This window comes from Centroberyx affinis, unplaced genomic scaffold, assembly GCF_046629955.1.
Source record: "Centroberyx affinis isolate AG114_WGS23_722 - 3 ecotype Tasmania unplaced genomic scaffold, CSIRO-AGI_Caff_v1 ptg001542l_1, whole genome shotgun sequence".
Taxonomy (NCBI): domain Eukaryota; kingdom Metazoa; phylum Chordata; class Actinopteri; order Beryciformes; family Berycidae; genus Centroberyx; species Centroberyx affinis.
This window is the reverse complement of record NW_027279998.1, coordinates 142647-282022: the sequence shown is the minus strand read 5'-3', so window position 1 is coordinate 282022 and position 139376 is coordinate 142647. Positions and strand designations below refer to the sequence as shown.

At 42.0% G+C, this 139376-nt stretch overlaps 14 protein-coding genes and 3 non-coding genes across 20 annotated transcripts in view; 11 read left to right on the top strand and 6 right to left on the bottom strand.

Moving 5' to 3' along the window:
- LOC139650757 (oxysterol-binding protein-related protein 10-like) overlaps positions 1 to 3493 on the bottom strand; it is a 39334-nt gene extending 35841 nt beyond the window's left edge. The window contains exon 1 of the mRNA XM_071527505.1: positions 3225 to 3493. Within this exon, the coding sequence (XP_071383606.1) occupies positions 3225 to 3493 (269 nt within the window). The remainder of the gene's footprint in view (positions 1 to 3224) is intronic.
- A 9173-nt stretch (positions 3494 to 12666) lies between these two features.
- Positions 12667 to 15843, top strand: LOC139650764 (transmembrane protein 42-like). Its single transcript, XM_071527516.1, has 3 exons — positions 12667 to 12843; positions 15144 to 15290; positions 15697 to 15843. Exons 1-3 carry the CDS (start codon positions 12667 to 12669, stop codon positions 15841 to 15843), a joined length of 471 nt encoding a protein of 156 aa, XP_071383617.1.
- A 3520-nt stretch (positions 15844 to 19363) lies between these two features.
- Positions 19364 to 31137, bottom strand: LOC139650745 (palmitoyltransferase ZDHHC3-like). The gene is made up of 7 exons (XM_071527490.1): positions 30735 to 31137; positions 26118 to 26449; positions 25401 to 25525; positions 23742 to 23838; positions 23500 to 23581; positions 22810 to 22940; positions 19364 to 21892 (listed from the first exon to the last, which is right to left on the bottom strand). Exons 2-7 carry the CDS (start codon positions 26418 to 26420, stop codon positions 21734 to 21736), a joined length of 897 nt encoding a protein of 298 aa, XP_071383591.1. The 5' UTR covers positions 26421 to 26449; positions 30735 to 31137; the 3' UTR covers positions 19364 to 21733.
- Positions 31138 to 31697: 560 nt separating this feature from the next.
- exosc7 (exosome component 7) lies at positions 31698 to 35780 on the top strand. 2 transcript variants are annotated; one of them, XM_071527512.1, is made up of 8 exons: positions 31704 to 31819; positions 32012 to 32113; positions 32706 to 32800; positions 33218 to 33383; positions 33901 to 33971; positions 34163 to 34286; positions 34882 to 35037; positions 35638 to 35780. In XM_071527512.1, exons 1-8 carry the CDS (start codon positions 31763 to 31765, stop codon positions 35740 to 35742), a joined length of 876 nt encoding a protein of 291 aa, XP_071383613.1. In that variant the 5' UTR covers positions 31704 to 31762; the 3' UTR covers positions 35743 to 35780. The 2 variants fall into 2 exon arrangements, with proteins under 2 accessions (XP_071383614.1, XP_071383613.1); XM_071527513.1 differs by lacking the exon at positions 32706 to 32800 and having other exon boundaries at positions 31698 to 31819.
- Positions 35781 to 39610: 3830 nt separating this feature from the next.
- Positions 39611 to 42586, top strand: LOC139650755 (tetranectin-like). The gene is made up of 3 exons (XM_071527502.1): positions 39611 to 39722; positions 40014 to 40112; positions 41033 to 42586. The coding sequence occupies exons 1-3, from the start codon at positions 39626 to 39628 to the stop codon at positions 41434 to 41436; spliced, it is 600 nt and encodes a 199-aa protein (XP_071383603.1). The 5' UTR covers positions 39611 to 39625; the 3' UTR covers positions 41437 to 42586.
- Positions 42587 to 42726: 140 nt separating this feature from the next.
- Positions 42727 to 54088, bottom strand: cdcp1b (CUB domain containing protein 1b). The gene is made up of 13 exons (XM_071527501.1): positions 53881 to 54088; positions 51721 to 51945; positions 50690 to 51040; positions 50355 to 50564; positions 49771 to 50118; positions 49329 to 49544; positions 48013 to 48369; positions 47446 to 47805; positions 46172 to 46369; positions 45513 to 45875; positions 44196 to 44552; positions 43977 to 44058; positions 42727 to 43714 (listed from the first exon to the last, which is right to left on the bottom strand). The coding sequence occupies exons 1-13, from the start codon at positions 53948 to 53950 to the stop codon at positions 43198 to 43200; spliced, it is 3654 nt and encodes a 1217-aa protein (XP_071383602.1). The 5' UTR covers positions 53951 to 54088; the 3' UTR covers positions 42727 to 43197.
- Positions 54089 to 61143: 7055 nt separating this feature from the next.
- nrm (nurim) lies at positions 61144 to 65931 on the top strand. Its single transcript, XM_071527514.1, has 4 exons — positions 61144 to 61297; positions 62675 to 62868; positions 62987 to 63163; positions 64710 to 65931. The coding sequence occupies exons 1-4, from the start codon at positions 61147 to 61149 to the stop codon at positions 65022 to 65024; spliced, it is 837 nt and encodes a 278-aa protein (XP_071383615.1). The 5' UTR covers positions 61144 to 61146; the 3' UTR covers positions 65025 to 65931.
- Positions 61654 to 61726, top strand: trnak-cuu (transfer RNA lysine (anticodon CUU)). Its single transcript has one exon. It is a non-coding gene; the product is annotated as a tRNA-Lys (tRNA).
- A 13485-nt stretch (positions 65932 to 79416) lies between the features above and the next one.
- On the top strand, positions 79417 to 91558 carry cratb (carnitine O-acetyltransferase b). Of its 2 annotated transcripts, none has more exons than XM_071527492.1 (15): positions 79417 to 79733; positions 80578 to 80802; positions 81496 to 81614; positions 82408 to 82461; positions 83720 to 83885; positions 85056 to 85230; positions 85914 to 86004; positions 86526 to 86613; positions 86744 to 86844; positions 87026 to 87145; positions 88223 to 88345; positions 88959 to 89094; positions 89417 to 89479; positions 89568 to 89705; positions 90529 to 91558. In XM_071527492.1, the coding sequence occupies exons 1-15, from the start codon at positions 79683 to 79685 to the stop codon at positions 90730 to 90732; spliced, it is 1854 nt and encodes a 617-aa protein (XP_071383593.1). In that variant the 5' UTR covers positions 79417 to 79682; the 3' UTR covers positions 90733 to 91558. The 2 variants fall into 2 exon arrangements, with proteins under 2 accessions (XP_071383593.1, XP_071383594.1); XM_071527493.1 differs by having other exon boundaries at positions 79417 to 79739.
- A 591-nt stretch (positions 91559 to 92149) lies between these two features.
- Positions 92150 to 100531, top strand: ppt2b (palmitoyl-protein thioesterase 2b). The gene is made up of 8 exons (XM_071527500.1): positions 92150 to 92582; positions 94447 to 94600; positions 95582 to 95677; positions 96147 to 96254; positions 96486 to 96569; positions 97272 to 97356; positions 98053 to 98107; positions 98431 to 100531. The coding sequence occupies exons 1-8, from the start codon at positions 92403 to 92405 to the stop codon at positions 98572 to 98574; spliced, it is 906 nt and encodes a 301-aa protein (XP_071383601.1). The 5' UTR covers positions 92150 to 92402; the 3' UTR covers positions 98575 to 100531.
- A 495-nt stretch (positions 100532 to 101026) lies between these two features.
- rps5 (ribosomal protein S5) lies at positions 101027 to 104345 on the top strand. The gene is made up of 6 exons (XM_071527489.1): positions 101027 to 101088; positions 101803 to 101909; positions 102196 to 102405; positions 102844 to 102972; positions 103806 to 103904; positions 104227 to 104345. Coding segments are annotated over exons 1-6 (615 nt in total). The 5' UTR covers positions 101027 to 101087; the 3' UTR covers positions 104296 to 104345.
- On the top strand, positions 101982 to 102113 carry LOC139650768 (small nucleolar RNA SNORA3/SNORA45 family). Its single transcript, XR_011695660.1, has one exon. It is a non-coding gene; the product is annotated as a small nucleolar RNA SNORA3/SNORA45 family (small nucleolar RNA).
- Positions 103592 to 103723, top strand: LOC139650766 (small nucleolar RNA SNORA3/SNORA45 family). Its single transcript, XR_011695659.1, has one exon. It is a non-coding gene; the product is annotated as a small nucleolar RNA SNORA3/SNORA45 family (small nucleolar RNA).
- Positions 104346 to 104478: 133 nt separating the features above from the next.
- ddah2 (DDAH family member 2, ADMA-independent) lies at positions 104479 to 112359 on the bottom strand. Its single transcript, XM_071527488.1, has 6 exons — positions 112247 to 112359; positions 110345 to 111089; positions 109407 to 109595; positions 107510 to 107629; positions 106481 to 106624; positions 104479 to 105327 (listed from the first exon to the last, which is right to left on the bottom strand). The coding sequence occupies exons 2-6, from the start codon at positions 110648 to 110650 to the stop codon at positions 105208 to 105210; spliced, it is 879 nt and encodes a 292-aa protein (XP_071383589.1). The 5' UTR covers positions 110651 to 111089; positions 112247 to 112359; the 3' UTR covers positions 104479 to 105207.
- A 4511-nt stretch (positions 112360 to 116870) lies between these two features.
- LOC139650763 (prostate stem cell antigen-like) lies at positions 116871 to 119465 on the top strand. Its single transcript, XM_071527515.1, has 3 exons — positions 116871 to 117238; positions 117459 to 117578; positions 118780 to 119465. The coding sequence occupies exons 1-3, from the start codon at positions 117187 to 117189 to the stop codon at positions 118989 to 118991; spliced, it is 384 nt and encodes a 127-aa protein (XP_071383616.1). The 5' UTR covers positions 116871 to 117186; the 3' UTR covers positions 118992 to 119465.
- Positions 119466 to 119508: 43 nt separating this feature from the next.
- On the bottom strand, positions 119509 to 126549 carry clic1 (chloride intracellular channel 1). Of its 2 annotated transcripts, none has more exons than XM_071527497.1 (7): positions 126385 to 126549; positions 126042 to 126104; positions 124560 to 124669; positions 124014 to 124139; positions 123583 to 123689; positions 122562 to 122743; positions 119509 to 122352 (listed from the first exon to the last, which is right to left on the bottom strand). In XM_071527497.1, the coding sequence occupies exons 2-7, from the start codon at positions 126081 to 126083 to the stop codon at positions 122191 to 122193; spliced, it is 729 nt and encodes a 242-aa protein (XP_071383598.1). In that variant the 5' UTR covers positions 126084 to 126104; positions 126385 to 126549; the 3' UTR covers positions 119509 to 122190. The 2 variants fall into 2 exon arrangements, with proteins under 2 accessions (XP_071383598.1, XP_071383599.1); XM_071527498.1 differs by having other exon boundaries at positions 126326 to 126400.
- A 4181-nt stretch (positions 126550 to 130730) lies between these two features.
- On the bottom strand, positions 130731 to 133607 carry LOC139650750 (ly-6/neurotoxin-like protein 1). The gene is made up of 3 exons (XM_071527496.1): positions 133426 to 133607; positions 132036 to 132146; positions 130731 to 131244 (listed from the first exon to the last, which is right to left on the bottom strand). Exons 1-3 carry the CDS (start codon positions 133475 to 133477, stop codon positions 131021 to 131023), a joined length of 387 nt encoding a protein of 128 aa, XP_071383597.1. The 5' UTR covers positions 133478 to 133607; the 3' UTR covers positions 130731 to 131020.
- Positions 133608 to 139376: the final 5769 nt, after the last annotated feature.

Below are 139376 nucleotides of genomic sequence, written 5' to 3'. Positions count from 1 at the left end.
TAATTTTGAAGCCTATATTTTTCTACCAGTAGGCTGTTTTCTGAAATTCCAGTTCAGGCTTTTACATTTTTGTGCCCCACCTCTGGCAAAAACCTAAAGTATCTTGATAAAAAAATCTCTCTCTGGCAGAAAAAAGCATTAATGAGTTCAATGCATAATGGAAAACTGAATTACACCATATGTTTTCCCGCTTTAATTGTCACCCAGATGATCTTAAAACAGCGGGGGGGGGGGGGGGGGGGATACATTGTTAGTCTTTAGAAACTACAAGGAGATACTGTGAGTAAAACTCTGCTTTACTTTGCAAATTGCAGCATGACAAACAGTCTCAAGAGGCAGTAGAGAGTGAATCTTGAGATATTTTGAAAAAACATGAAACCTGCTCTGAAAAAATGATTTCTGGGACTGTTTACTGAAATTGAAAGTAAAACATATTATGGAATCCCATTTATATCACTAGCTAGTTTAAGAAATTCACAGCAACATTACTGAAAAAAGGATGAGATCTCCTGTGTTTTGGAAATGTTCACATGACCCTCAGGTAACATATTTCTCTCCAAATGGACACATAGCATTTTGAAATAAAGGGCCTTGCATATCTTAAGATGATTTTTTCAACTTCCCAGGAAACATAGTGTCCCTCTGCAACATAATAATAGCATGACTCCAGGAAAAGGTTTCGTCTTTGTTTGCAAGGCCTGAGAGACAGCAGCTTACTGCTTAATTTATGGGCAAAATATGATTAGCAAACTCTTTATCTTGTTTCAAACCACAACTGAAAACTGAATTTCAGAAAGTTGCATTTCACTGATAACTGGATTTTACTCTAATTATTGTTTATTCGCTTGATGGGAGTCCAATGTGGTTTCTTGATGAGATATGAGTCAACTTTTTACTATTATTATTATTATTATTATTATTATTATTATTATTATTATTATCACTAGTTAGTCAGGGCTTGTGAGTTCATGGGAGAGGTTTTAGCCGATGAGGAGAGATTGTAGATTAAAAAGGCTTTTCAGTTGGAGGCGGTCAGATTTTTAGGATGTTTTCAGTCTGCGCTCACTGTACCTCTCTCTGTCTACACATTTACTCGGGCTTGGGGCCATGGCAGCGGCCCAGGTCAATGAACCAAAAGGAATGTCTCCTTGAAAGCCAGACTGTCGCCTTTAAGCACTTTGAAATTGAAACGGGACAGGTACCATCGACCCCGAAGAACAAATTGATCTTTTTATACCCTTCCTGATAACAGTGCAGCTTCAGACTCACCGGGACAGTCCGCTCCTGTTCGTATCACCCTATACATACCTTGAGACTGTGTGTGTGTGTGTGTGTGTGTGTGTGTGTGTGTGTGTGTGTGTGTGTGTGTGTGTGTGTGTGTGTGTGTGTGTGTGTGTGCAGAGTGACAGAGGTCAAATCCCACTTGAACATCCACTTGGTTTTGATTGCTTTTAATCAATACCATTTCATTTTCACCTCTATGAAATCGGGGCTTGGCAATAATTCAATATTATCATTTATCGTCTTTCAGTGAAATCATGTGGTGATGACATGGTGATATCTTGACACACAATTCTACTGTCTAAATTGAGGATAACAAGCAATTTAAAAAAAAACAACAACTATGAAATGAGGTATGAAACATTTTAAGGAATATCATATGACATTGCACTTAAAATTACCATTGAGATCAGTGCGATGTAATCAATTATTTAACATGTAATTTTCCATATGTAAGCCAGATCGTGATATATGTATCGATATTTAAAAACATTGTTATGATTATCGCCCAGCCCTGTATGAAGTGACCATCTGTACCTTTTGTCCAGACACATCTGCACCATCCCTATGTTCAGGTATTCCTGTGAGTGTGTGTGTTGTTGAGTGTGTGTTGTTGAGTGTGTGCATTAAAGCACACACTCTGCTCTGGGAGATCAGAGAGCAGCCATTCTTTCTCTCTGGATGTCCCCTCCCTCTCTCTCCCTCTCTCTCTCTCCCTCTCTCACTCTCTCTCTCTCACACACACACACACACACACTGGCCTCAGGCCCAGAACATATAGACTACAGTCTATTGTAGCATGCTGCTGAGTCTTAGCTTCCCTCCTCACTGCAGTAATGCTATAACAACAATGGGGCACTATAAGTTATTTTTCACCATTCAATCTGCTTTGTGTGTGCATGGTGGCTTGTGTGTGTGTGTGTGTGTGTGTGTGTGTGTGTGTGTGTGTGTGTGTGTGTGTGTGTGTGTGTGTGTGTGTTAAAAGCTGAAAGCATCACCATCACACTGAACCTCCAGGACAGCACCTGCATAATTCATGTTTACTGTGCAATATTGGGAAATTAGCAACAATAGGATTTACATTCCTCTGAAAACCACCAAACCACATATGGCTCAAAACAACAGGTGTCAGACTTGACTCATTTTTATCACCTTGACATTTCTAAATACAAACTCAAGTCTTGTGTGGTGGGATGGGTAAGGGATCGGGCGGGGAGTGAACCTACTGACGATGTTAGAGACATAAATGCTGCATGAACTACAGTCACACAATATTGCGCCGCTGTGATCTCAACAGCTGTCACCCAGCTATTCTGTACTTCATCACGAGGGTGGCTGCACTGCTTCAGAAATAGCAAAATATGCAAATATCCCACAAGCTAGGCAGGTTATCAGAATAAGGCAATATCAGCCACCATGATCCTTTGCAAAAACCTGTAGCAGGGAGATAGCGAAGAGTAAACACACCTAAACTCAGTCAACCCATGTTTTTATTCGTGGACTAGAGTTTGGCTGCCATGACTCTTAATAACCTAAATTCATAGTAAAAAGCATAGTAAATAGTTTAAAACTGAAGCAAATTATATGAAGATAGGATACTTTATGGAAAAAAACATGAATTAATCTCTGTTTTTCTGCAAATATAACTGATTTTTGTTTATAATAGTGTCTGTTTGCCTTATAATGACAATCACAGTCCACCCACCTCTCTGTTTACCTCTACATCAGTATAGTAATAGGCCTATAAGAGTGTGTGCAGGGTTTGGATTTGCCCCCCTCCCTCCATCTCCTCCTCCTCCTCCTCCTTCTCGTGACGTGGTGGGTAGCAGTGCAACGTGGACGGGGCAAATAACAACACGAAGCCATCCGACATCTGATCCGATGGCCAACCACCAAGCAACACTATGCCCCCTTCTTCCCCGTCCATGTGGCTTGTTGCTTACCTGTTCTGCCAGCCTTGTATCAGGTTGGTGTATTTGCTCAGCACTCCTTCCAGCTGCCGCCTGTGCGCTTGCTGCAAATTCATGCTGTTCCCCAGCAAACCTCCCCGGCTGCCTCCCGCTCCGGCCGGGCCACTCAGGGAGCCGGAGCCGGGGCTGTGCGAGCCGGTCCGCCCGATCTTCCTCGCGGAGTTCCCCCGGTCCGTGGAGGCGAGCGGGCCGCAGTTGGGTTTGTTGGTCCCGGGATGCGGACTGCAGAGCGCCTTGTCCATCCTGGCGACGGGACGGCGGAGAGGAGGAGGAGGGGGGAGGAGGAGGAGGAGGAGGAGGAGGGGACAGGGATGGACCAGGAGCAGCAGCAGCAGCAGTAGGGGAGATTTCACCAGAGCATAAGTGGCAAACAGGGCGATGTACGTCTCCTGAGCTAAATCAGAGGCATTGCATGTGCGCGTCCCTCGCTGCGTGGGAAAGCGGGCATATTCCTCGGTGTTGCTGTCAAGGACTTGTTCCCTTCACTGCGGTGGTTGGCTGTGTGGCACTGTGCTTCTCCTCCAGCGTTTTCCTGTTGGGAAGGGGAGCAGCAGAGCGCAGACACTCCCACTCAACTCTGGACCAGCCCCCGGATATTACAATGCAATCTTATTACACATCATCACAATCCCCCAAAAACTGCAAATACAGCCAACAGCGCCAAATCGGCTTATGAGTTTGGGCTGCTACATGTGTGTGGTGGATAAAACAAAAAGCCAAAGGCATCCCATAGGTGACTAATACGTTCAGTTTACACATCTGTAGGCTTCCTTTACGAGATTTTAGAAGCAAATATTGTAGAAAAACATTAACTACATAATATCCTATAGAAATATAGTGACATAAAACAAAAGAAAAACAAATACGGTCAATCTAAACTTTCTTTTGCGAACCATAGATACACTATAAGTCCCTATAGTAATATTACAGGAATATTATAGGAGCATTAGTTATACCATAGGAGATTAAACAATAATGTATGATAAGGGAACTATAAACTCACTATTGAATACCATGGAAATACTATAAGCCCATACGAATATCATAGGAATGTTACAGGAACATTATAATGATAGCCTACCATAGGAGATACATAAAAACCCACCATAATATGAAATAAGGTCACTAAACTCACTATTGACTCACTAGAAGTTCCATTAGTAACATTATAAGAATATTATAGGAACACTATAGTGATACTATAGGGAATAACAAAAACACCATAAAGTATGATAACTGTACGATAAAGTAAATTCACTACTGACTACTAATATAATATACTGTATATACTAGTAGTACAATATGTGAATATTATAGGAACATTATAGTGATACTATAGGAAATAAAACAATACCATGAAGTAGGATAAGGTAACTATAAACTCACTTTTGAATAGCACAGACACACTGTAAGTCCCTATAGCAATGTTATGGAAATGCTATAGGGATTTTCCATTACAGTTGATGCATTCCAAACTGGAAATAGGCCATATATTTGCAATTTAAATTATGGACATTATACAAATGTGATTAACTGTATAGACTTTTACTTTGGATGCATATGGTACTTTCATTTCTCCCATGTCTTTTCTCTGGAATGTCTTTCAGAAAGGGGCAAATAGCACTTTTGTAGCCTTGAACCAGATAGACAGCTGGGCTACCAGTGAATCAAAAGTTTATCAGTGTAAGCTACAGTACATTTACAGCCCAATTTTTCTGACAGGGAAGAACCACCAAAAAACACAATTCTCACACAATTCCTATAATCTGTTACTCTTCTTTATGGGATATGGATCCCATTTTCTGCTCCAAATCTGTGAGCAATACCAAGAAATGAAACAAATTTAGGTGTAAAGACTTTTTGAGTCTCCAGTTAACCTCCGGTGTATGTCTGTGAACGACATCATCATCAGAGGAGTTGCTCATGTTCACCAATATTGACTCAACTGTGCAATATCATAGTTACATAACAAGTGACATCTGTTTCAAGGTGGAGTTTTTCCTAAATAATCTCTGCCACACCCGTTATTCAAAGACATAAGGAACAGTTGATGAAAATAGAGTATTGGTCCAGCTATCCTATCTGTTTTCCCCACAGTATGGTACACTTCTTTTCCCAGAATTCATATCCAATTAAAATATATATAGGCTTATATACAGTATATACCCACAGTGTTTGAAACAAGATAACATGTTATTTTTTCTAGTTTGCTGACGAACAAGAGAGTACTGTGCATTAGCTATATACTTGAGATACATAACTGAAGCTATTGATATAGCTGTCATCAAAATAGATCCCATTCACACACACACACACACACACACACACACACACACTCACACACACACACAACCATGACAGCCAGGATGAAAGGGACACGTTAATGAACACCAGACTGAGGAACATTGCAGGTTATTAAGACGGGGCCGAGGTTGTGCTGAGCCATCGAACACATGCCTCGATGAATCTCCACAGGACACTTAACAGAGCGAGGGATAGATTCCTGCTGCTTGTCAGTTGAAGCGGCCACAAAGCGGGGATCAATAAAAAAAGAGAGGGGGAGAAAAAAAAAATCCCCGGGCAACAGAGAGTCAATGGTTTGTTAAAAGCTTCTGCTGAAAGTCAAGCTCAGGTCAGCTGCATTTCATTATGCGAGATCATGCCAGTTTCACTCTGCGGCCTTTGGATTTAACTTCCATTTTAATAGGTATATCAATTCTAGAAATATAGAATAGGTCATATCTAAATATTTATATACACAATACCCAGCTATAATATCCAGTGTAAGGTTCCCTCTGCCTACAGACACCCTCATCATCATCATTATTCTTCTCCTCTTCCTCCCCTTTCTTCTCCTCTTCCCCCTTCTCTCCCTCGTCTTCTCTTCCCCTGCTTCATCATCGCTTTCATCCCATCAAAAGCATTTTAAAACAACCTGTATCATCACCACCACAGTCACGATCGCTCTCACCAACCTCCAACACAGCACAATCTGAGTGCCCCCCCCCCCCCCCCCCAACAGTGTAAAACATGAAAGCGCACATTCCCCACAGCCACGATTTGATACGGCATGTGTCTATTCTGCTGTACGTGTCTCCCGCAAGCATCACTCCAGCCACACTAACATTGCACCAATCTATTCCATTACAGTTCTGTGTCAGCCCATTCAGATTTATGGCAGCTGAGGCCGCCCTGTTACAGCCTAGCAGGAGTGTACTTGACATATCGCTGTGGTCGGGTGAAAACCTTGTATCTCCGAAATATCAACTTTTCAGGAACGAAGCAAAAGCAGCCTTGTTTCCACCTTGACCACCATGCATTTTTCAGCTTATCTAAAGGGATTTAGCCCCAGAGTTTATCCTCAAGGGTTTGTAGAATTTTCTCAACCCATAGAGGAGCATGTAATCCTTCAATTGGAGTTAAAATATGAAAATCACCAAAATTCGAGTTACAAGGTTTCCACCCAACAACGACAATATACAGCTATTTATGTATCTTTTGCTGGGTCATGCCTAAAGCTACCTCCCCCCTTTCCTACACACACACACACACACATACACACACACACACACACACACACACACACACACACACCACTGCTGTCAGAGGCTGCAGTGTATCGGTCTGGACAGCAGCCTTGGCTTCAAGGACCAAGTCTAGTAAAAGAACATATTGTGTCTTTGCTCATGAAGCGGGGGTTGGGTTTCTCAAAAGCAAGGCAGTGAGATCAGCCTTGTCCCGCTGACTTACAATGGAACTGTGATTATCGCTAAGATGCTATATCACCTATCCTCTACAATATGACCAGTGATGATAAGTTCAGTTGTCACTGGAGACCGCCTCCTGTCAAGCTCTCAGACCGTTTTATGGGCGTTCCTTGTCTGTTCCTTCAAAATTTATCTACTGACTGATATATTTTTACATATGGAAAAGAAAGTAATCAAATCTTTATCCCATTGGCCTAAATGTATCCCATTGTTTTGAAGTAGACCAAAGATGCTTGTAATACCAGTATGTTTTTTTTGGAAAAGCCAACCCAGGGCCTGTGGATGGGCTCAGTGTGTTCAGGCTGTTCAGATGTATGAGTCTGTACATCATGTCTTCTCAGCAGAGGAGGTGAAATTGATGTGACATCCAAAAACACCCCTGCATAATCTCATCCACCAAAGAGGTCAAGAAAGCTCTGTGATAATTGCAGTATCCCATAATTCCCATAAATGATTACAGCTTGCATTTACATGAAGCCCCAGGCAATCTAATAAGATATAAAACAAGATGTACAGTACATAAGATCTTCATGGTTCATGGGAAATAATGATTATTTATCATGTTTTGCTTTAAATGTTAAATGGCAGTTTAGCCTACGCAATAAGGATATTTTAGGTACACAGTCAAAAAATGTTTATATATGTTCTTTTGTACAGAGCTCATATATTTTATGATGGAGGCCATATGGACTAGAAGCAGGTCATACTTATGTTCCTATACAACTAGAATAGTATGATAAGTTTGGTAACAGCACAAGACTTTAGGAAAGCAAAACGTGATCAAAGTCTAATGCTGTCCAGCAGATTTGGCATTTCGAGGTCTGACAGCCTTTCAGAAAATAATTAGTGATTGATCGCAAGACTCTGCAAAGAAAAAGCCCAAGACTCAGCTTCAAAGATAAAGCAAACAACGTGAGGATGTCCGTTATCAGCACCCACTGCTATCTCTTAGCTCCAATGTCCTCAGTTCTCACAAAATAATATGAATTCATACCTTTGTAAGTGATACTGGCGTCTGAAAGGCGACTTTGTAGTGACTGGCAGGATGCAGTTTCTCTGGCTTTGTTCCTTGACACAACGTGTCAGAACAAATGTTCATTGCCTAGTCACTGCACATCTTGAAAGGTTATAGGAAAAAGTCTGAGTAGCAGGATTCATTTTAGTGCAGGCTGTCAGAGTTCCAATAAGGAAGGCCGTATTTCATCAGGCATCTTATCAATGCCTGGCTGTGTGAGCTTGTATGTCCTTGTTCCTGCCTGATATCTGGCAGACTGGAGCACTGTCTGGGAAAAAACAATCACACAATGCCTATCAATTTGTGTGCAAACACACACACACACATCCACATATCTCTCTCTTTCTCTCTCTCTCTCTCTCTGTCTCTCTCTCTCTCTCTCTCTGAGCCCAGAGCCCAATAACAATGTACACACAGCCATGGCCGACCTTGGTTTGTTGCTCTATTTCAGTGACGCTGCATTTGCAGAGAACAGCTGGATCAGATTAGCATTTCACCTGATCTAATTGTTCTTGGCAACCGCAGGATCAGAGATTATCTGGAGTTTGTTTGTTTTGGGAACATTTTATCTGCTCTGCAGCCAGCCAAGATGGCTCCTTAAAAAGCCTCTCCATCTTGCTCTCGGGAAAGAAGCTTATTTGATGTGTGAAATAAGCTTAACTTACTTTGGAGGGTGTTACTGTAGTTAGAGTGGGATGTAATCTTAAGATTGCAATCTTAAGGTCAAACGGGGCATAACTGTGTTTCAGTTGTTTCAGTTCAGTCAGTATATATATGACAGGTGGAGATGCTCCATCTGCCAAAAGCTTGCGGATGTTTGCACAACAGCCTGCATTATTCACAAAGACCCACAACCTTGCCAATAAGCACTTAATGGACTGGAGGGGGCTATTGACCCTGCATGCTGACAAGGTCGTGTGTGTGTGTGCATGTGTGTGTGTGTGTGTGTGTGTACGTGTACATGTGTGAGAGAGACAGGGAGAGAGAAGTCGAGAGCAACAGAGAGGGATATTGTAGTCCAAAAGTGTGTGTGCCTGTGAGCGAATATTTGAGTGTATGTCTCTACATCTATGCATGTGTATGCGTCTGAAAAATGCAGCCCATGCATATTCATCAAGGCAGCTAAAGAATGAAGGGTTTATAGTGGCTAGAGGTGAACATGGAGACCGTACAATTCATACTCCTTGTGAATCGGGAACACTCACTAAATCACCACTCTGAAGGACAGAGCGCCTCTACATCTCCAGAAGAGCGAGGATGGGCATTCATGACCTGTAAATCAACACAAAAGCACTTAGCTACTGAATGTCCATGTGACCATAAACCCCAACTACCCACATGACTTTTAGAGTGCATATTCATGACTAAATCTTCTCATAGCAAAGTGTTTGGCTTGATAAAAACTCGGGGTGACTCAGTTTATCTTTTGTTGAGCCTCCATTTTAGTGTTACCTTCATGTGGTGGCTAGGCTTGTGTGTTAAAAAGCGGGACAGGGCCGCCTAGTTGTTGGAAAAACCATCACATAATCAAAAGGTCAAAAGTTCAATCTCAACAACAGACAGTGTGTCCTGTCAAAGTGTCCTTCAGCAACCAACTGAACCGCTACCTGCTAAATAAGTTCAATCAGAAAGGATTTTTACAGTGTTTGACTGTATCCCACTGAATTAAAAGGTCTGATAGGTAAGTATGATTATGGAGTCAAGCAGAAATTAATGCAGAAAGGGAAAGGCGCAACTATGTGGCATAAAGGTCCACTTCACAAGACTTTTTTGTACCTGTATGTTTCATCAAAATCTATTTTCATCTGCGAGCCACTGGTGGCTAAAGGTAAAGGCCATGGTGCCAAGTCTTCATACTAATGAGCCCTTCACTTTGAGGACAGTCTTTTTATTAAATCTCCTTAGAGGCCAGGTGCAGGACCGAAAACACAGGAGGTGGACAAAGACACGGGAGGGCCGTGACAGGCCTTCAGTAAAAGTGTCACTATCTCTCTGTAGGCTCAATTATCGCTCAATTGAACAGGAAGGAGAAGAACCCCAATTAGCGCTCTGGTTTGACACTTCTGTTTGTCAAAGGCCCTTCAGGCTGGAATCTCCAAGCGAGAAGATAACAGCTAATGGCTCCTCTTGATTTGAGACTTCTCCCGCTAAGAGGACACTCCAGAAAGATGACTGTTTAATAATGTGGCTGGAATAATGAGAAGACGGCCATTCCTCCTAAAGCTTGTTTCAGGGTGACCGGTGCAGAAGCCGCTGTCACAGAACCTGCAGCTTACCTTGACTCTCAGTCTGTCATCCACTTACTTCTCATGTGGACTTTCATTGGCCACTACTCTCATATGTACTTGCACATGTGTGTGTTGCACATGCACACACACACACACACACACACACACACAGTCTTACTTATGTCACTTTTGGGGTATTTACATAGACTTACATTCATTTCCTGGAGACTTACCCTAACCATAACCATAACCACTACTTGCCTAAACCTAACCCTTACCCTACCCTAAACCAAACCCTAACCTTAACCACTGACCCAAAAAACAGCTTTTTACCAACTGGGGACACGGCTTTTGTCCCCAATTGCACAAGCCGTCACCAATCAACTGGTCTTAAGTCTGGTTTGTGTCCCTGAAAGTGACATAAGTCATACCCACACACACACACACACACACACACACACACACACACAAGCTCTTGCCCTATTCCTCTGAGCTTGTGATGTACTTTTTTCCTACTACTTTTGTACTATTTTTTATGATCCTTGTTTTTATCTGTTTTTGTGTTCCTAATCTTCCTTAAAACACTGAAAAATCTGTTCGTTAAAAGCACGCTATAACTTGACTTTGCTATGCAGGTGTATTATAAACAATAAAGCGATAATGGGTTCTTTATGGACTAATTAAAATTTTACTGCTCACAAACGTCAAGATAGAAAAGTAATATTGATTTGTGGTACCAAGTTGTCAAAGCATCAACAAACCATCGGCTCACATTTCAAACTGACCGATAGGTGAAATGTGATCCTATTTTATTATGACATTATACAGGTTGTGGCACAGGTCACCTGTGCTAAATACAAGTCAATGATTTACATCCTAAGCAAATTTATTAAACTGTGATGTGAGGTCATGGTGGATGTGCTGTTTCTCCAAAGAACATTAGAGACATCTACTGGCCAGAAATAAAATCTGGGTTTAGGTTTTTATTTTACACTGTGTAGATTCATAGCCTGGTGGAGAAAATAGAGAGCTTGATTTCAAGATGCTATATATTCATTTTAGCGGGAAAAATCATTACAAGAAGGTCATCATTTGATATCAGGTTCCAGTCTGTAAAAATATAATAATTTTGTCAACCAAGGAAATTTATTAGAGTTCTGAGAATAATCTCAGAATTCTGAGAATAAAGTGAGAATTCTGAGATTCTGAGTTTAAAGTCAGAATTCTGAGTTTAAAGTCAGAATTCTGAGAAAAAAAGTTCTGAGTTCTTAAAGTAAAGAATATAGACACATTTTAAAATGGCTTGATCAGTAATTTTGTAAGGTATCTCATCCAAATTTGGAAGTAAACTCTTCAAGTCAATATTCTCAACGCTGACACGATTGTAACCAGCTGCATTTATTTCTTCTCATCACCTCATCGCCAAATAAGAGATACACATCTGTCTCTACCTCTAGAAAATCTGCTTGATGACTCGTGTCTTATTACAATGCTCTGATTAATGCAGTTATTACAGGCCCATACATTCATGATGATAGCTCCCTTTTCCACCCATAATTAGGAGAATAATTTAGTCCTGTTCTAGTTCCACTTTTCTGACAGCCTCATCATTCTAAAGGGCACAGATATGAGGGCACTGTGTGTGTGTGTGTGCGTTATGTGTGTGTGTGTGTGTGTGTGTGTGCGTCCCATCCATCCCCCCCACGCACACACTCCCTCCATCCATTCCACTTATTACCCTGTGTGTTTTAGCGTAATGAGCCTTTATAATGCGGCTCATCAGTATGCTGAAGGGAACAGGAACCCGTCCTTGGGGTTCAAGCAGTCTGCATCAAGTGGAATCATACTTAACCCGGTCTGATGTACAGCGGACTGTTCTCTGCCCCGCTGGAGGACATCACATTAGCATTGATTGCCCTCTACTCCACCCTGTATTCATAAAACAGAAGAAGAGGAGGGAGCAACAATCAGTAATCTGCTCAGTTGTCGGTGCACTGTATATTTCTTATGATCAAACTCTGCTTATCTCAATCCACTTTCAATCAATTATTCAATATATCACATATGAGGCAGCTGATTAAATGGCTTGGGAGACACTTCACTGTGGATTATTCTGTTGCTTCATTCCAAGTCATTCCTCATTCAGTCAAGGTTATTGAAGCACGGGGTTCCCACAGTATATAGAACTACCATTCCCACAATGCTGCGCGGGCGTCGCAGCCCAACCACTGCCCTGCTGGAGGCTGACCATGTGTTTGGATTGGTGCGACTGCCACCGGACGGCTGTTGGTAGGAAGTGCAGCAACGCGTGCTCCGTGACACACAGACAGGCGGCTCAATCCGGACCAGCAGCAGCAGAAATGTAATGATGGATTAGAAAATTATGTGCCTCGGCTGTCCTCAACATGTTCCCCGGAGTTTTCTATGCACTGCTGGCGGGCTTCCTGGGCGCCGTGGCGTCGTCGTCGGCCAAGCTGTCTCTCGGCGCCGACTACCTGAAGGGGGTTTGTGAAACCGGACTCCGGACCTGGGGAGAGCAGCGGAAATTTAGACAAGCGGACGAAACTACCGCCTGTGACTGGGTGAGGCATCGCCGCAGTTAAACTTGCTTGAATTATTAAAACGGCAGGGATTGGGCTGGCGTTGAATAATGTAGCAGCACCGCGCCTGCAGCCGGGGTGATTTCTCACGGAGCGCGGGCGGGAAGTTGGGGTCTCCCCCCCCCGCTCCGCCGCCTGACTCCAGCTCGCAGCATCAGCACCATCAGCAGCAGCAGCATCATCATCATCAGACGCAGCGTGCTGTGGGAGCCCAGCTCTCTCGTGCCGTGTCCGCGTGCAGAACGACATTGCAGCTCGTGGGACCGCTGTTGAAGTCGTGTTATCGCGTTATTTTGTTAAAGTATGCAACTCGTTTCGGCGCGGTCGTGTTGATACGCAGATTTTTAACAATTGAGCAAGAGAGAAGAATGTTATGTCAAATTTATAAAGAGGTCAGGTTCCTCGAATGACCTTCAGACTCGGCACTGGTCTCTCATGGTCTAGTTTGACAACATGAGCATCTGGGATCTATCTGTAACCTTAAATGGTTGAAATGTCACCTCTAATCTCAAATAGGACGTAATAGAATTTTAATAGAATTAAAATAGCCTATGATTCTTGCAGGTAGGATGCAAAAACAGATATTTGTCATTAAAAAGCGTTTGTATGCAGCATGAGGCCTGCTTACAGCCAATGTGTGCCTTGTATCAGACTAAATTTGAATCTTAATGTGGAAACTCAAACATTCTAGTCAGCCAAAGAGGAATCACTTGACTGGGCAATACAACCTGCCACCAAATTTGTTTTTTTTCCATTTTCAGCCAGACATCCTGAGGCTCCTCTATGGATGACTGCAGGATTTTCAACTGCATAATGCATGAATTTCACTCATTCAGTCCCGAGTCCTCATGTGACATATCTGCAAAAGCACAAGACTGACTGAGGGAAATTTATGTGTCAGGCACTTGCAAATGTTCTTTGTAGAAGGCTGAAACATGTTAACTGCCTGATATATTGGCTATATTTTCCCTTGATAAGTTGCCTGTCACCTGTCATAAAATACCTGGAGATATACTGAAAAGCTATTTTATGAAATTCATAACATAGCACTAAGCCTATATATGCATGTTTCAATAGTTTATGTTCATGTCTGTGAAATATGGATGTTATCTCCACTCTCTCTCCCCGCTCCTGTAGGAACTATATCACACACAACTCGTAAATTCTCACTTACAACACTATAGACACTTAGCCCATCTCCACATTACAGAACTAGTCATGGCAGCACTCCATCAGATATCGTGACGCACAGGTATGGAAGATCAAACTACATGTTGTTAAGAGCTCATCATCCTTAAACTACTTCAAAGAGAAACTGACAGCCGATCCGAACCAAGCTACATTATAATAGGCTATTTTCTACATAGCCACGGCGTCTAAATTTGCACTGTTGATCCACTCTCTCTCTCTCTCTCTCTCTCTCTCTCTCTCTCTCTTTCTCTCTCTCTCTCTCTCACACACACACACACTCTCTCTCCCTCTCTCTCTGTTTCTCTCCCTCTCTTGCGCCCATTTAAACCAATACTATCTCCCAGCTCAATGGCCATGATACAGTACATAAATGTGATTGTGTTGTTTGTTTTCCTAATCTCATATATGTGTTTCTTGTTTGCTCTCATACACATCATTTTCTTGTTATACTATTACAAGGCTGTAGAGCTGCAACGATTAATCGATTAGTTGTCAACTATTAAATTAATCGCCAACTATTTTGATAATCGATTTTAAGAAAAATAAGTCAAAATTCTCTGATTCCAGCTTCTTAAATGTGAATATTTTCTGGTTTCTTTACTCCTCTATGACAGTAAACTGAATATCTTTGGGTTGTGGACAAAACAAGACATTTGAGGACGTCATCTTGGGCTTTGGGAAACACTGATCGACATTTTTCACCATTTTCTGACATTTTATAGACCAAACAACTAATCGATTAATCGAGAAAATAATCGACAGATTAATCGACAATGAAAATAATCAATAGTTGCAGCCCTACAAGGCTGTGATGTGTCCAAATTGCATCAGCTATGACCAACAGTCTATTATTGTTTTCAGCCTATGGCTTCTGACCTCTCCTGCAAAATAACTATACAGTATCTCTTTCTTTTTTCCTTTATATCTATTTTTGTTGAGTGCAAATCAAATCAAATCAAATCAGATGTTTCTGTTCAAGTATGTATAAAACAGTCCACATCTCGTGCCCTCAGCATGAAATCAGCGCTGGGAGCAGAAAGCAGCGAGCTGTCACTCACTTCTTTATTATTATTTTTTCTCTCCTCGTTCAGCTCCACATCCCTCTGAGGCTGCTGTGCGGCGGGCTGCTCTTCACCTGCAATGCTGTGATGTGGACCTTCCTCTCCAAGGCGCTCAGGTATTCCTCCTCCTCCACCCGAGCCACTGTGACCACCACCGCCTCCAACTTCGTATCTTCCGTAAGTAGCAGCCTCGCTTCCTTGCCCTCCATTGTCTCGTTTTATTAGTTTTAGTGCTCCTCCATTCACTGACAGATGAGTGAATGTTCCTCCCAAGGCCTGGAGCCAAATACTTCACACCACAATGTAGTGGAGTGTCAGTTCATTTCAGAGTGACCTTCCTATCAGCGGCTTCACTTCCGAAAATAGGCCGGGCTATATCCAGAATTAATTGTCCTCGTGAAATACCTAAAGGGATTTCTTGTCAAAGTGCAACTCCATGTTTGACATTTCCCATCAGGGAAACTTTTGTCAAACTAATGGCTGTTATACACATAACAAATCAACATTTCACCTGGCAGTGCAATCCTTGGGAGCGAGTATCATATTGACTGATGGGAAACCCTGATTTCTTGTTTCCCTGCAGGCTTTCTTGGGCCAGTTGATCTTTGGGGAAACCCAGATAGCGTTGTGGTGGGTGGGGATCTCCCTGACCTTCTCTGGCCTGCTGGTACTGCAGAGAGCCTCGCCGCAGGATGGATACCAGAGTGCAGTGGCCAAGAGGAACGAATAATCTGTCTTGCCTCCATTAGCTCTGTTCAGCTGTTGGGCTAGCTATGGCACGCTGTGGTTTGGTTTGCATCCTCATTGATTATCCATCCAGCCAAAGAACAGCAAGATTTAAAATTAGCAAGCGCATTTAGCACACTTCGATTAACATCCACTTTAAGAACTAGAGTGAAAATACAAGGAGAATTACCAGTTCCATTGTTATTCTTCCTCCCCCCATCACTTTTTTTGTGAAATAGATAATTTCATATGTTAACTATTAAAACTAAATGCTACGCAAAACTTTTTCCTGATATACAGGAAGTGTTAAATATATAATCAATGACCATTAAAACAGTGCTGGCTCAGCTGTGGGCCAGCCTGGTTTGGTCCAGTTCTAAAGTCAGTGGAGATGCTGGCCTGCAGCCAGACGGGCCGTGGCACAGCTGAAGCCTGGCTGGTGGAGACAAGGTAATAACTCCCTGGGTCCAGCTTCCCAAAAGCTCTATAATCATCTTTGTCTACAGGCTTACACAGCAAAAATGATTTAAGTTGCTTCTGGGAAGTTTTTGTAGTCTGCACATCTCATCACCTGATGGAATTGGAAGTGTGAAAGAAAAAGAGAGAGAGAGAGAAAAGAGGGAGACAGATAATGCAACCCAACATGAATATGATTTGGGGACTTAGAGAACCAGAAGCATTTAGTAGATGAATGAGTGTCATGGTGTATTGACAGACTGATCTGAAGTCAGACTTCAATCATTTGGGTTTTGTACGTGAGCAATGGACAAATAGTTTCACTGGCAACGTGCATGATGTCACCGTTAATCAGCCTATGGATTATGCATCGCAGCTGTCAGATCACCAAAGCTTTTTTTATTCTCACATTCTCACAAGTTACTACGACACTCACTGTAAACATCCTAGACTGTGCATGCTCAAGGTGATGTTTCAGTCAGAGTACTTAGCTTACTAACTGCACTTCTATCTTCACACATACTGATGCATCATACCAATGTAGCGCTGAAAGGCCTCATCCCTGCTAGGAATCTGCTGTCTGCCTTGGTCTTTCTTGATAGCTTCAGCCTCAACCTCAAGACATGAGCATGATAACATTTTTGGATTCAGAGGCAGCTGGTCTTCCATTTCACGACAGATGCGTGCATGTTCCTACCAAGGCCTGAACCCAAATAACTCACACCAAAGCATCCTGGAGCGTCAGTTCATATCAGAGCGACCTTCCTATCAGCTGCTTCGTTTTATTTCAGCAGAGAAGCTTGTGACTTAACTGTTTCCGTTGAGCTGTGTGTGCCGTGCATTTGCAATCACAGACTATTCTGTTACAAATCATCAATATCAATCCATCAACCCATTATCGTTCGGGTTACACAGACATCTGGTTGCACACAATGCTTCCTTCTACATCCCTGCAGAGGCCAGTTGTCAGTGAGAGTGCAAAAACATTATACTTCCTTTATATCCTATAACACTGTGACGTGTATAATAGGGAGGGGCTTTGAGCATTAATAATGGAGTATTAATAATGGCAATACATGTTACTGGGAAGACATTTCAGTAAACATAAGTAAGTTAAGTAAGTGTACTATAGTATACAGGGATTTACCTGAGAATGACATCAAAGGTTACCTTATGGCATGGTACTTTGAGCTCACACTTTGCTGTTGTTTTGATACATATCAGCCATCATAATATAAATGCATAATGGTAGCTATAATATCTGTTGCTCGTATTCAACAACGGTCTATCTATCTGTAATATCCCACAGCAACAACGCACAATATATCAGACGTCCTTCCAACTGCAGCTGTGACTGCAGCTTTTTGTATCGTGTTATTTACATGCATCCCTGTTAATGTGATTGCAGTGACAATGTGATTATACAGCTATCTACCATAGTAAAGGCTGGCTGAGTGATGTTACATAGGCTCCTAGAGAGCAGGGCTGCACTCGCCACACAGGATGTTTCAAAAGTGGAGATAATCGACACCTGAGCCCTTCTCATCGCTCACAGCTATGCAGTTGCAGAGACAACAAAAGCGCATTCACTTGTTTATGTCTCCACTTTTTGGATCCTGGCTGTGCTACTTACGTTACTTAACCTACCTTTAATATCTATAATCTGTGCTTTTGATTCAGAAGACTTTTTGTGCCTGCATTTCTTCCTGCTGAGTTACCAGTATGACATGAGGGCAAACCATCAACCTGTGAACCCACTCTCACTGTAAGACAACCAATCAGCATTGCAGTAGCCACATTTATAGTTGTGTGACAGCGGTATGCCCCTGAGTGTGATGTATTTATATCAATGTACACATAAACTGTAGATGTGGTCGTACTCGGAGATTAGAAAACTGCTGAAATATGATCATGACCTGACAAGGTGTGTGTCACATAGATAAGTTATTGTGCTGCGCTGCGAGATAAAATAAAACCAGTAAATTTACTAGGACCTCGTTTAATTAAAGATAATGTTGATTCAACTCAAGATATGCTCCAGAGCTTCTTCGACAAGAGCAATCTTTCTTCGTTCAGTCTGAATTATCATAGAGTTATAATATTTAATGAGGGGAGCTTCAGAATAATGGATGGGAGACAATGATTTTGCATTAGTTGTATTTCTGCACCTAAATTATGTGCAGATGAATCATCATCACTTACATTTGGAGGCAACTGCACTGACAAATTTAACATTAGTTCAACCTTTAACTCTAGCCAGTGGCAGTGTCATTGCCCTCACAGACTGAGACTGACAGTGTGACTTAACAAATGGTGTGAAACAAACATTTGTAAAAGTGTAAATATCTTCTATTTATAGGAAACGTTTTAAGGGTGTGTAAACTGTCATCTCTGGTGAGAGATGAAACACTGTTAAATAACGATTAAATAAACATCTCATCTGACAAAAGACATTATTCTCTCGTCTTCATCACTCAAATATTGATTACATGTTGACTGGCAAGACATATAACTTCCTAACAGCTTCCTACTTCAAACAGAATAGCTTCCTGAGGATACTGTGCTTGCAGATCATTTGAAAAAGAGTGGATTGAATGTGATTTTACTGTCTGTATTTGAATGGGTAAAGAACATGTGATGCATAAAAAAACAACCAGTCCCTTATCTTCTACAGCAAACTGGGACTTTATAGCCAACCAGCTTAATATCCTGTCTTTGCATGCAAACACAGCAGTGGCTGAGTGTCTAATGAAGAGAGCGCTTACTGTAACTAATGAGGCTGGATGTAATGTTAGCCTTGAGCGGGTCTCCATCTACTTACAGTAAGCCTTATGCTCCATTAGGCCGGTCCGTCTCTTTTAAATGTCTCTGGCGAGAAGACATGAGTCAGATTCAAGCCCTGTCCCAAGCATTGCTCTCCAATCACATGACAGATAAGAACATGCTTCTGCAATGATGACTGAATATGTTCATGTTATTAGATACCCTAACTACTGTAACTGTTTGTCAACGTTTGTCAGGATTGATAATATGGAATAAAATACCCATAAGACTTACCCAAAGCAGCATGACATCCATACTATTTTATTTCATTCCCCTTTAAACATATACCACAATAATCATCACAAAATCAACATTATGTGGTCCAAGCACTATAAATGGCATTCATACCTGACCACACATAGTACTGAATGAACAATTCAAGAAAAAAAAAACAAGCTGGTGTACGTGTAAATTGGATAGCAACTTTGCATTTCCATACGATGGTAATAGTCAGTTTTTCTTTTATTAAAAACACCAGTGATTTTAGAAGCCTAAGAAAATGTCCCCACTGATTCTTACCAATGCACTCCTCTCTTGGCTGCACCACTCCAGACATGCATAGAGGTTATTTCACAGATGCCTCCCTTCATAAAGCACAAAATTTGGCAACATGTATGTTTAAATAAGTCCTTCGTCATCATCAAAACATGTTCTGTCTGTAGTAAGGCTTTTGAACGCAATTAGGCAAAGGCATTTTTAGGATTAAATGTTTTGATGTGGCCTATTTACTACCTGCATCAAATTACTCCTCACCGAAGGTAAAATCGACAGTCGCAGGCTTTGACACACAGAAAAGCCGTTCTGTGCTTTCTCCTCATGCTGGGTGGCCTAACACTGTCCACAGCAGTGACAATTACAACACACACTTCTGGCGTGGTCTTCAGGCCTCAGTGCACATTTTCCACTGGCCTAAATGTTATCAACGTTATGTCCTTTTTCTGTGTCAGACTCATAATCACAGTCTGTAACAAACTGGATTATCCACGGGCAAATTTCATCAATTTAGCATGGGACAATAACACTTAGGGTCAGTGCATGCAGAGAGCAATGTGTATTGCTTTATTCCCTGGCTGGTGGACTGTAATGGGAATGGTTACCAAACGAAGAGGTCAGCTATCTTCATGGGCACTTTCCTACACACACAGCTCTCAAATGTTCCAGCAATCAGCAGGCGGGACACACGATTTCCTCGTCCATTGGCCAAAGTGGCAGGTGGATTCCAAAAACTGAGCTGCCACATTCACCATTTCACAAGCCAAACTGCTTCTTAGAATAGAAACGAGACTGTCTGTTCACCTGCCAAAGTGTCAAATCTTCCCAGCCACAAACAAAATTAACCAGCATTTGGTGACTGGTGGTAATTCCCCGTCCTGTCAGGTATCCAGTTAAACATCTTGCTGCTCTGTTGGACAAAGGCTGACTCGAGCAATCGTCCTCCAGTGGCCTAGACGCCTGCAGCGTTGGGACTGGCCGTTCCAACAGTGAGACTATTCCTGTTCTCTGTGTCCTATAGCCTTGTCCTTTGTAGTGAACCTGCTCTGGCCTGACCAGACACTTGGCTATTCTCTATCAGAGGACAGAGAAACCACTATTAGACCTGGGTCAAATAGTAGTTACATGTAATTTGTGGCGTTTGTTCTAAATTTCTTTGAGTACCAGATGGGTGGGGTTTACTGCAGAAGGAAAATAAATGTCAATCACAGAAAGGTAGACTTTACTCTCAAAATATGTTCCTTTGATTATCTGAACAAAGCCACCCATCTGGCATCTGAACAGGCTGAAACAAACTATAAAAAGTATTTCAAATAGTATTTAACCAAGGTCTGATTCCTATCTCGCCCAGACCGTCACATTAAGGCAGAATACAAGTAAAACAAATAGCAAACGCCACTAATGCACTGTACTAAGGCAAGTCATCTGCAGCATTCAGCATAAGACTATCGCAATGATAGAAAAACAGCAAATGAAGAAGTGACGGGATCACAGCAATGTTTACAGGAAGACAAAACCAGGTCGACCGTCTCGGCACCTGGACTGCTTTGCTTTGAGCAAGAACATTCTGGATTTCACCCGGTGTTCACATTGCTTGGTTTCGGAAGCAGGAAATGATCAGACGTACTGTGGGAAGTCTTCTCTATTTGGAGAAAGCAGAATTCAGTCTCTGGTCTTGTTTCGCCAATCCTCATTAAGTGCTTCATGTCGACAAAGTCCACCGGTGAGTTTGAGACGTCTCTTTTGTTTGAATATTTTGCGGAGCATGGTTTTCAGTGGAAGCAAAACAGCTATACCTTACAAATATCAGTCAGCACCAAGAAAGAAACGGATAAAACAAAAAGAAAGTGACAGATTTAAAAAAAAAAAAAAAAAAAAAACAAAGAAGTATGATTTAACAAGACAACAGCTCACAATAGAACACCCTGAAATATAAATGATCCGTAAATGAGAGAAAGAAACAAGTAGAAGTGGTTAAGAGGAGTTCATGCTCAGTGAAGTCCAGCCGTGAGGGAGGGAGGACCGTGATTGATCAGTTGTACTCATCGTCAGTCCTCGCCCCGGAGCAGCAGGGCCGGCTGGCTGTGTGTGAGCGCGCTGAGCTCCAGCTCGGCTTCCCGGTTTCAGACGATGTACTGGTAAACGTCCGCCTTGCCGTGGTCGGGCGTCGCGAAGGGGCTCAGCCAGGCTATGGAGAACGGATGGCCGAACACCACCTTCATGTTCATCCATTTGGACTTTTTGGCCCATCTTCTCTCCTCCTTTTTCAGCTGCTCGATACCCTGTGTATATAAGATGAGAGGAGCGATTATGAAACAGATGGCTCTAATCTCCAGGTCTGACTGCCTGAGTCACATTCAAAGCTGCTGTAAAATACCCAGTCAAAGCATACCTGTGGCTGTCAACTGAAATATTAATGCTGCAACAGAAAATAACCCCTTGAAGGGATTAAAAATTAAGCATGTTTTGCATTCTTTTGAATTGCTCTTAGAGGCCTAAGTGACTCACTGCCTCGGCTATTTCTGACAGTCTCAGAGCAGCAAACATGAGATGTACTAATAAGGTAGAGAACTGCAGCACTCTATAAGACTGAAATTGATTGAAATAGATGATCATTTTAGTGAATATTATAGCACTGGATGAGTCATCCCTGTAGGTGGTTTGATACGCTATTCTCAAACACCCTGGAAGCCACAGGTAAGTCAATCACCTGTTCCTATCCATACCTGTATACTGATTTAGTGAACAGTTTGTCTTCCATCATGCAACAACACCTCTAAGCTATTCTAAAATCACTGTGAAGTGCAGCACCTTGTGACTTATTGCTTAAAGTGTACAATATTGTCGGTACCTTCTTAACCCATCTCTTAAGAGTCCAACCAAACTGAAGTATTACAGCTTTTTGGAGAAAATATCTTCAATTGTTACTGTTGTGTAAATTTGTGGATCTAGGTACAGCATTGCACACCACATATTTAAGTGAGAACATTTCTGGTAATTTAATTCTGGTAATAATATTTGGATAGTCTGTTGATACTCAACTATCAGGTGACAAATAGTAGATTATGAAAAAAGTGTTGCTTGCCTATTGGCTGCATCTCCACAACATTAGCCCCAACTCTAAGACCCTCGCCCAGACACTGAATATCTACAGACCACTTTTCACACAGTTATGAGTGTCACTAGTGTTTCCACTTACCGTCTCATCAGTACAGATGGAGTGGACCTGAGTCCCAAACATAACCGCCGTGAAGATCAGAAAGAGGAGGCCCTCAAAGCACAGGAGGATAAGGAGGATGACGGTGGCTGGAGGAGAGAAGTTACTGCACTCTGGGGAGGGAGGAGGAGAGAGGAGGAGAGAGGGGGGGGAGGAGTGAGAGAGGTTATCCGTGTCAAAAAAGAGAGGAACAGGTTGGTTAACTTTCTAAGTAAATAAGTAAAGTTTATATAGCACCTTTCAAGAGTGAGCATAACAAAGTGCTTCACAAGTTAATAAAACAATAACACATTAAGAAAAATAAAAAAAAAAGCAATAAAAAAAACCTTTGTTTATGGTTACAAGATGAAGTGGAGCACCTTACTGATGCCCTGCATGTACACACTGACTTTCCCATCAGTTCAAATAAGAGAGAGAAATAGAAGAAAACAGTAATGCGAGTAAACAGGCTGGAGCGCTAACGAAAAACATATGCTGGCAAATTTTGTCTAGGGCTGGGAAGATTGGCATCTCTACCAGCCACTTTGGGAGAAAACTAACCATATTCTGAAAATCTAGTTGGCTGGTAAAACAGTAATGTCCCTCGTGAATTTCATTTAATTTCATTTAATGTCCCTACAGGCCACTGTGGCCTGTAGAAAACAGGCTTGTACGGTACAGTATGATACTTACTCGTCCAGTCTTCTTCAAAGCAGAAAACGAAATGGAAGGCCACCAGGACTAGCGAATGTAAGGATATTAGTGCAATGTACATCTGAAAAGAAACATTGATTTGATATTAACATAGATTATATTCTGAAATAAACACATAATATCACAATGTTATAATGGAATTCAAAAACCATACAGGGGCTCTTAATCCAATAAATGATGAATGTATTTTGACAAAATTCAAAAAGGGGTTTAAGACTCACTGTGAAGAGCACAAAGTATTTCTGGTTGTTCTCTCCGACACAGTTGTTGACCCAGGGACAGTGGTGGTCCATCTTTTTGATGCAGCGTTTACACACACTGTGGATACACACACACACACACACACACACACAAATAATAAAGCATGAAGAGATAAGATGAAAGCAGAAAAGCCAGTCGAGCTAAATATTATGGGCAAACTGTGACCTACTCAAGTTGCTGGGCAGGAAAAAGACCAAGCAGAATATATATTTAATTAATAACAGTAAATCACAACACACACATAAACTCTGTCAGTCCATCCACCTTTAGCAGGGTAATTCAATGCTGGCACTGATAGACGTGAGGAAGTGGAACAGCCTGCTAAGCTTGACTGCGCTCTCAATCACAGTGGCTGATGTGTGTGTGTGTGTGTGTGTGTGTGTGTGTGTGTGTATGTATGTATGTATGGGGTGGGGTGGGGTGGGGTATAATTTATTGAGAGAACCGTAGCTGGCTGACAACTCAAGTAAGCCTCGACAGCTGATAATCTATCATCTCCAACGTGCTTCGCTTACATGCTCTCTCAGGTAAAAATAAAGCAGGTATGGTATTCCAGTATATTATTATTCTTACATATATTTATAATATACTATTTATAATAATCTCCATAGTCTGAACTTGGGGGAAAGGGATCCTGGGTTTAGTGTGATGAGAATCTATCACAATAGTTATACATAATATACAAGTTTACAAGGATTTGACAAATAATTAATTTGTTAGTCAAATCTCAATTAAAGGTTTTGAATACCTTTCATAAATGCAAAAACCGAAATAACAATAAAGGGTTGTTAATGCAAAAAATAGTATATAGTAAGAGGATATAGTATATAGTAAACAGTAATAAAAATAAACTATATAACCTTAATCTTTATTATAACCAAGACACCACAGTAACTTGGTTCAGGTTGTTAACTAAGAAAATCAATTGTCTCTGCTCTGTTATGGAACAGTTACAGTATCAATTGTTTTTGGCTTAAACAACTAAATAGACCCCACACACGCACATATATTTGAAACAAATACAAAATAAAGTTGCAGGCCTTTATATTACATATCATTCTTATGTGTAGTTTGAGGTCAGTGTGTTATTTCACAGTGAATCATCTCAAACCACCCACAAGGATGACTCATACAATGCTATAATATCCACTAAAAAGATCATCTATTTCATTCAAACTGACACCCCATTTTTTCCCTTTGAGACACAATGACTCACTGACTTTTACAATTCAATTACTCCGCAGTGTTTTTGCACTTTTCATGCCTCGAGATCCCAGGGAACCCGCTGAGCAGCCACAGAGGGAACTCCTTATTATCAAGCTGCGAAGTCTAGAGGGAAATGCTTCGCAGCTCCCATAAAAAAAAAAAAAAAAGACAAACACACACACATAGGCAGGAGAATAGGAGCAGGAACAAACACAGGGGAGGAGGGGGGGTTTCCCAGTGGGACAGTCGTCTTAGGACTTCCTCTGTAAGGTGCAGACTGCAGCACAACGCTCCACCCAGCCCGGTCCCACAGCTTGCATGTTGCAGTGGTTGCAAAGATCAGTTTCGGTAATCCCCTTGTAACATTTTCCCACGATCTACACACACACACACACACACACACAGCGATGTACCTGCAGTGGTGGGCTCTGTCAGGCTTGATGCTGCAGCACTTGGGACACTTGTAGACAACCTGGCCCGGTTTCAGCTGGAGGCTTTCGATGAATTCCTTGGTGGCGTTCCCTTTAGGCACGGCGCCCTGGGAGAGAGGTGAGAAAACATGAAAAAGTGGTGAGGAGGCTTTCGATCATTTTTTAGATTACTGCAGATGTCTAACGGTGTTTGCTTTACATTCATTTAGCTGCAGATGGAAATTCACCCCCACAGCTAGAAAAATGTAAGCACAACAAAAACTTTATCATCTGGCCTTATTGCTCAGCCTGCCAACCAGAAAAAAAAGAACAATAGCATACAAATACAGCATAACTGTCCATATATTATGATATAAATATCCAAAAAGAGCCATTTTTAACTGCAACACCTACTGGAACTGATCCTTGAATGGGCCCAAGAGCAAAACTGGGTCCCATAAACAAAATCCCTACCTACCCTGACACAAGAAAGAAAAACTCATCTCAAAAATAAAGGTTCTCTTAGTTGTGACATGTTATATTATTGGGGGACAGTTTATAAGAAGTGTGTTACAGCCTATATAGTAAATGTGTTCGTTCTATCCTTTGAAACAATGAAAGGGAGAGTCTTTTGAAACACTGTGAGGATGTGGCTTTCCACAGAAACTGTAAGACTGATCACCTAACCGAGAGGCAGAGTAACTAGACTGACTGACTGACCGGGTCTGTGCACATGGCCTTGGCGTGAGAGGCGAGGGCGAGGAAGGCCAGGCCGTTGAAGAGCGCCCCGTTGATGAGGCTGTAGGCCACGTTCTTGGCGGGCAGCAGCATGACGAACAACACCACGAACTCGGCGTAGAAGACCAGGAACCAGGTGATGACGCCGCACACGATGCCGCAGCCGTCGCGGATGAACCACATGGTGTCGGAGCCGGTGCGGGGCGGGGGAGGGGCGCAGTGCTCGGGCTTCAGGTAGCCGGCTTGCCGCTCTATGTCCCTGGTGCGGTGCGCCGGGCTCTTCATCCTACAACATCCGTGGCTCTAGCCGCATGCTGGGAGGAGCGAGGAGAGACAGAGAGAGAAGAAGAGACAGCAGAGGGAGGGAAAGATAAAGAGCAAGAAAGAGGAATCAGGGAATTAGGCGAGAGATTTGGATTGGGTACGGATGTGTCAATGAGGGGAGGTACCGCTGCGCCCCGCTCTGTGCTGTCAGCAGTACTGGGACACAACTGTGTAGGAGTGCTGTCCCACAACAATTAAGTTTGTGTAAACAGACTAATAAGTAGGCTACACTCTCATGTAATATAGAGAGCAGGAAATAAGGGACACAGTGAATCAGCAAATGAGCTGCCTGACAATACTCGGGAAGAAGCAGGAAGTGAAAGAGGCGTAAACATTGACTAGTCTTATCCTGAGAGGGCAAACAAACCATCCAGATTCCTCTCACAGTGAGAAAAGAGGAGGAGGTTGTCGGTGGATTGAGAAACTAAAATTCAGCTATTCTGTTGTTCAAAGTGAAACAGCCTACATAGTTCTCCTGGACTGCACTGGGTCTTAGTCTGTGCTCTGCTCTGCTCTCTCTGGAGACTAGGCATGCGAATGAGGAATAACCTTTAAACAGGTTTGAGTGTGTGGACAATGCTGACATGGCTTCAAAAGGGCCGAAATGTCAGAAAACCAAAAATAGGCCTCGCTATTATGCCGATAAACTATAATAAAACAGCTCGTCCCCTGAGGGCGTCTGGACCACAGCGGCCCCTTCTCCCCTCTAAAACCCAAGCTTGTAGTTAGTGCAGTCAAATTGCCTAGTCATTCCTGAGAATTTAATCTATCCGTCAACATCATCTGCGCGATAGCCTAATCTCACTTGTATGTCTGCTAATTAGGATTTGGCCAATGATCTTGGCAGTTCAGCATTCATCCCCAAGGATAGGAATTTAATCAAAAGATTTTTACAGCAAAAAGATACAGCAGCATTCCCACAGCATGTTTGGGAGGAGATTAATCGAAGCCATCTCTGGATCAAACTAGAATATATAATGATCCATTACAGCCTAAATCCAGATCACTCACAGACCCTTTTCCCCCTCCGTCTATGCATCCAATTCCCTGGCCCTCCTCCCAGCTCGGTGCCTGCCTGGCCTCTGACTCCGATCCCTGATCTACTGTAAAAAAAAAATCAACCTGTTCAACACTTCCTCCTCACGCCCACATTGCACCACCACCAAACCAGAACACCCTCTTTCATCACACGTTCACTTTATCCCAGCCTGTGGATGAATCCTTGCATAAGAGGGTCTGGGTCAATCTCTTTAAATTCAACCAGCTGAGAGAGATATATACCCTAAACGCTTGTTTGTGCTTGTTTGGTGTGATTTTCTATGTGTAGCGTGCGTGGGCTGTGCAATGTGCATTAATTATACCGTATATTTAGAGTAGGCTGTCTTGAAAAAGCTATACAGATCTCACTGAAACATATATGTATAAATAAAAGGATTCATAAACATCACATTTTGCATAGGATTCCTGCTTCTAGAACTGGAGAATCGCGTTCTGTTGCTTCTTATCTAATTTCAATGTTTATTTTTTTTAATCTTGATGAAAATTCACTGAATAAAATGACAAACCCCAATCCTGCTGTGTATCTTGACCCTTTCTACGCTGCCTGTCACGACACATCAAGTCAAGCTACATCCTTCCTTCTTTGAAGCTGAGTGGGAGGTCATGTCGGAGGTCCAGTGTGTCGGTCCGCAGCTATCACTTTCACCAGAGGCCAGGGATTAACCATCTGCCCCGACAGATACACCCTGCTCTTAATGGGCTTACAACACTTACAGCTGATCCAGCTAATTTCACTCAACAAGGTGCCCAAACACTAAAAACAGACCCAACCATCGCAGCCATCACAAGCCATACATAAGCTGTGGCAGTGAGTAAAAGTAAATAACCGATGTAGATTCAGTGTTTCCTCTGTAGTTTTAAGCAGCTGTTGTGCTTAAGGGGATAATTCTAGTTTTGTCCCATATCTGTCACTGTTTGGGTCTAAGTTAAGTTTCAAGTTGAGGCTTGAGTGCTAAAAATGTTTTTTAAAACATAATTAAATCATTACTTCAAAAACATTTGGACTATTTTAGCTTTAGATGATAGTAAAATGAATTTACAATTCCTAATTGTAGTTTCACTATTTCTCTAGCAGTGGTGGGTAATCTCCTTGCTGTGGTGGCGCACCGCTGCCAAATGAATACAGAGGAAACACTGAGATTCCTTTCATTCCAACAGAGATAACCTGCCTCACTAAATCTTATCAGACATAGGAAAGATTTGACTGTTTGCTTGTCTGCGTTTAGCACTGGAACAGAGAATATAACAATCTGACTTTGTGCAGAGAGTGGGAAATATGTCTGTGAATCACGTTTTGTCTATCAGACAAGCTACAAACACAAAAGGCTACTTATTAGCTAAACCCAACATAGAGAACAGGCCTAACATAGACATTATTATGACAATTTATACAGTCCATTATACATCTGATTCAGCTGGAGGTTTCAGGTCAAACGTGCTTCAGTGAGGGGGATGCCAGGAATATAGGGCACTCGATAAAGGTGTCGTGATCATGTGAATGGCAGTTACCATTCATTTCATGAGAGACAAATAGGCTAAAATGGCCCGAAATGAGATGTTCACTGAAAATGTGTATGATCTGACAAGATAAGAACCTGCTGCGATAAAGTGCCAAAAGGACTGGAATGGAACTGCCTGCAAAACCAGAGTTCATTAACAACAGTCAATTAAATCAATGGCCTTTTGTAGTAGACTGGTGAATGGGTCTATAGACTGCCCCCAGTGAATGGCCACTAAGCTATACAATGAATGCATCTGACTGAGTTCAGTACTGCGTAACAGAAACACTTTACAGAACAGCCCCCCTTTCCTCTTGTAAACCTAAAGAAACGAGACAACAGTCGATAGCTGCAACATTATTTCTTAGGGCTGCAACTAACGATTATTTTCATTGTCGATTAATCTGTCAATTATTTTCTCGATTAATTGATTAGTTGTTTGGTCTATAAAATGTCAGTGTTTCCCAAAGCCCAAGATGACGTCCTCAAATGTCTTGTTTTGTCCACAACCCAAAGATATTCAGTTTACTGTCATAGAGGAGTAAAGAAACCAGAAAATATTCACATTTAAGAAGCTGGAATCAGAGAATTTTGACTTGTTTTTCTTAAAAAATTACTCAAACCGATTAATCGATTATCAAAATAGTTGGCGATTAATTTAATAGCTGACAACTAATCGATTCATCGATTAACCGTTGCAGCTCTATTATTTCTAGCATCATGAAGTCTCTGCAGCGCTGTAAGACCAGATATGTGAATGTGCCAGAGTTACAGCAGCGAGCTAACTCAAAACTTGTGTGCAGCAGATATTCAATTAATGATTTATGGATATGTTTGATGCCCTGCTGCTAGAATGCCTGGAAGAGTGATTAATAGGATTGAGTGATGGTGGCAACTACTGTGGGCAGGCAGGATGGGAGGCATGGAGAAATTTAGAGATGACTGGATTTGACCCCCTAGTGAGATAAACAGTTAATTAACACACTGATGTGATTTCAGTTTATAGCTAACCTCACTCGGCATTCCTGACAAAACGACAGTCCTTGGACTATAAGGTAACATGTTGCAACTTTTAACCGTTCAGCCCTGTTGCTAAATCACAGCAAAAGGAAGTGTTTCAGTTACAAACTAGCACAGGTTTTAAATGACGGAACTGATGAAGATATAATGATCATAATTTACCAGCAAGTAGTAATACAATATTGTAAAATCAACCAGGAAGTGAATCTAGCAACCTTTAGGGTCTTGCTATCCTTGTCTTTGGGTTTATAGGGTAGCTTTGATTCAGTAATGGATTAAGATGTATAGCGACTGTTATATTAAGACGATTTCAAACACATCTGCCCTGCTGAAGTGTCCTTGAGCAAGACCCTGAATCCCTGCCCAGCTCCAGAGGTGCTGCTCTGTAGCAGACCCTGACCTTTGACCTCCCTGGAGACAAGCAAGCAAAAAGAGAATTTTCCTTTGGTATTCAATAGAGTATCACATTATTATCAAATTATAGAGACACAGTGATCTTAATCTGTCAGGTGGTACTACAGAAATCTCATAAACCCGAGCAGGAAGTGTCTCTAGCAGCCCTCACGGTGTGGTGTGAAGCTGGACACTACGCCTTCTCCTCGGGCTTCATGGGGTTGGCAGCTGATAAAGGCATACGGGAAATGTCACGTTTAAAAAAATGTAAAAAGCAACAAGTCACGTCATTTAGACACCATACCTCGCACCCTCCTGGCTTGTCGACGAAAGTTTGTAAGAAGTCCTCGCGTAGTTATGAAGCTCGGTTAAGTTAAAACGCACAAAAACTGACAGTGAGTGGCACCTCCGCCGCTCCGCCCGTGTAGCTCAATCCCGGCTAACCTCGCTGTTCTGCGGGCAGCTTCCAACGGCTCAACGGCTCGACCCCCAGCTCACTGTCGCCTTTCCTCGGTTTCGACGGGCGGGTTTCGCGTATTCGTATGTAAATTACAGCGGGGTTAGAGTCCCAATATACGCCGTTACCCAACTACTTTATTGTTTCTTTCGTTGGCAATCCAGAAAGCTCTGCGGGCAGGACAACAAACGCAGAGCCAACCAGGAAGTCTCCTCCACTCTCTCCTGCCTGCCTCCCATGCGCAGGACTCCGCACCGCGCGGAGCAGCGGAGCGGCAGATCTGGAATCAGTTAGTAACCGTCTCCTGGCAACGAGGTGTGCATATGTGAAGATATTCTGACCCAGGGTCTGTGATGGGGATGGGAATCCTGCTGCATTGTAAACATCGAACAGAGCAAACGGATCTCCCCCTTTTTTTCTCTCTTTAGTGTACAATGCAAGTGTCATTCAAATGGAAACCTGTCGAGCCTTTGCTCTCTCTTTAAATAAATAGAGTTTGAATGGCGAGTGAAATATACGCCTCAGAACGACTTATATCCTTTATGGCAGCAAGCAATATCACATGAAAATATATCACGCACAGAAAGAAAGTTATTTTAAAACTGTATTTCAAAGTTGTTTGAAAAATGAAAGTGTATTTTTTTGTATGGCTCATTCATTATTAATCATTTTCTGTGCATTGGTACTGGCTGTACTATGGCTATTCCACATCAATGGGCGGGGTCCCTTTCATTTGCTGAAAGATCATTTGGAAACTCCTAACCGGGCCATCCGGGTGTGCAAAGCCTGCGCACCCCCAGTCTGCGATTTTGTCACCTATTGATGACGTAGTGTATGCGCGACACACATGCTACCACTACCAGTGTTTTTACATTATGGCAACGGTACAAGTTAGCGAGGCTGAGAAAGTGTACATCTTACACGGTATACGGGTAAGTTTAATTCTCAAATAGGCGCGATAGTTCAGCCTTCGACTCTTCTAGATTAAATATTTCGATAAATCTCAAGGCAGCGAGGTCTTTAATGTCAGAAAGTTCGCTGACGTTAGCTAGCTAGTACTACTTCCTAACTGATGGATGCTTCTTCTGTTGTTTTTCTGTTGTCATTTTCATGCTTGTCATCAGGATGACTTGCGGGTGGATGGAAGAAGCTGTGAGGACTACAGACACATGGAGATCGAGACTGACGTGGTTTCCAACACAGACGGCTCAGCCAAAGTCACACTGGTAAATTTGTCACACCTAATGTCTTAGGTGAAGGCAGTGTGTAAAACCTTTAACACTGGATTTAAACCCATAGACTGTGGGGAAAGCATGTGGAAAATGTGGCAAAGCACACGGTCAGGATGGTTTATTCTTCCAAATACAAGTCCAGTGTTAAGTGTGAATCAGGTTAAAAACAATCAAAGTCAATAACATAATAATAAGGAAACAAAACAATAGCTTTTAACCATGGTTTTAAATGGAAATAACACGAATTTCACCTCTTTAAGGCATAACAATACAGCACCTCTATTATCTTCAACAGATACATGTTAACTGTTGGCTCCCTGCAGTTTGAACCTGGACTAACAACACATAGACAAGACGCTCCTGACGTTAATCTGTTCACTCTCTGTCACTAATCATCCTACTAACACTTTCTAACTGAACATCATGTAACATAGATGCTGAATAATGTACACCCATCTGTTAATAATGTATCAGAGGGAACCTTACTATTTACTTTTTATTAGCTATTCCTTCCTGTCTTATTCTTATATTATACCTTAGGATGACTTGAATGATTGTCTAATGCTTTGTGTTTTGTACCCTCCAGGGCCACACCGCAATTCTAGTTGGAATTAAGGCTGAGATTGGGAAACCACGGCCTATGGTACCAGATGAAGGATATTTGGAGTTCTTTGTTGATTGGTAGGTACAGTATGGTGCTACTGCCATTAGTAAAGTAAGGTTAGCAATGGGTAACCAGTTTTATGTTAGTGTTTTGATGGAAACCCTGACTACCACCAGGAGGTAGTGTTGCATCACTTGTTCCCCATGAGATGCGTTCCCAAAAGATAATGTTCATGGACACCATAGAAAACATTAGAAAACAGTACTCTGTCTTTCAAGTCTATCCTTAAATATCCGATGAACATGCCTGGAGATACCTACTGTTTCTCCCTCACTACTTTCCCACAGACTTAATAAATAATAAAAATACTGAAGGTGAGTAAACTGCCCACTCTTGTTTTTCTAGATCGACAGATAGGTAGATAGATAGATATCTTGTTACCTCACATCTTGTGTTACGCTACATTTTCCTTGTTTTTTTCCTTCCTTCACTAGTTCGGCCAATGCAACCCCAGAGTTTGAGGGTCGAGGAGGCGAGGAGCTAGGCACAGAGCTGAGCAACACTCTCTACAAAGTCTTCAACAACAAACGCAGTGTGGACTTGAAGAGTCTGTGTATCAGTGCTGGGGAACACTGCTGGGCGCTCTATGTGGATGTGCTGGTGAGCGATCATTGTTAAAAATTAAATAAATCTGTTCTCCACTAGCTGCAGGACAAAGCTCAGATGTGGTTTAACAATTTGCTCAAATTGAAGAAAGTCAATGTCAGAGTTATATATATATATATAGTACAAATTATCGTTGCAACTCAATGAAATCAGATTAGCATCTCACTTACTGTGTTGCTTTTTAAAAATGTTATGCGTGTGTGTCCTGCAGTTCTTTAAACTTCTATTCCTACTTTAGGCTTTGTAAAAAATGTACAGACAGGTTATTTGCTGATATGTGGATTGTTTAGAGCATCAAAAAAGTGAAGAACCACTGGATTCAGTTACTGCCAGTCAGGCTGCAAAGATTATCTCTTTGCTAAACTATGTAGATGTGGTACGTTTCTCCTAGACAAAGTATTTCTCTGGTTCAATGGAGGAGTGAATTGGAAAAGCGCTGTTGAAGGTCTGGTGTACTCATGTTTCATGGTCGTCACTGAGGCAAAATCCCACTCTGTTTTTGTTTCCACAGCTCCTGCAGTGTGATGGAAACCTATATGATGCCATCTCAGTAGCTATCAAGGCAGCTCTCTTCAACACTAAGTAAGTAAAATGTCATACTGGTTTGGGTCTTTGGGTCTTTATGAAGGGATTCCCAAATCCCACGGTTAATTATCGCTGTCAGACCTTTTCAGTTTAATAGACTCTTTGTTCATATAGATTGAATTGATTTCATGGGGAATGAAAGCTAATAGCCAGTTCTCTGATTTTTTTCCCTGTGCTCTTAACAACAGAATTCCCAAAGTGTTCATATCAGCGGACGACGAAGGAGGGAAGGAAATCGAGCTGTCAGACGACCCTTATGACTGCATGAGACTCGACGTAGAAAACGTTCCCTGCATAGTGACCTTGTGCAAGGTAAGACCGCATGCTGACATTCACATCACTATTTCTAACTATCATTACCTGCAGTTAAAGTGATGTTGTAGCACCTTGGGTTGTGTAGCTTCCTGGCCATGATATAACCCCAAAATCACACCTTTTTTCACCTATTTACAGTTATTGGTAAATGTATTAGTTTCTTCATTCAAGTTTCCTCTGACCGGATTTTGGTGTTGCACTTGTTCAAAGTGAAAGGTTTAATAACATAAAGAAAGCGATTCACTTAAAAATAATTCAGCAGAATGACTCATTTTTTAATGTATTGTCAGAATCTGCTTTGTTTGCGTTCGTTGTGTATGTGCTAGAAGTGTGATTTTCAGACCTGTTTTGCCAAACAATGGCAGTGAATGGAGAGAGAAAAAAACGCAATTCTCCAATTCCCTCTACCGGAATCGCAGATTTTGGGGTATTATCATCAGCAAGAAGCTACACAACCCAAAGTACTACCAACATCATATTATTTCATTCTGTTTATCCACATTATGCACTCATTTATGTGTGTGGGCTTGTTGAATAAACGGCCAAACGTACACACTGCTAATCCCTCCTGACTTGGCCTGTCTGTCCCCAGGTGGGCCACAGGCACGTGGTGGACGCCACGCTGCAGGAGAAGGCTTGCTCTGTGGCGAGCCTCATCATCTCCGTCACACACAAGGGCACGGTGACCTGCGTGAGGAAGGTGGGCGGAGGCAGCCTGGACCCAGAGAGCATCTTTGAAATGACAGAGGTGAGTCAGAGGGTGCGCAGCTCTCTCGCCTTCCTCCTCTGCCATCTGTCCTCCTCTCCCCTCCCAGCTGAGGCATTAGCATAACATGAAGATGTGAAAGTTGACCTTCAGCCAATAAGGCGGGTTTTTAATCTCTCAGTTGGATGAATCCGCTGTTACAGAAATATACTGAATGTAAAAGCTTTCTGAGATCTTTTCAGACGGTTTGAATGTGCTGGTTTGCTTACTGTTTACTGTCTAAATTTAAGTGTATACATATCAAATTAAAGCAGACAGTGTGCACTAAACTCATAGTCATTGTGTCAATTCACATTTGGAAATATGGGGCCATAATATCTAACACTGAGATAACCATTAAATACTTATGGAGCTCACTGCACATGGTGTTTTTTGCTGAGTTTTGTTCCAAAATCAGGGATTTTTTTTTAAATTAAGGATCAAATTATGGTGCTTTTTCTAACATCCTAGGTAACTTAAGGTCTTACTTGGCAAAATCCTAACTTTTAAAAACTAGAGATATTAGAGAAATTTCATGATGAACCTAAGGTACTGCTAATAATGCTAATATATGCTAATGCTAATATGTTGTGTTGCTCCCAGGCAGGTAAACGGGTGGGGAAGGCCCTTCATGCCCCTCTGATGAAGCTGCTGCATCAGGAGGAGAGTTTGGGAAAGAAGAGACAGAAAGTTGGCTTCCTTGGTTAGGATCAACTATCTGTGTATGTACATGTCTAATTTTCTAATAAAGCTTTTTAATTTGTATAGTGTGCTCGTCTCTGTCTTTACTGAAACTTAAATACATTTATTTTATATACCTTAGGGGTATGATGAATACATTACATACATTACATTTTAATCACAACGAATTAACCTGTGTAGAGGACGTCATGTTTCAATAAGTAATAATCAATAATCTAATATGAGAAAGGATACTAAAGATACTAAGCATAAGCACAACGAGGAGCTTCAGGTCACATCTGAGAGTCTAAACTAAGATGCAAAGAGATCCTGGACAGATATTCAAAACCACAAGCAGATTAATTAAGAACAAAATCATCAAGGCCAAATTGAAATACAAGGAAAAACTGGAGCAGGAATTTAGCAGCATGAACACTAAACAAGCATTTCAAAAAGTCAGAACACTCAGCGGTGGTGATCCAAAAAACACCCTTTCCACAATAACCCACCCCACCATCTTTGCTGAAGACCTCAATAAATTATATGGACGTTTTGACACCACAAATATGACGCAGGAATGTGAGGGACTTTTAAGAGGAATACCACTGCCAGAGACAACACCACCGGCATCCTTCTCTGTGGAGGATGTACGCCGCCAGCTGAGTCGGTGTAAGCCGGGCAAAGCTGCAGGGCCCAACGGCATCCAGGCACGGGTGCTAAGGGACTGTGCCATGGAGCTCTCTCCTGTCCTCCACTCCCTCTTCTGGGAATCACTTAGGACTGCCACAGTACCTTCATTATGGAAAACATCTACCATCATACCGGTCCCCAAGAAACCCCGCCCCTCAGAACTCAATCACTTTCGGCCCGTTGCACTCACCTCAATAATAATGAAATACCTGGAAAAACTGGTTCTCCGCTCCATCCTTCCAGCTGTCAGACCACATCTGGACCCCTACCAGTTTGCCTACCGGACCAAGAGAGGGATTGAGGATGCTGTGGCATGCCTCCTTCACTCCCTCCTCCAGCACCTGGAAGCACCACACAACTTCATCCGGATCCTATTCATCAACTTCAGTTCTGCTTTCAACACCATCCAGCGCCACCAGATGATCAGGAAACTCCACCACCTCAACGTCTCTCCACTCCTCATCCACTGGGTTCACAGCTTCCTCACCGACAGACCACAAGCCGTCAGAGTGGGTACAGTAAGATCTTCCACCATCATCACCAACACTGGAGCCCCACAGGGCTGTGTGCTGAGCCCCTTCCTGTACACACTCTACACCAACGACTGCACCAGCCCCTCACCCATCACCACATATTTCAAATACTCTGATGACACAGCCATACTGGCACTACTCAATGACAATGACTCAGTTACAGCCTACCAGCAATCCATATCCCACTTCACACAATGGTGCACAGAGAACTATCTTCAGCTAAATGTTACCAAGAAAAAAGAAATGGTCATCACAAACCCCAGTCCACACCATACAGTCCATATCCCCACATGCATCAATAATGAAACTGTTGAACTGGTTAACTCCTTCAAATATCGCGGACTCACTCTGGACAATAAACTCAGTTTTGTACAACACACGGTAAACTCCATAAACGCCGTTAGCAAAGACTTTCTGCCATACGAAAACTAAGAGCACTTTCTGTCGCACCTCACCTTCTGTCACTACTGAAAAGCATCATCCAGCCCATCTTACTCTACTGCTCACCCTGTTTCTTCACCATGCTAACTGCCACAAACAGGAACAAACTCACCCGCATCACACATAACGCCTCAAAAATCATTGGACTCCCCACCCAAAACCTCTCAGACCTCAACAACAGAGCCCTAACACACAGAGCACTCACTATAGCGCATTACCCCACACACCCCCTCAATCCACTCTTCTCACTCCTCCCATCAGGTCGCAGGTACAGGTCTCTGACCTGGAAACGGGCCCGTTTTAAGAAGAGCTTTGTCCCCTCTGCTATCGAGGCACTGAACAAACTGCCACGCTGAATGTTATGTGTGTTATATGTATATATGTATTTATGTACTTATGTATCTATGTATTTATGTACTTATGTATCTATGTATTTATGTGAGGCCTGCAAAGCTGTGAAAACAAATTTCCTTTTGAGGGACAATAAAGTATTGTATTGTATTGTATATTCTTCCTATGTAAGCCACCAATATGTTGTGGCCTTGTATTATAATGGGGATATTATTACAATGGGACTAGGTTTAGTAAAAGAAAATATCCAGTCAGTCCATTAAGTCAGTGGTTCTCAACGTGGGGTCCAGGGACCACCAGGGGTCTTTGAGGGGGTTCCAGGGGGTCCCCAGCAAACGGATGAATTGCTAAACTTCACCATTGTTTAATTTACAAGAAGTTAACACAATTGGAGAATGTAGAAGAATGATTGTTTTGGTCATAGTTTCACTGTTATCTCTCTACCTACAATACAGATAGTCATGGAAGTCTGGACAAAATCATATCTAACAATTAAAATATTCTCAGATTTAGGTCCAAGAGAGAAGATGTCATCAAATGGGGGTCAGTGGCCCAAATGTGGACTAAATTAGGGGTCCTTGATATGAAAAAGGTTGAGAATCACTGCATTAAGTTATGTTTTTGAACAGTGTGTTCCACAAAACTAAATTACTCACTCAACTAAATAACTGTTACATATAACAAAATTTCAATCAACAACAAAGCCATTGAAATATCCTGGTGCCTTCTGCTCCTGACTAACCAAGCTTCAGTTCCTATCTGAGTAAAGCAACAAACCTAAAGAATACTCTCTACTCTGAGAAGCTGAGTCTTGCAGACACATCTCATATTGCCGCTGTACAGTCACAACAGAAGACACAGAGTGGCGGCTGGTCACTGCGCGTCCCTTTGTCCTTGCCACGTGTCGGCGCAGGATCGTGTGAAGCTGGCTCACTGAAACACCAGATGTGACTCTGGACCAGTTCCACTCCTCCCTCAGACTCTCAGGGTGTGTTCGCTGGCTGACAGCAGGCAGGTCCAAAACAAACTGCTATTTACGGCCTCTCCTCTCACTGCAGGTTTTGAAATGAAAAATATCGACTCGGACAAACTTCTTGAGAGAATCATTGATTAAATGAAACCAAATCTAGAAAAAACAAAGTCAGGTATTTTGTTGTGTAGAGCTTGAGTCAAGTTAGTACCACATCATCCTAGTTTGTTTCAAACTGAAGGATGGAAACCAAAGTATACAGGTAGTCCAAACTGTTTGGAGTTAGAGGTTTAAGATGTTATGATTAATTTGCATTGCTGTGGCCCATCACTGCCAAAAAATACCTGGCAATATTCTTTAAATCTTGCCAGTATATAGCCAAAAAACAAGCTCCATAGAGTATGCCTTGCAAAAACTTTTTTTTGGACAAGTTTTAGGAGAGAAAGCTGTTATTGCATCAAATGTTTTTCAAGATTTAAAGCCAAGAAACAACCTGTAACCATGGAGTTATTTAGGCTTTTAGGGGTGAGTCAGTGTTTATTTCTTTTTTCACCTACTTTGATGAAACACACCGTAATGTTACATAAATGGTTATGCCATAAACTCTAAGCGGAGGTTCCTGCTGTCTCGCCCCGTCTGCCAGTCTCCACCTGCTTTCCATGCCTGGTTCTGGTTAGCACTGGTCTTCCACATGAAGCGTCTGGAGCCAGATGAGACACACACCATCCTGTGGTTGAGTTGTTATTCCTGCAAATAGCAGTTTTGGACTGCAGCAGTTTCCCCTGTTGTGGGAGATGAGAGGGAGGGTGTGAGAAAGAAAGAGAGAGAGAGAGAGAGAGAGAGAGAGAGAGAGAGGGGAGGGGGGGAAGGGACAGATAAATTGCCAGTTTCCACGTTGGGGCAGCCTTATTCCACAGGTCTAACCATGGAGTTCAAAGGAGTTTGTCTTCTGTTGGGAGTGCTGCTACTGGTGAACTGCTCTTTTCAGCAGGCTCCACCAAGGAAGAAGCCCTTGAAAAAAGGTGGGTGGCAGATATCTGATAAAGATAATTTGTGTTGTGTTGAAATACTGTTATCTACTTCAATTTTCTTTATACAACACAAGTGTCCTATTTAACCATGTGCCTAAAGCTATTTGAGTCTCAATTTTAAGAGAAATGTGCAAATTATGAATTACAAATTAAGAAAATCACAACAACGTTACCTCTTACTTTCTCTGATGCACCTGCATCAGTGAGCATGCACTACTTTCCACTGCATCTTACACTCTCTGATTTTGACCTTCCTTGTATCCCTGGTACCTGTGGATCCAGATGTGGGCAAGGATGCTGCCGTGGAACAGCTACAGAAACAGATCGATGACATTGTTCAGGAGCTCAACCTGCTGAAGGAACAACAGGCCTTGCAGACAGGTAAAACTGACTTTTTTTTTTACAGCTGAAACACAGACCTGAATTCGTTTTATTTTCAAAAACAGGCAGAAAAATCAAATTCCTCTCATCTGGGCTGGATTTCCCAAAAGCATCCCAAAACACTATCATCTTACCTTTTTGACTTACAGTGGCATTAAACTGATGGAGTCAATATTGAGACGTGTGCCACATAGGAGACAGAAAAAAACTTGAACACCTATTGGTTAGCGAAATGGTCCTTCAACCAGAGGATCCAGGTTCAAGTCCCTGTGTTGATAAGCATCCGACCTGCTGAAGTGTCCTTGAGCAAGACTCTGAACTCCGTCCCTTCTCTCTGATTTCCCAGTGGAGGTGAGGCAAGAGAATAAAGTATCACACTGGTAATAAAAAAAGACAAAACTCAGTATCACTTCCATATGTAGAGGGATAGGACATTTTTAGGGGGGTTATTGATTATATTTATTGACAGTGCTATATGAGCTACACTGTTCAGGAGGTTTATAGTCTGGGAGCGGTCTGTTTCTCTCACAAATAAATGAAGACAGATGGGGTACATGTGTAGTTTTTTGAAACAGCAGTCTTAATCTGGAGAACACATGGCAAACCCTGTCTGACCTCTTGCCCAGAACACGAAATGATATCCAGTTGTTCCGCATATCCACAAATCTTACTAGTACACATATGAAGCACTTGTCTTTCATTACGTTGATCATTAACATTCAGAACATCGTGCTCGTATCTTAGCTCCAACAAACCACTAACCTAATTTTATTCATATTATTATCAAGGGAAAGTCCTCCAAGATATCATGCCACCTGTATTATCTCCTAAGGAAAAAATTAAAGATGTTTTGCAGTGAGATCCCCCCGAAAAAAAATAAACTCTCTAACTATCTATTCCCTCTTTTTCTTTCTCCCCAGTCTGTTTGAAAGGCATAAAGATCCATGGAAAGTGTTTCTTGGCTGAGCCTTTGAAGAAGCGCTACCACACAGCCAGCGAAGACTGCAACGCCTTGGGTGGCGTCCTGAGCGCGCCCACATCCGCCGACGAGAACGACCAGCTCAGCGTCTACATCCGCAAGAGCATCGGCCCAGACGAGCAGATCTGGCTCGGCATCAATGACATGGTGAGCGAGGGCAAGTGGATGGACCAGACCGGGTTCAGTATTGCCTACAAGAACTGGGACACGTCCAACCGCCGGTCCCCTCAGCCGGACGGCGGCCAGTCCCAGAACTGCGCCGTGCTCGCGGGGACCGGTGGGAAGTGGTTCGACGAGAACTGTCGCGAGGAAAAGGCCTCTGTCTGTCAGTTCAATATTGTCTGAGCACACATATCTAATCAGACGCTTGCGCATGGTAATAAGCTGCTTTCTGTTGTGTAATCTTTCTGCAATGCCACTTTCCCTGCTATTCTGAAAGGAGTTTGTAGACCAGCGGTTCTCAACTGGTTTTGCATTGGGACCTAAATTAGATCTTGAAATCTTAGTCAATTGTACTAAACGGTGACATATAAAGTTGTTCTGTTTGACAAATGTTGTCTGGTGATTTGCGACTCTGGATCATATTCATAGATTTCAAGGCCCAAAAGACCTCCTGAGAACAAGGCTACATGGTCCTTCAATACTTAAGACCCCAAATTATCCAACAGTTGTATTGTTTTGTATGTAGCATTCCTTGTGGTTACAATAAACCCAGAGAAAGCATAGTTTAGGCAAGAATAGGCAAGGGATTGTGGGACAGGATCACTTCCAAAACCTCTGCGTTCATTTCATAGAAGTGTACATAGACCCATAAAACATACAAGACATACATTTTTGCAACAATATCAGATACATGGATATTGGATGTTCTCAATATTTCTGCAATAAAAGTGTGTTTAGGTGCTGGCACCCGGCACAAATGTCAAAACTGGGTGGGATTTTTTAAATTTGCAAATGTCCGCAACCCTGTAGAGCGGTCCCATGACTCACCAGTTGAGAAACACTGGTTCAAACCAAGTGATCCCATGACTGCTGTGCTTTGGCGCAAAAGACATACATGGAACCAAAATTGATATTGGATTTTCAAAACCTGCTCCATTCCTTAAACAGATTATTTCTGATTGCTCTGTCTTGCAGTCTCCTATTTTGACAAAATGTCTAGCCTGATATAACCTGAAAAATGTACATTAATAAATCATGAAAATCCTATTGTTAACGCCATTACTGATAATTTCATAAAACCTCACACCTGTTCCCAAAAAGTGAAGTACCTGGTAGATGTTTAAAACTGAATGCATAGAACAAAAAAAAGGCAGACTTGAAAATTGTGACACTTGCAGCTGCAAGAAATGTGGTACTAGTATGAAAACTTGGCTTCTGCCTTGGTTGTTTCCAGTAAAACACTTGTCTGTGGTAAACAGTGGCTACCACTCTGAAGTCTGCAGCCCTTCCACACCCTCCCACACCCTCCTTCACACTGTTTTTTGTGGCTAGAGTTCCTGTGGTTCCAATTAGATTCACCGTCCAGAATTCAAAAGGTCGAAATGTTTTAGTCTAAGGGAGAAAATAAAATGTCACTGCCCAGTGTGTGATGACAGTCATTATCTCAAGGAGTAAACTCGTTTCCCACCAAACCAATTTTGATAGAATTTATTGTAAAAACAGGTAAATTGTATTTACAGGAAAAAAAAAAAAAGGAAAGCCAGATCTCTTTAAAAAAAAGAGTAGATAGTAAACAATATAAAACACTTTTAAAAACGCCTACAAAAAAAATAGCAGAGGTACTTGCATATTTTTCCCCAGTGTCCCTGCTCCTGAATCCATACCGCACAGGTTGAGATTTAATAAAACTAGATAAATCAAGCATTAAACAACAAGATCATAGCTTCTACTGTAGAAGGTTTGGAGATGACGGAGTCACTCCATTGGCAGCTGTGTCTCTCTGTCGTCTGTCGACGACATCCGGATCACATTCAAGAGTCCGCCGAACCCAGATTCCCTGAGTGTAATTCACAGTTCTCCCCTTCAGGACACTCTGGGGAAGCCTGGTGCTGTAACGAGATTTGAGTAACAGCAGTCCATCATGCCAGTCACAGTACGATCCCACTACAAGGAGTCATCTCTTATCATATCAACCATTGGCTGCGGTTCCAGGTCTGCACCGGAGAGCCGAATAGTGTTCATTTCCCCTGTGCTCTTGAATGTGTACAGTTCATTGTCCACCATCCTGCGGTCTTGGAAGCCGAGGCTGTCCTGGCGGTCGATGGGGGTGCGGGGTCGGGATGGGATGAAGGTCTCCGAGGGGTCCAGGAACGGCTTGTACTGGTCCATCTCGGGGTCCGCGTTACCGTCTGGCTCTATTATGACAGGGGGTTCTCCGTCAATGGGCCCAGTGAATGTCCGGTAGGAGTCAACCTGCATTCCCTTGAAGTGGTCTTGCATGCTGTCCGCGTAGCTGGAGTCACGCAGCAGGTGACCGTACACCATCGTCTCGTCTATGGAGGCGTAGACGTGAGAGTCGTTGTCGGACCGTGCTTTGGCGAAGTGCCTGTCACCCGGGAGGAAGATATTCCCTTTGCCGACATAGATGGATGACGTGTTCATCTGTCCTTTTTTCTTTTTCCTGTTTGAAAGATGAAGACAGGGTACAGTTATTCAGTCAAGCTGACAACGCACAGTACAAAAGAAGCTCTTGATGAGCATAACGATGGCAGATCAGTGTCATCAAAGGCCGCTTGAAGAATATATCTGACAACACCACAACAAAGAGAAACCGCTGCTGACAGGTCACAGAAATGATACTTTGACACTTGTAACAAATTTACTACAGAGCCTACCCCAAAGAAACCAAACATTGTTGACAGTGTTGCTACAGGTGTACTCACTTTGTGATCACGCATACAGCAGCCAACACTGTGACAACGAGGAGAAGAGCTCCTGCTATTCCGAGGAGGATGGCTAGAAGATCTGTAAAGACAAAAATGAGAGACAATAAGGGTCATTTACTCATATGCTCACCTTGGAAAACACACTGTATAGCTTACTGAGACAGATTATACTGAAATACACGATTATAACAACAACCCAATGTGGAGTCTGCTTACTAGTCTTCTTCTGCAGAATGACTTTGGTCACCGCTCCAAACTCTCCGTCCTCCGGCATACAGTTGGACATGTTGAGGTAGAAGCTCCCCGGCACCTCCAGCTTGTCCTCTACCATCTCATCCTCCCTGCGGCTCAGCATCTCCTCCTCAGACCCCAGCCTCTGTACCTTGATGCTCGTGTGCCTCTGGCTGCATTTGGGCTGGCTGACATTGACAAACTGCATGGCTGCCTTGTATCGGCTCGGCAGATTGACGATCCAGGATACAGTGGAGGAAGGCTTCATACCGCCAGGCCAGTTGGGGGTGGCCAGCAGGGCCGGAGAGGACATCTTAGGGCTGACTGTGTAAATGATGCTCTCTGAAAGAGGAGGATGCAAATAATGTTCAGTATCATTATAATGTGTGAGTAATCTCCACTGTTCTACAAATTGAAGAGAAGTCTCCACTGTTTGCGGTACCATAGTGCCCCCTCGTGGATTTTTAAAGTAGAGTGAATGTGCTCGATTTGACCATAATTTCAATGCAGTATGACAGTATAGTAGAGCATGAGAAATTTTAAGGGGGAAAATGGATACTTTTCAATTATTATATCCTAAATCTGCGATGTTCAATGCATTTCAGGAATTATTTTGGGTTGAAGTCTTGTAATTTACTTGGTGTACACACTTTCCCTCAACCTGCCTCGTCTACTTCTACTAAAATGATTTCCTACATTTCCCACAATGCCTTTCGATATCCCCCAATCAACTCACCTGGTCTTGTTGCATCCAGGTTTTACATGTAGGTGGAGAGCAATAACAACTGCAATAGTGTTAGTGGTTTCCTATATTTCTCAGAATGACTTTCAACCCCCCCCCCCCAGAGAACGGCTGTGAACTTGTTTGCATTCAGCTGTCGGTTATACATGTAGGCAGAGAGAGTAAGAGAGCGAGTGTTTTTTTCCAGTCGAGAAAAAGTGAGAGTTGCACCCTTTACTCAAAATGCAACACGTCTTACAGCTGCATTGTATTCTAAGTCTAGAAAGACGCCCCTGCTCTTTGATTCTGAGGGGTTGACACCAAACCTGACATTTACTGCTGATGTTTTAGATAGCTGCAAATTTTTCTGCTATCAAACTTGTTGCTGTACTGGAAATATCTCAACGTGACGTCACGTTGTTTATGTTTGGCCAGTTATCCATGGAAATAAGAAGACTACACCACTAAACCACAAAATGGGCCCAGAAATTTAAGGTGCATCACCAGTAGCTGTTTTAACACTGTTTGCCTTTTTTAAGGGTGGATTTACCTCATAAAAAGGACAAATATTCACATTGTACCTGAGATCTCTTTGCTGAAGGAGACATTAAGAAAAGGCCCCCTGGTCTTGGTGAAGTCCTGGGCTGTAGCTGTGACAGAGACATTGGCGTGCACCTGGACTTTCTGGATGATGCCCTTAGAGCAGAAATCCCCAATGGAAGACCCATCGCCCTCGGCCACATGCAAGGGCACAGAATCGTTGCACTCCTGGCCAGGCAGCGACTGTCGGAGAGACCCTGTAGGAGAAACCAATTCCACTGTACCGTCCTCGGGGCTGTTCAGGTGCCAGGTGAAGCTGTGGAGCGGCATGGGCAGGCAGGAATCCAGCTTGGGCACAGTGAGGAGCGTCCCACTCACAGAGCATGAGTTAAAAGTTTGGCACCCTATTATTAAAAGGCACACAATCACATGGGAGGCTAATAGTGAGTTCGTAGGCAGTGGACACTACCCCAGAGACAAACACATCAACATTTTCTAATAAATAATACATTCAGACTTCAAGACAGGCATCAGAATACCTAATGTTTCTGTTTCTTCCAAGTGAAATGTGATAGAAATTGATATCAATACAATCAAAAAACAAAGAACTAACTGCAATAATTCCAGAGGTGGTGACTATTTCATTGTTATTCAGTGAAACTAAATGTCTTTAACTTTGTATGATATAAAAGCATCTTACCAATAATTTTACTGGCAGTCAGGCGTACATCTTCATTTGGACAGTCAAGGAAGGAGAGGCTGGCCTTGGTCCCAGTGGCCACATTGATCTTCTTTTTTACCTCAGAGCCTATACTCATCTCACAGTAGGGATCAGACCCCACTTTCTCTATCTGCAGGGACACCCCTTGCTTCTTGGTTAGATCCACTGTACACATAACTGAGAAGGAAATACAACACAGAGGGACAATACTTTAGTGATCAAAAAAGGCATTTGTATTGGAAATGCATTCATCTATACATGATGGTATTTTGTCTTGTGTAGTATTCATACATCCAGAGAAACCAAAAATGTTGCATCTGTTTTTGGTTTTGGTTATTGCTACCTATAATAAACATATGCCATTACAACAATCTTGCATACTGGCACTTCAGACTGGGTATGGGATAGGGCTGGGCGATATGGACCAAATCATGTCTCGGTATTTTTAGACTGAATGGCGATACACAATATATATCTCGGTATTTTCTACGAAGTGGGCTAAATGTTCAGTTGTAAGTAGGGCTGGGCGATATGGACAAAATCAAATATCACAATATTTTTAACCAAATACCTCGATATCAATATTGCCACAATATTGTAGGGATGACTGTTGGTGCTTTAACAAAATATAGAGATTTTTGATAAATAATCATCAGTAATGTGGATATAATGACTAAGTGGGTAAAGGCAAATAATAGAACAGCTAGAACAGTCTGGTAAGTTCAGAAAATTATATCACTTTACTGTAATGCAGCCTTTAAAACCAGGAAAAGACAACACTTATGCCATATCACGATATTCCGATATCCAAAATGTAAGACGATATCTAGTCTCATATCACGATATCGATATAATATTGCTATATTGCCCAGCCCTAGTATCGGAAAGCAAAAATGATCAGCACTGTACCAATTTTTGCCATCAAAAGGTCCAGAACTTTAGAGACATTCAATGAAATCTGTTAAAACATTACATTTACACATTACATTTATATATTTCTGGTCATTTGTACTAAGAAATTTAAATGAGCCTGGTCTGATTCAATCAAAACAACTGAAATGTAAAACTGTTACAAAAAAATAATTTACTCTCTCACATAATATATTCTTTCATTCAACCTGGAATGGTATCGAAAAAAATGACCTTTGTGGACCAGTATTGAATTTAAAGTATCAGGACTGTAATCAGTATCATAAAATCCAACGTGACTCCTCTTCAGACACCCAGCTGTCAGTGAGAGCAGATCTACGCACCTGGATGGCCACTCCTCATCACAGAAACTGTGAATTTCAGGGCGAGTCCCTGTAGTGTCGTGTTGGTCTCACAGTTCCACAGCAACATCTTGAAGTTGCCCTGCTTATGCGCTGGCTGAGGGTCCGTCAGCGTCAGTTTGGTCACCTTCTTATCCTCTTTCTGGTACTCCACCATCACTTCCTTCTTGAGGCATTCTGGGGCTGTGTGATCCTGGAAACGCATTGTGTAGTTGTGCATGCCGGGCACGATGAAGTCCCACATCATGTGCTGGTTGTCAGGGAAATCACTGGGGTAGTTGGCTGTGATGAAGTCTGTATCCGATACGCCTCGTGGTAGGTTAACTGTCACTATGGCCAGTGCTGGCAAGACACAGGGAGAGAATATTGTGGTTTAAATGATGCAAAGGAAGTCATCAAGGTTCTCTGTAAATGAGCTTGTAAATGCAAAAGAGCAGTTCTAGTAATTAAACAGTTATTCACAGCCTCTGTAGCAATACCTGGAAGAGAAAACTGTTCACAGGGATTCATTTTCCTATACTATCTCCACAATGACTGAACGACACTTACTGGTGGTCTCAGACCCAACACTGAGTTTGAAGTCCAAAGGTTCGAGCTTCCTGTCCCCAGGCACCTCTAGCAACATTCGGCCCTTGTAGAGCACCTGGATGGTCGTCACAGTGCCGCCTTTGCAGTAGGTGCCGATGGTTGCCGGTCCGCTGCGCAGATAGGTCACGATGGTGTAGGTGTGCTCATCTGGACAGGTGTTGCCATTGGGAATCTGTCGCATTCCTGGTTCTGGGAAGTCCAGTTGGAAGGCATGAGTGGAGGGAACCTTCAGGTCCCAGGTGAACGTCCTGTTGAAGTCTGGGAACATGGAGGACTCGGCCTGAACGACATCACCAGCACAGGAGGTCTCTGTGCAGTCTGGAAGAGGTGGATATAGAAGAACATATGATGCAATGTCATTAGTTTCGGGATTGAGATTTGTGTTGGCAAGGTACCAAGTCAACCGCATCATTACGGTTAGGGAAGTCAAAAGCATCAATATGAATCAGTCTGCAAACTCTACCAAGCAATCATTTAATATAGGTAATTATCAAATTAAACAATGCCACATTCTTCCGAAGTTGTCTTGGAGAGAACAAACTGTACACGATTAATTAAGACACAGAGGTGTTTATTTTCCCAGCTGTTTCTACCAGCTCTATACTATAGATGATAGACTAGTACAGAATTAGACATGATGCATCATTCTTGCAGTGAATCTTGGGGCTTCCCATTCATTCTAACTGGTTGTCAAGTAAACCTCTGGGGATCTATATCCATCTTCATCCTCAGCGTTCTTTTGTTTTGGAATTGTACTTTGGATGTTAGATATGACGTCAAACGTATAATGAAGGACAAGAATGCGCAACCACGCATATTGATAAATGGTAAATGGTGACTGCATTTATATAGCGCTTTTATCCAAAGCGCTTTACAATGCCTGCATTCACCCATTCACACACACATTCATACACCGATGGCGGCAAGCTACCACGCAGGGTGCTGGTGCAACCATCGGGCGCAATTTGGGGTTCAGTATCTTGCCCAAGGACACTTCGACATACGGACTGGAGGAGCCGGGGATTGAACCACCAACCTTCTGATTAGTGGACGACCCGCTCTACCTCCTGAGCCACAGCCAAGAAAGAACCTGTGTATCAATGTTAGTTTTACCATTTTCAGCTAAATATGTTTTGCATCATGCACAGCTGCTTACACCTTCTTTTAGACAGGAACATGAAGTGATTCTCGTGGCCAACAGAACACACATGCAAGACTATGCCTGAAAAAAAATAAAAAAAAGACTGATATCAATGCTGATTTTCCGAGCTTCGTACCAATTTCTCTGTTGATCTCCACACTGAAGAAATCCTGAGGCTGAGGACAGCCAAACTCCACCGAGGTGTTACGAGTGTCTGTCAGGCGTAGATATTTTTGGTTGCATTTCTGGTTGGGCTCCTCGCCTACACACACGCTGCAATCCGGCTCTCCAGTCTGCCTACTGATGGTGACTCTGGTGTCAGGGTCAGGGATCACGGACATCATTCTGCTCCCTGAAGACGAAAGTAGTGCAATCAGATAATTGTCAGACCAGAGGGGTATTTCTAGAAGCAAGATTTCTCAGCCAGATGACGCCTCAGATGAAATTCATAATGAGAGATCATTACTTGGTACGACTACAAGATATGCATGAAAATCAAAAGATCAAATTGAGAAATTAAATAAATAGTTCTGTTTTTCTGGTAAGAAAGCAAGCGTGAAGGGACAAATTACCCTTACCTCTTGCCGCTGCTTTGGCAGTGAATGCAGTCGAGTCCAATTCTCCTCCTTTGGGGACTTCTACAGTCACAGTGGTCTTTCCAAGCAGATCCAGTTGAGACACAGGTCCGCTCTTGCAGTAGGTCCTAGTTTTCACCTCTGCTTCACTATTAGTTGTGCTGAGCGAGTACTGGTAGCCATCTTGGCATTTGTCTGCTCCAGTCATCTCCCTCAGTCCATCACCAGGGAAGCCCAAAGTTAACATGGTTTTCCCTGGTACACTTATGTCCCATGTTAGGGATCTTTTGAACTCCTTGAGGTCGGGCTGAACTGCTCCTGTAGCAGGGTTGCAGGAGGTCTTGGTGCATTCTGGGTAAAGAAAATAAGATAATGTTTGAGTTTTCCGCATTTAACAGACATTCCTTTCCGGCGCAAGTACAATAGCAAAAAAGGCTTTGATTTATATATTACCAAAATTACAAGCAGTCAATATATAAGAAGTGAAAGGGTCATGATAAGTTTTAGTTAACAATATTGAATACAATTTTTACACATTGTTCAGACATTCATGCACATCAAGCCTTTATCACTTCCACTGTCCTCACCTATTTTCTTCTTGATCTGGACACTGAACACTTCCTGAGGCTGAGGGCAGCTGAACTCCAGCGAGGTTTTTTGGGGGTCAGGCAGTGTCAGTTCTGTAGGGTTGCAAGTGGAGGGGTCACCAGAGCACACATTGCATTCTAGTTCATCAGGATCCCTGCTGAATACCAAGGTTGTGCCGGGGTCATCGGTTATCACCATCGTTCGGCCCTCTGAAGGGGTGAGAAGGAGAGAGAGAGAGAGAAGTCAGTAAACTGAGAGCAACAATGTTATTTGCATGCGCCAGATATGAGCTTACTTGTAAAAGAAGAGTCTGTATTCAATAATATTTCCTTACTCAATGGCTTGGCGGAGGCCTGGAATAACACAGAATCCACCTTTGCCTTTGGTCCAACTTGCAGAGACATAGCAGCTTGATTGGGCAGGTCTAAATTGGTCACAGAACCCCCTCGACAGTAAGCCTGAGTTTGGACATTGCCGTTCGGTTTTGGTCTGACCACTGAGTACTGAAATCCATCAGGGCATGACTTTGGTTGAGATGTCTCCTTGAGCCCCTCTCCAAGGATGTACAGATCCACGACAGTCTTTTCAGGGGCTTTCAGGTCCCAGGTGAAGGTTCTTGTGAACTCTGTGAGGAGGGAGGGTTGAGCTTCTCCTGTTGCAGGGCTGCAGGTGTCCTTAGTGCATTCTGGATCACAAATAAAGAGAAGAGTAATTCCCAAACTGGTTTTACAATTCAAACTCAGAGAGTGGATTTAATTAAAATCTGCATATTTATTGCACGTCTATGAGTCATGCTACAATGTAAATGTAACTTATTTAACTTAGAGGGCCCTTATTCAAATTTTCCTCTGGTGCCGTCTATGAGTCATGCAACAATGTTCTTCTATTTCTTCTATTTATATACATATATGATCAAAGATGTTTAACAAAATTATATTGTATTTTATTTGAGTGGTTAAATATAGAGTTCATTCAAAAATCCATCCTTTTTTACAGGCAGTTTCAGACAAACTCCAGTAAATGCATCACAACTGGACTTCCTGATTCCTGATTGGCTCCCTTCACTAAAGAATTACTGAAATCCTTCCAATCAGGCCAATTTGCAGCATTTGAACGGGAAAGCCTCCACTCACCAGCTTTATCTCATTTGAATTAGAGGAGCTGGTACTGTCAGCCAATCGGGGTCCAGTATGTGACTGTTCTGCCTATGAGGGCTAGTCTTCAAATTCATTCAGTTTAACAAATTCAGTGAAAACAAAATCATGAAACCTGAATTATATGGGATCTTTAAAGTTCCAACCAACAGAGCAAGTATTTGCTAGTGCCTTACTGGAAAAGAGATCACCACACTATCTTTAAACTCACCAATGCTTCTGGTAATTTTGACGGTGTAAGCCTGTTCAATCGGCTGGGAGCAGTTGAACAGCAGTGTGACCTCTTCCTCAGGTACCAGAGGAAGAGAGGAGTGGCAGGAGGTCTGGGTGTCGTTCACACCACTGACTGTACACACAGCACACTGATCGCGAGGCAGGTCAGTGGACACAGTCACCACTGAGCCTTTGTCCGGTCGGACCGCCATCTTTAGGCATTCTGAGGAAACAGATCAATGTCAGACAGAAGGAAGCAGTTGCCAATACCTGAAATATGTGGTCAACATCGATCAATCTCAAAATGTGAATTTTTTTGGTTGCTGAGGAAATCAACACATTGCAAAACTCTTCATCAATGCACAATGAGAGAAGGCACCATCATTGCCAAATATATCCTGTTTCGACAGCACATCCTCCAGCTGCTTGAATATGAGGAAGAGCATGCTTAGACCCATTCCCATGTTTGAACTCGAGTCCCATGGATATTGCACAAACACACATCCTTACAAGCAACAATGTCCGTTCTCATGAAAATGTAGCTCATGCTGGCTATGATATTCAAATCAAAGGAAAGAATCAGATCACTGGACATTAGTTTGAGCGGAACAAAGTCCAACTGTCCTTCATAATGAATTAAGCTATCAATTCAACACCTCAGCAACTTTCAGGATATTAATCTAGTAGCAAAACATATACACCGGCGCTGCCGCTTAAGCAAACAGAGCAGTTCCAGGCACACCTGTCGCTGTGTACTCTGGTGGCAGACTGAAGCAAATTCATTGAATTCTCATTATCATGAGTCATGCTGAGCAGGTAGGGGGGATCTCAAGGTGAGCCAGTGTCTTGTTTTAAAAACATGAATAGCTGCTGTCTCTGTGATATTTGACTCTCCTGTGGTGGCTACCCCCACACTTCTCCATTTGAGTAACTTGTACACATGTAGCCTTATCCTTTTACAAAGCTTAGATGAATCCATTGTCACTGTCTCCTCTGTGATTTTATGCAGCAGGGTGTAATTTTAGTTTTGGCTCTACATCTGTCCCCGTTTTGGTTCCATGCAGTTATGGTTCTAATGCAGGTTGAGTTGCTAAAAACCTGTTCCTTTTTCCTTTACCACTTCTAACCATTAGGAATACATTTCTTTATGTTTTAAAGGCAAATTTGGCTAAATCAAGGTGTTATTTCAATTCACATTCACTCTGGCAGTAGTGCCAATATTCTTGCTGCAGTAATGTACTGTCTGTTTAATGAAAAAACCTGTTACTCTAAGGTTTTTAAGCAGTGTAAGTTCACACACAAGAAGAAGCAGGGAATTCTTGACCTCAACAAAACTTGCAAGGACTTGAAACCGAAACAGAACAATACCACAGCATTTACATAAAATATGGGCTAGAGGGCTGTCAAAAGCCTTCCTATGGGCCTCCTTGTAACAGTAAGCGATGGGTGTGTCAGTGGTGTCACAAGGTGCAAAACAGTGAAACCTAGCAGTTGTAAAGGTGTTTGTTTTCAGCATCAACTTCCACAAACATTGTGAAGTGTGGAAGGAATAAAATACACATTGTTGGTTGCAACTACTCCAAAAACAGTGAAGTCAATGGGGAAGAAAGCACAGAGTTCAAATCTGCTGAAAATCCGCTTTCGCTTGATAAAATGCCCTCCAGATTCATAGTACAACAGATTGCTGGTCAATCATTAATGAAGCCATGATGATTTCATGTCTCTGAGAGCACCATAAATGTCTTGTAAACCTTTGAAAATGGAGGTTTTATAAGTCAGGGCAGCAGGTTACTCAGCATGTGCTTCAGTCTCATTTCATCACCGTCAAGTCAGTCAATCACCTGTAATGTTGCTTAGAAATCCTTTATATCCTTCAATATGTGGCCTGATCATGTTTTATCAAAATAAACAGCATGTACTTATCATAATTACATTGTTTGACCCTAGCAGGACAGACTTGCACTTGTAAATATGCAAATGATGAATGATTATTATATTACAGTAGCCGATTTACCAATGTATCGTGATAGGCTAATTTAATACATTTTCACAAATGTGCTGAAAAACAATACAGTAATAGGACATTAAAGCAAACCAAACTAACACAAGGTCCAACACTACATGTTGCTCGCTGACAGACTACAGATTATTTTCTCACCTGACAAGTTGAAGCCCGACAAAAACAAAACTCCCAGCAGCGCCACGGCGCAGGTCGCACAGAGCTGCATGTTCACTAATAAAGGTGAAGAAAAATATAAGTAGATAAAAAAAAATAGATGCCTGTTTACTCTCAAGTACGCGGTCTTTGCATGTTTTTTTATTAGATCCCACGCTAAAACAATTGCGATGGCGTTGACAGCCTCGCAACTTCCTGATCCTGCCTTCCCTCCTTACCTGTGGGCGTGGACCGCAGGTAGGTTACGGTTACCTGTCCAAACTTGACGGGTGAGGATCGGGCCCTGCCGGTGTACCCGTGAGCCGAAACGAACAGCTAGAGCTGGCAAATAGACTAATAGATCGGGACCTTGTGTGACTTCCCCTCGTTGGCACAAAGGATGCCCTATATTTAAACACATTCAAACCATGCCAAGGATTGTTGGCACGGGGTTGTGTATCCCCAAAATGAGACAGAGGGAAGGGTGTGGATATGGTCGACAGAGCTAATTCTCCGGATATAGGCTGCATTAATGACCACAGTGTACCACAGTGGAGTAGATAAATGGACCATCACAAAAATATGATAAGTCTTTCTCTCCCTGGCGAAAATGAACTGTAATAATCCTCATAAATCCCTACAGGAGTGTTAGTGATATTATAGCGATACCATAGGAGATTTAAAAAAAAACTATAAAGGTAACTCACTTATGAGTAGGCCTACTACAGACACATTACTAATCCCTGTAGGAATGTTACACAATTCTTGGTGGCAGATAACTATGTTTTTATTCAAAGACCAGTGAGACCTGTCCGCTCGGATGCATTTTTTTCAGTAAAATCATCATCAAAATGTGATTAGGACTTAGTTGTGTATCCCTCATGTGTGATAGCACACTGAGTAATACTCTCAGTGGTGCTGAGGCTTCCTCCTGCCTCCACATGTCTCATGACGCAGCGCAGGCATTCCTGAACAGACACAATCCCTAAGGGCAACCACGCCACCACACACACACACACACACACACACACACACACACACACACACACATGCACGTAAATTTGTGTTATTACTGTATTTGTGAGGGCCTAACCCTAACCCTAACCCAAACTACATTCACCCCCCTCACCCCTAAAACCTAACCCAAACCCCACATAATCTTAACCTTTAACCTAATTTAACCCTAATCCTAATTCTAACCTTAATCTTAAATCCAAACCCTAACCCTAAACGTACCCTAACACTAAACTTAACCCTAACTTTAACCCTTATACTCTACACCTAATCTTTAAACCTAATCCTAATTCCAATTTTAACTCTTTTTTTTTTTTACTAAAAAAAAACCCTTTGAAGAAGCAAAATGTCCTCACTTTTTTCCTCATGATTTTCCTTATCTTTCTATCCTTGTGAGGATTTGAGGTCTTCATAAGTATAGAAAGAACGCACACACCCACACACACACACCCGCCCGCCCACACGCGCACACCAACCAACACATGCGACATTCAAGTTTTTGGTTAAACCAGTCTGACAGCATGTGACAGCCTGTCTGGTGCTGGAGTGTCTATTAACAAGAGACCCCAGTGAAGAAGCAGCAGCTGTCAGCTTCCCTCCCCTCCCATGTTACCCTAGAACAAGGAGGAGTAACAAGGCCGCCTCCTTCTCCTCTCACAACCCCACTGTGTCCCTCTCTTTCATTCCCTATTTTCCTAACCAAAGTTTCATAGCTGTTGAGTCTTTATCAGGGCCTTTAAGGTTATTAGAACCAGATAAGCACCTCTGACTTCGTGCTGCCTTTGTACCAGTTTGGAGACTTTCCAGGCTGACTGAGGTCAAGTAGTGTTATGAATACTTATTCACAGAGTGTGTTATGGCGCTTTTCAACTGCATGGTACCGGCTCGACTCGACTCGACTCTACTCGCCTTTTTTGGTTTTCCACTGGCCAAGTATCATGTACCAGGTACTTAGGCGCTAGATCGGTGGGTTTTGTAATGAATGGACAGTAGGCTACAATGATTGCCAAATGGTTTAGTTAATCAGAGGCAAGTATTTGAGTCAATTTTTGAGTCAAATCTTCTTGTGCTGCTTATTCATTATCTAGTAGTAGTGATAATAGTAGAAATAGCAGTAGCCTTGTAGTAATAGTAATAGTAGTAGTAGTAGTGGTGGTAGTAGTGGTAATAGTAGTAGTAGTAGTATTAATAGTAGGAGTAATAGTAGTAGTAGTAGTAATAGTAATAGTGGAAGTATCATCATTATTATTATAAAATTATTATATATTATTATAAAAGTTACAAAGTGCTTTACAAGACAAAAAATGTCAGCAATAAATAAAAGTGTGAACAATGAATTCATAAGAAAAATAAATGCTTAAGGGCAAATGTATATAATAATTAAAATCAAAACAAGAATTAAAACAAGAATAAATACAAAATACACACATTTTTCAGTTAGAGTTAAGAAAGTTAAGAGATAAAGTTGTTGTTGAGTTTGGCTTGCCTGGTCTAATTGGGTATTTATCTTCTTACACTGTCTGAATTGTTCTGATGCAGGAAGCCCCACTAACTTGGCACCGCAAACAGGCTAAAACAAATGGCTGGATTATTTGAAACTGTCATTTGGCCCAGTCTGATTCTAGGTCAGTAGGCCTACTTGTTATAAACTTAAGGGCCTAAACAGTCCACATGAGGGCAGCAATGCACGATTTGTGACCAGTGGCATGCTACATGTACCTAGCCCTGATAGAGTATTGTACTTAATTTCAGAAAAGTTTCTGGGTTCAAACTGACATTCTCTCCCAGACAGTGGTCTTCTGAGAAAATGACTACTGACATAAGCTGAGTTGTCATCTCTGCCTTAAGAACTGCAGTTTGTTATCATATAAGATGAGAACTGGTTTCAACAAACTCATTCACATTCTGAGATCATTTAGCAGAAGACAGGTCCATTATGTTTGTTTATTTATTTAGATTGTAAGTGGGTCGTTTTTGCCTATTAGAAAAAGGTTTTTGACCATATTTCTCTCTCTCTCTCCTCTCTCTCTCTCTCTCTCTCTCTCTCTCTCTCTCTCTCTCTCTCTCTCTCTCTGTCTCTCTCTCTCTATCACAGTGTCAAGTGATAAGCATGTTTGTTTTAGACTTTTTTCTGTACAAGGAAAGATACAGTGTTGGTTGTACTAAGCCATTTTTGCACCAGTCATTGCAGTTGCCTTTGCTCAGGGACTCCTCTCCATTTTTGAACACTGTTGGGAATTAAACCAGCAACCCTTCAATTATTAGGTGGCTTCTCTAACCAGCTTGCACGGCTACCACCAACTTTATCATACAAGATAAGAGGAAAGTCTGGAGGGACTAATGTCAGGTTGCTCTTACCTCTAGGTGAGATGCCAAACCTAGTTTAATCCAGTCTATGTTTATGGGCAATTAGGAATGACTCATTGTCTGTCCTGCATATCAGACACCTTGCCTAATGGCTTCCCATAGGCTGCAACACTCAAACTCTTAAACCTTTTAAACCTTGTTTTCATATTAATTAGATTTAATCTCACCCTGGGACCAAGGCTCATTCAGATATGTTGGTTCTCTACTCATGTTGACCCACCTAGATCAGACCTGCAACCTGTTTTGCATCTTGAGTTATTAGAGTAAGAAACACTGTTTATAGGGGACACACCCTGGTTTAAAGGGGATTGATACACCAGCTTGAAAATAGGCCCTTTTTATTTAGTATCACTTGTGTACGTACTATCTTTATCTTCCACCAAGATTTGAGAATTGTTATAATTCAATAACTGAGTAAATAAATATATGAAGGTTGTACACTTTTCTCCATACAAAATATTTATTTTACACAGTATGCCTTCTTCAGGGTGTCATGAAAAGGGTTAGGGTTCAAATTCAATAACTGAAATAAAATTAAGCTTTTTGCGGGGCATTTTCTGTTCTGTGGGTGTTACTCTTGCTTATATGCTGTGGGCGTGTCCCAAGTTGACTGACATGCCTTTTCAAACAGCAACATTTGGTCACTAGTATCCACAAATGAGGTCATGTTTTGATAGGATTGCCCCCCTTGTTAGGCATGAACATCATTTTTAATCCCGCCCCATACAAACTGGTTGCTGGAATCAGGGAAACTGATCAGACAGACTTCTCTCAACATAGATATGACCTCAGATTCTCAGAGTTAAATGACGTAATTCACATCCCAGGATGACGGAAATAGCCATTATAATGGGGAAATTGCTTATTTTAGTTGTCTATCCCTTTAATGCAGTCCCAACACAAATAGTGCCCAAATAGTGTCCAGACTAGTGCGTAAGAGATACCAGTTGGTCTCGTCTGTCGCCACTCACTCAGCCAGTCACCCTGGAGGAGTCGCTGCCCCCGGGAGAGACCACAAGCACCGCATGCAGCACCCATAAACCCTGAGAGCAGCTCCCCTTACAGCTGTCTGCCTCGCACATAAAATTAGACCCCCAGACAGTCGCACTGTAGGCTCCAGGAGTCAGAGGCAACTGGGGAAAGTAGAAGATGGACACCGGTAATAACGCTAATCTTTACTTTGGTAAGGGAGTTATTAAAGAAAATCTCTTATCTCTGTATTTCAAGCATGGCTTTCTAGTGAGACTCTATTCTGGCACTCTCTAAGCTCAAGATAGATCATTAGTCAGCGTGTGTGCGAGTGTGTCGTCAGTGTGTACAGTATGCATTTGTGAATGGAGAGTGGATCAGGTTTCACAGTAACCGATTCTGTGAGAAACTGCTCAGCTGCTCCACTGAAAATAGAGCACATGCGTAGTGTTTGTTCAGGTGAATAACTCATGGCTGTGTTGTGTATTGTCTTCAGGACAATGTTTGTTGTTTTGTTGTTTTCAGGAAGCTGTGTGAGATGCAGCAAAGCAGTGTGTGGTGCAGGGACAGCCTGCCAGGCCATGGGGGATCTGTTCCACGACACTTGCTTCACCTGCAGTATATGCAGTGAGTCTAATAATCTAACCGCTCATATGCCGTAATATTGAATGCGTTACAGTAGCTTTGATCCCTGAAGTGAATCAGCAGTGTGTTTTCAAGTGTCATTATGGAGAAGTCACTTTTCCCTCAAATAAAGGATGTTTCACAAGCTTCAGCCTCTCCAAACAGGGAAAACAAAATAACAAAATTAAAGCATATAATTGAAACAGTGGGCTCCAGTACTTCCTTTGGGTTAGTCTGTGTGAAGTGGCTCAGAGACTCTTATTTACAGCACTTTTCTCCTTCTTTCCTCCTACCAAACTGTCATTTGTGTGTCACATTTAGGTAAAAAGCTGAGTGGCAAGCCGTTTTACTCTCTGTCAGGGAGAATCTTTTGTGAGGATGACTTTTTAGTAAGTATGTATTTCACAACTGTATATTGTTGCACAGCTGTACAGTGGGATGTAATGTGATACAAACAGAGTTATATTCCTTGTATCCTGTAACAATCAGTTTCTTTTATAGCATTATCCTTTAAGTATTTTCTTTTCTCTTTTATATTTCCTAATGCTTTTATTACATTGTATTGTTTCATTGCATTTTATTTTATTGAATTTTACTGTTTTTATTATTTTATTTGATTAATTTTTAGATTGTTTGTTAGTTTTATGAATTGTTAGTTTTATGAGTTTTTATATAATTCAGGTCTCTCTTGCAAATGAGATTTTGCTCTCAATTGGATTTTACCTGAATAAATGAAAAAATAAATGTGATGGGTGAATCTTTTTTTTTTTTTTTTTGTTATTCAGTACTCGGGAGTTCATCCATCCCCAGAAGTCTGTAATAGCTGTGGACATTTAATCATGGACATGGTGAGTACGAGTGTATGTGTGTTTGTTTGTGTGCATGCATGCGTTCATATGTGCATTCATTTGTATGTATGCATGAGTGGTTTGTGCTCACTGTGTGGAAGAGGGAGTTCATCCTGGTGTCATGTCCCGTGTGTTTCCAGGTCCTACAGGCTCATGGGAAGTCGTACCACCCGGCCTGTTTCCGCTGTGTCGTCTGCAGACGGAGCCTGGAGGGTCGGCCCTTCACTGTCGACCCACACAACAAGGTTTACTGTGTCAGGGACTATCACAAGTGAGTTTCTCAGACTTGTTTGACACCAGTACAATGGACCAAGCCCTTTTATTCACACTCCCGAAACAACGTGAAACCACACCCGGACACACATCGAGAAATGTCACACCCGGGATGACTTCATCGCTGAGTTTCTATGATGTTTCGTTGAGATTTCTCGTTGGTTTCAGGCTCCGGGCTCCCAGGTGTGCTGCTTGCAGAATGCCAATTTTACCATCTGAGGTGAGCTTGAATGAATTAAAGTGAATGACCTCTCATATGTTGTAGCACCTGCAGTATTTTCCGTGTATTTTGAGAAATTGGTTGTCTTTTTTTAATAATTATTTCACAAACTAGCTTCCCAAATAATAACTGCAAAAAATTCCCTGTTGTTGTTTCAGGGGTCTACAGAGTCCATTCGAGTGGTATCATTTAACAGAAATTACCATGTGGAGTGCTATGACAGTGAGGTGAACCTCATTTGAGAATATCACATTCATCTTTCCATATTTGGTGCTGTACTTGTTTTTATAAATGTAAAAGAAACTGTGTGATTTTTGAAATGCTTGAATTGCAATGTTTCATGCAACTTCTGCAATAAAATTAAATAGGCCCAAGTCAACGAACCATGCATTCCTCTGTGTATCCTATTTTAGTGGCCTAAATGACAAACAATGATTCATGTGGGTGAATCATGTGTCTAATGCAATGATGCAAAATGATTAACAAATAATGAAACACCTAGGCCTACTCAAAGATCATTTGAAGTAATAGGGTGGATTTATGGGATTCAAATGATCCACATCTCCACTTGTATGTTATATTTCAGTAATTCCCCAACCAGTTCAAGTCAAGGATCTCACTTTAGACCACAGTTTTGTCCCAAAAACCTCCATCTGAGAAGATTTTTGGTTGTCTTTCTATACTGTAGGAGGGAAATACAAGTGGAGAGAGTGAAACCTATGACCAAAATAGCCAGTCTTACACATTCTAACACTGTACTAGCTTATAGTGAATGAATAACCATACTAGTGAAATATTTACCCTATCAACTACCCCTAAGAGGCCCACTTGGATAGTGTTGTCCTCTTTCCTGTCGGTTAGCAGCGACACCGTGTGTTAATATCCAGTACCGCCACAAATTACCTTCCCGGAAGACACTACTTTGGAAGTTACCAAATGAAGATAATTTTTGAAATGGCGTCAGTCACGGTACGTGGCTGGGCTCTCTGCACCTTGGCTCTGCTAAACTTTGCGTTTGTTTTCATAACCGGCGCAGACTTCATCCGCTTCGTTTCGTTTCGAGCCATTTACCACAACATCACGGGAGAGACGACACTCTGTCAAGGTAAGCTTCCGTAGCTGCTTGCTGTCAGGCGAACATGATATAAGTGGAAGCGGCTTATCAATGAAATAAACGTAGATGGCTTTCAGACGAGCTTGAGCTTGTTATTACGACGTTATAAGCTATCATCTGCATCCTAGACTGTGTTTTAAATTAATGCAAAACGGGTTAGAAAACAATCTCCTGTGGTTCCTGTACGGCAGTTGGTTTCTAAAACATGGAAGATTCTATGTACCGCGCGACAAGATTCCAAATAAGTAGCAATAGTAGCAGTAATTAAGTAGCGGTAGTTCATGTTGGACATGACAGCCGGAGGGAGTTCAAGTTGATATCGCGAGAAGAAACCATTGGATCCCACCGCCCGGCTAGCTCAGTCGGTAGAGCATGAGACTCTTAATCTCAGGGTCGTGGGTTCGAGCCCCACGTTGGGCGCAAAGTTTTTGTGAGAGGAAACAGGAGTATTGAGTAGTATCCTAAGTCTACGTCATAACTTGGGGAAATTCCATTATTGCAAGTATAAATTTGATGTGTATTTTGGTGTGCCTTTCTGCTTATATCACCATATATTGATGATAGAGGAAAACTTGAATACTTAGAGATTATTTGCATCTGATTTACATTTCTGTTGTTTAGGCCAGTGGTTCTCAAAGTGGGGTCCGGGAACCCCCAGGGGTCCTTGAGGGGGTTCCAGGAGGTCCCCAGCAAAAAGGGGAATATTTTATTTTCACTATAATTCCATCCATAAGTAACACAATGACAGAATGTATGACTATTTTGGTCATGGGTTTCATACACTTTCTGTAACAAAACATCTAAAAGCAAAAATCTTATCAGATGGGGGACCCTGGGACAAAATCTTATCAAATGGGGGTCCGTGGTCTAATTTGTGTCAGTTTAGGGGTCCTTGACGTGAAAAAGTTTGAGAAACACTGGTGTAGGTCATGGATTAGAAGACAAGCTAAATTATCTGTTTAAATTATGGGACATAAGTGTGTAATAGGTCATGTATCATGTGTATATTGCTATATTTGATGCTTGTGTTTTTGATGCCTGTACTCAATGACTTCATGGATAATAGTGTCTTATAGGCCCATGAAGGCTGGGCACTATTAAAGATGCGAGACAGTGAAATAACCGAATCAATCAATCAGTCAGTCAATCATGTAATGTAATATAAACCTTGGTGCCTGACCCAAAATAAAACATCACTGTAACACCCCTGCAAGCACTTGCAATGTGTTTATAAACTCAAAAGTAGAGTTTCTAGTGACCATATTTTTAATGCTGAACTATAAACATTTTGTGCTGTTGTTCAAACAAAAAACTTCAGCTGATAATCAGAATATGAAGTGAATGTTCCCCTCTTCTCCCACCCTTCAGACTCCGTCCCGTGGTCGGCCGCGCTGCGGGACGGCTCGGTGCTGCGGGCTGTGGGTGTGGATCTGGGGCTGCTGGCTCTCTTCACCACGCAGCACAGTCTGCTCGCCTGGCCGCCCGTCAAACAGGCCTGCCAGTCGGTGCTGGGCGTCCTGAACAGGGCGGCGTACTGCTTCACCACTGCACTGGCACTCCAGGTACAGCAAAACACACACATACACACTCACACTGGATGCATGTACCCTCTCTCTCTAATTCCCATAACCACTATATAGTCCTCACTCAGTGCTATTATTGTCTCTCCTCCTGTGTTAGATCCTGATGCGGTTCTGGCAGCCGGTGACCGGTGCCCCCTGTCTGTGGTCGGTGCGTCAGGCGCCCTGGAGCATCTGGTTCCCTCTGCTCTGCTTTACGCTGCACTTCCTCTGCTGGACCATCATCTGCAGCATCCTCATGATCTTCGATTACCCAGAACTGCTGGGCATTAAGCAGGTAGGCTGTCCTTTATAAGTAGGCTGTGCTTTCTAACCCTACCTTGGGTCAGTGGCTGTGACATAACACCATGTTGGTCGATGTTTTTATATAAAGTTTCTCACAATCAGGGTGGGTAGATTATTTTAAAAATGTACTCCATTACAGTTACTAATTGCCTCATCATCTAAACTGTTATCGGTAACATAATCAAAGGCATTACCTAAACTCAGTAATGGACTCTAATTACTTCCAGGTTGCCATATTTGAGGTATAAATGTATGAATTACAAAAAGTGAAAAAGAAACTTCAGGAAATTTATTTCAGGTTTGGATGCAAACACATATTTTCCACTGTGTCACATTTTCTTCTAAATTCACACCTGCCACTATTGAAAAGGCCTTCTGAGTTCACAACTACCTGTAATCAGAATACATCATTTTTTAGGTAACATAACAGAAAACCGTTGCAAATATTCCATTACTACCCAATCTTGCTTACAGCACCATGATTGCATACATTTTTAGTATGGGACAGTGTTGGGGTCACGCTTAACTTACTGACTACAGGACCACGTAATATATATTAGTCTATGTTTGTATATATTAACATAATACACTGACTTCAGTTCCAATTTATCGTACCTATATAATCACCTCAACTTGACAGGAGTAACCTCATTGGCCCCAGATGGAAACTTCAAGGGGATTGAGTTTTTCAGTTAATTCAATAGCCAATTAATTCAACAGCTGATTCAGCAACCCAAGTACGTATTAGCCTGGTTAGATGAGTCCAGTTGCAGCCTTCCCTGCATGTAAATGCAGTCAGTGTGAATGGATATACAGTAGAATTACATTAACATCTTGAAGGGGTTCGAACCCCAGCATACTCACTGTACTCCCAGTCCTTTCAACCAAAGTGTAAACAACTCTTTCTCCTAAAATCTGTAAAGACACAAAGCAGAATATTGATGTTAGTGGGACTGGTAGTGGACAAGTGGAAACTTCAGGAAGGAGGCAAATGGATGTTCAGCAAGATTACTGCTGCTGCATGGTTACATACAGGATTTCCCAATCCTATGCCGTTTTGAAATTCTCAGTTTTTTTACAAGATTGCTATGCATCTGGATTAATTTCCTCATTTTGATCTGTTGCCAGAACAGCATATAAAATAATATAATAATGACTGATCAAAATATGCGTAACGGGGACTATGTAATCTAAAATGTTATATAAGTAGATTTACTCATTATTGGTTCTGCTGCTAAGTGAATGCATTGCTTAACCTCATTTCGCTCCCTCTCTCTTATCCTCTATTTCCCTCCCTTCCTCCCTCATCCTCTGTTCCCTTTCCTCTCTCCCCTCCTCAATCTGTTTCCTTTCTTCCCTCCCTAAATCTCTCCCTCCCTTCCTCATCCTCTGTTTCCCTCCCTCTCTCCCTCATCCTCTGTTTCCCTCCCTCTCTCCCTCATCCTCTGTTTCCCTCCCTTTCTCCCTCATCATCCTCTGTTTCCCTCCCTCCCCCTCCCCCTCCCCCTCTGTTTCTTCCCTCCCTCCCTCCCTCCCAGGTGTATTACGAGTGTCTTGGTTTGGGGGACCCCCTGTCGCACAAATCTCCCCGGGCCCAGCGTCTCTTCTCCCACCTGCGTCACCCGGTGTGCCTGGAGCTGGCGGTGGTGCTGTGGCTCCTCCCCGCCTTGTCCCTGGACCGGCTCCTGCTGGCGGCGACTCTCTCGGCCTACCTGGCCCTGGCGCACTCACTAGACAAACAGGATTTAGCCTACCTGTGCGTCCAGCTTAACAGCAAGCTGCAGCTCTTTGCCGAGCCACACCGGGGCAGCGACACTCCCCCCCCGGACAGTAACAACCACAAGCAGAAGTGAACGGAAGCTGCTGCTGAGGTGTGACGATGGGTCGACGTACCTGTCCCTCCAAAATTACCCAGAAACATCATGCGGGAAATTGCAAAACTGACTGTTATTTGTATCCAAGACAATCTCTATGATCTTTGATGACCATGTATGAGCCAGTCGCCACCCGATCTACTGTGCTGAATAAGAACAAACCAGGTCTGGCTGTTTGTGCTAATGGCAAATGACCACACTTGAACTGAATGCTTTGCAACTTGACACTGTATTTTTTTTTTTTTATTCCTTGTCACTTTGTATGTGCTTTTAGAAATATTCTGGTATTTTTTAAGTTTTTCTTCATTTTTTTCCATATGAGGGATGCAGGTACCTTGACAATAACATCATATATTTGCAAAAAGAAAGAAAAAAGTGTCAATTAGAGACAGTACATAATAACATCTCACAACACAAATAAAAATAAATTATAGATACTATATAATATTTTTGTTCTACTACTCAGAATGTGTTTTTGTTTATCATAGAGTATATTTTTATAGCATATTGGTGTAGCTAACATTCAAATGTGCCAACTGCAGTATGTATTTCTCTACACACTGATTTCAAGTTTGACTGTCCTCAGAAAAGGATATATGCCTACTATTGAGATTTCACACTGAAAATCCATGAAAACATCTCCTGATAGTTGTTAGTTCATAAATGTATTTCCTCACCTACAGCAATGTCAGACTTGTGCCAAAATTCATCTGCTTATTGCAGTGAGCAGAATCACTTCAGTATTTTCTGAAATGTGTGGCTACTTCTGGAAATTTAGAGTACTGTAATCTTTGAATCTTTGATTTTATACGTATGGCAAGCTAATGTTATTTTTTCCATAGAGCAGCATTTGTATTCACTGTAATGTCTGGCCTTCAGTATTTTAAAGAGCATATTGAATAAATGCAATAGACTGTACGGCTGTGTTCTGTGGCGTGTTCATTTCTTATTTTAATAGTGTCCTATCAGGTCCTTTTGCCTTGTTTTTTTAAACAGTAAGTGACAAATTAATTGCTTTTTATATATTTTTGAATTCATTTTGATTAATTGAATTTACTTCATCTAAGTTTTTATTGGTAGGCCTAATCTGTTTATGGTTATGTATCCAGAATTGCAATTGAAATGCCATAGGAAGGAAATTTATCGTGCCTTTGCTACCTCAGGTAACTCCTACAGCCCTCTGCTCTCCTCTGCAGACAGCATCCCCCCCCCCCCCCCCCCAACCTTCTCTCTCTCTCTCTCTCTCTCTCTCTCTTCCAATTAGCGCTGCGGGACGGAGGGATGAGAAGAGGGGGGTTGGTGAGCGGGCAGACGGGTATGTTCTTTAAACGCCTTTTCTTAGGTCCGACAATATGGTGTGTGCTACTAAACTCTCCTGAGGGAATTTAATGTAATTATCGGATTACAGTCCTGCCGCTCCGAAGCTGGAAATATTTACTATGCCGACGGAGGTGTACTCATGCGCTGATTCGCTGTAAGGTCGGTGTGATTTGAGTTGGTTATGTAAACATTTTAAACCCTCCGTTTTGACAGCATAGATTAATCTGTTAGTCACTGGTAAAGGGGATTTTCCGTCGAGGTGGAGAGTGGAGCGCATTACGCACAGCCGGGCCAAGACGCACAGTCGCTCCTTACCGAAGTGGAGATGCCAGCTGTAAAATCGAAGCCGAGACGGATATAAAAAATATTTTTGAAATAACTGGTGAGTTTTAGTTTCATTTATTTATCGTAGAGATTATATGAAAAACAGCTAATGATTTTCAGTTACGTGTGCAAACATCTGACATGCCAGTAATCGTGCAAGGTCTGTGATATTGTATGTTTGGCTCAGTCCAACAAGTAAACTATGCGTGCAAGCTACTATTTATAATGTAGCCATAGGCTGTTATTCTGCATTGATTTGCATCATGCTTTTCAATTTTACTAGAAATTGCAATTGCATGTTAAGCTGTTATTACACCTGTTGAATTTGTATTAACTTAACTAAAACTATATATATGAGTTGTAGCTGTATCTAACAGTCTCATATGGGTGATATTTGTAATGGAAAATTACATCTGGTTTAAGAGTGAATCGTTTTCATTTCACCATTTCATTTTTTGCAGAGAAATCTCAGAGGGTCTCAAGAGGAACGGCAAAGATCTCTTCCAAAGAATTGTGTCTTTCTCTGTTATGTCTGTCTCCTCTTTGCCGGAATGGAAGCAACTCCTACTGGAGAGAAAGAGGAGAGAGGAGGAGGAGCGAGAGAGGAGGGAAAAAGAGGAGGAGGCGAAGCTCGCCAGCATGCCTGCCTGGAAGCGAGGGATCATCCAGCGGAGGAAAGCAAAGCAGGAGGGTTTGGGTGAAAAAGACAGAGAGAGGGAGAGAGAGGGATTCCTCCTACCAGCGGATGTCAAATCCCCCTCTGATGGTCTGAGTGACACAGACAGCTCCATAACAGTTAATTTGGGAAGTGAACCATCGCTCAGTCCAGATCCAGGGCAATGGCTGGATGCGGAGACCAAACCACTGAGTCAGGTGTCCATGGAAACCATTGTCCCCGTCCACGAAAACCCATTCATTCGCACCCAGAGTGGATGGAGGAAGGGTAGGGATGCCGAGAAGGCTGCGGAGGTGGGTTATCAAGAGAGAGGGAGCGAGCAAGAAGCCGAGGTGGGAAAAGATAAGGAGAGGGAGAAAGACAAACTTAGCCCCAGAGGTCACGATGGGGAGTCAGGAAGCGGGAGAGATATAGAAATGAAAATAGAGAAGTTCAGAGACAGGAGCGAGGGAAGGGAAAGAGAGAGAAACAGGGACAAGAGCGATGGAAGGGAAAAAGAGAGAAGCAGGGATACGAGTGAGGGATGGGAAAGAGACAGAGGCAAAAGGAGAGAGTCACTTAAGGATGCTGTGAAAGAAAGGGAGAGGGAATCCCTGAAAGTGAGGAAAGAAGAGGAGAAGGGGGAGGAGAAAGACACGGACCCTCCTAGCCCTCTGTTTGCTCCCCTGGTCCCTTGCCTTCGGACCATCCGGGCCGACAATATCATCATCATTGAACAGGATAGGAAAAGTAGCGATGAGAGGAGGGGTAGATGGAGGGAGACAGAGCGAGAGATGCCTGAGGAAGACCACCAGGAGAAGATAGGAATGAAGATGGACCTGAGGGAGATTCTGGCTGGAGGAGGGAGCGTCACAGAGATCCGAGCCTCTGAGGTTTTGATCATAAAACCCTCGGTAACATCTGAGGAGAGGAGCACGGGAGGAGGAGGAGGAGGAGGAGGCAAAGGGTCGGGTAGAGAAGATGGAGAGAAGGAGCGAGAGGCAAAGCGCACCATGGATGGAAGGAGGGATAGTATGGGCAGGGAGCACAGAACAGATTCAGCCTGGCTGAGAGAGAAGGAGAGAGAGACTGTCAAGGAGAAAGAGAGACCGTGGGGCCAGGCAACGGTCATTAAAGAAGACAGGAAGGACAGTACTGATGATAGTGTGTTTGTCGAGAAGGGAGGGAGGGTTAGTCAGCTGCTGAGTAAATTCGGAGAGCACCCCAAGCCTCCGTCTCGATCCAAAAGTTCAGACAATTTCCTCAGACCTGCCAGGAGAAAATACTCAGAAGGTCAAGATGAGCATCAATCTGAGGAGAGGAAGGCAGATGGGAAGAGTACACCACCGAGGGGCTTGCCCAAACGCTCATTCAGCTTCTCCGACCGAGCCCTTTGTGCTAAGGAGAACGGCGTGGTTGAAGAGGGATACCAGAAAATGATCGAGAGGACACGTTCAGAGAAGAAGGTGGCACCCTGGGGCGATGTAGCAAAAGGGGAAGGCTCAGAGAAGGAGAACACAGCGAAAATCAAACTGGGGAGGGCTCGGTTTTTTGATAAAGACCGGATTGGAAAGCAAAGAGACGGACACGTAAAAAACGACAGCCAACTAGAGATGCACGCTGAGAGAGAGCCCATGCCGAAGAGCAACACAAGAACTGAGACAGAAATTTGTACTTCAGCATCAACAGTCGAGAAAGTAGAGCCCGTCGACAAGAGGGCTGCGGAGATGGCAGGTGACGCGGACGGAGACAAGGGCTTCACGGTGGCGTCCGTCAAAAACACAGAGGGAATCTCCTTTGCCAGAAGAGTACCTATCAGGCAGGACGGGAGAGCGAAAGCAACGGAGAGAGAGGTGAAGCGGCTGAGAGAAGACAGCGAGAGAACTTTGGAGAGGGAGCGGAGTACAGAGAAAGGGAGGGAGGGAGCGAGGCAGGCTGAGCCACAGGTAGCCGAAAGAAGGGGGTCAGACTTTTGGAGAGGAGAGGGAACCGACGGCATAATCCCAGCTGAAACTACGCAGCAGAATTATGTCATTGCTGTGTCAGTAGATCCAGCCAGTCCGCCTCATGCTGCTGAGAGTCACTACAGGCACGCATCAGCTTTCACCGAGTGCTCTAGTTTGCTCTGCACAGTGGCAGACAGGCTGGGTGAACCCCATAGAGCGACAGAGTGGAGCGGTACAGGGCCACAAGGACCCTACCTAACACAGTCAGTACTGTCCCAACACACAGAGGATCTTATCAGTAAAATAGAGAGAATAGGAGACACAACTGTTTACAGCAGCGAGAGAGGAGAGAGGGCTTACAAGGAGATCACGCAGGCACATGACGCGCATATTTATGGCTCAGAGAATCTCATTCACGATGTTATCCCCAAGTCCCCAAAAAGCATCGCACCTATGGGGGCCCCCCCGGGTCCGCTGGAGATTCAAATCCCCAGGACTGTGTTCTACGTTGGGGAGGAAATGGTGGAGAGAACAAGCGGTCAAGGTGATGAGGGGCAAGACCGGGAAGGAGGGAAAGGGGTGGAGAGGAGGGACAGCTGGAGAATCGGCAAGCCCTTGAGCCGCGTCGAGTCCCTGCGAGAGAAAATCAGGCAGAGAGAGATGGAGAGGATGAGGAATATGCAGAGAGGGGCAGAGGATGGAGGCGATGGGGCAGAAGTCACGGTTACCCAAAAAGAGAGAGCAGGGGACAGGTACGAGGAGAGGGGAATTGAAATGGAGAGAGAGTGGGAAGCTGCAGCTCATATGAGGAAGAGGCTGATCGAGGCAGAGGGAGGACAGGAGGGCCCAGCGGCAGCGCAGACATCCATGGCTGCGTTTGACGTCACACAGGAAGTCAGCGTGTTGAAAACCAGCCCTCAGCTTCCTGTTTCTCTGCCAGTCTCACAAGCCATTAGAGGAGAGGAAGTAACAGGCGGGTGCACCGCTGCCGTCTCCGAAGTTATCTCTGACTGCTTCCAAATATCAGGGGAGGATGATGACCCGCTGAAACATGTAGAAGAAGAGCTGAGGCACCACAGCGGTTTGCAGAGAGAATACAACAGCAGAGGGGAAGAAAGGGAGGAGGAAGAAGACGAACTCTCAGAGGAGGAGGAGGAGGAGGAATACACATCCCCTCTCTCTCCCTCGCAATCTCTCTCCCCTTCTCCACCTCACCCCAACTCCCTCGCCGCCATGAGCCGGATCTACAACTTGAAAACGGTCGGTTCGAGGACGGGCTTGTGCGTGAGGGAGAGGGCGGTGGACATCCCGTCGGTGCACCTTGTCAAGGTGAAGCCCCACGTATCCCACGTGCAGCAGGAGTCGTGCCAGCAGGAGACAGCTGATGTGAGGCAGCTGTGGGGTGGGGGGAAACTCGGGGAGAACAAGGCAAAGTCGGGTGAAGATTTGTGTGGGGTTCAGGCGATACAGCGGCAGGTAGAGCAGTTTCAGCTGAGAGAGCAGGAAGTGGTGCAGACATCACATGATGGCTGCAAACAACAAAACACTCCACTGAGGGACCGAGAGACGAAAGGGCAGACGAGTCCCAGAGGAGGGCTGCTGCACCAGGTGACGGACACACAGAAGGATCAGCAAACGTCAGCATCGAGCCCCAGAATATCAGAGTTGTCCCAGCGGGTGAGCTCTCCAACTTATGAGCCCAAACAAACCCAGTCCAGGGTGGTCACCATCACCCCCAGAAGCCTCAGGAGCCAATCCCCGGACAATTCTCTGAAACCCTTGGACTGCGCACCCACCCCAGCCTCCTCCCCGAGCTCCCTCTCTCCTGCCCAGTCTCCCAGCATCTCCCCATCTCCCACCCCGTCTCCCATCCTCTTCTCCATCAGGAGTGCCTCTGGGGGCCAGGCGAAGAGAGGTGCCACCATTACAATCACCCCCAAGAAGCCTGTTGGAGGAGGGGGGGCGGCAGCAGCGTCCACGCCAGCGGGGCCGACGCCTACCAAGACCCCAGCAGCCCAGCCGGCTACCAAGACTACCTCGCCTGTCGCCGAGCCAGTGAAGAAGAGGTATCCCACAGTGGAGGAAATCGAAGTGATAGGTGGATATCAGAATTTGGACAAGTCCTGTCTAGTCAAGAACAGAGGAGGGACGCCCAAAAGGGTGAGTGGAAACACAGGCTTCACAGGATATATAGCCACAAGTATTAGTGTTGTAACTGTGAATTGAACTAGGTTTTTGTTTGCTTTTCACACACTGGCAGTGTAATGTGTATTTCACATCAACAGATAAATATAAAGCAGAGGAGCAGACCTTCAGTTTTTGATTATGGATTGATTTTTACCTCCTAACCATGTTTAAAGCAATGACACCAACAAAAAGGAGACTGGGTTAGGGTTATGGTTAGTTTTGGGTTACTTTGATTACATGTGACTGTCTAAACAACAGTGACTATAACAGCTGGAATACACTTGGTCAGATTTCATCATTCAGTAATCTACATTATTACAGTTTGAAATAATTTTGAAATGAAAGTGAAATACCCATGAAAATTAAAGAGGACGGACACTTCCAGGTCTCAGGAGGACACGACCCCCCCCCCTCCATTTCTCTGTCCAACCCCCTGACCCGGTGTTACCTGAAGGTCCCTCGTCGTCAAGTAGAATCCCCTTTCACTGGAAGAACATCCCTTTTGATTGAGAAGTGCGATCACACAGAGTGACCTAAGCCTGTTAAAGCCTTATCAAGCACGACATCTTGATTCTTAGCCATAAAATCCTTACCAACACTCGAGTGATCTGCTTGGCCATTTGCTTCTGCTGCCTAATTCATCATGGACGTTTGAGTCCGCCTACACTGTGATGATAATGTTCATTATACATACTTTAATCAAGCTAGGGCAATCGCAATCAAGACTTACTGTTGTGTAGCTATGGTTTATTTTTAGAAGGGCACATGCACCCAAAAGAAATCACAGTGAAAGCAACTGCTTATTGCATTGTATCACAGTAATTTCAGCTGTTTGCTAGTTTGCAATACCTTAGCGTTTAAAATGAGCCTAGTTAGAATAACATATGAATATAAGAGTAATATAAAAGTAGTAGTAAAATTTCAAATATTATCCAAGTTTGCATAAGTATTTGTAGAAATTTTACAGTAATATTGCAGGCATCAGTGGAGACAGAAGAGTTGAATAGGAAACCACAGACAGCTTGTCACCACCTTCTTCCCTGATTTTTTTTTTTTTTCATTCTGTCTACCAAACGAACAAGCTTGTGTGTGTGTGTGTGTGTGTGTGTGAATACATGCAAGGACACAATGGTATTTCGTTTTTAGCAGTGTAGACTCAAACTACAAATGTATCCCATTAGTCATAATTAGTATCAGTACTTTGTGTTTCCTCTTTTTAATTTGCATGAATCCAATCCTTGTTCGACAGACATGAGAGTCTTATGTAATTAGGGCAACGCTGGACAACAAAGTTGCTCAGCAGAGCAGAACTAAACTGTGTCTGACTCTCACTGCACAATCCCTAGTGTGAATGAGGTTGAATCCATCTATCTATCTATCTATCTATCTATTTCTTTCTTTGTGTTTCACTTCCCCTAACTCCCTATTAGAAGCGTTGTCCTGTAATCTCGTTTATTATATTTTCTCTATTTAAAGCTCTCTATTTGAAGTTCTTTAAACTCTTTTTTTCCCCTATCTGACCATGTACAGTAAGGTACTGTGCATACATACAATATTGCAGGCTGCTTCCTTGTTCCCTCTGACAAATCCTGCCATTTTTGTTGAGTCAGCCCTCACCGCCTGTCAGACAAATCTCTCTTTGTATCTTGTTGGCTGTTTTTCGCCATGGGTTTTCTTTGTTAGGCCGGAGTCTTGGCAGAAACTCTTTTTGACCACGCTGACCTTACACGGTATGGCTGAGCATCGCTTTCCGCGGGCCACTGGCTCTTTTGACTCATTTGACGTGGGTGAGACAGAAAGAGACAGAGAGAGAGAGAGAGAGCTATAGAAAAATGAGAGTGCATGGAGGTCAAACATACCAAGAGAGAGTGGGAGAGAGAGACAGAGAAAGAGAAAAGACGGTTTGACAGTCATACCGAGAGGATTGTAGGCTAACTAAACGTTGTCCCCCGTTTGCAGAAACTCCCTGCGACAGGGATCTGTTGCTGTCGCACACTGCCTATTTTCTCTCACTTCCTCTTTCAAACTTCCTCACTTCCTCCAAACTAGACTAGTCGGCCGCCACAAGGAACCGACATTCATGATCAAATCTTCATATGTGGCTCGGTCTAATGAGAAAATAGGTTGCATAGTAATTGTCACGAGAGTAGCCTTTTGCCACTGGGAAAGAGGATTTGATGCTGTGAAACCACAACATCAGGCGGAGAGCATCATATTAATGTGCACCTCACTGTAAATGAATTGCTCAACTGATCCATTAAGGTATAACTGAATAAACAATTATTCACCTAAATAAATCTCTCTAATTAATTGCCCACTCCCCAAATTGAATACAAGAGAGGTGGGGGGGAAAGAAAAAACCCTCAATCTTTTGTTTTACTTTCAGGGCCGCAATCTTGTAACGCTCCCTGTATCATCTCCGCCGTTAAGCGCGCTGCTCTTTAACGATGACCGTAAAGCTGCGGTGAGTGACCACTCTGCGGCCGGTGATTCTCTGACCACCTGTTGCTCTCACGTTGTTGCCCTTGAGACCGTTTGACGTCACGCCGCCCTTCCCTTCCTTCCCCCCCCCCAGGAGTCGCGCCATCATCTCACAGAGGGGGGGTGACTTGCTTGCGCTCTACTCCTCCTCTTCCTCCTCCTCCTCCTCTTTAGCTCTCTCATCTACCTCTTCTTATGACTTTTTACCTCGGACCTGCTCTCTGTCCATCCCCCCCAGTCTCAATCCCATGGTTTGGTCTTTCTCAGACTACTGGACCATGACAAAGTAACAGATATTAACGACAGTCGTCCCAGTATTTCCTTTAAGCTTAAACACAGGACTAGAGAAGATTAGCACTGTCCCACCAGTGAAGTAGTACGGCGAATTAGTGGTGAATAAAACCACACAGGACAGTATACAGTACCACCGTCTAGCCTGCTTATGACAACCTCTCCTTTGCTCGCTCCCCACTGAGCAGTAGACGTAATTTCAACGTTGCGTCTAGGCTTTAGCTCTCATAAAGCCCAGGACCTTTTTGGCTATGTATAGCCCACTTATAGACCAAGCAGTAAATACATTATTATATATTTAAACAATGCATACACTGCTGTAAATATCAAAAATATGCACCCGGGAAGTACAAGATAATACTTTATTTTTGTGATTTACCCCCGAAGACGTAGATGTCTAAACTTTCACTTTTAAACCCTATGTACCCTCATTTTAGTCTGGACGTCTATAACCATTTAGACGTGTTTTAATGGCTAATCAATGTAAAACCGCTCAGCGGGATCTCTTTCCCTCCCCGTCCCTGTCTGTTCCTCCGGTGCCTCTGCTGTCCTGCTGTGTTGCCCTGGGTTAATCAGGTTCAGGCAGGGGGGGATTAGCCTCCTGTGCCTTAGCATGAGTCGCCCAGCCTCTCTCACACCAGGCTCTTTATCTGCACTCCTCTCCAGACAGCCACTCTCAGGGGTGAAGCTGCAGTAACTCGCATGTAGCAGGCATGGCGTGGGTTGCGTTGCGTGTGTGTGCGTGTGTCAAGCTCCATCCAGATCATGTCAGCATCTCTGGGTGTGTTTACTACATGTCTAGACCTCGGACCTGAGCTGCTGGTATAATAGGACACGCTGTGAATGTGCTACGCTGACCCCTAGGTCTATTTCCTGACGGATTTAGGCCGGCTGTTTACACCACGCTGACCCTTGAGTAAACAAACTGCACACAAACATCCGTCAATCCAGGCAAAGACAAACTAAACACTACATGGCCTGGTATTCCTCTTCGACATTACACCTACATAGACTGCAAACTGAAGTTGAGTGAGTTCAGTTTCTGCTTTCACTGCTGCACAGTGATATGAGTGATGACAGTCTCTCCCTGATCAATCAGTCAGTCCTTCTAGGAGCAAGTATTTCTGCTGTGTTAAGCCCCATGCTGTCAGTTAACATTATACTGACAGCATGCAAACATCCCACAGTACTGGCCGAGACAGACTGAAACACGCCTCACAGCCTTTATGATCTTTTACATTTGAATGTCTAAATATAACTGAGTTGTAGGGGAAGTTAGCCCATTGTATATATCTAGAATATCTGAATATCTTTGGGGTGCAATAATGTGCGTCTTCCTGGTCGATCTTTGCTTCCATCTTCTCAGCTTTTAATTTGTTAACTGCTTGGATGTAATGCTTTGTTTTTGGATTCCTAAACTGATTGATTTAGCCCACTATTCACTTATCTTCTCAACTTGGAAGCCATATTTTCCTTACAGTGTCCCTCTCCAAAATGTTTGGTCATGCTATTCTTTAAATTATTTCATTAATGAACACAACACAGAGATTCAGTGTTCTCCAGTTGCATCACTGTAGAGGACAAATTCACACCTGTCTTGATATCTCTCAAACCAATTTTTGCAGCAGTGATGTTTTGGAATATAGCTAAGATCATTAATCAGTCAGCATGGTTTTTGGGTGTGGTGCCCCTTTCGAAAACTCTGACTTTGTCTCTTCTTGCACAGAATTGCCTTCAGTCACAGAAATCAATCAGTGTGAGACTCTACAGGAGAGGCTTAAACTTGGGCCTTCTAGTTGAAGGATTGTCTCCCTACTCACGACCAAACAGAGTATAAAAACACACGTCCCAATCTTGAACAGATGCAAATATGGACCAAAAAGAGCAGGCAAACATGAAGAGCGTTCTGATGAAGAGCGCTCCAGTCAAAACGCCATATTTCTAGGTGTTAATAAATTTATACCTCTCCTCTCTCTCTTCCCCTCGTCTACAGGGGAAGGTGTGTTTCGACGAGGTGCAGCTGGAGCAGGTGTGTGAGTATCCGTCGGAGACCTCCATGCTGGCCTGCACCCCCTACCCTCACGACCTGGGGAGGGATGAGAGGCCGCGGGAAGAGGAGGGGCAGGAGGAAGAGCAAGGGGTGACGGTGTCCAAGAGCACCAGGATTGTGGGGACTGCAATGGGCCGAGTGCTGAGAGTGGGTCAGTGCCACCCCCTTCTTAAAAAACATAACGTGTAGTGGATTTGTGAGTATTCTGCGAACCCACTCCTCCTGTTGTTTCACAGCGGCTGAGCAGACGTATCTGCTCTCCTGCAAAACTGTCCATGGCTTTGAATCTCACTCAGGCTGAGCTGGTGCATTTCTGTTTCTTTCCTGTTTATCTCCACTGTGCTACCTGAAAAACAAATAAAACTAACCCTAACCAAAGGAGGCTGGAGTGCCAACTTTCCTTGAAAAATGCAAACCTGCTCCTCAGCAATAAATAGCCGCCATTCACCCATGGCAAGCTATATTGACCTTATTCACATGGCAGCCATTTTGAACAATCAAGGGGGGAAACTCCAGCCCAGCTCTGTCCTACTGTTGTGTATCAAGATATAAACATTTATCATTTCACAGATTCCCCACTGAAAAACACATTAGAAACAAATGGATCTGACGAATCCAGAGGGATATAGGTTCACATTTTAATATATCTGGCCCTTTATTGCTAGCTACCAGAGTCTATAGCCTAGGTAGCTAGCCAGCTTACAAGCTAGCTAACTAACTTCCCTTCCCGGAAGGCAGTGTTGTGGTTGTTGTTTCTGGCACTGCTAGCTAATTTGATAACTGTCAGGTCTATCTGCAGTCACTTATGTGTTGAAGTAACACTAGTTTGATATGTGACAATCTTTGAGCTTACCTCCCCAAGTGTTCAAAATGGCCGCTGTGTGAATCAGGTCAATATCTTTTAGTTGCTTGATCAATTTCCAGTGTTGTTCTGGGCAGCAGGTAGCAGGGTGCATGGGCAAGCTCAGGGTATTACAAACCAAACTAACAGTATAGCTACTGTACTAACAATCTCAGGTGACGTCTGTTTCAAATGCAGCAACACAAACTGTAAAAACTCAGCTAAAATTTCTGATTATTGGAGAGCAAATGGAACGGTGTGAGGTTGCATTTCTGGTTTTCACCGAGCCATAAATGTCATGGTGGCTGATTGGAAAAAAAGAAGTCGATCAGCCCAAAGAAATCCTAGATTCGCCTTACTTACCTTCCATCTCCGTCTCTCTGTCTTGCAGATGAGTCTTGCCCTCGGTAGAAGCCAGTCACCTCGCCAAATTGCCCATGTGACAAGATCACCAACATTTTTTTGAGCAATATTATGTTATTTTCTTATATTTTGTTTCGTTTGACTTGTCGATGAGTGTTTGTAATCCTTATGATGCAAAATATTTTGTTGTAGCAGCAGGGAGAATGAGTGTTGTACGAGAAATACATGGTGTATGGTGTATGCAGCTGATAAAAGGAACACAATGGTGTTTACTGGGAAAAATATCACCAAGGAAACGAATGTGAATATAAAGTATGGTATGGTACATATTGTAAAAGTTATTGTGAAAGAGTTTTATTTTGACCCTCAGGTCTGTTGGGTGCTGAAGGATCACTTATCTATGCAAAATGATGGAATTTACCTTATAAGATTTTATTTTTTAGCTAATATATTTGATAGTTTCTTCTTTATTAATTACTTTCTAACTTTAAGGCAGCACTGCCTCAGCACCATAAAAGATTCAGTGATGTTTATATCATCTGCTTTCATGTGCCTGCTGGATTTGCCCATGCAGATGATATAAAGATCAGTTGATCGAGATATTTGAATTTATTTTTTTCTTATCTGAAGCCTTTTGAATAACCTCCTCTCTGCGGGTGTTTTGTTAAACAAAAAAACTATGGTAACAATTAAATTCATAGTATATTTGATGCTTTAAATATAGTTATTATTTTATTATTTTGTCTTGTTGAAATGGAGAAAGATATCTGAGAGGAAGATGGGTTGAGAGCACAAACAATTCAATTCACACTCCAATTCATGTCATCATATTGCAGCTTCTATCTGACTTTTGGCTGTATTATGTTCATGATATATATTTTTTTGTTTGTAACTGAATATTTTAATTGGTTAAAGAAAATGTGCATTATGCAAATTCTTTTCAAATTATTATTATTTTTTTTCTATTATGGTTGAAGAAGCTGGCTTCAAGAGAAAAGTCTAATAAATAATTCTGAAAAGAGTTTTCTCTCATCTTGTTTTATTTGTCTGTTGGTATTTCCCACCACCCTCGTCATATTAAAGAAGAAGAGATGCTTCAAACCACAGAACCTCATTTGTTTGGTTGGTTTTTGCTTCAGGGACCCTTGGTAGTTTTTTTTTGTCTGTACAGTTGGAGGGGAAAGTGAAACCTGTGATCAAAATAATAATTCCACTTCTCTTCTAGTGCTTTGGTTGGGTAGTAAGGGGATACTTGTAATGCATATTCTAAAATTTTAAGTAAATATATTCCATTATATTACCAAAAAAATAATGATTTCTGATCACAGATACTTGTGAAAAGTTAGAGGATTAGGCTACTTCTGAGACTAGGTGATCTACATCTTTAGAGGAGAAAATTTATATTTGTATGCATACATTTCATGAACATTGTAATTTTTCACTTTTTCTTGTCTGTACTGATACCTTTATACATCAATCTGAAAGTAACTGAAAACAATCAGAATACATTGGGCAATGAGTACATTACTGTTTCCAATTTTGATGAAGTAACTAATTATTATGTAGTATATTTTTAAAGTAACCCACCCAACCTAGTGGGTCTAGTGTTAACTTATTGTGAACAAAACAACAGTGAAATGTAACTGTCGCTCTTTTTTTCGGGGCCCCCTGGAGCCCCCTTCAAAGACCCTTGGACGCCCCAGGACCCCAGTTTGGGACCCACTGGACCATGTGGGTGTGCAGCGTCATCATCACGAGGGACAGCAGCGACGCCCTGTGGACAAATGCGGTACTGCTTTATGTCTTGGGGATTTGTCAGGTCAGTTTAGCTGTTTACGGAAACGCACTTTACGTCAACACGTGTGCGGGCTTGTTGCCTCCTCAGTACGTGCACCTCTGCAGGGAAACAACGACTGGTCGTACTTTGAAGGAAGAGGAAAGAAACATACAGAGGGCAAATGGTTTCCACTTAGGAACTATTTAGGCGATGAGAAGAGTTTTCTGTTTCCACCATGGAGAAGAAGTAGGAGGGCTCCGACTTCGTTTTGACGATTTGACCGTCTGAACTGTGCAAACCTGCAAAACTTATTTAAAAAAAAATATAGGAAGGGGAAGCTGCTTTTGACAGATTTGACAGATGCAACAGTGACTGGAGGACTGAAGTGAAAGAAACAGCAACATGATTGTGAGGAAAATACAACCAGGAACCTGCAAAGCTTGGCTGTCTCGGGTGAGTGTTTTTTTTTCTTTTAGAGTTTACTTTACACTGTACACGGCCATGCTGCTGACACAGTGGCCTACTGTTGGAATATATAGAGACACATATAGGCCACATCTAGCTAGTTCTGGTTTTGGGGGCAATGAAACGAATAAAGAGCAACTGAGTGTGATCAAGTTCCCACCTTTACCCGTCTTTCACACTTCCTATTGTGATACGCCCTGGTATGCCCTGCCTTCGGCTTGGCTTTTAGTCAAAATATCATGGAAGTGAAACACTGTTATGTTATGTCAGCAGGCATTACAGTTGTCTCTGCACTGACATGCAGAGTATAGCAGTACCTGTACATCTGCACTTACAATGTAGAAGTTTGGCTTGATCATTGTTATTTTTACTTTAATTTATGTATTTATTTTTATGGTGAGGATTTTGTTTATTAAGTTTCAAAAAGATGCAAACATTAGTAGTAGCAGTATGAAATGATGACAGAAAATCCACTACATCATACTTGTGGTTCACAGAATAAAAAGCATAATTACACAGGTGAGTACAATAAAATATAATAAAATACATACATACATAGATACAAGATACAGAATTATGTACAGAAATATGGAAACAAATTCTCTATAAAAAATAATACATAATACAAAAAAATAAAGGTAATAAGTAAAGTAAGTAAAATAATCACTTAAATAATCAGTCAAAAGTGCAGGAGCGCTTATCCAGGGAAACATTAAAGTGTTTGGTTTGATTATACTTAAATTCTGTTGCACACATGCAGTAAATACAGTACAGTAATCTCCACTGTGCCTCAGTCACACTCAGATGTCACCAACATGTCCTGAACCTGCAGGTGGCGTCCAGGCAGGAGCAGTGTTTCTCCTTGGCCGTGCCCCCCCAGCCGGTGCCCCCGCTGGCCCAGACCCTGCAGGGCTACCTGACGGCCCTGGAGCCCCTGCTGCCCCCCGACGAGCTCAGCCACACCCGCAGGATGGTGCAGCAGTTCGGCAAGCCGGGCGGCCTGGGCCAGAGTCTGCAGGAGGGCCTGGAGAGGAGAGCCAGGCACACCAAGAACTGGGTCTGTCATATCAGTGTGGGAAACCGCACACACGGACGAATGTTAGTGATGGACGTGCCGTATTTTAAGGACAAATAAAGCTGCTGTGACGTTTTTTCGGAGCGATCAGGGGTGGATGAACCAGCACTGTTGACAACATATGAGTGAAACTGCTTAATGCCGTGGTTCTCTTCCCAAAAACAAATCAACACCTGCTTCTGACCTCTTGTAGCGTGGTGAACTTTGACACCAAATGATGCTTTTTATCTGCGCTTTTCAGGTTGTTTTACTGATTAATTAATGGAAGAAGCCTAGAAGCTGCAACATTCATTATTTCACGAGATCGTAAAGATTAAACACAACGATAAATTTGACATTTCATAAATCAACCCTCGATCGCTCCAGGACCATATATCAGCATTCTGGTTGGGTCTTGACCCCTAGGTTGAGAATCATTGGTTTAAAATATATTTTGTGTCTCTAGCTTGACAAGTTCAGTATTCAACATTCAATAATTTATTGCCTTGTTCAGAAAATTGATAGGAATTTGCCTCAGTGCAACTCTTAAGACGATAGACCATACACAAAATACATAAAATACTTTAAAAATCAACCCTGGATCCCTCCATCCATTCTGTTCTGCTACTAGAGTGATTGTTGATCCTTGGCTGTAACTAGTGTGTGTACCTAACTGGGGTCTCTCCTCCTGTGCAGATCTCAGACTGGTGGGTGCAGTGGGCGTACCTGGAGAGCAGACAGCCTCTGCCTGTGCACTCGAACCCGGCCATCTCTCTTCCCAGGAGAGACTATTCTGACTGGAGGGGCCAGCTGGTGTGAGTGGAAACCTAAACACTATTATATGTTTAAATGTATCTCAGGAAGTGATCTTTTCATGGCACAGTTAAACCAGTTTCATTCTCACAAAAAGAAACACAAACACCAGGCCAAGCAGATGAAAACAATCTGTTTATTTTAGTCCTGTATCTCTGTGTCATCATGTAATTATGTTTCCAGTGAGGACACTTGGCCAGTTTGTGACCCGTACACAAACCTGAGCGAGTGTTGACAGGATCTGGATGGATACACACACACACACACACACACACACACATATACACACCTGTTTGGTTTGTATATCATCGTTGTCAGGTGAAAACCTTGTAACTCCAGTTTTGTGTTTTTCATGTTTTAGCCTCAGTTGAAGGATTACATGCTCCTCTGTGGACTGAGGAAATTCTACAACCCCTTGGTCTTATGAAATCTTTTCAAAACCAGTTATAGAAACTTGAAAATGCATGGTCGTCAAGCTAAAAACAAGGCTGTTTATCGTTCCTGAAAAGCTGACATTTTGGAGATACAGGGTTTTCACCTCACAGCGATATGCACTATTTATACATGCTCTGTTATGCATTAGTAATCCCTAAACTGCATTTGAAATTTGTGTGAACAGCCTTCACACGATACTTGACACTTCAAGCAGATTGTCCTGAATATGAATTGTTTACCTGTTGTAGGATTGAGGCACGATGGATTTGCATCGCTGAGTGTTGAAATAGCACAAATTAATAATCTGTTTTTCTACATGATAATAAAACACTGACCAAAACATGTTTGTTTCTACCCTAGGTTTGCATCCAAACTGATAGCTGCAGTGCTGGATTTCAAAGCCAAAATCCACACGTAAGTTTTTACCTGTATGATCAACCTGGGCCAAATACAAAACCTTTTTTGGCTAATTTAGCTGCCATATGGATGGGGGTTACCACATAGCACAATACAATGAATGCTAGATGGTATAGACGACCACAGGGAAGTATTTGGAAGTCAATTTAGTAAGCTTTTCTGTGATTGACAGGTTACCTGACAGTATCTGAATCACATATACTGTAATTACAATACAAGCAAATTAAAGCAAATGCTAAGAATTGTCTGCAACAATTATTTGAGCCAGGTATCAGGTATAAACTGATCACCCAGTAGTTGGTGACACAACTCAATCCAATGACTCTTTTAATCTCCTGTGTTGCAGTCACTTTCACTAACGGCTATTTCAGTGCTCCAACCTTTAGCCTGGCTGGCATTGCCCTGTATTCCTTTGGTGTATGAAGTTAATCTGTATCTAATTTTATTTGGCGGCACTCTCAGTAACAGTATCTCTCAGTAACAGTATCTGTCTCCTGCCATCTCCCTTCTGTATACTCTTCTCTGCAGACCCGGGTCAGATAGTAGTTGTAAATAAATCTTATTGTTTGTTTTAATCTGCTTAGAGGACCAGATTGGCGGGCTTTGCCATATCAAGACATATCTTATTTGCCAAACTCCACCCATCTGGCACATAGTATTTGCAAAGTGTTTCTGTTACTTCCTCCAGCTCTCTATTCTATTCTATTCTCCCCTGCTTTCCATGGCCATACCTCTGTACGGTCTCTCCCTCCATACACACAGACATGCACAATCTCTCTTTGTCTCTCTCAGCTTGAGGTGTCACATATCCATATGTGGATAGAGAGAACACGATTGTTCTCTCTGTACAAAATTACTCTCTCCCCCTTTCTCTCTCTCTCTCCCCCTTTCTCTCTCTCTCTCCCCCCCCCCTCTCTCTCTCCCTCTCTCTCTCAATTCAATTCAATTCAAATAAGCTTTATTGGCATGAATGGTAATCAACAGTTATTGCCAAAGCAGAACAATAAACAATTATGTATATATAGTATACATACATACATACACGTACATAAAATATTTTTCTCTCTTTCTCTCCCTCTCTCTCTCTCTCTCCCTCTTTCTCTCCATGTCTCTCTCTCTCTCTCTCCCTCTCTCTTTCTCTGCCTCTCTCACTCTCTCCCTCTTTCTCTCTCTCCCCCTCTCTCTCTCCCCCTCTCTCTCTCTCTCGCTCCCCCCCCCCCCTCTCTCCCTCTCCCTCCCTCTCTCTCTCCCTCAGTGGCCAGCTGCCAGTAGAGTACATGCGAGGGAAGCCTCTGTGCATGGAGCTCTTCCCCCTCCTCTTCTCCTCCTGTAGGATCCCGGGTCCTAAACACGACTACATCGCTCATCACGGCCGCTCCCGGCGCTCGCCAACACACATCACAGTGGTCAGGAACTACCAGGTGATGATGCCGCTGGATTTCTGTTTTCTTGGGGTTTTTTTTCTCTCAGCCCTTCATTGTATGCATCTTCGCATTGTTTTCCACCCTTATGGGATTTCAAGTTATACAACTTTGTGGTCATGTCAGGTCTTGTTTCTTGGCATTCCCAGAGAAAGCTCATCACATGAAGAAGAATCTTGTGCGATCACACCTACAGTTTGTTTTCTTTGGTGCGAACCAGAGTGGAAAAGTTGCTTTGCTGCATTTTTGTATTTGGTTTGTTAAGGTTCTTGCCACCCAATTACAAGCGAAGCAGGGCTTGTAAACAAAAGTCACATGGATGCAGAAGTAGCTTGTTTTGGCAACCTGTCATCCCATGAGATTAGAGACTTTGGCGGCACGAGGGAAGTCAAAGCAAATCTGATTCCAGTCCCTGTAACTTTAGCTATGCAGGATGGACTCCTTACCTTCTCTGGTTTTCATATCAGGGAAGAACACATGAAGAAATAGCTGAATATGAGCATCAGTCAAGACTGCAGTTTGCTCTCAGTTCACTTTGTTATGCTAGGCTTTCCCCGCAGCTATCAGATGTCTCCTTATATTCATACAGGCCTCCAGTCATCTCCTTATATCCATAAAACCCTTTTGTTTTGGGGTTGTTTCCTGTAGTTGGTTCAGATAACATTCTCACTCCTAATGAACCGCACCACAGTTCACCTGGAAAGTGCCAAGACCCACATTTTCAAGTGGTCATTTAATGCCACCGGAATTTGAATGGCACTGTTGTCACCTGCCCAAATGAACCGAACTAAAGGAGTAAACTCTTTCGAATAAGTCGCTCCTTGGTTGAAAGGGTATGGACTCCTCTTTGTAAAACAAACAAAAATACCCCTGATTTTTTTTTTTTCTTTGGCATTTTTGCTTTTATTTGACAGATGAAAGTACAGAGAGACAGGAAAGATTGGGAGAGAGAAAGGGGTGACATGGTAAAGGTCCCGGGTCGGATTCAAACCCAGAACGTCGCTCTCCCGTTGTACGCACCTTAGCCCACTGAGCTACCAGGATGCCCCAAATATGCCTGATTTTAAAGCAACAATTTGCAAACATCCCCCTTTTTTAAACTGATGAGCTGCTGATAAGGGAGACCTAAATGAAGGTGGTCTACTTATATCTTTTCCCTCCCACCTCTAGTTCTTCCAGCTGGAGGTGTACAACAGCGACGGCTCCCGGATGACGGAGAGCCAGATCCACGCTCAGCTGCTGAGGATCAGATCTCAGTCCTGGAAGACGGACAAAGAGCCCATGGGCATCCTGACCAGCGAGCACCGCCACACCTGGGGACAGGCCTACAACCGCCTGCTGAGAGGTACAGCACGCTGTGTATACTTCAAATACATTATCACTATATATGTCCAAAGTGTCTTCGAGAATGTGAGACAACCATTTTATAGATATAGTAGAATATAATTTGCAATGTAGACATTTAGCAGATTTACTATACTATAATTAGTAGCTGTCAGCACTATAGTCAAGACCACAAGGGAAGTCACGTCTTTTTCAAGAATATGCGATTGCTGACAGTATGTGATACTATTTTGGATGACAACTTTGCTTTTACTTTTGGATAAAAGTGTTGATTTTCTGCTTTGAAATAAGTGAATGTAGTAAATTGACCAAGGCCAAGACAGGACCAAAACAAAATAGGCTTGGGTCTGACAAGTCCAGAACCACAGAAATCTTGATTTGGGAGTACTGTACTATAGATAGTCTTGGTAGCTGTAATTACAGCTTTATTGACTCAGCACTATTCAAACTTCATCCTTTGTACAATACTGCTATGTTTGATAAATATGTCTGAAAGACTTTATTGTTTGCAAGCACAAAGATCAAGATAAAAAATTTAATAACAGAGATGCACTCATATGGCAGAAAATTGGATCTTGAAATTGTCGACTCTTAATACAAAAAAAAACACTGATGGTTTTGTTTGCCGTTAGTTTTTATGGTCTTTCTGTCTCTGTGTATCTTTCCATGCTCTCTCCATGACAGATAAACTAAACAAGGAGTCAGTGCGGGTGATAGAGAAGGGACTTTTCTCCTTGTGTCTGGATTCTCCAGTCATGAGGATATCAGATGAGAAGTATGTACCCCCCCCCCCCCCCCAGGGTAACCCTACCATTGTGCAGTCTGTTATTCTTAAGCAATAATGTACACTTGTCACTTCCCACTTCCCACTGTACACTTGTCACTTCCCACTTCTACATGTTTCCAGCTTTGTATCTAAAAAATGTGACACGCTTAGATTTGCATCTCTGAGGTCTCAAATCAATGTAGAAACTTGACTTTTGGAGCCACTTTTGCTGCGTTTCAATTCAAAATCAGACTTCTTACTAGGCAAAATGCAACAGAACGAATGGAACAAAGTCGGAGGTTTCCGAGTAGGAAACTCGGGCAAGATTTCTCAAACCCGAGTTTTCCGAGATGCAATTATCTAACGTCAGCATGGCAGCTTACACTGTAAATAGTACACTGCATTACTTTTAGCATGTTTATAATCCTCATAATGCAGCGGTATAATGCTGCGTTCGGAATAAATTGAACATTTATACCACTTCTGACCTTTACAGTACGTAATTTCTGCTTGTTCTCACTGATTGGCAGGTATGCTAGTCGAAAGGCAGCCCAGGTTCTGCATGGGGGCGGGACGTTCTCCAACAGCGGCAACCGCTGGTTCGACAAAACACTGCAGGTGAGCAGAAGGAAAAATCACATACTGTATGTCAGATAAGAAAAGGTCAGCTGATACAGACTCATACTGTAAGAATCTTTAAAAATCTCGTACCCAGCTGTGTGTGTGTGTGTGTGTCTTGGTTTAACAGTTTGTGGTGGGTGAGGACGGCTCATGGGGCCTTCTGTATGAACAAGCCACCGCTGAGGGTCCGCCGATAGCAACACTGCTGGATCATATTCTGGAGTACTGGTGAGGCACAGGGATGATGAAGGGAGAGACACTCATTTCCTACATGTTCTGGTGCTTTGTGGTATTTTACAGTATTTTGTGTGTTTGAGTAGTTTCCTACACAGAGTCCAAAATTAACATCCGCCAAATGCCCATAAAGTTTGTCTTTGGCGGTCTTCACGACTTATTTTCCATACCGCAGTAAGAAACCAGACCCCAAGAGAGCCCCGCTGGTCCCACTACCAATGCCAAAGAAGCTTTACTTTCACATCGACCGAGAAATCAAGAGGGACATCGAGCACGCCAAGCAAAACCTGGACATGTAAGCACCCGTTTCCCTCACACCCTCTTTCCCTTCTTTACCTCTCATAGCTTGCTGTCTTGTGAACAGGCTTGAGTGTAAATGCAGGGTCACTGCAGATAAGGAAAGAATAGCCTTGCTGCATAGTGTAAGCTAGGTGTTTGCTTTTGCTTCAAAATCTAACAAAGCTGAATTACAGGTGGCCTAAGCCAAAGCCACAGGAGTGTAAATAGAGCTATCTTCTCCTCTGTGTTAATGTAACCTTGCCTAAACAATGTTCTCTCGTTGGCTTGGCTGCCTCCCTGACCCCCGTAAAAGTCATTGTTGTAATCCAGGTTGTCTGTCCTGAAGCCTGCATTTTTCCCTTTGACCACATCCCTAACACAAGCGTTTAAACTGATTTCAGAGCAGCCTTAAATCAGTCAGGTGTCTGAGGTCTAAATGTGGGACGAAGCCTTTCCTTATGTGCACTGCTGATTTGAGAGGATTTAAGTGGATTGGACAGATGTGAACAATATGGCCGCCGTTCAAAACACAGTCTGTTAGAGCCCATTACAGAATTATCCATGCCTGTTAAATCTCCTTACAAATATGTTCAGTTTAGAACTCGCTTTGTTATGGGATTATGAGACACCTGGCAGTATATAAACTGTAGAAATTCAGTATTTCGCGTGGTGAAAAGGGCTAGTGTTTTGCACAGCAGAGAAAATGAATCTCTGCATTAGCCGGTCGTATGATTAGTGAAACACTGTTATAAATTACCATGTCACAGAATTGGCAATAACTACTTAGTTTGACTTTTCTGTTTGCCGCTGCCTTTTATGACACCAAATAACTATTCATCTCTCACACTGCACTGTAACCTTTATTCTTGTATTTTACACCTGTCTTACTCTATTTTAGCCTGTTTTTTTGTTTTTATTCTCTTAGCTCTTTAATGAACTTTATTTTTCTTGGTCTTTTATTTGAATTTTATCCTTTTCATTTTGTCTTGATGCTTTTAATGTTTTATGTAAAGCGCTTTGAATTGCCTTGTTGCTGAAATGTGCTATATAAATAAACTTGCCTTCCCTTGCCTTGCCTTTGAATTTCCTGCAGACTGATCAACGACCTCGATGTGAACGTGTTCAACTTCCAGAGGTTTGGCAAGGAGCTGCCCAAGCAGCACAAAATGAGTCCCAACTCCTTCATCCAGGTTGCCCTGCAGCTGGCCTACTACAGGTCAGGACACTGACATTATCACAGGGAATGAGGAAGTCTTTGTGTTATTGTTTGCAATAAAAGAAAAATCCACCCACAGATACGCTTACACTGTTATATATATTATCAATCTGTTATTTTCAATGCATTCCAGTAGTTATTTTGTGATGGTGTTGTAATTTATGTTTTTTGTTGTACCCACTTTCCCTCAACCTGCCTCGTCTACTTCTACTTCAGTTAGTGATTTCCTACATTTCCCAGAATGACTTGCGACTATCCCCAGAGAACAGGGTGAACTTGTTGCTTTCAAAATCAAAGGTCATATAAATATAGCTAGCAGGCAAACTAGTTTGTGAACATTGGGGCGTGTCTACGGTGGAGTAAATATCTAATTACTGCAGATATAGTCTTTTATTTTGTTACTTGTGGTGTTTTCACACTTTGTTGTACAGATTTCCAGTGAGTTGTGTAATGTGTCAGAAGCATTGATTTATGTACTGGAAGCGTGGTACTGTAGGGAAAAGAGCAATAGTCAGAATTTTGTGATTGCCTGATCAGTATAAAATCAGCAGTATTGTTTTTAAATCTCACACATTTGCTGTGGTTGTTTTTGTGTCCTTCCCATCAACCCTAGGGTTCACAGTGAGGTGTGTCCTGCCTGTGACATCGCCTCCCAGAGGATGTTTCGAGGAGGAAGGACAGAGTTCATCCGCTCCCCGACAAATCAAACACTCAAATTCATACTGGCCTTTGACGATCCATCTGTTTCGGTGAGAAACATAATTTTGCCATTGAACTGTTTCACTGTGACTATTGAAAGGATATTTTTAGCTTGTTTGGTGTCGGGTGATTAAATAGTAAGGAAGATGTAGAAAGAGGTAGCATAACACTTTTCTTTACTTACTGCCACATCAACTAGACAGTTGCTTAGAATTTTCTGTAGTGCGCTCTTAAAAACAAATATCCATAACACAAGATAACACCACAAAAAAGACTAAACAAGCCAGCAAATGACAACAAACATCAACAAAACAAGACAAACTAAATGGTAACACTGTGTACTCATGCTGTGTTTTCTTTGTTGTGCTGCAGAGGGAAGCAAAGCTGCAACTATTCAGAGAGGCTGTTGATGCCTATGGCGCTCTGACTGAGCAGGTAAACACCAAGTAAACCAAACTAATGACATGCATATCTGTCTTTTAGTTGCCCCTTTTCACCGTCACTCGTCCTCTGCTCTGTTCAGGCTCTTAAAGGCCGCGGCATTGACCACCACCTGCTGGGTCTGAAGCTCCAGGCCATCGAGGAGGGACTGAGCATTCCCAAAGTCTTCATGGACACAGCGTACGGACTGGCAACACATTGGAAACTCAGAACGGGGCAGGTGTGTTTGTGTCTGTGTGTCTCTGTGTGTCTCTGTCGTCTGTGTCTCTGTGTCCTTATGTGTGTGTCTGTGTTATTAGAGATTGTACAGATGACAAAGATTTGTTTACAAAAGGTACTAAAGCCCAACTAGAAGTGGGAAATGTTTTTCTTTTTTATGGTGAATGATGCAAGTGTATGAGGGGGAATTTTGTGTAAGTTTTCCTGTCATTTTGGAGCGCATGATATACCGTTATTGTAGCACATTTAGTGCCTCATCATGCATTTTGGGAGTTTCCAACAATCAAGCTGCTTCTCTTCTCTTATTAAACTGTGACATTGTGACTTGTAAATTATCCACTTCTCCAAATCCTGCCGTAAACTAACGACACGTTGATTTGATCGTAACCATGTCTCAACATGTTTTTCATTGCCTGCTGTAATTTCTCAAGTTTTACAAGTCACGTGCCATTTTGTGTTATTGCCCTTCATTCCAGCTCTATACTGTGGCCTTCCCTATTCAGATGATTGACTCTATGCCCACATCATCGTCCCACTTGATCAAAGTCGGCAAAGCCATTGATCTTGTTCCATAATCCCGTTGATTCCGTCTGCCCAGACTGTTAACTTTTGACAGAATTTACATACACAGAATTGTTCTTCATCTGTCTTTCCACCATCTAATTAACACTTCTATTGTATTGTAGGCATAGTTTAATTAGGATATTTGTGATTTGTGAATAGCGTCTGCATACTGTTTGTATGAGTCTACTCTCACTTTGGTATTCCTTTACATTATCTCATGTCAGTAATATCTCATGTTATTGTTTCTCTTGTTCCTTCAGGTGCCTGCGAACACAGACAGTGTGATGTGTTTTGGACCTCTCGTTCCTGACGGCTACGCCATTTGCTACAACCCCCAGGCAGACCACGTCCACTTCTCCATCACCGCCTTCAACTGCTGTGAGGAGACGCATGCAGAAACGCTGGCCCTCACCCTGAACAACACCCTGTGTCAGCTACAAGAGCTGCTGCAGCCTGCTGTGTAGAGCTGTGTCTGTGTCCAGGAGGATAACACAGCTCACTCTAGGAGGAGAAATGGTGGCGTTCTTTGTAGAAAAAAGGAAAAAAAAAACATTTTATTTTCTTAAACCAGCATTTGTCGCTATAGAAGTCTTGATGAGGCTCGAATGTTTTCTAATGCGTGCTGGCCTGTAATGCCGCAGCGGAGCGCTTTAGTGCTGAGAGAGCATTGACAATGACTGAACTCAAAGTACTCGGCTCTGAGGTGCTAATGCTTTTGATAAGGGATGAATCTCTTTCATTTTCTATTTTCCCAGCATGAGCTAAGCAAGCAAGTTGCATTATAGCTGCTGCAGTGGATGCACTTGGAGGAATCTTTTAATGCTGAAAGCAAAACAAAGACACTAAAGCTTGCCTGACACTCCAACATTAATCAAAGGAAGCCAAGCGTATCTATGGTTAAATTTACTGCCCTTGCAAAGGGAGGGCATCTCTAGTCATCTCTTGCTAGTCAAGAGATGACTAGTATCTGATACTCTCTGCAAATATTAAATGTGTTTCATGTGTGCTGCACTGCCTTTGGAATCACTAGTAGAACGTTTATCGAACCTGTTTATTTTGTAGGATGATAAGTCTGTGTTTGAAAAGGACCAAATGCCAGCAAGCTGGTTATTATTGGTACGATGAAATGACAGGAGCTTTTGTCTGGTGAGCTCATCTCGCTGGGCTCGAACAACCTGCTCTTCAGGGTCTATTACTGTATTATGAAATGAATGTAAATTGGCTTTTTTTTTTCCCTGACAGAGGGGCATGCTTGCAGGACTGGTCAATAAAGCCTGTTATCACACACTACTTTTTAAAATGCTTTGTGTGTGTCTGTGTGAGTGCCTGCCAGTGTGGTTAGGCAAGGTGGAATACAAACATTTCAGAGTTGTGTTTGTTTTGCATCGTTTAAAAAAAAAACGACAAGGGTGTAAAAGTCAGAAGTTGTGCTTTACAGTGATTTTTAGAACAGCTAATAGGCGTTGTTAGGCACAATGCAAAGCTTTTATATAACAGCGGTGTTAAAAAAAAAACGCACGTGTTCAACAAATGATTGATTTTTTATAATATTATAACGAAACGTTTGGTCAGTGGTCAGAGCTGTGGTCTTATTGGATATTTTCCAGCGGCTTCGAACGTCATTCCGCCAATCAGAACTGACCGATCCGGTCAGAAAGATCCTATCTGGGTTGAAAGACACTTTTGATTAAATGTAATGTATTGGGAATGAAATGAGAGAGTTAGTTTATATTCATTCAGCCAGCGGTCCCAATATTTTTTTTTTGGTCAGTACTCCCAATGGACAAGCAATAGAAACCGGAAATTACGTCACATGCGGCACACTTTGATCAAAACCGGAACAAACAAAAGGAACCAAAGCTCTGCAGCTGTGTAGTGTTTCCTAAAAGTGTTATTATGCAAGATACATAAAGGGAATGCATTAGATATAAACTGGATCATCGGAGGGACGCTGAAGATCTTCAGTTCATCTGAAATGCTGCTGGAAAAAAATTGGGAATGATGATAGCATAACATTAGCCGAAAAAAATCAAGCATCAGGCTTTTTTATTTTATTTTAGCAATTGTTATTTCAAAATTTTAAGGATTTTAGTCAGGTTTTTTTTTTGTTTGTTTTGTTTTGATTTGAGCTATAATGAAAGGCTCCCATTCTGCCGTCTCCAGCCGGAGGAGCAGCGGGGCGGCCGGGCTGCTGTGGCCGCTGCTCGGCGCGTGTCTCTGGGCTGCTGTGGTCGGGTACAAGCCGGTGATCATAGTCCACGGGCTGTTCGACAGCTCGGGGGATTTTGCTACTTTACAACGCTTCATCAACGAGGTGAGTCATGGAAAGATGGTTTAGCGTGTCTTCTCTGCACCTCGTATGGGCCAGTTTGCAAGAAAGTTATATAGGAATTTTTATTTATTGAGTTGAATCAATGTTCATCTTACACGTTACATAGGCTACTTAGGCCTTATAGATTATGTCACCACCACAGACACACTGGCAGTAAACCTACACTATACTATATATATGTATGTATGTCATATATGTATACTATACCACATTATTAGTATTGATTTCTATGGTATAGTAAATTGGTAGTATTATGTGAAGTATAATAGTTTACTACATTATCATTACTATATGAGAGTAAATGTGTAGTATAGTAACATTAAGTAGCCTATATCGTAGTTAACTAAACTATACTGTAGTAATCATTATAGCATAGTAAAGGTACAGCCATTTAGTCATGTATAGTCTATTATAGTTTAGTACAATATTCTATAGTTTTCACTGTAATAAACTACTATGTAGCCTGCTATAGTTAAATATATCATACTGTTGTCATTACCGTAGCAGAGCAAAAGTTTAGTAATGTGTAATATGAAGTAAACTATACTGTAGTAATCATTATAGCATAGTAAAGGTACAGCCATTTAGTCATTTATAGTCTATTACAGTTTAGTACAATATTCTATAGTTTTCCCTGTGGTAATCTATAAAGTTTTATAGGATTTTTATATGGGACTGGCCAAACCATTGCTGATATAGTCTTTTTTTAATTAATTGAAGTTGTCAGTGGGTAGTTACAGTGATTATTTATTGACAAATTTATTTTTGTAAGCCCATAAACTATCATCTCGTCTTTATTTCTCCATGCCTACCCACCCCCCACACACTCACACCCATCCCCCACCCCCTTCCCAAAAACATTTACACACATGAGAGCTGCAAGAGCAACAGTAACTGATTAGTTGGAGATAACACTTAAATAAGATCTAAATAATGACTGCTGTATTTTATTTATGTTTACTGGTTATTGCTGCTCTGCATGTCTGCATGTATCATAAGTTGGTTGTGGTCAGTATTGCTTGGCTGTGTGTTGATGTGCCGAAATGGTGTTTGTTGTTGCTGTATTGTTGTGCTGATGTTTTGCTGTTTCCTATTGCTTTGCATGGCTTGTGTTCTGTCTTGATAATTCTTGTTTTGTTGCTGTTGCTGTCTCTATGGCGTCTTGTTCTCTTTGTTCTGTACATTTTTATCATTTTATAGGTTTTAAAACATCTCACCAAAAGGACTACAGTTGAAAATTAGCCAGCTGGCTAACACTGGCACATTTACAGAAATGTTGATTAATGTGTGTTGTCCTTAAATAAATAAATTAACAAACAAACAAACAATGCAGTGTGTTAAGAAGAGGAAGTTTTGTGGGATGCCAGCACGGTTCAGGACGTTAGGCCAATATCAAGTTCCCCTTTTTTACCCCAACAAAGCTCTAGCGTGAAACCATATTACCAATATTTCTGGAAAAAAAAAAAAAGATAAAATAAAAGGATAAATCCAGACGTCTCTCCCTAGATACGTATTATTTCCCGCTTAACAAACATACTACAGAATCATCAATATTTAAAGCACACCCTGATCAATTAGTAGTTAAACATTCCATAGGATAAGCTGTGTTGGTATTGATAACACAGGCATCTGAGGTGTTAGAGACCATTAGACCAAATCATCATGGATCAGCTTTGCTGCTTATAACCTGAGATCAGCATGCTGATTCTTGTTAAACTCATTTAACGCAACATACTAGAATATCAGGAGTTACTGAAACACAATGCCTCCATGCCAGCTTAACACACCCTGTTTAATAAGTTATGCCATCTCTCTCTCTCTCTTTCTCTCTCTCTCTCTCTTGCAGTCTCATCCTGGAACCAATGTGTCGGTCATTGACCTGTTTGACAGAAGCGCCAGCCTGCAGCCTATGTGGAAGCAGGTGGAGGGCTTCAAGGCAGCTATTTACCCCATAATGCAAAACGCAGCAGACGGGGTCCACTTCATCTGCTACTCTCAAGGTGTGTGTGTGTGTGTGTGTGTGTGAGAGAGAGAGAGAGAGAGAGGACAGAATGAGATTGCCAAAGCATTTGTACCAGTTGGCCTTTTCAGACTGGCATTATATATATGTATATATATTTTTTTATTCGTTTATTTGTCAGGGACAATGCAAAACAAACATTGTAACAGGTTACAATAACATGATACAGATGTGTTGCATATGGGATTTCTAGCCAAGGCTAATTTGCGACCCCTGTCCCTAGTTAGGCGTTTCTACTTAAAAATGGTCATAACATATCATCATTACCAAAAGTACATTAGTTAATTGAGCAATATTCTGTAAATCTGTAGATGTTTCACTCTATAAAATAACTGTCTTTTTTTTTTGCTGTTTATCTTTTTATAACACATAAGAGTCATAATAGTCACATGCTGCTTTCCATCCAAAGTCGGAAGTCGGAAATTCTCAGCCGGTAGATCGTAATCCAGCAGCCGAGCTCGGAAAAACCAAAGAGGAAACATGGAAGCCTGCCAGATTATCTGTGCCCAATGTAAACTACTGTTCCCCAACAGCTAAAGTTATCTTTATGATATTTGGCATCGTTACCCAGCTAGTTTGCATAGAACATTAGCATCTGTATGTGCAAACTTTACATTTCAAATTAATATGTTTAAGTATTTACCACACTGTGTTTTGATAATGTTAAAGTCATACAATACTGAAAATCAATCTTATGTGTATTTTGAGGCTTTTAAACATGTTAAAAGTAATGCTGAGTCACATTCACAGTGTACGCCGCCATGTTGATGCAGTTATCACATCTCGCCATATTGGCATCATGTGATTTCCCACTTAAAATTCTGACTTGAAGTGCTGTTCCTTTGCAAGTAGGAAGTCAGAATTTCCGACTTTCCAACATCTCTGGAACGCAGCATCACACACAGCAACTGTTTCCTTCCCTTTTTGACCTCCTGTGTTGTTGTTGTTGATGTTGTCGCAGGCGGGCTGATCTGCAGGGGGATCCTCTCCACTCTGTCCGACCACAACGTCCAGTCCTTCATCTCTCTGTCCTCGCCGCAGGCCGGACAGTACGGAGGTGGGTTCAACTTAAGAAGCCAACGGGAATAGAGAGGATCGGTATCAGTTCATACACTGTATCATGTGCAGTGTGGGAGTAAATGGGAATGATATTGCTGTAAATACATATCCTCTCCTAACAGAAGATATGAAGGGAATTTTAAGGGAAATCTACAATTTGCTTGCCACCTAACCCCCTTCTAAAATATGAACAAATCTCTTCCCTCTCTCTCACTCCAAACATAAACTAAAAAACTATCTGAAAGGCAAGAATGATAATTTCAAACACGTTAAGGACTTAATCCCCACTTTGGCCACAGTTGTCTGAGTTTCTGTCTGAGGTTTGTAAGAAAAAATCCTCCACAGAGACTCAAATTCATGTCGCTAAATTATGCAAACATCAATCGTATCTATTGTCGGTCTGGTTTCTAGGTGCAACTTCAGAGCTTGATATTTATCCCTGCTGTTGGCCTCTTGTTTCTTCCCAGACACGGACTACTTGAAGTACCTCTTCCCTCAGTTTGTGAAATCCAACCTCTACCACGTCTGCTACACCTCAGTAGGACAGAGGATATCCATCTGCAACTACTGGAATGGTGAGTCAGGAAAAGACAACGGCAGGAAAAGTTCTAAAATGTAGTAAAATATTCTTTTGCTTGTCAAGCTTGAACATGGGATTTTCAGTGGGCTTGGAAGACCGTTTTTTCCCAAGATTATATTGGATTCAAACCCATGAATATAATAAATAAGCTGTGTCTTTGATCGCTGACCCACCAGGAGTTACTTATTGACATTCTGCTTGTTTGTTCTCTCTCTGTCTCCTCCAGATCCGCACCACAGAGACATGTATGTGAACAGCAGTGATTATTTGGCTCTGCTCGACAGCGAGAGGCCTAATCCCAATGCAACAGGTCAGCAAATTCTTCACGGGTGATACTTGTCCATCAGTTTAATGCTTTTAATTATCAGTGGGTTTAAGTTTTTATCTTCTTTTTGAAGTAACATTATCCAACTTTGACCCGTTACACGACCCATGAAATTGAGTATCAATAAGTAGGAAAAGGTTGTTGTGCCTAAGAATTTGTCCATAAATAACTTTGACTTGCAGATGTGTCGATTAGAAATACAAATTGTAATGAGTAGATGCTGAAGAATTCACACACTGCTGAATAATAGGATCACAAAGATGTAAAGATATTAATTCTCCTGTTATTTTACATCACAGATGCTCCAAATAAAAAGTTCACAGTGCTCAAATGCAGAAGGGCTATAAAAAAAACTTTGAATCAAACATTGAATCGATTTCATCTTCCTCAGTGACACGATATTTCACACAAACCCATCACAATATACAGTATATAGAATATACACACATCTGATCAACTGGCATCAATTACACATGGCAAGTAACAAAGTGTAATTTGTCGATAACAAATTATCTGGATCTTCAAAGTGACGTCCTTTGTTTACATTCATGTACATGTTGTTATTGATGCCATTCTCACACGGACATCGTTATATCAAGGATGTGTGTTGTGCACAATGCATTTCAGCCTCTGAGTAGTCGTCTAAAACTACATGGAGTCACACTGTGTTTAACCTGTCACTCACAGAGTGGAAGAAGAACTTCCTGAAGATCAAGAAGCTGGTGTTGATTGGAGGGCCGGACGATGGAGTCATCACCCCCTGGCAGTCCAGGTGAGTTGGTCCCCTGTCCTGTTCTGGTCCTGACTTTCTCAAAAGCATTGTGGTGCTGATGGTCTTTCCACATCGAGAATGATTTCATGTAAAAATTTGGACGTGGATAAAATAAAAAAAATAGGAGTAATTTTTGCAGAGTTCTAGCACTTTGAATTGTAGTAGTCAGAGGGAAATCTTCTATATGTTCATGTTCATTCAAATTTTTTACATTTTTGTGCCATATACTCCAACTGCACTGATATTCTGTCTTTGGCCTAATACTAATACCCTAGTACTAAAATACTTTTGAGACCCAGGTCAGTTCAGTATGTTGAATGTTATGCTTGCACTTCTGTAACCCTGATGAAAGCTATTACAGCTGAAAACACACTGGTTGTTACCATTACAGCCTTTTCTGTTGTGCAGAATGATTTATTTTTTCAGTTCACATTGATTCATGCACTTTGGCAGAGCAGCAAATATGCAACAGTTTGTTTGTTTTTCCCTCTGATCTATTAATTTTCAGTACACAGTCTCACATTCTGTTCATGATTCTATTGTATATTTATTTTCATCCAGGTTTTTTCTCATGTAATATAAAATTTTCTATTATCAGTGTAGGCCTTGTTTCCCTCCATCCAACACTTGGTCTTTCTAGGTCTGACTGTGTGATTCCTCCCTCTGAAATAATCCTCTCTGACTTTTCCTTTTCAGTCAGTTTGGATTTTATGACGACAACGAGACCGTCGTCGAGATGCAGCACCAAGATGTGAGTGGAACAAACTCTCTTATTTTCAGTCTCCTGATGGGTTTAATGTTCAGTTATGCGTGTCTTATTTGTAATAAGTTATATGTTATGTATTGAATGTTTAACATATTCTGCTGATATAACTACTGGATGATGGTTTCTGTCTTTTTTTTTTGCATTTGTTTTAATGCCCTTTATGATCTTTTCAATTCTTTAAAAATGATTTTGGTATAATTTCATCCACTGTTTTTCTGACACAAAGTGCATTGGGGAAGATTCAGTTATAAAACCCATAATAGATGACCTTGCCCTCCTGACACATGTTCCTCTTTTTGCTGTTCCAGGTGTATCTGAGGGATGTTTTCGGTCTGAAGAGCCTGGCGGCTCGCGGGGACCTGATCCTGTGTTCAGTGGCCGGAGTCGAACACGTCTGGTGGCACTCCAACGAGACGGTGTTCCACACCTGCATCGAGAAGTGGCTGGTGTAGAGGGAAATACTGGATAGCACAACCACACACACACTCACACTCTCACACACACACACACACACCACACACACTGTTACACACAGGTTTTTTAACTCAGCAATGTTGTGAAATGCTCTTACTTCCACCATGTGTGAAAAAACTCTGCCTCCACAACCATTTTATAGCATATTTTCAAACATTTCTGGTTCTTTCCTTAAAGGGAAACCAAAGACAGGGACTACTTTTCAATTTGGACTGACATCTACTGGGTAAAACATCATGCTATTGCAATCTGCTGTGGTGTTTCTGCACTGCACTTCCCAGAAATCACTTGGTAACCAAACAGTGTCGCCAGTATTTTGACATCTTTTTAGATGCGAAGCACCTCATGGATCCATAAAGTGACTCTCTCACATATTCATTCATTCATTCATTCATTCATTCATCCATTCATCCATTCATTCACAGTTAGCCTGTCTGCCCCTAGTGGCCGTTAGGAGGCTGCTGAACTGTGTAGGCTGCTTCGCATCTATGGCCCTGTGTGTCCTTGTTCCTTATATTTTCTGTTGATTAGGTTTGGGTTTCTGTAGGTACCGGCCTTTTCTTGGTCGTGCTCATGCGAACTACCGACCTCTTCTTCTTCTTCTTCATTTCAAACAAACCACTGTTGCTGCTGCAAGAAACATAACCCACATCACTCCTTGTCTGCCAGAGGATTTTTCACGGAAAACACCCAGAGCGGGAAATGTAAAAGCTTTCATGAACTGGATTTAGGTTGAATCGCTATTGTGTTACATCAATCGGCGATAGAGAGTAGCAAAACGGACATTTATTTATATGAAAATGTTACGGTTTATAACTTTAACATGTCGAGCCCACATATACATACATTCTTGCGTGTGTATGTGTGTGTGTTTGGTCACACATACCTCAAAGTTACCACACAACACAACAGTGCCTGAGCGACGTTCTGTCATCCTGTCTACATGTACAGACACACACTGCCCCGCTCATCTCAACGATGGAGTGACTTGTATCTTTTTTGTTTTCTTTTTCAATCCTGGAGAGTGTAATTCCTCCCCTGTGTTTTAACCCACAAACCTTTTAATGTGTGCGGATCATGAATGACGTTTATTATCATTGTCATGCAGTGCTTTTTCAGCTTTTCTCTGAGCTATCGCTGTAGTAGATCAAGCCTTAAATGTAGACTATTTCCCACACACCTCAGTGTTTCATTTCCCAAACCGAAGTGCTATAACACACTGCCTTTAGTGATGGTGCTAAAAAAATAAATAAAAGAGGGGATGGTGGGGTAGAGACGGATGCAGAAAAGCCGGAGAGTGGCAGTGCTATATTAGCATTTACCTGTCCACCAAACTATTGTACGTGGCATTCTTTACCTCCCATTGCATTTAGATATCTCAGGCGTTTGAGCAACCTTCTTCTTCGTCTGTCTCTGTCAGAAAGGGATTGATTTTAACTATTTGTGATATTTTGAATGTTTATGCCTCTCTGTTGTATTATAGGTGTTTGACAAAGAAGGGAAATATCTGTTGTATGTCAAAGTGAAGAAGTGAATTACCATGGGAATTGCACAAAATGGTTACAGATTTAACCAGATATGAACCATGAGGGGAAAGGGATGAAGATGGGATGATTTGCTGAAAAACCTTTGTAAATGTTTTCAAGTTGTTAGATTTACAGTATTATGTATATGTATTTTATTAATGTTGCATTCTTGGTTTTATGTGTGCTTGTACAAATGAACTGACCTAAGTTGTTATGGAATTAAGGGATGACCTCCTCTGTTCAGTTTTATTGGTGTCTAATCAGACATCAAATGTAAGCATGGAGACTTTTTTTTTAACCAAGTGTTGCAAAAAAGAATCTACTATTTTGCCAGTGTGCGCTACAATTTCTACAAGATTCACAGTATATGGTCTGTAACTGGAAAGTTTCAATTGTCAAATCCTCAATAAAGATGACAGTTTTGAACTCTATTTTGGTTTATTCAGTTTTATGAAAGGGATAGTCCTCAGTTGTGATTGGCTGAGTGACGTTTAAAATTGAAAATACCACATAAAAGTTAATTTAAAGATTAATATAACTATTTTAATGCACCAACTTTTATATGTTATGATTATGCGTTGTACTTATGCTGCTTGTTTAGCTACTGCTCAAGAACTAGTTTGCTTGGCGGAAGGATAAAACGTAATCATTTTATTATCAGGCTACTCATAAATGTATTCTTTCTTCCATTTGATAAAAACTCTACTCCACTTTAACATCGCATCGGAGATGGTGCAAAATCACTGTAAAGCACGCGGCGTCTCGTGGCTTCTTGCTTCATTTACCTGCCCCATTTCAATACCAAAGGACACTGGAGGACCCAAGGCTTCTGTGGAAAAAGACTACAAATACATAAAAGCCCTGCGCAGCGGAAGTACCCCGCCAGCCCACCGGATATCTGCACGAGGCGCCCCATGAAGGCCCTTTTCCGTCTCTGAGAAGTGCTGTACAGAACGGCAGACACAAGTGAGTGACAAATTCACCTTTTTGCTGCTTCAGATGCCACCAAAATGAGTATTGTCGGATAAATAGGTGCGGTAACAATCCCCGTTTACGATAAATGAGACAAAAGAATCGTAGTTCGGCAGAAATCTTGTTTTATTTCCACTAAATGTTGCCTCCGAGCACAACAGCGCAGTGCGTTAGCATGCGGCTAACTGCTAGCACATGTGGATGCGGCATGTTGACCGGCCATCGATAGTTTTTACAATCAATATCCCATTACACGCAGCCATATTCTCAATATATTCACTCTTTTCACTTTAAATTTGACCCTATGTGTGATTGGAAATGTGACGTGTAACGTTAGTTCGCACACGTTTGGTTAGCTTGCCAGCTAGCTACGTGTTGCAGGCTTCAGTTCAGGCCCTGCTGTGGAAATGTGGCTCCGCTTTTAGTTGAGTACTGACATTTCAGTTAAACTTGCTGTGGTTATGTGAAAGTGATCAGCTATATGCAGAAATTATGATATAATGTTATACACACTGTTGCTCACTTTGCCTGACAGATGGATGTAGCTAATGTTAACCAAAGTCAGTCCTGAAGCTTACTTACCTCGATGGCAATTAGGATCGAGACGGCTCTTAGTTTGGAAATACACACACCTGGATGCCATCGGGTTTTCCTGTGGATTTCTTTAGCCTGTCACATTGCAACTTACCCACGGTTGTTTATCCTCAGTGACTGAGTCGTGGGAGACTGCCCCAGCCGTGGCTGAGACCCCAGAGATCAAGCTCTTTGGGAAGTGGAGCACCGACGATGTCCAGATCAATGACATCTCCCTGCAGGTGAGAAGCATGAGAGTTATTGTCTTGTCTAGCTGTTAAAGTACTTTGTATCACCTGTTTACTGTGTTGTGAAGCGAGGCTAGAGTCACGCCTGGACACTGCCAGTTGTCCTGGTGTGCTAGAGTGCTCGCAGAGTAAATATCTTTGCTTATTCATTGGCTGTAGTCTGCTGTGACCCAGTCAATCACCAACTCAGATACACTACCAGTTCTCATTAATATCCCAACACGATTTCACCCAAAGGTGCATAAACTGTAAATATTAAGTGCCCCCCTTTTCTCTACAGGATTACATTGCTGTGAAAGAGAAGTACGCCAAGTACCTGCCACACTCTGGAGGACGTTATGCCGCCAAGCGTTTCCGCAAGGCCCAGTGCCCCATCGTGGAGCGTCTGACCAACTCCATGATGATGCACGGCCGCAACAACGGCAAGAAGCTGATGACCGTGCGCATCGTCAAGCACGCCTTCGAGATCATCCACCTGCTGACCGGGGAGGTGGGTATAGTATGACGAGACGATTGTATTTCATTGAGTCCTTAGAGATGACAACTGTGTCTCTCGGACCATGGCTGTGTTTCTGATGGGTCTCCATATGACAAGAATGGTATGTTTTAAATAAGCTTGAATCCCAGGGTAGGACAAAATTTCTCGCTTGGTTCTCAGACTGAAAAGGTTTAAGAATGTTTACTTTATTGTTGAATGCAGCTCCTGTGTTTTGTTTCGCATGGGGCCTTTGATGCCCATTTTTCATTATTGATATATCTACATTAATTTGTCAGTTAATTTAACTATGGATTAGTATGCCTTGAGCTTGTATTAATAGCTCTATGGGTCAAATTTAGTTGGTATCCATTCCATGACTGTGCGTTTCTTGGTGTGAAGTTTCCACATGCAACTTATTGACTGACCCTCTGTTCCCATTTTCGTCCTCAGAACCCCCTCCAGGTCCTGGTGAACGCCATCATCAACAGTGGACCCCGTGAGGACTCCACCCGTATCGGTCGCGCTGGTACCGTCAGGAGGCAGGCTGTGGATGTGTCCCCCCTCCGCAGAGTCAACCAGGTAACCTGTCTAGATGCTGCATTGACAGCTAAGGCCTTTTATTGCTCTACCCCATCTATGTTGAGTCTTTCTAAAATGGCTCAGGTAATGTTTTGCTTCAATGTCTCAACAAAATCCTCTTTCCTTCAATTAAAGATGGTGTGAGGCTTGAACAGATCTCGAAAAATGGACATGAATTGTATCTGATAGATGCATCTTCAGTGTAGTGAACATTAACCAGAGATAGAATTTACAATTTACGTTAAGTCTGGCATAAACCACCTTTAAGCCCAGAAATACTATGAGCAAATTGTTCATCATCAGATATTCAATCAATCGTTTAGTCTATAAATTGCCAAAAATAAGACAAATGCCCATCAATTTACCAGAGACCACATTGAGTCTTAAATTTGTGTACTTGGTCTGACTAGCAGCCAAAAAAACCCTATGTATTCATTTTATAATCATATGAAACAGAGAAAATGAAGCAAATCTTAGCATTTGCGAAGCTGTAACTAGCAAATGTTTGGTATTTTTACTTGACAAATGACTAAAACGATTAATCAGGTTATAAAACTATAATCTGTTAATTTCCTGTTGATGGACTTATTGTTTCAGCACTGGTGTATTGCATGCGTTAAGCGAGGCTAGAGTCACGCCTGGACACTGCCCGTTGTCCTGGTGTGCTAGAGTGCTCGCAGAGTAAATGTCTTTGCTTATTCATTGGCTGTAGTCTGTCGTGACCCAGCCAATCACCAACTCAGATACATTACATTTCTAGGCTCTGTTCATTCCACTAAAGTGATTTTGTCGATCCGTCTCACCCACTAATGTCTCGCTCTCCCGTCTCTCAGGCTATCTGGCTGCTGTGCACAGGAGCAAGAGAAGCTGCTTTCAGGAACATCAAGACCATCGCTGAGTGCCTGGCTGATGAGCTGATCAATGCAGCCAAGGTAACATTTCATCCACTTAAAACATGACCACACTCTTATTCATCACACATTTGTTGTGCATCATGGGCAGTCTTGTTCCACAGTTTCCATTCAGTTAAACAGACATGTGCAACACCTTCATTTTTACACATAACATACATATCATTTTGTATACTGTCACATTACACAAAATCCCTTCCCAGTCCTTATGCGATCAACTGGTCATTGAGAGACAATGGCCAGTTTGAGCAAGACTGGTTCACACTTGTAGTTTATTGTGCTGTGAATGTTTGGCATTTGTTGATAATCAAGGTATATTAAACATATTTTTCCTCCCATTCAGGGTTCATCCAACTCCTACGCCATCAAGAAGAAGGACGAGTTGGAGAGAGTGGCCAAATCCAACCGTTAAATATGTTTGTTGCTTTCTAAAAAACCAAGAAATAAATTTGAAGAAACTTCTGTTGATTTCATGAGTGATTTTTGTACTGCTGTCTACCAAACTGCATTTCAAGTCATTAATGGGGAAGTTTGTTTGGAGTTCTTGATGTACAAAATGGAACAGTGTTTGAAATGAGCGTATAGATAATACATGAGCAAGGAAAATGTTTGGTTCGTAATAGTTGTCAGTTGAATTTATTGGCATCTCTAAACTTGATACAAATTTATACATACAAAAGCTAAAACATAACACTATTGAGGAAAAATCTGCATTTCTAAACTTAGCAGCTACACGTACCATAAATGAGAATGTAGTCAGTAACAAATCTACTGCTTTTGAGAAGGGATTATTGTAATGCGTACTAATGACCTGTTCATTATTAAGATCAAATTGATTTCTTGGAATCTACAGACACGATTTTCGCTGCCGACATCAGCAAATTCAAAGTCCTCTTCAAAGTAACTGGGAAATGAGTGGTTAACGACTTACAAGTTACAACAGTGAGAAACTACAACTGCATTCAGTGGTGTCATGAATAAATTTTGTTTGACTTTGTGTGGAAACCAGCATGCTGCCCTCTCCCTTCAGCAGGGGGGGCAGCTGTGCAAAGAAACCGCACGCTGGACGCCTTGTGGACTCGACTTGAGCCCAGGCTGCTGTGTCAATAGTTAGTTCACATTATAGCTGGATCAAATTCTTTGTCGTACAAATGCTGCGTATCAGTGTTTTCCCCCCCTAACAATTAATAGGCAAGCATTTAATTTCAGTGAAAAGCGTTAGTGTGACGTTGCCTAAAAGCTGTTTCAGAGAGGTGTTTTCCAACCTTGCTGTGAAAATGAGTAGGGAAACTGTGTATGTGCTGAGGATTAAAAGTGTTTTTCCTTAGAAATACGTATGCTTTCTGTTGATGAGGAGGCAGAGCGAGGAGAGAGACGCCCCGAACTTGGAGGCCTCGCTGCAGGCCGTGGGGAGGAGGGTGTAGTCCTGCAGCTTCTGGAAGGCCTGGAGGGAGGAAACATAACTTACTCATATAGTCACACAGTCACATCATCGGCACAGACTGTACTGCACATGCTCAACAAAAGAAATAATTGGCTAATTGACAGAAAGGGAGGAAGGAAAAAATTGTTTCACTGGCTGGAATTTACAGCAAAGTGACTATACACATTAGATCACTGTTATAGCCTATGGTGCTATGGTGGCTTGTATAAAATAATGTAATTGCTTATGTTGGTGTGTTCCTTAATTTTCTTTTTTGGTTGAATAGACTTTACAAATGCAGTTGCTTGTTATTTCGTGGTGGAATAACATTTAAAAACCTTCATGTTCACCTTTCTTGGATCTATACATTAAAGAAAATATCAGACATAAATCAAATATGACATTTAAATGGGCAAAAGGGCAAGAAAGAGAAACCACATTACTCAGCTCAGTTCCCTTTAGGTCTGTGGGACAAAGACGATCCAAGGATGGGATTTTTGGAAGTTTTAGGGTTTTTGAACACAACTCACATTTGTTTCTAGTGGATGTTCCTATTATTTAACTCTTCCCCCATCTTCTTCAGATTTTTTTTCTTCTGTTGTCCTGATCAGATACCTTCATATCAGTAAATCTGATCATGTCAACAGATACGATGCACACTGGCACTCTGCCCTTTAAATATAACCTAATTTTGTTTTCAACTGGTCAGCAATGGAGGACGCTACTACGAGTGAGCGACCAGTATCCTAAGACAGTTCAGCAACTAAGGCTAAAAAGCCTTGTTCTCAAGACAAAAGGTAAATGACAAAGAAGGATTATTATTGCAGTATTTCGCATGGTGATACATTACCTCTTCACTACACATTTCTGCTTGAATTCGCTAGCTTATTTGGCTGTATTGTGAAAATGTGACTTGTGAATTTGTGTCAATTTCAGGTCAACGGAGGTCAAAGTGACGGGAGGGATGAGAGAGCTGTGGCAGAGACTTGTGTAAGAAGAGGAGATGTTGCAGTTTCTACTGGTCTTCGATAGAGGCGGATAAAGCTCATAGATCACTAATGCCCCTTTAATTAGAAAAAGCTGAGATGGTGTTTTGAACCCGAGCTCTGAGCTAGAGAAAGGGATTGGATTAATTTAGCTAGAGACAGAGCAAAGGACGATTAGTTTTGCTCACAGAGACGCTGTCGGGACATTCCTCGGCGGGCCGGTGCAGCAGGTAGTCCAGTTTGGACGGGCCTTTGATGTAGATGCAGTTAGCTGCCGATTCCTCAGGGACACTGAGCACTTCATAATGGTGATCAGTCAGCTGTTCCATCATCTGGACACACACACACATACACACACATACACAGTGTTATGATGCACCATTTCCACAGTTACACACACACACACACACGTATTGCTGCACACCACTCCCAGCGCTCTGCACACAGAAAGCACTAATGCCATTAGTGTGACATTAGCAGTCAGGAGTCTGGGTGTGTGTAGTTCACATTAGGACAGAGAGAAACATGAAGACAGGGAGAGACTCTCCTGGGCCGTGAGAGAGCACATCTGGACGGGAGGGGAGGTAAGTGTACGGCAGATGATTAGGTCTAATGTTGGCTCATGAGTAATGTCTACACTCTAGGGCCTGGCCAGTGCATGATTTTCAATATTCAGGGAAGAAAATTATCAATATCTGATATAAGTGCTTGTGATTTTCTAATACTGTTGTTGCTCAACATGATTAATGATTATAACGCACATTATAGCCATTATAATCACCCCATGGTCCAAATTCTCATCCACAATTCAAAAAACAGTCTGGGATTTTGTTTGGAGGGTTAGGGTTATGCAGACTGTTATGCAGAACAGATGTGTCTTACATATTTTACAGTAATATTTCAATTGCAGTGTTGGGGTATGAGGAAAAGTGTTGGAATTGGAACCCTGGTACAGAAACTGAACACACTAACCTATGGTAGCATAGGTAATGTATTTTATATTTGCTTCACAAAGCTGTGACTACAATAGTCAATTTAGTGACCAAATATAGAAACACAACTAGGAAAAATGAGATCAAGGCCATCAATATTTCAACAGATTGAATAAAGGGGGAAAAAGAACATGTTGTACCTCACTCTGCTGAGGTAAACTACTAACCCGTGGGAAATATTGCACACACAAACACATTCACACATTCATACACACACACACTGACCCGGAGTGTCTTCTTGGCCCCCTCGTTGTTGCTTATGATGATGGTGTCTGGACCTCCCATGGAGCAGATGTTTTTCAGTCGAGCTCCACCACACACTGGGACGGTGGACACAGCAAAGTCCTGACCACAGAGGGACAGTGATAGGGTTTAGCTTAACAGTGTCCCTTACAATTCTTTATTACTAGGCTTCATGCAGTTATGGTTGTTCATGAATGGTGACTAATTCCATTGTTTGGAGCAAAATTAGACCAATATAATCAAGCCATATGGGCCTTTTATATGATACTACTAGCTACTGAATATGTTTTTATTATTTTATTATGGCTGATATGCAAAATCATTCCAGTGTGATGCCGGACTATTTCACTCAACAGCTTCCGGGACGGCAGTCTGCAAAACCTGCAATGAAACCTGCCTCACCCTGCCTTCAGGAGCTGCTGACCCAACTGAAAGAATTTCATTAGTGTGGCTTTCAGTGGAAAGTTTTAGTGTCCCATGATGGTCTTGACACTGTTTCAGAGGCTTTTCCACCTTGACAAGAATACAATTCTGGGGGAAACACCAAATCCTTGTAATTTTGGGGGGTTTTGCAATCCAAAACTACAAGTCGGTATCAGCCTTCAAAAACATCCAACCCTAGTTTGAACACACTGAATGTTTCTATGGTTCAGAGGATTCATTAACAACCATAATGGAAGTAATAATGCTTCTAATAATGCTTCACTGTGTTTTTAAAATACATTGTGTGATACATTGTGATACATAAAATACATTGTATGTTTGAATTTTTGAAGATAAATGCCAATAATAAAAATGCAAAGATTTGAGTCAAATTGAGGATAGACTACATCTAAGCTCCAAAATGTGACTAAATGATTACAGTGACAAATGGTTTTACTAGAAGCATGTAAACAGCACTAGTGAGGTATTGTGCACTAGAATTTTATGAAAAATTAAAAGCCTGGCGACAAATGGTATGATACATGATACAGATGCTTAGAAGACTGCTGTCCTACACACCCAGCGGTGTGTTTTGCCTGTAGGTGTGATATTGAATATACAAATTCAAAAGATAATCGTTAAGAACTGCTGGAGGATCATGTTCTTTTGTGTTTAGAAGAGCTTAGAAGTACAAAGAAAGGCCATACAGTACATGTTGGTCTTTCTCTTTGATCCCTCTGCTCACCACACGAACCCTCCCACCCACACAATAAATTCATACCGGACTGATGCACCACACACACAATGAAAGGAACACAAATGCAAACACACACACACACACACACATTCAACACAAGTAGATAAAAAGTATGTGCGTGTGTGTAGTAAAACAGAAGAGTGTAAAATGCACTTAAGAGGAGTGAGGGAATCAATACTAATGGGCGGGTCATGTCAAGCCTAAAGGGACTTGCTGTGTGGTCTCCATCATTTGGCCAATGGATCAGCCTCATTCATCACTGTTTACAAGGTATAATTCCCCAAATGCAATACAACAAATGGCCACCTGCTCCTTTTTGGCAGCTGGGCTCGTTTTCAGACAAGCATCTTGGCATCTAAGACTGTCTTTGTTCCATTAGCTAAAAAAACTGAACAAAGATTATTTTACAGCTAAAGGTTTTTGGTAAGTTTAGCTTTGATTTTATCAGCTGTTTTCTTATGTTTTCTTATATAGCAATCCACAGAGCCAGCTTACCCTCCAGAAATCCACACTACAACTACTGAATGCTATATATAAAACCGTTTGTGGATTAGATATGTTTCTCTGAGTTTCTCTACTTCTCCACATCCACGACTGTATTTTCTGTCTTCTTCATTCACTCATACATTCATTCATTCAGTCTTTCATTCATTTATTTATCCTGCATCATCCATTCCTTGTCTCCTCCATGCCGCTCACCCTGAAAGTGTCTGCCAGCACCTCCGCCCCTCTGTGGTTGGTGTGGGAGGAGATGCCGACGAAGAACTCCCTCCCGGTGAAGAGGACGTCGCTGCCCTCCAGCGTGGCCCCTGCGGAGCCGCCCTCCTCCGCCCCCATCTCCACCACCGTCAGGTTGAGCTCCGACATCACCCTCCTCACCGCCTCCACCTGGGGGTGTGTGGGGGGGGGGGGAGAGAGAGAGACAGACATGCTGAAGTTATCTTACTATGAGAGTTTGACATATTAATTAAGGGGTCGTTAATTAATCTTCTGAGATTCTGAGAATAAAGTCAGAATTCTGAGATTTAAATCAGAATTCTGAGATTAAAGTAATTCTGATTTTATTCTCAGAATTCTGAGATTAACTCAAATACATTTTTCACATGTGGCCCTAAGAGTTGAAAATGCATAGAGAAATGAATCCAAGGGGAGTAAATGGGAGGATTGGGGTTGTCTTTAAATTCCAGTTGGTGGGTAGTTTTATTTTTCAAAGCAGAGAATTCGGGGTAGTGCTATTTTGGATCTAAGTTCAACAAGGGATTCTTAGGTACAACATGTTTGGAGACCTAAGGGGTGATAAAAATTGAAAATCACACCATTGTAGTATTGCATTGTGTATAGTATAAGTGAAATATATGTACTGTGTATTCTAATACGTGTATTTGCAATAAAAAATAAAGAAAAAAGTAGGTAAAAAAAAAAAAGTAGCACATTTTGAAGCCAGAAATCTCAGCACCTGGCAAAGTAATCGTTGAGTCACTGGTATTGATCAAGACCTCTATCAACCCCTGCAGATAAATTATGCTCATTCTGTGCCATGGTGCAGTAAAAATCGTACTTACTACGCCTTAAACTGGTTCAGACACTAACACACATATGAATGGATTATTATAAGTCATTTTCTTCCCCCTTGTTACCTCGCTGCGTCTCTGCTGTTTGAAGGGCCTGGTGATGAGTGCGGTGTCTCCCTGGATGACGGCCACATCCTCTATCCTCCAGCTGTCGGGCAGCTCGGGGTCGGGGGGGATCTCGATCAGCTGCAGGCCCACCTTCTGCCTCAGCGCTCCGGTCAGGACCCCGAACTGCCGCTGAGCCTTGGCCAGGTCCACCGAGTTCTCCCCGTTCTCATGCCCGTCGCCCCCCGCCGCCGCCGTCCCAAAGGACTCTGGGATGCCCCGCACCACGGCGTGGGTGAACCGGCCGTACGGGCACATGTTAGCCATGACGTCACTACAGTGTGTGTGTGTGTGTGTGTGTGTGTGTGTGTACTTCTTAAGTCTGCCTGTAAGAAGAAGTGGTAGTGCCCTCTTTAACAGCAGGTAATGGTGCTCTTCCAGTGAAATGGCAATATGTGTGTTCTGCCAAGAGACAAGCAAGAAGGAATAAAGGGGATTGTGTGTGTGTGTGTGTGTTCCTAACTTTCTGACTGCCTGGTTTTATTACGAGACCAGCTGAGCACTAAAGAAAGCTGATGGGGCGAATCAGCAGATCTGTGGGAAGTCTGTCATCCAGGCGGAGAGAGTGGAGAATGTCTTCATCGCTCTCTCTCTCTCTCTCTCTCTCTCTCGCCTTCTTCTCTCATGCCAGTTGCTCCGCCGGCTACTCAGGCCCCATCTGCATCCTCACAGACGCCAAGGAGAGATCCAGTCTGGTGATCACAGCCTGAGACGGAGGATAAAGGAGATGGACATGTTAATAAGGCCAGACACAATGGGACGGAGATTGCTTCATGAATGCTCAGCGGGCCAAAAAACTGCAGCAATCAATTGCTCAAGCTCCAGTGCACACACATCTATAGATATTTCAGGGGCCCACACATCCCGCTCTAGTTTGCTAAGAGACGAATGCCTGCATCATTATTTTGGAGAGTTAGATTACTTTATGGCACCGAAGAAGAATATTGATGTGAGCTGGCTGGGAAGAAGAAGAAACAAGCTAAACAACAGTTAAACAAACTTTCATACGCATAATGAAAGGTAAATGCAACAAAGTGGACCATCCAAGGGCAGCTGAAATAACAGCAGAGATAGCAGAGCTCAACGTAGACAAGGGAGCATTGTTCAAGGTTAGATTAAAAGGGAACATTCTTCAATGGCCTCTTGCAATATGCTGCAAAGCCTTTCCATATTTGGGCGGTGGGTTTGATTTGGGACAATTGCCCCTTTATCATCTTCCCTTGTAAACCTCAGCAGCCGCCCACTGTGAAGCTGCAGTCCGGGACAAGGTTCCCCTACGCACAGGATGGGATGTTTCCTAAATGTGCTTCAAATTCAGGTCGATCCCTTTCTCAAAACGAGCGCAACAAGTGTGGAGCATTGCACTTCATTTATTATGCAGCACTAAAACCTTACAGTGCATCTGAGAATTACCTCCAAGCTTTTGAGATTTCCCCAACGGAAAACCACAATAATATTCCTATAATATTCCTACAGGGCTTTGAAGTGCGTCTGTGGTAGGCTACTCAATAGTGAGTTTGTAGAGACCTTGTTGTACTTTATAGTAGGCTATTTTTGCCTCATATCATTATAATGTTTCAATATAATATTCATTATATGATTACTATAGTTGTTTTTCATTCAGGTTCACAAAGTAACACTAACACTGTTTAGTTGCGCATAAGGCTTTTCCAGATATTCTTGAGGTCCAGCTGCAGTATAACCAATACGAACATTGGCCATACGCAGCACAAAACTGCAGGAGTGCACCGCCCAGCAGTTCAATACTTCTGATGATGTACCACCTATTTCTAGCCTACAAACTATCACTAACATTAAATGAAGTTGTACAAATAACAGATAAGGACATAGACACCCGCCTACCTCTTTTAAGTGCCGCGGCTTGTACGCACGGTCGCGTGTCCCTCTTTGTGTTTTATTCCCAAACCGACCCGTTCCCGTTATTCTCTCTCTCTCTCTCTCTTTCCCTCTGTCTCTCTCCGTCTCTCACCCACCAGTGTCAAGCCCTCCAGAATCAAAATAAGACGACGTCCGGTTATAACTTTCAAAATAAAACTCTGAATAAGGAACGTGCTTGCGGTGATATACTTCCATGGTTGCAACGGTTTTTGGAGTAACACGTAGGCTTTTATTTTGAAACCCGAGTCGCCTAACCTCCGGTCTTATCTGCGTATCAGTGGCCGGTTTGACGGAGGTTTGACGCGGCTCTCTCTCTCCCTTTCATCCCCTACTTCCCCCCCATCCCCCACACGTCCTGTCCGGATCCAGTCCACTCTCGGATTCAAGTGTTGTATAGTAACGCGTTACAGTAACGAGCAGTGTAAAGAATTACAACGACAATTTCAGTTGAGCTATCCAAAAACTACGAGTCTCACCATCTCCCGATTCGTCAACTGGAGTTGTCGTCCTCTCATATTAAACTAGCTGAACAAAACACGGAACAAAAGTTGACTTTCTCCACTTAGGAAGTAATCCTACTAAGTTAATGTGATTTTATACAGCAAAAGGACGACAAAAACAATGGACATGAACACTATCCTGGTCTTTCACAGGAGATACAGTTAACGCTAGCCTGATTTTTTGAAGGTGAGAGACTAACTTAACTGCCAATTTGAGGTGCGTAACGGAAATTAATGTAACGAATTACCGCTAACAGAGTGATAAGTAAAGAAGTAAATTACTTTTCAAGTGAGTAACGAGTAATGCATTATTTTTGGAGTAACGAGGCCAAAAACTGACCACATCTCACCTTTTTTTATTTAAAGATGCTAGCATAACTGTTGTTACCCTACACAGCTATTCTGACCCTTTCCTCATGTTTCTTCTGTCCTCGCAGGACAGGGAGTAAGGGAGGGATTGGGGTATTTCTATGAGGTCTTCTCACAGGATTAAGGATTCATATTTTCCCCCCTAATCCTGATGTATTGTTTTTCTAAAAGGCCAGAGAGCCACCCACCCCCACCCCCTCTCTCCCTCCCTCCTCTCTCTTTTTTGTATCCGCCCATTAGACATAAACTGGGACTGTTGCAGTGAATCAAAAAAGTCAATATTATTATCACTTCTCCCACTCCGGTCTAAATAAATGGCTGCATTAACCTTATCAGTTTCACAGCTGATTTATTTCACCAGGCTGTCTAAACAATTGTGAGTCACCTTCAATCCTCTCTCTCTCTCTCTCTTTCCGTCTCTCTCTCCCTCCTTGTATTCAAAGAGATCACAGATTCATAGATTAAGGCCTGCGCTATGTTAGAGCCATTGTTGTTGTCTGTCTTTGCGTCTGTCTTTGTCTGTGTGGCATGAGAGAGCAAAAAATATAATCTGGCTTTTCCTGAAATGTGGGTCAAATGATATTGGACATTGCACAGACTGTGGGATAAACAGTTTGCCTCATCGGACACCAGAGAAACAGCTCTGCTATGCTTATAAACATATAATGTTATCCCTGTTTATAATTAATACCCAGATGTATTATTTATCAAACTTTTTTTTTTGCTTTTGCTGAACAAATATGGCTTTGGGCGCCATGCAGGGATGTAAACACGCACAAACACAACCTAGGTAACAGATGGCTGTGTGCGTATACATGTGTGCATGTGACTATACTTTTTGACTCATAGGGAAGCACAATATTCCCTTCTACTGACCGGAGTGAGTTACTGCAGCCAGATCAGTTCATCAACACAGAGAGAGACAGATAAAGAGAAAGAGAGAGAGAGAGGGGGAGTCAGAGATGAAAAGCTTACATGGGACAAAGGAGAAACCAAGAAGAAAAAGCAATCTGAGTGTAAATCTGTGCGTGTGAGAGCGTGAGAGGCAGAAAATGTGATGTGGCTGTAGTAGGAGAGAGAGAGAGAGAAAAGGGGATGGAGGGAGCGAGGTAGAGGGCACAGACAGGATTAAAGAACACCATCTGTCCACCGCGCTCCCTCAGCCAACACACAAAACATCCTCCGTTAAACGCGGCATCAGCAGGCTCTCCATACACACCACCACTCCAGCGCTGTGTGGAAACAGTCTTCTCCGCTCCCCTTGCAATTAAAATTCACAAAACTTTTGTCCTCCTGTGGGTCCGCCCATCCTATTACCACGGGCTTGAATGGGCACGATTTTACTGGAATTAATTCACAGGGACCATCTCTGAAACTGTGGTCCATCTGTTAAACTCCTATTGACTTCAGTGGCTTTACTGATACGGGCTCCAAGCTGTATGAATGCTATTGCTGTCCCATACTAGCTCTAAGATGAAGTCACCCTTAAACCCCCCTTGACAAGATCTGATCTTTGGTCAGCTTTGCATTTATCCTCACTAACAGCTTCAGTGAGGACTGGGGGCAGGGAAACTGATCCCTAAACTGCACTTGAGGGCAACTTCGCTTATCATTTTTGGCCTGTATTTGGTCAGGTTAAACCCTTGTGACTCCAATTGTAGTTAATTTTATGTTTTAACTGAAATTGAGGGATTACATGCTCCTCTACGGGTTGGGGGAAATCCTGCAACCCTTGGGTTTATGAAACCTTTTCAAAACCATTTTAATAAACTCAAAAAAATGCATGGTGGTCAATCTAAAAAGAAGGCTATTTGTTTCACTCAACAGCAGTGATTTGATTTGTGGTTGTCAGACTGTTAAGGATGGTAAGATACAGGGAGGATAGGTGAGTTTAATCATCACAATTCAAACAGTGTCAGGGAAGGTGTCAATCACACTTAATTACCAAAATGACTTTCAAATACTTAACTGTGATGATCTAAACTTTCTGACACTTCTTGAATTGTCCTATAAGTAACAAAACCCAGCCATCTAGCACCCAAACCACAGAAAACTTTATTGCCAGTGCTGCTTGGCCCGGGCCTGGTGGGTGTCTGTCAACATTTCCGGGGAGTTTTCTGGCCTGGCTGAGCGCTGTGTAATTAATCAAGTGGTAAACAGCTTATTCAGTCTGAGCCTGCCTCACTCCATCACAAGACTGCTGTCAGCAGACCGTCCTGCTTGCTGCCCTCACGGCTCCTATTAGGCCCTAAAGGATAATTCAGTTAGACCGGCTCTGTCTCCGGCTCACTGACTCTCCCTCTCTCTCTCTCTGTCTCTCTTTTATAGATGCCGACTACTCTCTCGCCACCTTGCTGATTTTCTTTCTCTCTCTGTCTTTCTTTTATAGATGCTGACTGTCTCTCTCTCACCACCTTGCTGGCTTTCTTTCTCTCTCTGTCTCTTTTATAGATGCTGACTGTCTCTCTGCTGTGCCGACTGTTTCTCTTTCTCTTTGTCTCTCCTTTTTAGATGCTGTGTCTCTCTCTGCTGTGCTGTCTCTCTCTCTCTCTTTTAGATGCTGTCTCTCTCTGCTGTGCTGTCTCTCTCTCTCTTTTTTAGATGCTGTCTCTCTCTGTTGTGCCGACTGTCTCTCTCTCTTTTTTAGATGCTGTCTCTCTCTGTTGTGCCGACTGTCTCTTTTTTAGATGCTCTATCTCTGCTGTGCTGTCTCTCTCTCTCTTTGTCTCTCTTTTTTAGATGCTGTCTCCCTCTATCTGTCTCACTGTCATTCTCTCTGCCACTGCCTGTCTTTCCTCCTCTCCTTCCTTCTCTCTCTCTCTCACTGGTTCTTCCCTTTCTTACCAAATTCAATTCAAGAAGACTTTATTGGCATAAACAATGGTCAAATCACTGCTGCCAAAGCAACACAAAAAGAAATAACAAAATAATGATGATAAACATACATGTAAAGTGTATTTTGACTGATAAAAAATAATTCAGATACTCTCTCACACACATACACATAAAACACATTTGCAACAGGTGTCATTCTGACTTGGACAACGGATAGTATTTTTTAGTTTTTTTGTTTTGAAAACCAAAACTTGCAGGGGGTTGAAGCCAGGCCCTCTGGTTGAAGTACGATCTCCCTGCTCACTGCACCATCATACCGCGTAGGAGTGAGTTTAACTGAACACACTCAACTCCATTACACATCAACACACTCCTCTTCTCTCTACTCTAATTCTGTCTCACTCTTCCGCTAAATGGTATCAGTGTTACAGTCATTCTTTGAACTACATATCATTGAGTAACTCTGACTAAGATACTGTTGTGGTTGAAATTCACTGAAGGTGGTATTGTAATGACACTGACCTTACACACAACATACTTCTTCATTTTTTTTGCCATTGACTAGACTTAAATTCACAACACAGCTGGATTCCTTATGGTTTTAAACTGAAACTTGTTTTTTTTTACAGGGTACTTCTCTCAAAATAGATCTAAAGGCAGGACGCTTTGGTACATCCTGGATAAGATAATAAATGAATAACCCATGCTACACATTTCTTGACTTGGCTCGCTCATCGTTTTCCTAAAACAAATGGTATATTCCTCCGTTGAGGTGTGTTCGTTGAGCATGTCAGCTGTAAACAGTTAGCTGCTCTCCAAATGAAATTAGAGGTTTTGGGGAGGAGACGCTTCCTCCCAAGTAACATGACTATGTGTCCGAGAAATAGTCAAGGAGGACAGAAAGAGATAGAGTAGGAGGTGAAGTGAGGGGGTTGACAATACAAATTACATTTTGAGAAGTTAATACCTTGATACAGTGGAAGAAGAACAGAGGACAGAGGTCAGGAAGAGAGAGACTGTGGGTTTGGACTTCAAAGACGCAGAGAAGAACAAAAAAGAGAAACTAAATTTATGAATGAGTTGGGAGACGCGTCGGATCAGCTGTAGTTAGTTGGACAAGAGACTTATAAGGTACCAGGAGGGACGCAGAGCTTGAAAACCGCACTGAGAACGATTTGAGGACTTCTTACTTGGAACATCATGTCTTGTTCACAACTTCTCATCGTATTCCTGTGTTGTCTCCCCTTGGCAGGTATGAAGGAAATGCAAAGAAAGATTGATTTTGTTTAATGTAATCATCACTGAAACCATTACAAAAGCACAAATTTAAGGGATGTGTTTTGATTTAGTGTAAAACATGCCTTCAAACCTGTACAAAAAGGTTTTTAAAAGGTTTTCATCACTTGTGACCTGTTTGCAGAATGTGAAGTCTCATAATGAATTTCCCATTGTTTCCTACTATTTCCCCTCAGCTTGTTTGCAATGTTACACATGTGTGTTTCCTGCCATCTCTCCTCTGGACTGCCTCAAGTTTCCTCAGGAATGCCCAGCTGGGCAGCGCTGCCTGTCTAGCACTGCGGTGGGAACACGTGGTGAGCTCCAGCTCGATGTGTGTGTGTGTGTGTGTGTGTGTGACAGAGAGAGAGAGGGAGAGAGTGTTGCTGCTTCTGTTTATGAGAGTGTTTTCTGAGAATTTAGGGCATGATGGCCTCAAATTACAGAACAATGTCTGTGAATAGGATTGAGCGCCGTCCTTCAATTAGGCCTGATCCTTTCTAGACTCTTACATACAACACACGAGACAAAAGAGTAGCTCAACAGGTCAAACCTCAGCACCGGTTTCTCATCAAGCCGGTTGTCAGTCCTCTAATGCCCCTGATGCCGTCAAATTATCTCTAAAAATAGGGCTGTGGGTGGGGCAGTGTGTCTCATCAGAGGCTAAGAGGAGACAAAAAGCTGTAAAGACACACACACCCTTGTGTCAACATCATCCATGTTACAACATATTCAGACTTGACCTTAAGTGCGAGAATATGGAATTAGGTTTGTGTCTAATTCCATACACGAAACATTTCAAAATGAGAGGGAATTAAAATAACGATCGCAAGAGCAAAATTTAGTTTTTGAAACAAACAGGAAAAAATTCTTGCAAGCAAATTATTTCTAAGCGAGTTTATGGCACGTTTGCCTTGCAGTTTCTACTTCCTGGTGATTGAGCTGTCACTCCACACTAAACAAAGGAGACACATCCCTCTAAGCCCCGCCCACATGAGAGGTTTGTGTCAGAAACATAACAGCAAATACTGGGAGTGAAGGTGATGTCCTGATCAGCATAAACAAAGCAGGGAAAACTATGAACAGAGGATTGCTATTTGAATCAATTAAAAGTTAGTTTGCACGCACATAGAAATAATTAGCAATATTTTGGCTTAAGTTTTGCTCTTGAGATCATTATTTTTCATAGAATTTTTTCTTTCTTTTCAATTTGAAATGTTTTGTTTGATACTAAAGACACAAATCTAATTCTATACAAGAATATTATTTTTTTCAGTATACAATAAAACTTGTAAGATTTCAAATAACAAGCTCAAGTATTGTTTCCTGTTATAAAATACCAACTTTGAGTGATGAGGTAAGCATCAGGACTCATGAATACTTCACTTAACTTAATAGTTAAGTGAATGCCAAATAGGCCAAACTTCACGTATTGTTTGACCAGTGAAACTCCATCATTAGCCCATCGCTGCATGCACCAAAACAAATCATAACCCCTCGTTCCGCTGTCCCCTGCAGGCTCTCTGCGGCTGACCCTGTACGAGAAGAGCTGTGCCGTCGCCTCCCAGTGCGGCAGGAGCGGCCAGAAACAAGCCGCGGGCCTCTCCTTCAACTACACCAACATCTGCTGCGACACGGACCTGTGCAACGGGGCCGCGCCCGCTGCTGCCCCCAGCTGGAGAGGGGCGGCGCTCTGCCTGCTGCCTGCCCTCTCTCTGCTGCTGGCCTGACAGGCAGAGAGCTGAGCTGGGGCATGTGCAACGCAACATACTGAAGATGTAAGTCACCTGAGAAAGATATCTGGAAAAGAGGCACATGTGCATACATTTGTTTGCCAGCAGGGTTTAGAAATTCCTACATTTTTATAATTAGAACTAACAGTGAAATCGTCCCAGTGGCTGCCCAGTAAATTATATTAATTATAACCGTATATATTGATGCTAATGCAACTTTAACCTTAATAAACTACTTTTCAGAGACGCCCTCCCAACATTATGGTTCTCAATGGTGCTGTATTTTAAAGATATGTGAGTATTTGCCATGTACATGTGTTTTAAAAAAAAAAGTTAATTCAATTCATGTTTAAAGCCATTGCTCTTAAAAAATTCTGGCATACTGCTTTTATAGACTTGAAATTGTGTTGTTTATTTCATGTGTACCTTTTTGTATGCTGCCTTCTTGGCTGGGGCTCATATATAAAAGAGGGGAGAAAAATGAATAAAAACACATCTGTCAATGGTGGATTTATTTTAAGATGTTTTTATTGGAATATTAATAATTGAATGTGTCTTTATAAGAGGTACAAAATACATAAAAGAAACTTTGAGCTGTGCTATTAGTTGATTGTCAGCATTAATGATCTAAGTCAATTGTATTGGTTCGGTGTCCACAACTTTTTGCTCCTGTGGACTTTAAGTGCAACTGCTGTTGATTAAATGGAAGAGAGCTGAAAAAAAGGCTAAAATATGTGTAGGGAAATGCACAGGAGTGGGTGAACAGCTAGTGAAAATCACAATATGGGTCTCCCAACAATACATGACAGCAAGATAAAAAAAAAAGAGAGTTAGAAATAGTGAAATTAAAATTTAACCGAGTAGATAAAGGTAATATTTTAAGGAATGTAATAAGTGAGTTAAAAGTTCCCTGAAATTGTCTCTAGTCTTACAGTAAAAAGTGAAACAATAACAAGTCTTCCATGCTTGGATAAAAGAAACACAAGAATACATCAGCATTGAAATTATACAGACCCGGTCCCTTTTAAACATACAGCCATTCTGAAAGTCGGTCCGTTCTTTAGCAATTAAATGAAATTCACAACAATTAATCTTTCAGTCAAGTCAAATATTTCATGGGTTTGATCGACACACATGGGGCTTAACTTGTGTGATTAAAATTCTGTAGGAAAATAACCAGCAGTGCTCACATTAGATATCTAATATAATGAAAGCAATATGATAATAGAAGATTGTCCTATTCAATCGTGTTAAATTGCACTTAGGTTTAATTGATTTACAGAGCTTTACCTTGATCCGAGAGACATTTATAACGCAACGAGGCTACCAGGAGCTAACACTATAAAGCTCACAACAAAAAATGTTCACACTACCTATAAATTAAATCTTGGCTGCTAACTGCCTCTGTAAATTTTAATTTAAATAGTGCCTTGCAGTTAGTTCCTACTACGGTTGGACGGACAAATGATTTCCAGTTCTTCCCATGTGTTCAATTTCAAGTCACTTTGAGGAGAATTGCAGACATGATGCAAACTGTCAGTCTGCAAACACTACATGATCAATCATACAATCTAATCTAATGCTCTTGATGTTTTTTCCTCTTGAAAAACTGTGCTTATGCGTAACTTCCTGCATTTCTTCATGACAGAACAGGCCTCGCGCCCCGGACAAGTGAACCGTCGCCTCACTTCTTCATCTAGAGTAACTTCAACAAGCTCACAATTTGATTCCTTACACTATTAAAAGACAAAAAAAAAACATCCTTCACACATTATACAGGCAGAGCAGAGTGATTAGCTGGCAAGACGACCTTACAGCGGATCAAAACAAGCTTGGTAATCTTGATTAATCCTTCACGCCTGGTGTGGGAGAGCAGAAAGCAGAAAGGGGAAGCAGAGGTCTATTGAAATCACTTCCTGCCTCTGTGACTGTTCTCCGCTATTCGTCCCTGCAGCGAGTCCCAGCCTGCAGGCCATGAACAATATGAAGTTATTACATTTAGGTGCGAGGTGACTAAAGTATGCGATCGGTGCCCTTGTGATCCTCAATGGTAAAAGGCCTTGTTACCTCAGCAGTGGAGTAATATATTGTACTGAATGTGACGCATCTGTAATTGCAGGAATACCTCAAAGACACTTGGCAGGTGAGCTGGTGCTGGTTATGTCTGTCTGTCACCTAAACAGACAATGTATTTCCCAAAGCGATGACTGAATATGAAGGTACGAGTGACAGTTTGATGTGGCAGGCAGCTCTGTGGGCATCTGCATATCGACGCATCGGTTTTAGGATTTACCAAAATGAAGGATATGGCATTTCGTCATAAAGAAGGGAACAATGGCATGCTTCAGATAGACTCAGGCTTTACTGAGTCTGAACAAGCCAAAGAAATGTTTCCAACTTTACAGTGTGTATCTACTGGTATTGAAGCTCTGTACACGAGCAAGGCTGTAGTTTTAAGTGTGTGTAAAGTGTGTGTACATGTACAGTGTGTGTGTGTGTGTGTGTGTGTGTGTGTGTGTGTGTGTGTGTGTGTTTGGGAGGATCCACTTCATCTGCTATTCCCAGAGTGTGTCCCGGCGTTCAGACTGCGAGCGACACAATCAACATTTCCCATAGAGTTGAGCAACTAGGGAAACCTGGATGTGTGTACGATCAACAAGCGAGAAAGGTTGGCGATGATCATTGACCGTCAACAGCCAATCGGATTTCTGTGCTTCCTTGTTTCCTTACCAATGTGATTTCGTTTCATAAACAACAGTTGAGCCTGGCAAGCGCAAAATGGATGAGAAGTTGATTCCAGGCATTCAAAGTTTCCCTTTTCTCTACAACTTTTATTTGAAAGACTACAGGAACAAACGTCTTAAAAACAATGTTAGTAGGACGGTTACAATCATCATTGCGATCGATGGTAAGTTAGCTATCTTGACTTATCAAAAGAATGCAACATTATTAAATAAAAAAACAAAATCATGATGTGACTGTTTAAAACTTAGCTGCATGAGACTATGACATAAATGCGATCGAGACACAATCGGTCAGAATAGAGGGAACCCATCGACCAAGTTGCTCGCAGTGTGAACGCAGGGTGTGTGTGTGTGTGTGTGTGTGTGTGTGTGTATATTCCTGTGTGTGTTTGCTTCTGTGTATGGTTCTGCTGGTGTATTCATGCTCTGCACCCCCCCCCCCTCTTCTCCTCCTACTTGAGAGCTTTAGCGACAGAGGAGTAGGCGATGTGGATCTCTTTGTCGTCCGGACAGGTGGAGGAAAACTCCTCCCGGGCGTACGCAGCGTCCAGGTACCTCCACAGGTTGGCCAGAGAGCGAGGGATACTGAAGTTACGGTATTTCAAACACACCACCTGGGGAGAGGGAGGGGCGGGGGAAATAGAAGAGAAAGACAGAGAGAAAGAGAGAGAGTGTGAAATTTTTTAGGGGAACTTTCTTCGTTACTGCAGGAAACACTAACAGAAACAGAAAGTGCAGCAAGCCTTCTGTTTGAGATTAAAAAAAACAACTTAATCTATTCATCCAAGCGCTCACACTGTGCTGCTTTAAAACGAAAGCTTACCTTGACAATGTTGAGCTTAGGCAGCAGGTTGCAGTCAGCCAGAGTAAGATCTTGACCGTCCAGGAAGGGGCGGGACGAGGAAGTGACGTCATCGGCGCTATTCTCGTCAATCTCGTCAGGAAGGGGAGAGCCGAGGTAGTCGTCCAGCTTCTTCAACGCCTTCAGCAGGCCTTTCTCAAGGTCTGAACACATGCACACACACACACACACACACACACACACACAAACAAACGTATATATAATTAAAACTCTGTGGGATAGTTTGTATTTCCAAAAAGTAAACAAGAATAGAGAAAATCTGGCTTGAATTCAGGCTGATTGCAATTCATTTTGAAATTATGCAATGGATTTTTAACGCATTTAATGGACCTTAGTTTCAATTAAATTACCCAGTAAAAAAATTAAACATATTAAGAGGTAGAGTGGACCTGATAAAAGCATATTAAAAGCAGGATCGGGACAGTAAAATGCTTAAAATAATCAATCAGATGATTATTAAAACACGGTAAAAACAATAAAACTCAGAGGGAAACCAGAAACTAGAAAAATACCAAAACTGGGGTTACACAACAGCAGTGACATTTCCAGCACAGAGCTAAACACACAGAGCAGCAGGTGACCTGCTGCCACCGAGGCAGAAAAGCTCAGGCCATAATGTTATTAACACAGACAGTCCCTGCTGGTTTTCTGTCAGTCACAGGCAGACAGAAGGAGCTCAGTGCCATTTGTTACAGAAAAAACTCTTTGTGTGATGAAAACCAGTTTGAGATGCCCCCAAAAATAGAACAGGGTCTGTGTCTGCAAAGCGTCTCGCAGAAAAAAACACTTAGATATTGCAAACGTATACGCCGAATATGAACAAGGTTCCCTCCAATATATTTCATTATGATCTGAAATGCAAATAGGCAAGCATCCACCTGCTGTTTCCCTACGTGGATCAAGTATCAAATTATAATTACCAGACCCTAACAGAGCCGAATTTTACTTGTAATCGAATTTGGGCAGATTAGGCCTCACTCACTGTCATTAAGCTGGGGGTTCGAGTTCTTGACGTAAGCGGAGAACTTGGAGAAGACGTCCATGCCCGCTGTGTTCGACTCCGGGTTACGAGCGGCCAGGCGGGGGTACCTGAACAACAAAGACGGGAAATTATGATTTATAGCAGGATAATATTCATAATTATACTGCTATTGCATGCATATGAATACATGTGTTTCTACACAAACAAAAAATTCACCTGGATGAGACGTGAGACGGTAAAATCTTGAAAAGCTTAGACTAAGAAGAAGCATGTACGCTGTATCTTAAAGTATAGTTAAATTTGAATACTGCATGGGATACAGACAAAGGGGATCACAGAGAGAGGGGTGTGGCACACAAAACAGCATGAAGTAAAGGTTGGAAGCAAAACAACTGAATAAAGTCGGAGAACAGATGGATGGAGTGATTTACTTTGGAGGGCTGAGATTCTCCTCCAGGAACTCCTCTATCTTGTTGGTGTCGGTTTTCACCTCGCTGCCGTAGATCAGGAAGGGCGGCTGGGCACCGGGAGCCAGGTCCTTCAGGATGTCTGGCTTCCTGCAGCGAAGGAGGGGGGAAGGAGGAAAGGAGAGAGACGTGAGTCAGAGAGACGGAGGAAGAGGGGAAAGGGGATCCAGCAAGAGAGAGAGAGAGAGAGAGAGGAAGTGAGAATAAAAGGGGTTAAAAGGCAATGAGAATGGGGGAAACAGAATAAGAAGCTGAGAAAATATGAAACCTCACTTTTATTGGAAACTTCTATGACTCACATGGTTGTGACTAAAATCAATGCCAGTGCAGCTTTATATCTTTTGACACCCATTAATTGAATAAAAATGCTCCAAGTTCACATATCGCACATTTGGGAGCGTTGAAACAGTGGGCCGACATTCCACTTTTGGGACAATACATAAACCTGCAAGGCTGTGAAAGTAAAAAAAAAAAAAAAACAGAGAAGAAGTGAAAGGCCAAGTGGTTCACCTCGTCATATCCACTGTGGTGACATCGAAGGTGACTCCCTTCAGCCACAGCACCATGAAGAGGCGCTGAGAGAAGGGGCAGTTGCCGATGCTCTGGCCATCGATTCCCGCCTGGGAAAACAACAGAGACAACAGCTGTAAACAAACAAACATGCACAAAGGGGGTGGGGGTTCATGTCTGGCCAGCACTTGGGATATGTTTGACCTAACCGCAATGTTAACCTTAAAGTCATTGGAGACTTTATAACCTTATTTATAGGCAAAAATAATTGTAATACTTGATTTGTTAAGCTACAGTATGGCCAGAAATCCATATACAAGGAAAGGAACAGAGCAAGAAAATAACAGAGAAGCAAGAAAAGAAAGCAAATAACAGAGAAAATGAACTAAGAACAAAGATGTCAAGGAGTTAAAAATCATGCTGCTCAGCTATTGCTTTAACTCTTCTACTTAAATATCATCCTCCACCTCACAGAAAACTGCAACACAGGGTTTGATCCATCCAAGCCAGCAGCACGTGTCTCTAGCAGTTTGGCTGATTTGACTCAGTCTTGAAAGGAGGAACAGTAAGCAGCCTATCCTTATAGTCATGTACAACTTGTACTACTCATGCAGTGTTTATAGATCTCTAACGTGTGGCCTTGTAAAAGCATAATATTTCATGTTAAGTCAAACTATCCTTCTGGATCTTTACTGTGGCCTTTTACAGCGCTGGCTATGGCAGGTAAATTACTCCTCATTGTAACCAACGCCCACGTGAAACTCCTGCCAAACATACAGTAATTATCATACAGCAAAGTGCAGGCAGGGGTTGTTTCTTATGAAAGGGCAGCAGGTTTGATTGGGAAGGCTGACCGGACATCAGGATTTAGGGAAGTTACAACAGCATCTTTCACTTGTGAAGAGAAAAAAAAACACACAGAGGGAGGTGGAGGCTCAGCTGGGCCCACATGTTCATACAGAGGAATCATTATGGAAACTTGTGTAAGAGCATGAGGGAAGGAAGGCATTAAAAAAAAGCTGCAGAAAGTGCTGTTGGTTATATTATAGAAGATGTTTTTTGCGAGACAAAGACAACGCCCCGAGATTAGCCTGGACAACACACTAAATATAGATTAAAGTCGCCTGTTCATTATCTTAACGTGCATTTAATTAGATTAGTCGTACTGTCTTTCATAAGCCCGGTGAGTCAGCGAAGGTGGTCTAACTGGCATGTGTATTAAAATCATGATAATAGAATAGAATAGACTGCTGTGGCTGCAAAATCAAAGTGACATCATGTCCCCAAACAAGGAAAACCCCATTAACCGTGATAAGTTATCAGCTGCGAATAAATAAACGTGTGCGATAAAACGCCATTAGCCATAATAAGAAGATGCGATAAGGTGGTAACGAACTCACTGCCTGAATAAATTCATGTCACACATGTCGCCATTGCGCGTCACTTGTGGATGCGACAGCGATTTGTCATTCAATCGCTTACCTTGACAAAAAGTTCAACTTTCGTTCGGTTCTCGTCGCTCATCTCGGCTGCTCGTGCACGAACCTTTCCGGGAGACAGAAATGGACAGAAAGTGAGCGAGGGACAAGTTTGTGTTGCGCAGGCCAGAAAGTAGCCTACATTAAAACATTTTCTATCACAATCCAGACGAATAGGAAACGCCTCGCGCAGCCCAATCTATTTTCCGCTACAAAGTCAGCAACTAAGTAACAAATACAGTATCGAATCAGCTATACACGCGTCATAAATATTCAGATAAAGCAAACCTTGGCTTCAAAAGGCTCGTAATATCAACTTTTATAACAATGAATCCGCACAGCTATACCTTCAAGTCCTGAAAGTGGCCGTTGACGCCTAGTTTGTTGTTTCCCCTCCCAGTCCGAGTCTCTCTGCTGCTGCTGCTACACACTCATCATTCCTCCATTTCCTGGTAGCGGGTGATGGTTTTGGTTTCAGGTCTCAGTCAGCGAGCAACAAGTGGCGTTCAAGGCAGAAGCAAAGAGTTGATTTGCTGTGATGATGTCGAGGAGGAGGTTGGGGGGAGAAAAAAAAAAGTCCCGCCGACCCGGACTGGCAACCTGAGGAACCTGAGGACGAGGAAGGTGTGGCGAAACCAAACGGTCCATCTGAATTTGAGTTATTCACCTCTACATGGTCTCGTTGTTTTCAAAAGATAAACCAGACTTCCATATCTTGAAAGGAGTCAAAACCTGGGCACGCGGGGCTGAATCTAATCCAAATCTGTTCAGATAAAGAAGTAGGTTGAGGGAAGCCAAGTCGCTTATGTAATAGCCTACTTACTCAGGTTTGTCTGCAGGACTGTTTGCCATACTGCAAAAAATACATTTCACATCACATAGCCTACACTTCAGAATATGTTTAAAGATATGTTTCAAGATGTGGAAAATGTAATGTGTATTTGTAGGCCTACATGTAGCTCACATTCATAGTAGCCAAAAAATATACACTGAATGAATGAAATATTAGGGACACCTATTCTTTCTTAAGTAGCCTACAGTGATCATCACACCTTTATTATTTATACTCGGAAAACCCATTGAGGACGAATCCTCATTTACAATGGTGCCGAGAGCAAAGACAACAGATAAAATACATGAATAAGAACAAGAAAACAAGGGTACATACAATGAAATAAAATGATAAAATGAGATACAAATAAAGTAAAATACAAAGTCAAATAAATTAAAAGATTACAAATTAAAAAAATAATTGAAACAGTTGCATTAAAATACCACTTGACATGCAACAAGCGATCTAAAATGGTCTAGGGAGGGCAAGGTATCTAATTTAAAAACATTTTGAAGGCTGTTCCAGGTAGCAGGGGCACTATAACTTAAACCAGTCTTTCCAAGTTCTGAGTTTACACGAGGAACTTGAAGTATTAGGCGATCCGAGGAGCGTGTCATGTGATTATTTCACTGCCATTGAAAAAGGGATGAAATATAATGGGAGTTTACCAATTAAAGCTTTAAATATAAATAAAAACAAATGTTGTTCGCGCCTTTGAGAAAGAGAGGGCAATCCAACATCAGAGTACAAGGTGCAGTGATGAGTTGAATAAGGGTCACCAGAAATAAAACGGAGGGCAGAGTGATACACAACATCCAGGGAGTGGAGTGTGGAGGTAGCAGCGTTTCTATAAACAATGTCACCATAATCCAAGACTAATAAAAACATTGCCTCAACTATCCTTTTCCTGCAACTCCTAGGAAAGAACACTTTATTCCTACAAAAAAACAACCATCTGCCTTAGGTTAATGACCAGCGTTTCAATATGGTATTTAAATGATAATTTGTCATCGATCCAAATACCAAGATAGTTATAAACATTAACTTTCTCGATTATATTACCAGATGAAGATGAGAGCGAAAAAGCTTTATCACCAGTATTTTTTATTTATTTTTTGATCAGGTGAATCCAGGTGTCCCTTATTGGTTTCCCTTATTAAATCTATACTAATCACAACCGGTGGGGTGATTTCAAACATCATGATTTTTTTCCCAGCTCATGTTGTGATTTTCAGTCTGGATCTGCAGCCACAAACTGTCACAGACATTTATAGGTTATTGTTCACAAAGTGTTTGCACGGATATTGAACACTTCACATATGCATGCAAATCTATTAAATATCAGACTAGTAAAAATTATATATGACATTAGCTCAATGTTGTGTTTCTTTTGGCAGTGAAGAGGCTAATACTTTGAAATATATTTTGTCAATATAAATATGTTGTCAAAATATACATTCAAAATACATGTATGTGTGTGTCTAGTTGTATTGCAGTACAGGATATGCCCAATTGAGGGTGATATTGATCTTTACTGGCTCATTGCTTTCAAAAGATAAACAACTTCATGTTACTTCTTGCCAGGAGTCAAAAACTATGCAGAGCTGAATCGTGTCCAAAAATCTGCCGGATGAAAAAAGTATTGCGGGAAGCCATGTTGGGTTATCGGTCCAGCTCTAAGTAACAGGCTCATGTAACACTGACAGTCAAAGCCTTTATTCAGGTGCTGTGTGTTCCCCAGTCATGTCGGACTGTGGTGCCCAAACTACCCCAGGGCCCCCAGGGGTCCTTGGGGGTGTTTTTAGGGGTCTCCAGGAAAATGATAGTTTGGGGATAGTTTAATGAATTAATAATAATAGTTTAATTTCAGTGTTATTTAATTCACTAGAAGTTAACCCAGTGAGAGAAGTATAAGTGTGAGTATTCTGATAAGAGGTTTCACTCTCTCCACTGTGATTTTCCCATATCAAGTAGAGACTGACAACAAAAACCTCTCAGATGGGGGTTTGTTGTCAAAAGTGTCTCAACTTCCTTGACATCAACAAATTTGGGAATGTCTACTGTAGGTTCTGCATTAATACAATGGCATGACATTGGATAGCAAATTATAAAAGACCCAATTTGACAATTTGACCTGTCTGAGAAGTAAAGAATTAGAGAAGAAGTAGAGAATTATTTCATTTGTTGATCAAAAAGGGGAATATGTTTGTCTTGCAGTTCTGTTTTTACTCTCATATCGTCTGTATATGTATGACCTGGAAATTTTATGCGGTGTGTACGGAAGACTCATATTCTTTCAAATCATTTGATAGGGTTAGGACTCTTCAACAATCGCGTATCTGTTTGGCTCATTCGTGACTCATTCTTTGCCTCATTTAGAAACACTGAAACACAGTGTTGAAGGCATGCTTGCTGCATATTGCAGAAGCCTGAGATTGTCAGGTTGTGATTAGACTGAGACTGGCTCTTCAGGCCTAGTCAGCCTGTCAGTGTGCTGTGCTCCTCCTTAAGATGCACTAGATGGCATCCTTGGTTTGGAAGTGACCTGCAGACAGAGTGGAGAAACAGGGCTAACTAGGTCGTAAGGCTCAGCGGAGAAGATTTCACACAAAGATATACTCTAGTTGCTGAGTGTGATACATACAGTATAATATGTCACAGTGCAGACTGTTCTTGTAAAACAAAGCCCTGCACAAAAGGAGCAGATAACTGTTGTCTGCCTCTGTGAACAATACAAGCTTCCCATGCCCACCAATTATTGTGCAGAGCGTAAATCATCCCTAAAATCAGCCAAAAAAAACAACAATGGAAAACTGCAAGGCTGGCCTAGAGAGACCATCCTTTACCTGAAGAACCGTGTCAACAAGCTTCTGCCCTACTGAATTTTCCAGAGTGGCATCCAGAGCGGGAAATGACAATTTCCTTATGGAGATTAAGTTCACCCCACAATGAAAATATAGTCGTTATCTTCTCACTCCTATGTCAGTCAAAACTCCACTGAAGTTTGCCCTCGTGGCTCCATCTCAGCCTCCTTTCAAACCATTGAAATCAATCGGGCTATGTTTTTACGACACAAAAAAAACCAAAATGGCCATGAAATTCTTCCAAAGAGCTTGTGCAGCAAGGGTTTTGTAGCCAAACGGCCCAAAAGTCCAATATATACCTCATTATCTCCTATATTTTCCTCACTGACAATACTCTGCTGTGTTTGGAGAAGCTGGGAAAAGGCTCAGATGAAGATGGAGCTATTACTCTCTGTGTGTTTGGAGATCCTACAAGATTCAATGGAGTTTTGACTGACATGGTTGTAGAGCAGATAATGACTGAATTTTGACTCATTTTTGGAAGAACTATTCTATTAATCTCCATAAGGAAATTCTAATTTTGCCGCTCTGGACACTTCAGATGCTTGTTGACACAACACTTGACCCCGGTCCTTCAGGTGAAGGATGGTCTCTCAGGCCGCCCAGTGAAGGCTTGTAGTTTTCCATGGTTGTTTTTTGGCTGATTTTAGGGCTGTTTTACGCTCTGTGGCACTGTCACTTGACATTTTTATTATCCAGAGAAGGGTGTGTTTGTTTGGAGAGTAAAACACTTAAAGGAGGACACCAGGATGCTATGAGTTCTGAGTTGATTATGGAAATGCGGTTATGATGAACTTGTTGCTTTTGATGCAGAAAGATCAGAGAAATATCATTATCATATAGTTTTTTCTTTTAGTTAGTTAGTTCTTTTTTGGCACACTTTATGTTCATTTTCAATTTTATCACATAACTACAGAGACAGGTTATTTTCCATTTGAACCCCCCCCCCCCCCCCAACGAACACACACATATATACACACACACACACTACATTCTTATTTATTTTCTATTTTTTATTTGCTGTGTCAGGGATAATTCAAGTTTCACCTTAGCTTATATCAGGCCGATTTAAGTCAATCAAGTATTCAAGCATTACATTGTCATTGTATATTTTAAGATAATTTAATGAGCAGCAAAACAGGTCATAGTGACAGTATGTAGTGTTACTTTGTGCATCGCATTACAAATGATCAGTTTAAGTAGTATTACAAGGCAACGGTGGGGCAAATCATGGAAATCCACTGTGGGAAACAGTGGAAACAGCAGGGGAAGGTGAGATAATCCAAACTACAACTCCCAGAATCCCCATAGAGAAGCCAGTACGGCAGCGCTGAGGGCAGCAGTCAGTGAAAGCCGGACAGCGCCGGCTCCATTACAGAGGTCAGTCTGGCAGCACTGGAAGCTGCTAGTGAAACCAGCACCCAGGATGGAGCCGGTCAGCGTCTTCCCACACAGGTCTGAGTCCAGGCACCCGCGGGTGTGCAGGCTGAACGTCCCTGTGGCGTTGAACTCTGGAAAGATTTTTTTTTAAAAAGGAGGAGGATGAATTGGAAAGTCAGAAGAGCTCGTAACACCATGGGGAGATTAAAGCCCCAATACAGACTTTTTTGACCATCTAAAGTTTGGATATGTACATGTGTTCTCAGACAGTATGATGTTTTTTTCTGGAAAATAAATTTGTTATCTTAATCCACTGTAACTCAAAAGTACACAACTATGCACAACTATGATTAAACTCTCAGACGCTCAGAAGGGCAAGTATCTACATGTGCTGAAGTTGCAAAGAGACTGTAGGATTTTCATTAGGTCCTTGTCAAACTCTCTGAAATGCCTGTGGCGGTTCAGTGTAATTCCATTGCAAGATTGTTTTTTTCCATTCCACATTTCTATACAATTTAAATTGTTTGTTGTAGCATTTCACTGTTAGCAGAAGATTCATTTCACATTCCCTGATGATAAGATAAGGTAATGTTGCAACTTAACAACGTTAGAACGTTGATCAACAGTTTTTACATATTCTTTGTTGGATTTCTTCATTCTAAGGGAGCTTAATACTTTGATAAGGATGTAACTTTACTCCTAAATGTATGTGAAGTAATGAGCTATTACTAATGATTTGATTTGATTTTGTATTGTTGTAATTCGCTCACAGCTGGCAAGCATTTAACTAGTGCTAAAATAATTTGCACTTGTCCACATTTGTCTTACAGGTTGGGCCTTTAACATCACTCTGTTTAGTTTTATGATACAGGTATATTTCATCCTTTCCAATCTGGTCATAATGTTAATTATTTTTCCTTACGTGCTTCTCCAGTGTAGCAGTTGAGAGTTGAGTTATCACATGTGACATCTTGTGGAAACAGGCACGTCCCAAATACACCAATGGGGCACTGCCTGCAGGTCAGACACTGTGCTATGGGATGGAAAGAGGAGACAATATGATGGCAGCTTCACAACTCACTCAACAACATAGTTTGGAGGTACTACATGTACAGCACACCTGTACCAGGAAAAAGATATGGACGATAGATAGTTGGGGTGATATAGAGATAGTCTAGGCTGCAGGCGTAAGTGACTGAGCTTGATTCTTATAACATGGGCTGCTATGGCGTGAAAGACAGCTAGAGATGTTGATGTAATAAGCTACATTATTATGCATAGATGCCAAAAAATGGAATCAGGTCTATTTTGTATTTGCACTTAATGTCACAATGAAATGAAAAATGACTTTTCACATTGTTCGCTAAATTTCCATGCCATAATAAACACCTATTATCAATAAATAAAAAATATATATATATATTTTCTTGTATTTTTATATATCAAATAAAACTGCCTTTCCCTCCCTAAATGATATCCAATTGGTTTACACTTCATTGTGACTTTAATTATTAAATAGAATGCTGTAGTCTCATAATCAGTATGTACTACAAGATAACCAAGAACACCTTATTAGATCTGACTGACCACTGGACCAGGAACTCAGTTGAAGGAGTGAATATCATTAAGCTGTGCAGTAAAACCCCATGAGGCTTAATCATGGAAGGCAATTAATATAATCACCGATCTTTCTCTTTTTGTTTATGCAGGTATAATGAGCCTCCAATATTGGGTACAAACACCGTAACAGCCATGCTACCTATATGAATCCAATTCTCTTGACTACATTTGTCCTCCTATTATAATGAGTTTTAGTGTCATTTGGCACTTGGCACAAAAATGAAATTCACTCTTATTAGATATTGAAGTCAGATGCCACAGTGACAGTACAATGACGAGCTTTGCGGTGCTGAAATTCCACAGCTGTCTGCTGTTGTTAAAGTATGTTTAGTGTTTAATGTTTCCCCCAGCCTGGGATTTTATTTAGCCACAAATCTTCTGGGTATATTGATACACTTTAACTTATATAGCTCTAATATGTGGGTCTGATTCACCTCACTACAGATATTACGGACATAAAGAAATGTTCTACATATCAAAAGTGCATTAAAGATTTTGCCGTTACATAATGTTAGTCATTGTATCAAGAGCTCTTTTAATCCACAAAAACAACAACAACAATAATGACAATAATAAATGGTTTAGTTTTCAGTAATGGGCCTTCCTTTGGCTTTGGTTTGGTATAAGGATCAGGTTTAACATTTCATTTTATCAAGTTAATGTTCTGATTTTAGACGTGTTTCTGAACTCACCTGCTGCTATGAAGGCTCCCAGGACAAACACTCCTTTCCAAAAGTTATTCATCTTTCCGTGTGGTTACGAGATCAAAAGATTCCTCTAATAAAAATACTTATAGGCTTAATTACTGGTCTTACTCGAGCAGGCTACCGCAAAAGCAATGGCAAGATTTCAGGTGAGAAACAAAGAGGAAGGAATAGGGAAGAGAATGAGGTTCATCAGGTTTTTCTGTCTTCTTGTGTCAGGGTGAAGAAGAAGTCAGTGGGCATTACTAGGAAATTCCTCACAGGTCAAACTTTTTTCCATTAACATCCACAGCCTGGAGGAACCTAAACTTGACAGACATTCAGTTCAATCTTGTTCAGTTATTTTTTTTATTCATTCAGCCAGTTTACACACAAGAGAAAAATCAGTCAAAGGTTTCCTGTGTGGTCGTTGAAGATGCATAATGTGTTGTGATTTATTACTTAATATTTCATGTGACTCTACAAAAGCAAAAATGTATTAAAAGAAATCAAAGAAATAAATGTAATGAACCATTTTTCTGTGGCTATGAGATGGATGATTAGATGATTGATCAAATTAGATGAACAATTTCTCAGCCGCACATTTATATGAAATATTGTACCATACTACATTGTGCTTCCACATTGAGTCTATATATATATGAGTCTATAAAAACAAAAGATAGCAGACATAGGACAACATTATGAGTATCACAATGTAGCAGTTTTGTATGGTGCTTCCCCAAGAGGCCACTGTTACAGCTACAACACATCACCTGAGTAAAACCTGTTTTTAATCCTTTTGCATACAAAGACTGCACCCAGTGATGAGTGGGATCCTCCACTAGAGGCTTTTCTACTGATCCCAGCTGCTCCAGACGGCCAGCAGGGCGGCGCCCACAGCAGCAGTGAGAGGCAGCCGGACGGAGGAGGCTCCGTTGCAGCGGTCGGTGCTGCAGCAGGTCCTGCTGACGGTGTAGCCGGCCGTCAGGAGGGTTCCCGTCTCCGTTTGGTTGCAGGAAGCCGAGGCCAGGCAGCCTCCGGTCTGAAGGCTCAGCAAACCGCTGACGTTGAAAGCTGGAGGGGGCGAGGAAAGAGTTCAGCTGCCTCTGTTGAACTTAAAGCTACAATATGTAACTTTTTGACAATTGGATGCATTATACATTATCAGTGTGTCTGTCTGTGACTGTGTGTTCATGCCTAAATCCCTCTGTTTGTCTTAAATGAGCTTTTCAATGGTGTTTGGGACGTTTCGGGGCGTATACTATTTGCTGTGGGTGTGGCCAGCAAGGAGGCAAACACCTCACAGTGCAGGGAAGTCATAGCAACAACTACAATGGTGGAAAGCGGTAAGAAAAGAAAGTACAGCGCAGCTAAACGTGCGGCAGACAAGACCCGTTCAAAAACACAGTGAACATCAGCATTTCATTTTCTTTTTCTTGCAGATTGGCTGCGTTCACCATCCACTTCTTCAAAGCCTATTGCATGTTGTAGCTTTAATTGTCCCTAACTGCAACTGATTATGTAGCACACTGCATTGTAGAGCAGCTGTTTAAACTCAATAATAATAAACAACTACTCTATATCATAAAGAATCCCTGACGTGCAGAGAATGACATACTGTGAGTCGTACAGGTTGTAACGGACTAAACGGGAAAGATGATGATCATTTGCTTTAGTCTCACCCAGATTTCCGCAGTAGCAGTTTGTCTCGGACTCGCTGCACATCTCGGTGGAGCTGAACAGGCATTTACCTGCGATCCCCACTCTGCAGCTGTTACAGGTCAAAGAGTCACCTGCAACAAGGAGAAGGAGGGAAAGACAGAGGAGAGTAAACGACAGGACAGGAGGAGAGTGGAGAGGTGATGGAAAAGGAGAAGGACCTACTTTCTTCCAAGTTATACATCAGAGGAAATTTAGCCAGTAAGCCACAGTGACTAAACGACCTGCCGTTTCCCTGACCTCAATGCTGACATCATCATCTCCTTTATCAACATCACAACATCACCATCATTATCATAGTCATCATCAAAGTTGTCATTATTATAAAAACAAAAACACCATCACACATAAACATTAACTACAATGTTAGAAAACACTTTCATTAATTCAGATTAAATCCAGTAACTTTTGTGCTTGGAGAGACAAAGAGTTTTTAGTTGCCTAATGTTGTTTCATGGATCAGCCATTTTCTAGTCCCATGACATTCCAGTAAATTTACTCACAGACAGACAAGTTTAGCTCTCACATTTTTAGTATATTTACCATCATGTGTGTTGGTGTAATGACAATGTGACTAAGTTTGACTCACCTTCTAAACTTAGCACAACACTTGGTGACACTTTGCAATAAAATAATGATGTAGTCCATTTGCGAAACAGTATATGAGCAGTTCAAAGATTCTGTGTGAAGCAGTGAAATATCTGCCTTATCAGTAAAACTCACATTTGACATGAACTATCTATTGGTCTAATTGAAGAGTTTCATTCCAAAATTAGAACACACAATTTTAAATACATAAACAAATAAAAAACATTGACAACAAACTTATGAAATGATTGTTGGTATGAAAGTAAGGCACATCATGAGTTATGCATGTACTTTGGAATGCAATCATTAAAATGATAATAAACATTTATTATTTTAATTATTTGATTACATTTTTTGTCATCAGCAGTTAATCCTATCTGTGTCCTCCTTTTAATCATCTCAGTTACAGTAAATGTCTGTAACAAAAACATTTTTTTCACATCAAGTATCTCTAGTGTGAGGCTAACTTAATCCATTTCACAAGGTTGTTTCATTGAGGGTCTTTCTCATGTATCATGTTGCATCTGTGAGCATTATCAGCGCCTTATAGGTGATCATTGACCACTGATGATCATTGATCAGGTTGAGAGAGAACCATTTGGAGGTCCCAATCCTCAAAATATGATATGATAACAAAATAATTGTGTAATACCATTCTCCTGTGGTAGATGAGTGCCTCCTCCTTCCTCTTACCTGTAACTAACATCGCCATCAGTGCCACACCGACCCACAGGAATCTGTTCATCTTGAACTTATAGAGAGATGTGTGGTCTACAGAGGAAATAAGACGATGCCACAGCAACAGAACCAGTCAAAAAGTCTTTCAAAGATCCAACAGTGCAAGTATCTGTCTGATAAAGTGTATCGAGGTTTGTAATGAGCATCACCAGCTCTGGGCATCTGCTTTTATTCCAAGGGTGTGGCGTCAGGGGCTCGGGGTTGGGGAACCTGGTTCTTACCCCTATATGGTGAACAAAAACTGGGTAGAACCTGTGAGAGAACGGGGAGTCAGAGAGGCGTAGATTGATGTAGATTTGTCACCCATTCACACATTTGTTAAAATGTTGACAGCACAACCTCATTGTGCAGTCAACATTTATGTGTGTTTTGAGTGGGTCTTTGTGTGTTTGTGTGTGCACATATCACTCATCATTCTTGCACAACAAGCCTTTTAAAACTCATACGATTTAATGAAAACCACCATTACATTACTTTTCAAAAGAATTCTTTGAACAACTTTTCAATAGAGAATTAATCTTCAGTCAATAATACAATAATTCCTCAACAAACATTAGGATTCAAAGCAATGTGATAACGAGGAGAACACTCCCTTCACTGTAATAGCATTGAGCTAATAACTACACTATACCAGACTTTGAAGAATAGAATAGAATATAATAGAATAGAATAGAAACTCGTTTTGAATGGAATGGAAGCTGTGAGCTCAGTGAGTAAGTGTTCAAAACATACTTTGCATCTAACTACATGAACTGTCTATCTAAGCACAGAGTTGTAAATCATATTTCAAATCTTTTTTTTCTACTCATATCAGTCTTTCTATCAAAACAACACATGCAATCCACACCTGGGTCAAAAAGTATCTGAAAACCATTCCTAGTTTTTGTTTTAATCTACAGTGATAGTGGCAGGTACGTTGCCATAGCACTTCACAGGAAAGTACACAAAAATTACCTGCAAATAGTCAATAGTAATTCAGTCACTAGCATTTATTGTAAAATCCACATGTCCACATGCTCCAAGCAGGTTAAAACAAACACTATTTGGAAATGCTGTTTGATCCAGGTGGCAGGTGGACCACTTCCCAGTCAAGTGCCTTGGTCTGTTTAACATCCGGCTTATTCAATCACATTAATTACTTATAAGCTGTAGCTACATTCCAAAGAAATCACACACAGGGATGCAAGTGGAAATAATATCATGTGAATGATATTACTGAGAATACAGTGAGGTGAAACTACAATATCTTGAATAAACATTGGAGACGTCACGTGATCAAAACCTGCTTTAATTCTTGTGGCTTCACTGCATAACGGCAACACACTCTGGAAGCCTCTAAAGGTTTTCAAACTGAATTATCAGGTGGTGAAAAGTGTGGAAGTGCATATAAAAGCAGGTCAGTTCAGTCCCGATACACCCAACACATTGCATGTAATTGTCTCCTATACTATAGAGTGTTATGTCCAAGTTGAGTCATATTGCGCATCCCTTCAGTATACATCATATGGACACTGAACAACAAATGTAATTTAAAATCTAGTCAAGAAATGAAGGCGTAGAAAAAAGGAATGACATTTTGAATTGGAAATGTGGGAAACCCTTTAAATTACAGGCCAATAATGATTTAGTAATGCCTGCAAATAACAAAGTAATTTCCAAGTAAAATAGATTTAATAACTGCATTAGAATGACTGGTAACTACTGAGTAAGTAAATAAAAAAATAAGTAAACAAAGGTGCTTTTTATCGGGCGAGGCCCGTTCTGGGGTTTCAGCTGTTTTCTGTTAATATGTGAATATTGTACATAGTCAGTACTGGTATGTCTTTTCTAAAATATATAATGTATTTTTTGTATGTATTCTACATTATATAAATGAAAACCTAGGTGTCCTCGTTTTCTGTCCCTCCCCTCTGTGGAAGATAAATCAATGCAAACAGTGTGTTTCTTCCCTTTTCAACTCCTTTGCCTCTAGCACCTTTCTAGGTTTTTCAAAAGTGTGTGGTAGTGCCACATGAAAAAGCATCTTTTTTTATTTAGTTGTATACCACACAGTAAATACCAGTCATTCTAATGCTATAACTAGTTATTACATCTATTTTATTTGGATATTACTTAGGTTTTTCCGGTTATTACTGCGTAATTAATGGCCTGTAATTTAAAGGGTTACTGAAATGTGTAGTGGCTCATTTCCCACTCCACTCTTCTTCCTCTCTAGTGATCCCAGGTGCTCCAAACAGCCACCATGGCGGCTCCCAGGGCCGCAGTGAGAGGCAGCTGGATGGAGGAGGCTCCGTTGCAGCGGTCGGTGCTGCAGCAGGTCCTGGTGACGGTGTAGCCGGTCGTCAGGATGATTCCCGTTTGGTTTATGCAGGCAGCTGATTCTATACAGCCTCTGGCATAGAGACTCAGCAGCCCTGTCACATTAAACTCTGGAGGAGGCACAGGAGAGGTGTCATTGATGTGAATTGCATTTTACTTGAGCTTATTATAGAGCAATCACACAGTCAAAGCAAACAAAAATGACTTCTGATAAATGACATGTAAGGTTTCACTGACATGGGTTTTTGAAGTCCTATTTTCCATACAGATATTTTTGGACTGTAGTCACCGATAGCCGATATTTTGTGCTGATATTCTATACCTTTAAATTTGACCATTTTCATACCAAAAACAAATTACTAATATTCAGTGTTTCCCGCAGAATTTTATTCTTGGCAGGCCTTGAAACCGCATTTAGATCATCATGTGACATAATTTTGGGTTAAATGAATTGTTCATTTAACCCAAAATTAAGTTAATAATTTACACAAATCCTAATTGAACAATTAAATAAATAAATAAAATGTGCAAAGAAAATAAAATGTCATTGCCTTTTACACTGTTTTGCTGTAGCTGTGGTCAGGGAGGAACCT

Bases quoted from the DNA above. Each gene is read 5' to 3' on its own strand.
- LOC139650764 (XM_071527516.1), top strand. From the start codon at position 12,667: ATGTTCCCCGGAGTTTTCTATGCACTGCTGGCGGGCTTCCTGGGCGCC. The intron at 12,844-15,143 runs GTGAGGCATCGC...CTCCTCGTTCAG, and splicing joins AAACTACCGCCTGTGACTGG to CTCCACATCCCTCTGAGGCT. The intron at 15,291-15,696 runs GTAAGTAGCAGC...GTTTCCCTGCAG, and splicing joins CCTCCAACTTCGTATCTTCC to GCTTTCTTGGGCCAGTTGAT.
- LOC139650745 (XM_071527490.1), bottom strand. From the start codon at position 26,420: ATGAAGAGCCCGGCGCACCGCACCAGGGACATAGAGCGGCAAGCCGGC. The intron at 23,839-25,400 runs GTACATCGCTGT...GTGTATCCACAG, and splicing joins GACAGAGCCCACCACTGCAG to TGTGTGTAAACGCTGCATCA. The intron at 21,893-22,809 runs GTAAGTGGAAAC...TTATATACACAG, and splicing joins CCATCTGTACTGATGAGACG to GGTATCGAGCAGCTGAAAAA.
- exosc7 (XM_071527512.1), top strand. From the start codon at position 31,763: ATGGCAACGGTACAAGTTAGCGAGGCTGAGAAAGTGTACATCTTACAC. The intron at 31,820-32,011 runs GTAAGTTTAATT...GCTTGTCATCAG, and splicing joins ACATCTTACACGGTATACGG to GATGACTTGCGGGTGGATGG. The intron at 32,801-33,217 runs GTAGGTACAGTA...TTCCTTCACTAG, and splicing joins TTGGAGTTCTTTGTTGATTG to TTCGGCCAATGCAACCCCAG.
- LOC139650755 (XM_071527502.1), top strand. From the start codon at position 39,626: ATGGAGTTCAAAGGAGTTTGTCTTCTGTTGGGAGTGCTGCTACTGGTG. The intron at 39,723-40,013 runs GTGGGTGGCAGA...CTGTGGATCCAG, and splicing joins GAAGAAGCCCTTGAAAAAAG to ATGTGGGCAAGGATGCTGCC. The intron at 40,113-41,032 runs GTAAAACTGACT...CTTTCTCCCCAG, and splicing joins ACAACAGGCCTTGCAGACAG to TCTGTTTGAAAGGCATAAAG.
- cdcp1b (XM_071527501.1), bottom strand. From the start codon at position 53,950: ATGCAGCTCTGTGCGACCTGCGCCGTGGCGCTGCTGGGAGTTTTGTTT. The intron at 50,565-50,689 runs GTAAGGAAATAT...TCACCCCTTCAG, and splicing joins GGCCTCCGCCAAGCCATTGA to AGGGCCGAACGATGGTGATA. The intron at 46,370-47,445 runs GTGCGTAGATCT...TTTCCTTCTCAG, and splicing joins GATGAGGAGTGGCCATCCAG to TTATGTGTACAGTGGATCTA.
- nrm (XM_071527514.1), top strand. From the start codon at position 61,147: ATGGCGTCAGTCACGGTACGTGGCTGGGCTCTCTGCACCTTGGCTCTG. The intron at 62,869-62,986 runs GTACAGCAAAAC...CTCCTGTGTTAG, and splicing joins CCACTGCACTGGCACTCCAG to ATCCTGATGCGGTTCTGGCA. The intron at 63,164-64,709 runs GTAGGCTGTCCT...CCTCCCTCCCAG, and splicing joins AACTGCTGGGCATTAAGCAG to GTGTATTACGAGTGTCTTGG.
- cratb (XM_071527493.1), top strand. From the start codon at position 79,683: ATGATTGTGAGGAAAATACAACCAGGAACCTGCAAAGCTTGGCTGTCT. The intron at 79,740-80,577 runs GTTTTTTTTTCT...CTGAACCTGCAG, and splicing joins CTTGGCTGTCTCGGGTGAGT to GTGGCGTCCAGGCAGGAGCA. The intron at 86,614-86,743 runs GTGAGCAGAAGG...TTGGTTTAACAG, and splicing joins GGTTCGACAAAACACTGCAG to TTTGTGGTGGGTGAGGACGG.
- ppt2b (XM_071527500.1), top strand. From the start codon at position 92,403: ATGAAAGGCTCCCATTCTGCCGTCTCCAGCCGGAGGAGCAGCGGGGCG. The intron at 92,583-94,446 runs GTGAGTCATGGA...TCTCTCTTGCAG, and splicing joins TACAACGCTTCATCAACGAG to TCTCATCCTGGAACCAATGT. The intron at 94,601-95,581 runs GTGTGTGTGTGT...ATGTTGTCGCAG, and splicing joins CTTCATCTGCTACTCTCAAG to GCGGGCTGATCTGCAGGGGG.
- rps5 (XM_071527489.1), top strand. The intron at 101,910-102,195 runs GTGAGAAGCATG...TTTTCTCTACAG, and splicing joins TCAATGACATCTCCCTGCAG to GATTACATTGCTGTGAAAGA. The intron at 102,406-102,843 runs GTGGGTATAGTA...TTTCGTCCTCAG, and splicing joins TCCACCTGCTGACCGGGGAG to AACCCCCTCCAGGTCCTGGT.
- ddah2 (XM_071527488.1), bottom strand. From the start codon at position 110,650: ATGGCTAACATGTGCCCGTACGGCCGGTTCACCCACGCCGTGGTGCGG. The intron at 107,630-109,406 runs GTGAGCGGCATG...CTCTGTGGTCAG, and splicing joins TGCTGGCAGACACTTTCAGG to GACTTTGCTGTGTCCACCGT. The intron at 106,625-107,509 runs GTCAGTGTGTGT...GTGTGTGTCCAG, and splicing joins GGGCCAAGAAGACACTCCGG to ATGATGGAACAGCTGACTGA.
- LOC139650763 (XM_071527515.1), top strand. From the start codon at position 117,187: ATGTCTTGTTCACAACTTCTCATCGTATTCCTGTGTTGTCTCCCCTTG. The intron at 117,239-117,458 runs GTATGAAGGAAA...ATTTCCCCTCAG, and splicing joins GTGTTGTCTCCCCTTGGCAG to CTTGTTTGCAATGTTACACA. The intron at 117,579-118,779 runs GTGAGCTCCAGC...TGTCCCCTGCAG, and splicing joins CACTGCGGTGGGAACACGTG to GCTCTCTGCGGCTGACCCTG.
- clic1 (XM_071527497.1), bottom strand. From the start codon at position 126,083: ATGAGCGACGAGAACCGAACGAAAGTTGAACTTTTTGTCAAG. The intron at 124,670-126,041 runs GTAAGCGATTGA...TTGTTTTCCCAG, and splicing joins AAGTTGAACTTTTTGTCAAG to GCGGGAATCGATGGCCAGAG. The intron at 122,744-123,582 runs GTGAGTGAGGCC...GCATGTGTTCAG, and splicing joins GAACCCCCAGCTTAATGACA to ACCTTGAGAAAGGCCTGCTG.
- LOC139650750 (XM_071527496.1), bottom strand. From the start codon at position 133,477: ATGAATAACTTTTGGAAAGGAGTGTTTGTCCTGGGAGCCTTCATAGCA. The intron at 132,147-133,425 runs GTGAGTTCAGAA...TCCATCCCATAG, and splicing joins GGGAGCCTTCATAGCAGCAG to CACAGTGTCTGACCTGCAGG. The intron at 131,245-132,035 runs GTAAGGAAAAAT...AAATCTTTCCAG, and splicing joins CTGCTACACTGGAGAAGCAC to AGTTCAACGCCACAGGGACG.